The sequence below is a fragment of the Amblyraja radiata genome, chromosome 12 (assembly GCF_010909765.2).
Source record: "Amblyraja radiata isolate CabotCenter1 chromosome 12, sAmbRad1.1.pri, whole genome shotgun sequence".
In the NCBI taxonomy this organism is placed as follows: domain Eukaryota; kingdom Metazoa; phylum Chordata; class Chondrichthyes; order Rajiformes; family Rajidae; genus Amblyraja; species Amblyraja radiata.
In genome coordinates this window covers 10,303,901-10,429,031 of record NC_045967.1, presented here as the reverse complement: position 1 = coordinate 10,429,031, position 125,131 = coordinate 10,303,901, and the positions used below count along the sequence as shown (strand labels likewise).

The following is a 125,131-nucleotide window of genomic DNA, read 5'->3' as shown; positions in this document are numbered from 1 at the left end:
CCTCCCTCTTACACAGGCTGAGAGACTCTGCCTCTGTGAGTGTACGTCTCTTTCTCCCCCTCTCCCACACACAGTAAGACCGAGGTACTGTGCTCAGTCCATCTGTGTCTCCCACATACACAATAAAACATGTCTCCAAATGAGCCAATTCAACCAAGGGAGGATATTTATAGTGTGTGAAAAAAAAGTGACATCATTTGTGCCACGTGATGATTTTACAACACTTCACAATGTTCATTCAAGATTTAACGGGAAAGCTCGGGAGACGGACAAGTCACTCGCACAAATAACAGAAATGCCGAGTACCGTAGGAACTCTTTATCTACCCCCCCGTTATATCGTGTGATATCGTGCTAGACCACGACCACTTCACTCTGGTTACATCTTGCGTCAAGTCGCCCCGTGAAAAAGCCGCATGACGCATGTTGATGTATGTTCGAGCGAATGTAAACATGACGAAATACGGATGGATGCAGGATATGCTTTTGCTAAACACACAAAGATGCTGGTGAGAAATGGAGGTGTGGAAGTAGACATTATAGTAGACTCTGGAAGTGATAGCAATATATTATCGATAGAACAATGTGGAAAGACTTACAGTGCCCTCCATAATGTTTGGGACAAAGACCCATCATTTATTTATTTGCCTCTGTACTCCACAATTTGAGATTTGTAATAGAAAAAGATCACATGTGGTTAAAGTGCACATTGTCAGATTTTAATAAAGGCCATTTTTATACATTTTGGTTTCACCATGTAGAAATTACAGCAGTGTTTATGGAGTGTGTGGAAAGTAGTCATGTTTAGTATTTTGTTGAATATCCTTTGCACGCAATGACTGCTTGAAGTCTGTGATTCATGGACATTACCAGTTGCTGGGTGGCTTCTCTGATGATGCTCTGTCAGGCCTGTATTGCAGCCATCTTTAGCTTATGCTTGTTTTGGGGGCTAGTCCCCTTCAGTTTTCTCTTCAGCATATAAAAGGGATGCTCAATTGGGTTCAGATCGGGTGATTGACTTGGCCACTCAAGAATTTACAATTTTTTAACTTTGAAAAACTCGTTTGTTGCTTTAGCAGTATGTTTGGGATCATTGTCTTGCTGTAGAATGGATTGCCGGCCAATTAGCTTTGAGGCATTAGTTTGAACTTGATCAGATAGAATGTGTCTATACACTTCAGAATACATTATGCTACTACCATCAGCAATTGTATCATCAATGACGATAAGTGAGCCAGTTCCTTCAGCAGCCATACATGCCCAGGCCATAACACCCCCACCACCGTGTTTCACAGATGAGGTGGTATGTTTTGGATCTTAGGCAGTTCCTTCTCTCCTCCATACTTTGCTCTTGCCATGATTCTGATATAAGTTAATCTTCGTCTCATCTGTCCACAAGACCTTTTTCCAGAACTCTTTTAAGTACTTCTTGGAAAACTGGAACCTGGCCATTCTATTTTTGCGGCTAACCAGTGGTTTGCTTCTTTCAGTGTAGCCTCGGTATTTCTGTTCATGAAGTCTTCTGTGGACAGTGGTCATTGACAAATCCACACCTGACTCCTGAAGAGTGTTTCTGATCTGTCGGACAGGTGTTTGAGGATTTTTCTTTATTATAGAAGATAATTCTTCTGTCATTAGCTGTGGAGATCTTCTTTGGCCTGCCAGTCCCTTTGCAATTAGTAAGCTCACCAGTGCTCTTTTTCTTCTTAATGATGGTCCAAACAGTTGATTTTGGTAAGCCTATGATTTGGCTGATGTCCTTAACAGTTTTATTCTTGTTTCTCAGTCTCATAATGGTTTCTTTGACTTTCATTGGCACAACTTTGGTCCTTATGTTGATAAACAGCAATAAAAGTTTCGAAAGGTGATGGAAAGACTGGAGGAAAGACTAGGTGCTGAGAGCTCTCTTATACCTGCATTAAGGAGGCAATTAAACACATCTGAGCAATTACAAATGCCTGTGAAGCCATGTGTCCCAAACATTATGGTGCCCTGAAATGGGGGCACTGTGTATAAACATAGCTGTAATTTCTACATGGTGAAAACAAAATGTATAAAAATGGCCTTTATTAAAATCTGACAATGTGCACTTTAACCACATGTGATTTTTTTCTATTACAAATCTTAAATTATGGAGTGGAGAGGCAAATAAATAAATGATGGGTCTTAGTCCCAAACATTATGGAGGACATTGTACATTATAAATGCTTGATGAACCAGCACAGATCACTGTGGCATCTCTCTAGCTACACTGTGGCATCTCTCTAGCATCCCTAAATTGATCACCTTGATTCTACTGTAGAAACAGAACTGCAGATGCTGGTTTATACCAAAGATAGACACAAAGTGCTGCAGTCACTCAGTGGGTCAGGCAGCATCTCTGGAGTAAAAGGACGGTGACATCACCTATCCTTTTCCCCCAGAGAAGTTGCTTGGCCTACTAAATGGCACTAGCACTTTGCGTCTATCTTTTTTCAACACTCTGTTTATGATCAGTTAATCAATCCTTTACCAAGATTAATATGTTATCCTTAATGCCGCATCTTACCTTGTCCAAGACCCTTTATGTGGCACATTATTGAATATGTTCTGGAAATGCACTGCATCCACTAGTTCTCTATATTGTTCAACCTATATGTTCCATACTCAAAAGACCTGTATTAGATTTTGCCAAACCATTTCCCTTCAATAAAACTGCCTAATTGTACTATGATATTCTGAGTCATTTGTTACCAATTTCTAAATAATAGATTCCAGTATTTTCCCTTAAGGTAAAAACTTAACTTGCTGTAAATGCTGGTGTTAACGTTGAGGACTGGACCAAACATCAACATCCATCCAACTCTACAACTGGAAGAACTGGCAGTGTTGTCACATTGAAAACTTGTCCTCATGCACCCCAGCAAGAGGAATGGCCCATGCATTTCTCAAGCACTTACCCGTCTCTGTTCACCCTCCCACTACTGTTAATGCTTGTCCCTTTCTTCTTTTTTAGATTATGCAGGGCACAGTGCTCTTGGAGGACAAATGGTCTCCAATGGTTGTTGAAATCTTACCCAGGCAAGCAACAGTCCAAAGAATGGTGTCCAGTGTGGTTTAGAGGATTGTGTGCTCTACTATATCATTTGCCATTTGCAGGATTAAATGTGGTTGTTTTTAGAAACAGGTGTATGTGCCAAGGCTCAAATTGTAGTGAACTCACTTGGCTTCTTCTACTTGCTCCATACCTGCAGAGCGAGCAGAGGAAAATGGGTAAAGGGCCTGTCCCACGAGCATGCGACTCCATGCGGCAAGCGCGACCTAAGCGACTCCATGCGGCAAGCGCTACCTAACGTGGTCGCTTGAGCCGTACGGCCTCGCGGGGCCGGTCCCACTTCGATCGCCGGAGCCGTATGGAGTTGCGCGGAGCTGGGCCCGACATCTTGCGGGGCTCCGAAAAACTGACCGTGTTCAAAAATTCCGCGCATCAACGGCCTGCCGTTCCGCAGCCGCCTCGACACCGTACGTCACACACGAACTTCACGCGGACCTCGCTCACACTTCATGTCACTCACTCGACCTCCGCACGGCCCCTGCTGCTGGTTAGGTCGCGCTTGCCGCATGGAGTCGCATGCTCGTGGGACAGGCCCTTAAGTTCTGAGGGTGAGGGTTCAGAGAAATGTGTTTTGAATAAGGCATGCAGGAGCAACTCTGACCTCCCTACTTGCTGCTTAGATCAACAACTTAGCAGATGGAAGGGTTTGAATCTCCATTGAATAGGTTACCGTTGCAGGTGATAATTTCATGGTCATAAGTCAAAGGAGCAGAAGTAGGTTATTCGGTCCGTTGAGTCCACGCCGCCATTCAATTATGGCTGATCTATCTTTCCCTCTCAACCCCATTCTCCTGCCTTCACCCCATAAACCTTGACACCTTTACCAATCAAGTATCTGTCAATCTCTGCCTTAAAAATAACCTGTGCTAATGGTTACCCAGGTCGATATTTAATATTTAATTAATCAGTTAAGATATTTCACAACACTGAAATGAGTACAATATAATATTATTAAATAAAAGTGAATTAAAAAATGTACCTTTTATGTAAAGGGTAAAATCATGCAACTTCCTGAACAGTTTTGCCATCTTTTTAGTATGCATTTATTTAATTATTCACTTTATATAATAAATAATGCACCAGAAAATACAAACAATACAATCACAGAACCAACCTACACCATCATCTGCATATGAGTATAATTCCTCCAGAGACAGCCTGGGACAGGCAGGAGATATCAGGAGATTTTCCATCACTAGAATACACCATTAAAGGAAAATGGTATAAAACCAGAATTTTTAAATGTAATAAATGCTTTTGGAAGTGGCAGTCGACTCTGCCAGTCACAGGAAGGATATGACTTCATATTGATAGTTTTATCATGCAGAAACTTCTCCTTCACAGCTACCGTCACAGGACTAGAAACTAAATGTTACTCTTTCTCTTAATCAAGAGTCAAGAATCATTTATTGTCATAGGCACCAACAATGGAACTTCTTACTGAAGAAGGATCTTGCCCCGAAACGTCACCCATTCCTTCTCTCCAGAGATGCTGCCTGTCACGCTGAATTACTCCAGCATTTTGTGTCTATCTTTGGTTTAAACCAGCATCTGCAGTTCCATCATAAACAATAACTTCTTACTTGCTGCAGCTTAACAGACCTATAAATGCAATGCACACGTTGATATACTAATTTAATTCAATAAATTAATAACCATAATACTAGTGCCATAAAGAAACTGAAATCCATAATGCAACGAAAGACACGGTCTATAGTTGCTGAAGTTAGTGTCGTGTGGTGTTCAAGAGCCTGATGGTTGCTGGGAAGAAGTTATTCTTGAACCTGGTGGTCACTGTTTTTAGATTCCTACAGCAACTTCCTGATGGCAGGAGCAAAATGAGAGTGTGGCCAGGGTGATGTGGGTCTTTGATATATGCTGCCTTATTGAGGCAGCACCTCCAATAGACCCTTCAATGGTGGAGAGGTCAATACCTGCGATGGACCGGGCAGTATCTACCATTCTCTGTAATCTCCTTTTATCCTGGGCATTCGAGTTGCCGAACCAGGCCATGATGTAACTAATCAGTGTGCTCTCTACCGTACATCTGTAGAAATCCAAAGTATATTTATCGACATATTGAATTTCCTCAATCTTCTAAGGAAGTATTGATGAGGCATTGATGAGCTTCCTATGTGTTTTCATCAATGTGCTGGGCCCAGGTTAGATGTTCAGAGTTATGCACACTCAGAAATATGAGACTGTTGTCTCTCTCCACCTCTGTTCTGACAATGAAGCTAGGTTTATGCATTCTTGGCGTTTCCCTCCTGAAATCAATGCTTAAATCCTTGATCCTGTTGAAAGCAAGATTGTGTAGGAAGAAACTGCAGATGCTGGTTTATATCGAAGATAAACACAAGATGCTGGAGTAACTCAGCGGGACAAGCAGCATCTGTGGATAGAAGGAATGAGTGACGTTTCGGGTCGAGACCCTTCTTCAGCAAGATTATTGTTCTGGTACCATGAAAAATTTCAATTTCTCTCCAGTATTCTGACTCGTCATTACCCATTATTTGTCCAACAATAGTGGTTTGTCAGCGAATTTAATGATGGCAATGAAACTGTCTGGTTACACAGACATGTGTATAGCAGAGCTGCCAAGTAGTACGGATTTTCCGTATTTTGTACGGAAATGCGATAAGAATACTGATGTACGATTTTGTGTTGTTAAATACGGATTTTGAATACGGAGTTCAGTTCAGTCTGAAGAAGGGTCTCGACCAGAAACGTCACCCATTCCTTGTCTCCAGAGTCGCTGCCTGTCTCGCTCCAGGTTTAAACAGAGCGCTGTCAGTTTAACGCGTGGGAATTTAAACAAAGAGCTGTCGGCTGCAGCGCTATGGGATCTAAATATAGCGCGACCGGCTGGAACGCTATGGACTTTAAATATAGCGCTATGGGCTTTACACATAGCGCTATGACCACAGCTCTGTGGGTTACAGACTGTTCAGGTAAATTCTCGTATAAGGGAGAGAGGGAGGGAGAGAGAGGAAGGAGGGAGAGAGAGAGGGAGGGAGGGAGGGAGAGGGAGGCTTCCAAAATAGCTTCTACATCATCATCTGGTGCTAAAAGCAGGAAGCAGCCGTTCAAACAGCAGTATACAAAGAGATGGCAATGAATGCACCGTCAAGTATGGTGCGTAGAAGACATGTCAATTGATAGCAAAGTTATGCATTCTTGTACTCTTGCATTGGTATGACCGCACACAAAAAAAACCTTTTTTTTCAGCAAATTGGCACCGCGTAAAAATACTGATTTCCTCAGCAAAATACTGATTTTCAGGTACTAGAATACTGAAATGCTCTGACAAAACTTAGCAGATCTGGTATAGAGAGAGTAGAGTAAGGGACTGACCCCACAGCCTTGGGGCTGATGGTTATCGAGGAGGAAGTGTTGCCAATTCATACTGATTGTGGTCTGCTAATGACAAAATCGAGGATCCAGTTACATCGGATCAGAGACCCAGTCCCTGAGTTTGATGATAAGTTGAGAGGGGTTGAACACTGAGCTGTAGTTGATCAACATCAGACTGGCTTTCGTGTTCTTATTGTCAAAGTGGTCCAGTGCAGAATGGAGACCCAGCAAGATTACATCCTCTGTTACGCGAATTGTAGTGGATCATGATCCTTCGGAAGAACTCAATATGCATGATGGACGTTAGTGTTTCTGGTCAGTAGTCATTGAGGCATGTCACCGTACTCTTCTTGGTCACCTGTATTATTTAAGTCCTTTTAAAGTACTGTAGATGTGAACTGCAGACATTAGTAATAAGAGGTTGAATATTCCACAAAATCGCTAGCCAGTTGGTCCATGCAGGTTTTAAGAACATTATTCTACATTTTAAGAATGTTATTATAAAGATATTCCATTTGGTGAGAGAAAGTTGGTTAGTTGACATTTTCCAATGGGCTAATTTACTATGTGAATGTGTTGCTAATCTACTGCATGGTTGGAAAGAAGAAGGACAACTTGCCTTTTCATTCCCATAGCCACAGTTGTCATTGCGTATCCAAATAAATAGAACAGAGGAATAAAAATAAAGGCCAAAAGAATAAAACAAATAATAGCAAATAACATTTCTGTACACACTTTGTCAGGTTCAATATCTGACAGTTTCCAGTCAGATGGTGGTTTGTCACCACCATTGTAACTAACTTGCAGTAATGTAATCTTTACAGCGCTAATATAATTAATATTAGTTTGTGTTTGACTGTAGAATGCAACCTTGGATCGTATTCATTGTACCATTTCCAGTTTGTTTAAGACAGCAGCTGGTTCAATTCCTGGTTTAGTATCCAAGAGGCCGTAATTATTGATGTGGGCTCAGGTATTCAAATCCCTTTCAGCTGCTGGGGAATTTAAACTTGAGTAATTTAATAAGTTGAAATTTAAGACGATTATCAGGCTGCCAGAACTTTGTAAAAAGAAAATATTTGTTTCATAAGTGGAAGGAAATCAGTTCATATACCCGATCTGGCCTATGTGACCCCACACTTTCAGCAAATATGTTTAACTCCTAACTGCCCTTGGAGGTGCATCGTAGCATGATGGTTACATGGTTACATAGTGTCACAAAGGGGTAGAGTATTATTTTTTTGACATAAGCTCAAATTACCTTCGTAGTTGGTGAATTTAAATTCAAGCAACCAAATTGTATTTACAATGGTAACCATGAAACAATCAGATTGTTATTTGTAATCCGGTTGGTTCACTCTTCTACAATTTGTTATCCATACTTGGTCTAATTTGTATGTGAATCCTGATTAACCTATGAGGTTGACTCTTCATTACTGTTTTAGTCAGAGGCTATTGATGATATACAATGAGGGCCAATATTAGTTTTAGAGGGAAGATAGACACAAAATGCCAAGCGGACTCAGCGGGATAAGCAGAATCTTCAGAGAGAAGGAATGGGTGACTTTTCGAGTTAATACCATTCTTCAGACTCAGTCATGGGAAAGTGAAACGAGAGATATAGACGATGATGTTGAGATATATAGAACAATGAATGAAAGATATGCAATAAAGTAGCAGTGACAAAGGAAACAGGCAATTGTTATCAGTTGGGTGGGTGAGAACAAGAAGCTGGTGCAACAGGTGGGGGAGCGATGGAGAGAGAGGGAATGTCACATATTCCTTTTGTCCAGAAATGCTGCCCGACCCGCTGCATTTTGTGTCTATCCTATAATCTCTCAGCCTGATATAGCAGAATCTCCCTGAATTAGCTTGACGCCATAATGGAAGCCGGTTACGAAGATGGCGCTGAAGCTTACCCATCACCTACTATGGCTTTTTCGTGGAGTGAACCATCTTGCTCCGCTCTATGATCTTTGGTATGAACATTGACTTCTCCAATTTCAGGTAGTCCTGCTTTTTCCTGCCCTTCCCAGCTCTCCCTCAGCCCACTGTCTCCGCCTATTCCTTTCTTCTTCCCACCCCACCCTCACATCAGTCTGAAGAAGGGTCTCAACCCGAAACGTTGCCTATTTCCTTTGCTCCATAGATGCTGCCTCACTCGCTGAGTTTCTCCAGCATTTTTGTATACCTTCGATTTTCCAGCATCTGCAGTTCCTTCTTAAACATGTTGTCTACTGCATTGCAAAATCTCCCCAAGGTATGCCTACTTTGAAGACTATAGTCACTCTATACCATCCCCCACCAGCAGGGTCTTAAAGCCCTCCGTTTCTTCCTCAACCGCAGAATCAACCAATTCCCGTCTACTGATACTCTCCTCCGCCTAGCGGAGCTGGTCCTTACCCTCAACAACTTTTCATTTGAATTCTCCCATTTCCTCCAAATACAAGGCGTAGCTATGTATTTGGGCCCAAGCTATGCCTGCCTTATTGTCGGGTTCGTCGAACAATCTTTGTTCGAGGCGTACCGTGGCCCTATCCCCAAACTCTACTTCCGCTACATCGACGACTGCATTGGTGCCACCTCCTGCACCCATACAGAACTCACTGACTGCATCCATTTCACCACCAACTTCCATCCGGCACTCAAATATACCTGGACCATTTCCGACATTTCCCTACCATTCCTTGACCTCACTATCTCCATTGCAGGTGATAGACTACTGACCGACATCTACTATAAACCCACTGACTCCCATGGCTATCTGAACTACACTTCTTCCCACCCTGCTTCCTGTAAGGACTCTATCCCCTACTCTCAATTCCTCCGTCTACGCCGCATCTGCACCCAGGATGAGGTGTTCCACACCAGGGCATCGGAGATGTCCTCAATCTTCAGGGAACGGGGGTTCCCCTCTTCCCCCCTGGATGAGGCACTCACCAGGGTCTCTTCTATACCCCGCAAGGCAAGGCAAGGCAAATTTATTTGTATAGCACCATTCGTGCAAACAGCAATTCAAGGTGCTTTACAGGAAAGAAAAAATAAAATAGTCAATAATTAAAAATTGCAAAATAAGCAATACGACAAATGTATGAATAATAAAACAACGTCAATGAAACAATAAAACGATTTTAAAAAGCACATAAAAGGGTTAAAATTAGACGGTTAAGATTACCTGCATGTCGGGTTATGGAAAAGCTATAGTAAACAACAGTGTTTTTAGGCCTGATTTAAATGCGCTTACAGTCTGTGCACACCTCAGGTGTTCAGGGAGCTTGTTCCACAGGTGTGGAGCATAAAAACCCAATGCTGCTTCAGCCTTTTTAGTTCTGACCCTGGGAACACAGAGTAAACCTGTCCCTGAAGACCTGAGGAGTCTAGGCGCCTCATATACAACAAGTAGGTCAGAGATGTATTTTGGACCAAGACCATTCAGTGCCTTGTAGGTCAGTAACAGAATTTTAAAATCTATCCTCTTACACACAGGGAGCCAATGCAAAGATTTAAGGACAGGTCTAATGTGGTCCATTTTCTTGGTGTTGGTCAAGACTCTGGCAGCGGCATTTTGGATAAGCTGCAGTTGTTTAATTGATTTTTTATTGAGACCTGTAAAGATGCCATTACAGTAATCTAACCTACTAAAAATATATGCATGAACAAGTTTTTCAGTGTCTTCTTTGGACAGAAATCCCTTGATTCTTGCAATATTTTTTAGATGGTAATAGGCAGATCTGGTAATGGTCTTTATATGGCTGTTAAAATTCAAATCCGAGTCCATAACTACACCAAGATTTCTGGCTTTGTCTGTGGTTTTCAGTGCAATTGAGTCGAGTTGAGCACTCACCTCTAGCCTTGTTTTTTTGGGACCAAAGACAATAATTTCTGTCTTATTTGCATTGAGCTGGAGGAAGTTCTGGTTCATCCACTCATTGATATGTTTGACGCACTGTCTCAGTGAGTGTAGGGGACTATGGTCATGTGGTGACACTGCGATATATAGTTGTGTGTCATCGGCATAAGTGTGGTAGGATATGTTAAAATGCTCTATGATCTGAGCTAGGGGGAGCATATAAATGTTGAACAAAATGGGTCCAAGAATGGAGCCCTGAGGAACCCCGCATGTGAGTTTTGTACGTTCTGATTCAAAATTACCAAGGGAAACAAAATAATCCCGATCTTTCAAGTAAGATTTGAACCAGTCCAGCACAGAACCAGAGAGTCCCACCCACTTCTCCAGTCTGTCAAGCAGTATGTTGTGGTCCACCGTATCAAAAGCAGCACTGAGATCTAGCAGTACCAAAACTGAAGCTTTTGATGCATCACTCTTTAGATGTATGTCGTTTAGGACCTTAGTGAGTGCAGTCTCGGTGCTGTGATGTGGCCGAAATCCCGACTGGAAAACATTTTATCGGTGAAGAAATCTGCAAAGTCATTGCACGACTTGCTGGACAGGAGCTCAGGAGGGACTGATGATGAGGGGTTTGTCAGTCTATCGACAACGGCAAACAGGGTGCGGGAATTATTATTTTTGTTGATAACCTCTGAGAAAAAGGACTGCCTTGCCCCTTTCAATTCCTGATTATAGATACGGAGGTTGTCTTTGTAGATGTCGTAATGGACCTGTAGTTTGGTTTTTCGCCACCTACGTTCGGCCTGTCTACACTTTGTTCTTTGGGATCTCACTGCTGTGACATTTCTCCATGGTGACTTTTTCCTTCCAGATAAAACCTTGGTCTTTAGTGGTGCAATAGCATCCATAAGAGTCATAACATTGGAGCTAACATTGGAGACCAAACGTAGGCTAGGCTTGGCGATCGCTTCACCCAACACTCGGTTCGCAATAACCAACCTGATCTCCCGGTGGCCCAGCACTTCAACTCCCCCTCCCATTCTGAATCCGACCTTTCTGGCCTGGGCCTCCTCCATGGCCAGAGTGATTCCCACCGTAAATTGGAGGAGCAGCACCTCATATTTGGCTTGGGCAGTTTACACCCCAGCGGTATGAACATTGACCTCTCCAATTTCAAGTAGTCCCTGCTTTCTGCTCCCCTTCCCAACTCTCCCTCAGCCCACTCTCTGCCTCTTCCTTTCTTCTTACCGCCCCCCCACCCCCCCCCCCCCACCCTCACATCAGTCTGAAGAAGGGCGTCGGCCCGAAACGTTGCCTATTTCCTTCGCTCCATAGATGCTGCTGCACCCGCTGAGTTTCTCCAGCATTTTTGTCTACCTTCTTCAATAAACAAAATCATTTATTGTGAGACATGAACACACAAAGCACTCGATCATTCAAATAATTTATGCTTGCTGTCATTGTTTTTATATTTTTATATATATATATATATACGTTTTCATTTTCTGAAGATTTCATCGAAATAATAATTAATAAATATTTTTAATATTTTTAATAAAGGTTATCAACAAAATATTCCAGAGCTAATTCATGTGTTTTACAACATTATGGGATTTATGTTGGGTTTACATTAAAGAAAGATTTGTACCATTTGTTATAAATATTTTTACAGCTAATCAAGTCCTTTTGAAGAGGAACCACTAGTGCAATGTAGTAAGGAGCGCAGTTACTTAGTGAAGAGTAATTTACCATGAATAGCAATTATAGAGTTTGTTTTATTAATATTGATTGAGAGATAATTATTTGCCAGAACATTATAGCCCCCTCCTTTGTTCTTCAATGTAGTCGCATTGGATCTTTTACACTCATCTTAGGAGGCATATATGGCTTTGGTTTTAATGTTTCACCGTCAACAACATATCTGGCTTTCACTACTACTTTGAAATTTTTGCTTAAAGTTTGAGCTCAAATCTATGAAATTGAGAGGAAACAAAAGTGTAGAGGAAGCCCATTTTGGAAGCACTTATCTTCTTGAAAGTCACAAATGTATTCTACGTATTGAAGCACAGTACCTGATGTGTGTCACTAGGTGGCGCCTGCATACCTCACATTGCCTAATACAACAGCATGCACACGGTCGTGAGCATTGCTTGATAAAACTATCATGGGATGCACTGATGATACTTGCGATTTCCATCATCTGCTGACTGAACTGGTCTGCACTGAAGTATTTTTTAGAGCCTTAGAGAGTGTATCCCAAAGTGCCTCACACTCAATGGTTTTCTTTGAACAGAAGCTTCAAACACACAATGAAAAGCTCCCTTAGTTATTCCAGAGCCAGAGAAGATTTATGAGGTTGCGCATAGACATTTTACGAGAATGTGCAGAGAAGAGCTACGAGGATGTGCAGAGAAGATTTAGGAGGATGTTGCCAGGACATGAGGGCCTGAGATAAGTGGAGAGGATGGTCAGGCTAGGACTTTATTCCTTGGAGCGCAGGTGGATGAGGGGTGAACATAGAGGTGTATAAGATCATGAGGGGTATAGATAGGGTAGATGCACAGAGTATTTTACCCAGAGTAGGGGATTCACGAACCAGAGGGAAATGATTTAATAAGAACCTGAGGGGCATTTTTTTCTCACAGAGGGTGATGGGTATATGGAACAAGCTACTTGAGGTACTATAATAGGGGTACTATAAACAGGGGTACTATAATAACATTTTAAAAACATTTTGACGGGTACATAGATAGGAAGGGGTTTAGAAGGATATAGGATAAACACAGACAGGTGGGACTAGTGTGGAACAGGCGGAGGACGATGGCTGACCTTAGTGGAGCGTCACAATGACAGGGAAGGCGGATGAAGGCTGCAGCAGAAAAGGGTCTCTGGTCGTCCTGGCCCTCCATGCCACCGGAATCTGACCCAGATCTGTCAAGGACCGTGGGGTGGCTGCCTGTGCACCAGTCTCCCCACGTTAAACAAAGTCTTGCACAGGCGTCCTCCATATAGCACCCTGGAGGGGTGAAGGAAAAGACCAAATGCAAACCTCCACTGCCTTGTGGCTATTACCTTATTCAGGAAAGGTGAAGACTGGATCCGGCAGAATACGCGGCGGAGACCACCATTTGGCGGTCCAACGGGTAGGAATGTGGACCCAGCAAAGTGTCGTGGAGCGCAATTAGGGCACAATGTTCACGCAGAACACTGGTGGCCATCCACTGTATCCTGACCTATCGCCAGCCGTCTTTACTATGTCTTACCACTGGATCCAGATAGGCCGGGACGAGAGAGTGAGGCTGACGATTTTGCGCAACTCTCCCTCATTTTAATCCAAGTCAAGCGCAAGTCGTGACTTCAGGACCCGTACCGCCCAACTGGGCGAAGCACGATCACCACAGGAGTGCGTGCAGCTGACAAGAACTGCACCGCAGATTCTCAGAGGAAACGCACCGCGTGCAAGGCTTGAGCCACTTCAACTTCTACTGCAGCGCCCACCCAACTGTGTCCCATATGCGGCCGAGCCTTCCGGGCCCGGATCAGTCTCACCAGTCACCTCCGGACCCACAAACTAAAACACTGAAGTCAAGGTCTTCTTCGACTACGAAGGACGAACAACAACAACAACTAGCTGTGCCACAAAGCCAAATCCTTATATTCAGGATGTATGGTTTTAGTTTACATAGGTTTGTAATGTGATTTATATCTGCATAACGTCATTAACGAGCTTCATTGACAAAATAAAAAGTTGTTGTTTGCATGGCCATCTCCAGTGCAACTTGTTTCTCATCAGTAATCCCCCAGTTGGAATGTTTGATTGCCTGTACCATAGTTTGGAACACTATACATGCTGCATAGTATCCAAGCATAGGCACAAAAAGCTGGAGCAACTCAACGGGTTAGACAGCATCTCTGGAGAAAAGGAATAGGTGACGTATCGAGTCAAGACCCTTCTTCAATCCGAAACATCATCTATTCCTTTTCTCCAGAGATGCTGTTTGTGCCTATCTTCGGTTTAAACCAGCATCTGTAGTTCCTTTCTACACACAGTATCCATGCACTCTTTTTTGAACAAGGGTGTAATAGACAATGGACAATAGGTGCAGGAGTAGGCCATTCGGCCCCTCGAGCCAGCACCGCCATTATATGTGATCGTTGCTGATCATCCCCAATCAGTACCCCGTTCCTGCCTTCTCCCCATATCCCCTGACTCCGCTATCTTTAAGATCCCTATCTAGCTCTCTCTTGAAAGTATCCAGAGAACCGGCCTCCACCGCCCTCTGAGGCAGAGAATTCCACACTCACAATTCTCTGTGTGAAAAAGTGTTTCCTCATCTCCGTTCTAAATGCCTGACCCCTTATTCTTAAACTGTGGCTCCCTGCTTCTGGACTCCCCCAACGTCGGAAACTAGCGTATCCAAACCCTTAATAATCTTATATGTTTCAATGAGTACCCTCTCATCCTTCTAAATTCCAGAGTGTACAAGCCCAGCCGCTCCATTCTCTCAGCATATGACAATCCCGCCATGTTTGTAATTAACCGGTCTTCTGGTCCACCCATAACGATGACCTGTGTAATTTTCTTCCATACTTATGTTAGCAAGGTAGGATGTATCCTATCTGGACCAGACAACTTGTCACTTTAAATACTGCTAACATTTGTAGAACTTTATCTTTATTAATAGTCCCATCTCGAATCTCAACTGCTGTACATCTTCCTTTGTCAACATTACAACAGAACCTTCTTCTTTGGTGAAGACTAATGTAAAATATCCATTTAGTACATTGACCACATTCTCTTCCTCGACAAGTAGATTTACAACTTGCAAACCTTTATTGTTCATGGGTCTATAGAATACTTTTGGATTCCAGTTTATGTTTGCTGCCAGTCGTAATCGCTCTTTATTTCCTTTTTTACTTCCTCTCTGAACTTTCTGTCCTCACAATCTAATCCTCACTTATGTGAACAACCTGGTGTATGTCGTATGTTCTTCTGTATAGGGTGATTTCACGAAAGGTCACTGGATCATAGATCCTCACCCACGTGACCGCAAAATTTAACTGGGGTACAAACGTCACTTCCGGTACATGTTATTGATGCTGGAGACGCGTACTTTCAAACCCGTTAAAAACCGCGAAAACGGCCGGTTTTTGAGCTGTAAATAACTGTGCCAGTCGGGGTGACCGCGAGACACAGCTATCTTACTTTACAGTCCAGAAGATAAAGAAAAACGAAGGTAAAGACAAGAGAGAGCTGAAGGGAAAATAACAGCGGAAGTTGTTGGCCGTGCAGATATAAAGATCGAACATATCGGGAATTATCGCGTTTGCTCGCTGCATTTCATTAAAACTAAGGCATTATTGATGTTTTGATGAAATGCAGTGAGCAAACGCGATAAAATCCCGATATTTTTTATCTTTATATCTGCACGGCCAACAACTTCCGCTGTTATTTTCCCTTCAGCTCCCTCTTGTCTTTACCTTCGTTTTTCTTTATCTTCTGGACTCTAAAGTAAGATAGCTGTGTCTCACGGTCACCCCGACTGGCACAGTTATTTACAGCTCAAAAACGGGCCGTTTTCGCGGTTTTTAACGGGTTTGAAAGTACGCGTCTCCAGCATCAATAACATGTACCGGAAGTGACGTTTGTACCCCAGTTAAATTTTGCGGTCACGTGGGTGAGGATCTATGATCCAGTGACCTTTCGTGAAATCACCCTATTACTTCATCTTTTTGGTAATTCAGGGAGTGCTGGCTTTAGTTACCCTACCGTCCTCTCTCTTGCAAATATTCTGCAATGGAGCTGAAATATCATCCACTGTTCAAATACAGTTTTGCCTGCCAAATTTTGATTTTAATTTGACTGGGTCAGATGAGTTCTCATTCCATTGAAATGGCCCTTCCCCATTCCCTATTTTTACATCGGAGTGGTCTATATAATTTTCCATAGCTATCCTAAATGTTAAACTATTACCTGAAAGTCCCCCTTTGATACCTGCTGCACTAGGCTCATTTGCCAGTATCAGCCACGTATCTGTTTAATTGAGCCACAAAGAAATTCCTTCCGAATTTCCGTGCTTCCGAAACTCCTCATAATGTTACTTTTGTGATTGCTATGCCAGGATAGTTCATATCGCCATTATCTCTACTTTGACCCTAGACTCTATGCTTTTGCATATCTCTGCGATTTCCCTGTAAATCTATTCCTTCCCACTAGTTGCCAGATCATAGAAACGCGTTGGTTTTGTAATTGCATCCTTATGGTTTCTTGAGTCTAAACAGAGACATTCTCCTCAAGCAATCCAGGACATCTCTTTCCAGGACACTAATACTCATCAATCAATACTGTCATTTCCCCCCTACTATCTTTCCTTGTCTATGATTTCTGAAATATTAGAACCCGTTCTTACTCTTTTTTTTCATAAACTAGGTTTTCTTATTCCAATTGCATTGCAATTCCATCTGGGTAATTATGCTTTGCAACCCTGCAAGTTTGTAAAATAACATTCTTGTGTTCACAGAGTGAATTATAAATCTATCTTAGATATTTTTGTACTCTCTCTTTATCTGGTTCTGTCTGCAAAGTTTATTTTTGTTGCTCTGGTTGTATTTTTTTTAAACCTCTCCCAATCCCTTTGCACAGTTCTTCTCATTTGCAAAGCTACCTTCCAAATTGGTTTAAACTCGATTTACAGTACTGACCAATCTTCCTGCAAGGGCATTAGTCATAGTCATGGAGTCTTACAGCGTGGAAACAGGCCCTTCGGCCTAACTTGCCCACACTGGCCAACATGTCCCATCTACACTAGTCCCACCTGCTCGCGTTTGGCCCGTATCCCTCTAAACCTGTCCTATCCTTGTAATACTTGTCTAAATGTTTCTTGAATGTCATGATAGTACCCGCCTCAACTACCTCCTCCGGCAGCTCATTCCATACACCCACCACCCTTTGTGTGAAAAAGTTACTCCTCAGGTTCCTATTTTCCCCTGCTAAATACCTGGACCACCAAAAATGACTTAGGTTTAAAATCTGCCTGGTCTTATTCAGATTTCCATAGCATCATGCCAGGGATTCACCATCCAGATACTGTGCCAATCAGACCAAGAGTAGTATCCAATATTCCACTGGATTCATTAAAGATTTGAGGCCTAAGGATTAGGGTGAGAAGTGGAACGTTTGTTATTTTCTGGTAATATTTTGATTTAATTTACCATTTGACATGTTTCTAATGAACCTTTGTACTGTGCCATTCTCAACACCAGTGCCCTGCAAGGATGCATTCTCAGTCCCCCTACTATAGTCCCTATACACTCAAGAGCGTGTGGCCAAATTCAGCTTTAACTCTATCTACAAGTTTGCAGATTACACCACTATGGTGTCCAAGATCACAAACAATGATGAGACAGGGTATAGGAAGGCGATAGAAAATTTGCCACATGGTGTCAGAACAACAATCTCTCTCTTAATGTCGGCAAAAGGAAGGAACTAGTTATTGACTTCAGGAAGCATGGTGAAGTACATGCCCCAATCAGCATCAATGGTGCTGAAGTAGAAATAGTTGAGAGCTTCAAATCCCTTGGAGTTAATATTACCAATGATCTGCAGTGGACCAACCACATTGATGCGACAGCCATGAAGGCCTCTACTACCTCAGGAGACAGGAAATGTCTCCAATGACTCTTACAAAACCTTTGCAGCTGCATCACAGAAAACATACTGTCGACTTGTATCCCAGCTTGGTTGGGGAACAGCCTTGCCCAAGACTGAAATAAATTGAAAATAGTTGTATATGTAGTCCAGTCCATCACACAGACCAGACTAACCAACATTGACCCCATCAAACCTTCAGGCTGCCTCAGAAAAGTAGGCAACATAATCAAAGACTTGTCCCACGCTGATGAATCTCCTTCTTCCTGCTATTGTTAGTAGAAGATATAGATGTTTGAAAGTGTGCACTATCATACTCAGGGACAACTTTTTCCCCTCTGCTATCAGGCTTCTGAACGGTCCTTCCAAAAGTTAGGGTACTGTCCGATTCACCTCTACCCTATTGAGGGCATTGGGCTTTGTCATTGGAACTGATGCGTTACAATGCTGAGAACTATATTCTGCACTTTATATCTTTCCCTTTGCTGTCTCTATTTTAATTAGGGTTGACTTGATTATATTCATGTATAGTTTATCTGATCTCTTTGGATAGTATGTAAACCAAGCTTCTCACTGTACCTTGCTACACATGACAATATAGACCTAAACATAAAGCACTTGTGACCTTGCTGCAGTCTTGTCCTTGGACTAGTGGGTGCAGAGGTTGGCTGCGATAAGCCCTTTACCTCTGGCCCAAGTAAGTGGGTTCCAAAGGTAGCAATTCCAGGCAACATACTCGTTCAAGTCCAATGTTGCATAATGCACTGAAAACCATTGTTCATTATAGCACCCACAGCATATCCTGCATGATTATATATTTTCAAGGTTGAATGCAATTAAAGAAGTCTGTACAATTGCTAACATAAATGGGCACACTTCATAATAGATGTGTGTTTCTACCCAATCACTTTGCCCCTCTCTTCCAAAAGTGGCTTTGAATTTAGGTCCCGTGGTATCTTGGTGTAAATATTCTAACCATTTACACCAACCAATTCCTGCAAAGTTAGTTTACATATGTGTGACTTAACTAAGTTAGATATAGGCTCTATTATTTAGTACCAAAGTTCTACGTTTTGATTTAGTGTAGTTCCCTGTCATGTTTTACTACATCAAAACTGCTATGCATGTGCTACTCTTTTAAAACTCCCACGAGAATCCATATCTTAATTGGATTGTTTTTATTTTCCAAATCAGCAATAAAGGGCTAGGGAAAGATTTGTAAGAGGAGTTAGAAAAATCCAAGGCTTCATTTCACTGTTATTGTGTGTCTTCAGGAGGACTAGAGTGGTTTTCCTGCACCAGATCTTTGTCCGCAGGATACGTGGGATCTGGGAGGACAGAATAAGATATAAAACTAGAAGTAGAAATGCAAATGTACAAAGTCTAGAGATCAGGTAAAGTATTAAGTAGTTTCTTTATTGCAGCATATAATACAGCTGGTACAAAATATTTTACAGTTTTGCATGAAAAAAATAACATTTTGCATTAACATTTGCACACAAATAATATTGCCTTAACTCTAAAGCTAAGAATTACAAAGCGCATGTATACAGCATTTACTATCATGTACTATATTGCTTGAAAGAAAAAACATGTTTAGTAATTTAGGCCACAAAAGTTTGTATAAAAACAATGATGTTGTGCTGTAAAAGTAATTAGAATGTGCAGATTCTAATAATTCATATTGAGGATAGGAAAAGAAAAGTATTATGAATGTGCTTGTGTGAATTCACCACCTTATGGACAATGTCAATTCATTAGAGCAATTTTAAAATGCTTAATTATTGCATCTCAATTCTTTTTCATAACTATGTTTAAAACCTCTAATTGAACCTGAAACGACTGTCACGTGTATAATTTCCTTTAAAATATAAAAATTAGGAAAATATATGCAAAGGTCATTTGGTCAAATAAGTCTGCTCCTTTTAGCTAGCTGTTGACCACTAGCCTTGACTTCTCACTCCCACTTCTCCGAGAAAATGCATATTTTTTTATACAGGTACTCATAAATTGTGTCAAGGAATTATTCTGACTGCTGCTGTGTTTTCATGTACCCCCTCCTTGTACCCATTCTAAATTTGAGATCATCTGCTGCCGAAATCCTGTTGCATCCCCCCAAGTCACGGTCAACAATTGACCCTATACTCCCTCCATAAACTGTATGGTCTTCTTTAAGATGATTGTTAAACCATATCGATGGCCACACGATTGGTGTCCTGCTCTTTTATCTCTTTTCGAATTTGTGTGAAATGCAGTGACTTGCAGTGTTTTTGCCGTTAAACATGTAAAATAAATATCATTTGTTATTGTTTATGTGATTTGCTTGTCTACATAACTAAAGGGCCCGTCCCACTTGGGAGTCATTTGCGCATCACGCAGGTGGCGCGCAAAGATTTTGTGAATCACAAAATCCTGGGGCGCAACGAGCGTGCACGTCACGACGCGCACATCGTGCATCATGACACGTAAATGATGTCGCATAAATGACGCGCAGATGACGACCAAGTGGGACAGGCCCTTAAATGTCATTTGCTTGTCTACATAACTAAATGCTTTCCCTAAATTCTGGTTTTGTAATTTTTCAAAAGCACATTAATCTTGAGGGAATTGGATTCAAATAGCCCCCATAACTGCACTCATTTCTTGTGTATTACTATTGGTTTATTATTGTCACATCTACCGAGCTACAGTGAAAAGCTTTTCTTTGTGTGCTATACGATCGGGTAGAACTTTATTCATCCCAGGAGGGAAATGTGTCTGCCAACAGCTCTAAAACACAACAAGATTCCTGAAAGGTGAAATTAAAGTGACGAGTGAAAAGTCCAGGAATGGCGATGGGCAAAGATTGGTGATTGGGGGGGTGGGGGAGGGGAGTTGGGGGAAGGGGAATCAGTCTATCCCATGACTGAAGGGGGAGGAGGACTTGTATAGTTATCCAATTAAATCTGATTATACTATACTCTAATTGCAACATAGTCGCCTTCAAATTCTAGTTACACCTCAATTAAGAAGATGTAACGTTTTCAGTTCTCTCTGGTGATAATGGTTATTTGAGATGTATTCAGATGGGTGGCCACCATCAAATAGAATTCAGCCTGGAGAAGTTCAAGGTAATTTATTGGGGGGAACATACATAAGAAGAGGCACACAATCGTTTGCAGAAACTGAGATATGTAGAGGAACAGATGAAACTTGGACTGCATTTCCACTAATTCCTGAAGGTTACTGGGCAAATAAATAGCTATGAAAACTTTTACAGCTCATTTTACTTCATTGGCCAGGCACAGAATTTAAGAACAGAAAAATCAAATTAAAAATGTATATATCTCTCAGCGGGGCACACTGGAATATTTGTTTGTGGTCACCATTTTTATAGTAAGGAAGGATTTGTAATAGAGTGGGTTCAGAGGAGATTCGTGACTATGTTTCAAGGTCTGTAGAAGTCTGCTTATGAGAAATTCCAGTAATTAAATCGATATAGAATAAAAAGATACTCTATCTGTGTCCATGAGTTAACAGATTTTTTTTTAAACCTAATTTTATCCTTTGGGGTCATTACGTGGTTCAAGAAAGCAGCTAACCACCGCCTGGTCAATGGCAATTAAAGCTGAACGATAGTTGGATGTTGCCACATCCCTTGAATGAATAAAAAAAACATTGTTTTGGAGGAGCGGGTGTTGTTCATTTTAAAACACAGGAGATTGAGTAGAAGTGTTATGAAAGACTCGGGTACAAGGCATCAGGGAAGCCCGGGTACTCTCCCAATTTAAATTTTACTCCGTTGTATTGCAGAATGCAGAGTTGGTTCTGCAAACCTTCCTTTTTAATCATCTGGACCTAGCTTAAAATAACTACCTGCAGCTCTATTGCATTGCCCGATAAGGTGTTAACATGCGCACGCAGGAGCCTGTGTCAGATTTGACCTGGAGACTGCTATCTGCAAGAGTAGGAACAGTGGTACCACAATTAGCCTGAATGCAAACAGAATAATTCCATCACTTAAGAATTCTATGGTCTTTGCCCTTTGCATTCTACCTTTCCCAACAGCATATGTGGCCTTACTGTTGTTATCAGTGGACTGGAAGAACAATCATTACATTAAGTTAGTGGAACTAATTGCAGCCGAGAATAAGCAATGTTGTGCTGTCCTTTTAGACTCTGCTTATCAAGCACTGTTGAACAAAATGGAACGCAATTTTGTTTAATCTGCGTTATTAATCGTTCTAATCCACAGAGCCGATTCAAACCACAATGATGGATTTTACCCATAATTGCTCAAATTTCAATCTGGCATCATGTACACAAACTAAGCATGAGTAATCCTTTCAAAACTGACTGTGCATGTCCCAATGTCAGCCCCTCCACATGTACTCTGTTCAGGTTCAGACTGTATCTTCCTGTCTGGTAATATAATTCATGTGTCAAGTTTCTGCTCACATACAGTATGTACTGGACAAAAAGAACATTTTGCTATTGGCACAATATAATTCCAGCAGTTGGCAGCACAATAACAATGAGCAAGCACATGAAATGACACACGATTACACAGCAAGAACAAAAAATTCTAGCATTTCTTGGAATAGGTCTCTGGGTTATAACTCACAAGCCACTGGATAAAACTTCATCACCTTCATAAATTACCATGAGCTTTAAAAACTGCACACATAGGTTAAAATGTAATACCTGTTAACATATTGTCACAAGGAATAGTTATAATAAGTTCATAAATTGAAAAACAGGAGCAGTTCAGTCCCGTCTAGTATAATAAAAAAATTTACAATAGAAGGTGTTACATGCACAACGCACATCTAATAAAAAAGAATAGTTTACTCTTAAGTAGTTGCGTACAATTCAAGTGCGACGTAATATTACACCACATAGCAAGTGGAAGAGAGAAATTCACTTGTGATTAGTGCCACACAGTTTGTAAGTTTCTCAATATGAGAACCTGTTCATATTCACCCTTTAAGAAGGAATGTCCTCTGTAATCGGACACTCTATAAGTCATCTACATCTCACTGCCAGTTCTTCAATATGTCTACCGCAATTTGGTTGAGCTGACGTATTAACTGAGCATGAAGGTAGACACAAAAAGCTGGAGTAACTCAGCGGGACTGGCAGCATCTCCGGAAGGAATGGGCGACGTTTCGGGTCGAGACCCTTCTTCAGACTGAAACGTCACCCATTCCTTCTCTCCAGAGATGCTGCTTGTCCTGCTGAGTTACTCCAGCTTTTGTGTCTACCTTCATTTTAAACCAGCATCTGCAGTTCCTTCTTACATATCAACTTAGCATAGCAGCTCACACTTGATAGCAAACCAAACAGTTAATGTTGAAGTGATATTTGTATAAGATCATGGAAATACACATTTTAACACTCACAGTGCAAACCCACGTCTGTACAAATGCCATTCGGTCCTTCCACAACATTATGTTGATATACTGTACATGGCACATCCACAGTGTCAATGTTTAGACATTGACAATGTGTGCGATATATATATGCCGAGTATGAAATTGCTAAGTCTGAAATAATGCTTTTCCTCAATTGATAATGTCCAAATTTATTTTACTGCCAGTTTCGCTTTCAAAAGCAAAGATAGCTGTGCAGTCTCTGTATCAATATTGTATGATTTGGTGGTGAAAAACAGTGGCACAATTGTGTATGATGATTTGGGAGGGACACTGAGCAATTTCATGGTCTGGAGCTGGTGAAAGGGTGGAATAATGCATGCCAACTAATAAATGGAGGGTGCCTCACCCCTTTCCTCCCGCACTCAGTGCACGCAAAGTTGGTGGTATGTACATCAGAATTTGTTAGGCAGTAAAGGTAACAGATGTTGCACTAATCCATGGGAAGAAATGAAATTGTTAGAGACATGGTCACCAGGAATAGTTGCGTTACACAGTGATTATTTGTCCAGACTTGATATACATCTCCCACAGTTCAGCGGTGGGATTATGAAATGTGGTGATAAAGCTCCCTCGAATTATGCTGTCAGATGTGAGTCTGTTACACAGTGATTGCTCTTGCCGAGATGGTAAGCCTCATTCAACGTTGTAATGATTGGCCATGTTACAAACCACCCATTTCGGGAAGTAAGATGGTAGCACTCCCTTGAGTGAAGCTCTTGCGGGCGGCGGCTATACATTGCTCGTTTGCGTGCTACTTGTGAGGCTCTTTGTTGGCCCAAGAAAATCTTGGCTCTGCAAACACTGCTTTAGCTTTTCCTGAAAGGATGCAGTTGTAATTGTGTAGAGGATTGGATTCAGGGCACTGTTTATAGGCAGAATGAAGATTACAACCCAAGATGTCACGTTACCTGTTAACAAAATAAGAAAGAATAAGTTAAATTTTCTATAAAGAATAAATGAACGTGACATAATACATTCCTGGGGATAGAATAACTCAAAGGATTTTCAGACAAAAATAATTAAGAGTTGATTACACACAATCTGTAAACTAATTAGAAAATATCACTATTTGGCATAACAACTGCATGATATTTTAATAACGTTATCTGGACTATTTGTGCTGACTAACTCCTTCCACAGTGTTACCTTTTAATAAATCTTTTATTAAATGCGGTGATTTTCTTTACTCTTTTGGCTGACATCAGTTATCAGTGTTGATAATGAGAATTATCATTTCTATTTTGTGGGTGAATTATAACATTTCAAAATTGTATAACAATCTTTATCCAGTTTTGTATATCTGTACTGGTCAATTCGTTGGCCTTCTTTTTATACTGTTTGTGGCTTGTTCATCAGAAATAAATGTTGCTGTCTGCTTTTTATTAAAACCAAATAGATCAAATGGGTGACTATTAATGGACAAAGGCTGAGTGGTCCTTCTTTACCAGCTTTGCTGCCCAAACTGGCAGAAACGAAGGCTTCGCAAGCACACAGACTATCTGCTCCTGTCTTCCCATCTGCTCCTGCTGAGTGCCAGTTCCAGGAAGTGTGCTTCAGCTATACCTCTCCAGTCAGTGGTGAACTGGCCTCCCAGTGGATGACTGGGCCTGCGAGCACACTCATAAAAAGGGTGCAGTGGGAACAGCGACTGGTGAGTTTGGGTGACACGTTTGTTCAGTTGAAGCTGCCCAAATAATGATAACGTATAATAATCACTATCTGCAGAGGTTATTTTCTTTAAGGTGTTTGGAAAATATATCAGATTTGTTGCTTTGCATCTTTGCATAAAATTATCCGTTCTGTTCGAATCAAGTGAATCAGATCACAGTGATGGCTCCACAGTCAGGTAAAACAGTATACAAATGATTTCTGACGCTCATTCAGAAAGAGTAAAACATATATAAGACATGATCGTGCCTAGATTGTATTATAATAGCTATATGTTACGGAAATTTTCCATACCACCAAACATAAGAATAAAATGGAGGCCACAACATGTACAACCCTATCTGAGGTCATATTTCAAGGGAGACTCTAAAATGGATGCATAAAAGTTAAAAGAGACTATAAGGCTTAGGTCTGATAGGTCTGATGCTGAGCATTTGTTAAAGTTACAAAAACTCAAGGCATCTTGTGGCAGAATATTTTAAAATCATTGAGGCTGATACACCTAGGTGACCAAAGGTTGAGTCAAGGGGGGCGATTTACAGGGCACATAGAAAAAAATACACTCCCCAAAGCCCCAGACAGAAGCACTATCTCTACTCCAGTTATTGCCAATTGTAGCAACACAGTCAGTTCACAGGTAGCGGCACAAACTTACCCAATTTTGATTTCTTACCTGGTATTTCTACTCTGAGTAGAGATAGTATCTTCAATAGAAAGATGGGGATCCAGCAGAGGAAATCAGTGAACACAATGAAGAAAAAACGTTTTGCAATCGCCACCTCTCTGGAAAAAAAACTCCTCTCAGCTGACTGTGCTCCCGTCTTATGGATTGAATAAAACATGCTGGTGTAGGAGAAGACTATGATGATGAAAGCTAGTAAGTTCAAACCTACAAGAAAACACGCACTGTTAGGAATCAAATAGACTCGAGTGAGCAGACCCTGTGGTCTGTAGGCCACAAGATCACATACCATAATGTAAAACTACATTCTGACAATATGCTGTGCCAGCAGTTACATGTGGCAGAATAAATCTTCAAAAATGATGGCCACAATTAACGTTCATTAATCACAGTTTGACTGAACTATTTGGACTGACTAAGATCTCGCAAAATGTCAAATGCAATGTTCACTGTGACACTGAAAGATTAAGGGTGGAGGCATCAACATGAATTGTAATATGAATCTGTTGAGCTTAAATGTACCATACACAGTACAAGCTTTGAGTTATGGACAATGCACTATAACTCGCTGCATCCTCCAGGAGACAGTTGATGCTCATGTAAGTTACATCTAGATGGGACAGGTGATCAAAGAGAAAGGTTTATTAAGAAAAGATTTTGTTTTCTATGTGACCATTTTGTATCAAAAGCATATATTCAATTTTCATGAACATTTACAGGTAAATATAGAGCTGCACCAGTAAATCCAATCTAAAAAAGACACAAAGCGCTGTAGTAACTCAGCGGCCCAGACAGCTGTCTGAAGAAGGGTTTTGGCCCGAAATGTTGCCTATTTCCTTCGCTCCATAGATGCTGCTGCATTTGCTGAGTTTCTCCAGCATTTTTTTTTTGTGTGTAACTTATCCTCTCTAAACAACATGGACAGGTGACGGTTCAGGTCTGGACCCTTCTTCAGACCTTGTGATCTATTTTTCTCTGTGTAATGTTAAATATTACATTCCTAAATTCTTTTTTACATATCTCCAGAACAATAATTATAAGGAAGGCATGCTATCCTATAAATAGCCAGGCTCATTGATATCCAGGATGTAAAATTAGAGGGCACTCCTGTGGTTTAATCGTTTATTTTGGAATTGAATTGAATGTTTATGGAAGAATGAGGTCCCATCCCTTCCCCTCAGCTCTACCAGTTCCTCCCTCTCTCATCCGTCATTCTGGAGAAAGATCCCAACCTGAAACAACATCTGTCCAGTTTCCTCCACAGTTGTTGCATGGCCTGCTGAGTTCCTATTATACTGATTTTTTTTTTTTTTGCTGGATAATTATGGATATTTGCACAGAAAAACAACATCATCGACCTTATTCACTAATAAGAGATTTTTTAAATCCATGCTCAGTTTTTTGTTATATGTTCCTTCATGGGATACGGATGTCACGGACATTTATTGTCCAATCCCACTTGGCTCCTGAACTGAGTGGCTTGCCATTTATTGTTATTTTTTTGTATATGGAATGTGAGTTTTGTCACCAATATCAACACCTATTGTCTAGATTTAATGGTCCCTAAACTGGGGAGGCAGTTAAGAGCCAATAGCATTGACATAGCTAGATTCACACACAAGCCGGATGTGACGAGAAGAACTGAATGACGGCGATGAACCTTTTTTTGATAATGGTGACCATCTGAGAAAAAGTTTAAAAGGAATTATTAGTTTTAGTTTAAATTCCTAGACAGCTACAGCGGGTTCAATTTATAATCAAACTATAGGTATCAATGCCGACACCAGAGGCAAGAGATGCTGGAAGGAACTCAGTTGGAGGAACTCAGCAGCATCTGTGAATGGAGAGGACTGGCTGACAAGTCAGCACCAATGTACGGTTTCAACACAAACCATTGACCATTCCTTTCCATGCTGCTTGACTCGCTGTGTCTTCCAGGAGATTGGTGATGTTAATGCTAATTACTAGATAGGACAGGTGATCAAAGAAAAAGGTTTATTAAGAAAATATTTAGCTTTCTATGTGACAGCCAGTTTCACTCCATGCTCGCATATTTCCTACAATATCTTTGGCTTTTAATTAATGAAACAGGCTCGCATTTGGTAACGTCAAATGCCGTTTGAAAGTCTAAACACACTACATTTGCAAGTTCTCCTCTATCAACTGTTACATCCTCAAAGAATTTGAGCAAATTTGTTAAACATGATTATCCTTTAATACAACTATGACTTCCACCAGAGACTAAGGACATGTTATTTGAAATTAGCCCATCTGTTATCTGATATTTACAATTAACTCCACGGTGAAGACTAATGCAAAAAATAATTTTGCATATCTTCTATTTCTTTCTTTCCTTTTATTTATTCACCAATGTTGTCTCTATGGAGAAATAAATTGGACGATTCGGTCTCACACTTACCTTCCTATTTATATATCCATTGTTTGATTGGATATTCTCTCAATATCTATGCGCTTCCTTATTAGCATTTCAGTCTTTTATGGCTGGCTCCTAAAAACTTCCACTGGCTACCATGAGCCCTGTCCTCTTTATATATTTTACTTTTCAATTTAATATTATCCTTGTTAGCTATTGTTCAATGTCTCTACATTCGCTGGAAGGAGAAGCAAACCAATGTAGAAACAAACAACTGCAAATACTGATTTTGAAAAGACGACACAAAGTTTTAGAGTAACTCAGCAGGTCAGGCAGCATCTCTGGAGACCACGGAGAGGCAACGTTCCGGGTTGGGAACCATCTTCAGACTGAAAGAGGATGAGAACTTCTTCAAGGTAAGTGTGATTGTCCTTGTGATTGAGGCAGTGCAGCGTAGGTTCACGAGATTGATCCCTGGGATGGTGGGACTGTCATAGAAGGAAAGATTGAAAAGACTAGGCTTGTATTCACTGGAGTTTAGAAGGATGAGGGGGAACCTTATAGAAACATATACGATTATAAAAGGACTGGTCAAGCTAGATGCGGGAAAAATGTTCCCAATGATGGGCGAGTCCAGAACCAGGGGCCACAGTCTTAGAATAAAGGGGAGGCCATTTAAGACTGAGGTGAGAAAATATTTTTTCACCAAGAGAGTTGTGAATTTGTGGAATTCCCTGCCACAGTGGGCAGTGGAGGCCAAATCACTGGATGGATTTAAGAGAGAGTTAGATAGAGCTCTAGGGGCTAGAGGAATATGGGAAGAAGGCTCAAAAAATTTGATTATCCATGTTCTCCAGAGATGCTTCCAGACCTGTTGAGTTACTCTAGCACATTGTGTCTTTTTAAGATAACCAACGGCAGCGTCCTTTCCCAAGCCAATCTCCACAGTCATGAGCATCTAGTTACCCTCAGTCATTTGGTGGGCAGGCCACGTTGCCCAACACCAGAGTCCTGAAACAGAAACTATATTCTGTGCTCTATCATGAGAGATGATTATCAGATGAAGAGTCCCATCTTACAATCTACCAACAATTGCGTACACTTTCTTGGAAGATGTAGTGATCAATAACAATGCAGCAAATGTTTAGCACTTCAGTGGAAGTTGAACGCTAATTTCTCAGCAGAATTTGTTTTGAATAATACAGGTTTTCTCACTTAATGGAAAGTTGCTCTTTCCTACAAATCCATATCAAAACAACAGAAAACAAAAATTGCTTTACCCAGAAATATTCCGGTAGAATATCCTCTTGCTCCAAGATTCTCAAACTGATCAGAATAAAGAGGGAAGCACACTCCATTCTTTCCATAGTAATTGCCAAACAAGGACTTGTTCCACAGTGGAATGATTGCAATGATGAAACCTGCAATCCAGATTAATATCAGCGTTGACATCGTCTGCCGCTTGCCTGGTCTATAGTGATTGAATGGGAAGACAATGCACATGTATTTCTCTAGAGTCATGTACGTCAGTAGCATGACAGAGACTTCAGTGGAAAGCATGGCTAGTGCACCAATAAGCTGACATTTTGTGCTTTCCATCCACTGCTGGGCATGTTTGTTATATTCCCCACGGTACTTAACATCAAAGGCACCAATGAGGAAGAGATAGACTCCCATCAAGCAATCAGCACCTGTGAAATAAACACAAAGATAAATTGAGAAAGTTGCTGCCTCTGTGGAGCGCTGGAGCACTGTTCAGGATCTCTTAAAGTCCTATGTGTTTTACAACTGACAGATTTGCCTGGAAGTTGGATGGCACAGGGCCTTATGATTCAATTTCAATAAGATCGTACTTTGATCTCTTCCAGATCCCCCGTGCATCTGAGGTGCAAATGCAAGGGAGAAGATCAGCTATGTGGTGAGGTCCAGCACATCCATGGACTCAAACCAACCACCACCTTACAAACCCTCTCACACACTGACACTGATTACTAACCACCCACTGATCCTTCATGCAACCTTACCCAATCTCCCCACCTGCTAATGGCTCACCCATAGCCATCGCCCAATATCTGCCAGCCCAACCAACTCTTCTCCATCAACTGATCCGACAAACAGTCCACCCCTCCTTAATGATCAACTTCTCCAGAGTTGTGCCCATTATCTACTTCTTCCCAATTCTCAAATACTTTGTCACATTGATTGATTGAGGGGGGATCTTATAGAAACTTACAAAATTCTTAAGGGGTTGGACAGGCTAGATGCAGGAAGATTGTTCCCGATGTTGGGGAAGTCCAGAACAAGGGGTCACAGTTTAAGGATAAGGGGGGAACCTTTTAGGACTGAGATGAGAAAAACATTTTTCACACAGAGAGTGGTGAATCTCTGGAATTCTCTGCCACAGAATGTAATTGAGGCCAGTTCATTGCTATATTTAAGAGGGAGTTAGATGTGGCCCTTGTGGCTTAAGGGATCAGGGGGTATGGAGAGAAGGCAGGTACAGGATACTGAGTTGGATGATCAGCCATGATCATATTGAATGGCGGTGCAGGCTCGAAGGGCTGAATGGCCTACTCCTGCACCTATTTTCTATGTTTCTACATATCAATCCCAACCTCAAAATAACCCACTTCAAACTATGCATCTCCCACCACCCCTCACCCTAAACCTCTGGGAAAGACCTGCCCAATCCCTCTTCTGATAGCCCTAAACCCTTAACAATTGCTGCTGCTCCTTCTCCCAATGTCCCCAGACATCTAACGACCTACCCTCGCCAACCTACCCCTGCCAAATCCCCGGCAACTATTAATTCTCCCCCAAACTCCTATCCTCTGCTCGTGCTCATGATTTCAAACTTCAATTTCAGACCCCCAACCATCCAACATCGAACTCAACCAAAAGGCAGATGATCTGCATAAAACTGGAGGCTTTAAACGTCAAGGCAATAAAGTGTTTTTACTATTGAGGTGTAGGATACATGCTGCTAATAAAGTTCACAAACTGTCACAATGAAATAAATAATCAGATCATTTGATTTTGGTTGAGAGATGAGTATTAGCTAAGGTGCTGAGTGCCCTCCTACACTTTTCCGAATAAAGTTTTGGGATTGTTCACACCCATTGTTCACATCCACTGCTGCGCAGTCCAAGGCTTCCCATAGCTTGTGGCTAGACCTTCCTTAAGGTAGTTTCCTGGTTTGCTCCCATCCCAATCTCATTATCAATGCCTTCAGGGCAATCGTGCCCAGCTACTCTTTGCTGGATCCTGATTGACACTGTCCATGCAGTGCTTACCAGGTGCAATGGGATCTCCGAGACAATATTTCTTTGTCTTTGGGATTCTCATAATTGTCTGGAATCTTGGGATGGCACAGCAGTAGAGTTGCTGTCTTCCTGCACCAGAGACCCAGATTCGATCGTGACTACAGGTGCTGCCTGTACGGAGTTTGCACGATCTCCCTGTGACTGCGTGGGTTTTCTCCATGTACTCTGGTTTTCCCACACACTCCAAAGACGTACAGGTCTGTAGGTTAATTGACTTCTGTATATTGAAAATTGTCCTTAGTGCGTAAGATAGTGCTAGTGTACGGGCTGATCACAGGTCGGTGCGGACTCAGTTGGCCAAAGGGCTTGTTTCAAGTCCAAATCTGGAATCCTGTCTCTTGCATGTTGAATTTCCAACAGAGTTTGGGGGAAGGGTCCCGACCTGAAATGTCACCTATTCATGTTCTCCAGAGATGCTGCCTGACCAACTGAGTTACTCCAGCACTTTGTGTCTTTTTTTTTTGTAAACCAGCATTTGCATTTTCATGTTCCGACAGTTTGTTATTGCCCGTTGAATCATATTTCCCCAGTCGCATTAAATATTCAGCTTTTTGGCTTTATACCAGCGTTAACTATGTTTTTCTTATTAATTTTATCTATACATCACACAATCTCCAGCTAGTTATGTTGTACCATTTATAAAACAAATCTTCAGACAATACTTACAGCAGAGTGATTTGATCGAAAGGGTGTGTAGCCTGTTTTCTGTTTTAATGAACGACCTCATGCAGATAACAAAGAAGTTTCCAAAGCAAATGATGAATGCCACAAACCACACAAAGATTCGCAGAATGGTGCTGGCCAACAGGTTTTCAAAAGACGAGATTCCATCTGTGTTTGGTTTGCAGCTCCGAACATTTGGGGAATATTTGCAATATTCAAACTTCTTAAAGTATCTAGCAAAATTAAAGAAGTACATTAGAACATTTCTGGCATGCTGCAAATTCCTCCTATGCTCCCTTTATGCTTGAAAAAGTGATTTGTTACCCGATGTCACCCTGAGAACAATACATTATTTCAGTTCTAACCGAATACTCTGTTAAGTAAGATTGTCGCATACTCCTAGAAATTATGAATCTCAGAAGGGGATACTGGCTCATTGTTTTGTCTACTACAGTTAATTAACCTGTCAAAGCTCGTTCTTCATGCTTGTATAGAGTGATCACTTAGGTCATTTACTAAAAAGCATTCGCACTGCTAAAATTCCAAATGTATCAGCCCAATGCAAGAGAAGAAATAGCTGGCACGAATAATAAACGTAAATAACTTCTAATGTCAAACTGCTGCAGACCTCAAATAACTCCTGCAAAATTTGTACAATCTAGCAACATTTATATGGCGTATAAATTCATTCTGTAGAATGATATACAATTAGTTTCTTTATAAATCTATATTTATGTGAAATTTGTTTAATACTTCATTAATTTGATCTTCGCTCCTGACACACCACCTTGCAGTTAAACTAATTGGTTCTTATGATATCAGCTTTGAGAAAACAGAATATCTGTAACCTTAGATGGACACAAAATGCTGGAGCAACTCAGTGGGATAGGCAGCATCCCTGGAAAGAAGGAATGGGTGACGTTTTGGGTCAAGACAGAAGGGTATCGACCCGAACGGTCACCCATTCCTTCTCTCCAGAGATGCTGCCTATCCCACTGAGTTGCTCCAGCATTTTGTGTCTATCTTCGGTTTAAACCAGCATCTGCAGTTCCTTCCTACACATAACTACAACCTTACTGGAGTATATATGAAGCTGCACTCTTCATGGACAGGCAACATGTATTCCCTTTCTCTAACTGCCCTTTGGAAGGGGGTGGGGGGGGGGGGGGAGGTGGTGGTGATGAATCAACTTCTTAATCTGCTACAGGCTGCATGTTATTCTAGACTGTAGTATTTGCAGATTTTTGGCGATCTTGGAGAAACCTTGGAGGTTTGCTGCAGCATATCTTGTGGATTGGATATAATGCAGTCAGTAGTGGCTTCTAGTGGCTAGAGAGAATGCATGGATAATGAATAAGTAGGCTGTTTTATCCTGGATGCTCGAGGAGCTGCATTCCTCTATGCTATATAAGGATCATGCAGCAGTGTCCTAATGGATTTCTGCTGCTGTTTCACCACTAATTTCCAAATAAGAACTGCACGATACAAAATGAACTGGTTTCGTTTAGCAAGATGGAAGAGCTACAAAACCATTTGTAAGGAGTCTTGAAGATGAATTCAGGACTTTGTTCATACAAGGATTATGGAATGGACAGATGTATTTGCAGCAGGTGAGCTCTTGAGTATGAGTGCTCTTCCTCTCAACACCTGCCACAGATCCAGTCAGGCATTTGCGTTTTACAGAATTTGACCAGGTCTGTAAATGGTGACGCTAATTCGTCAAACTTTGATGATGGACAAGTTGAGTTCCTTGCACCTTTGCTTTTGCTACCATCAGTTATTCTTTCCTGTCGGCCAATTTGCAGGAGAACCGGTTGAAGGACGTGGTTCCTTGCCCGTGTTTAACCGGACGCCAGGGGGCGTAAGGTCAACATTGAGGATTCCCTGGGTCATTCCCTCCTGACTTTGTCCCATTCTAAGCAGCATCTTTGATGCATCTTTACTTCCAGTAGAACTTGACACCTTGAGCAACCGTGATGGAATCTGAACTATTCGTCAAGAGATGACTCTTTGTATCTGACAGCATCAGACTGCTGCTTGCCCTGAATACATGTCTCCTGAGCCTCTTGAGTTGATCTTCATGGAAGTTCATGGTTGTATGATTCTTTGAATTAACACGCCTCCCACAGCCTCCCTTGGTGATTTTACATTTGTAGAGACTAACGCACTGACAGGTAACCTTGTGAAATGAAACTGCTGCTGCAAAGTGTTTTGGTGAGAAGGTGAACAGGGTAAATAGTTGCAAAAGTCTCAGCCTTGCTTTTGGCATTCGTGTAAGGATCACAGCCCTGGGTTTGAACATGGAACTTTCTGTACTGCATTGCTGATTTGGAGCAGGAAATTAATTTTATTTATTGAGCCTTCAATGGAGTATACTATTATATATTCTAAACAAAAATTGAACTACAATACAGACATGAATAAAATATGGCACTGGCAGTACAATAAAAGAACATTGAGGAAGCTGAGATTGTTTTATAATCAGAAACTGGGCAAGGTGAACCGCAAAGACATACTGTTCGAACATTAGCTCACTTACACAATAATAACATGTACACTCTCACAAGCCAAATGCCGAAATCTGTCCTCTGGACAGACTTATTAGCTGGGTTAATGGTTAACGGGCCAGGTTAGAATTTTGCACCGGGCTGGTCCTCTGAATAAGCCAAAATAGCTCAACGGGAAACAAATCTCACAGACATCTGAGGCTAGGTGGGTGGCTGACAGCTTCGGGAACTGATGCAAACCAGCAGTAAACATTATACTTTCCCCATGAATGACCATCTTACTTATGACTATGCTCTTGGTAAGGGGAGGCGATCAGCACTCAAATATAGACAACTTTAGCAAAGACACCAAACCATAGATCTCTCTGAGGAAATGACTGGGTAGTTCCTGTAGGTGCACATATACCTATGGGAAACATATAGCCTTCAGGTTACTAAGTCAAACATAGCTATCTTCTCAATGGACATAAAGAGATTCTGTTATTGCACTCCTTTCTCATGAAAGGAATTGACCGAGGAAAACCATTTTGCATGGGGATATTCCCTGACATAGATACGAGACCCTGACATGGATACAATTCCCTTTAGTTTCTTCTGAGAGATATGGGCACAAGGATGTCCCTCCCCAGACAATAAGAATAGGATATGTATTTAAGAACAAGCTTCCAAGGGGAAATAGGAAAATATTGATGGATTTAGCTGAAATAGACTGGGAGAAAGAACATGAGGAGTATGCAAGGTACACAAAATTGCTGGGGAAACTCAGCGGGTGCAGCAGCATCTATGGAGCGAAGGAAATAGGCGACGTTTCGGGCCGAAACCCTTCTTCAGAGGAGTATGCATACCAGTTACAGACTTTTGGGCCAAATAGTTTGTTTCAAGGCTATAAATTTATGTTATTAAGACTCTGTGACTTACTAAGTTTAGTGTTGTATGGCAGTACCAAAACTGTTGCAGATCCTATTTATAAAACAAGTTAACTGAAGTGCAAGATGATTAATAAACTCCAATTGATTGACAATAATGTGTATTATCTTTCTGGAAATATTTATATTGGAAGCATTTAACATACATGTATGCGAGTCTCTCCACCTTCTTAAACATTCGGGTCTCTATGTTCAAACTGTCGATGTTATCCAAGTCTCTGAAAAATAAAATTGGAAGGAGTTATTAATTATAAAATCCGATAAACATATCTATGACTTACTTAGCTATTTTAGGAAGAATCTCAAAGACATTGGAAAGGTCCAGTGGGGATTATCTAAGATGATACATGAAATGGTGTAATGAGCAGACATTTCAGAAAATGTACACAAAGATTAAGATGTAGCTCACTGGAGCTACTCAATATTAGGTGAGCTTTTGAAAAACCAAGATGACAAAGTCTATTTCCATTGGTTAGTCAGCCAGTAACTAATGTCCTAATTTATGCACAAAGTGCTGGAGGAACTCAGCAGGTCAGGCAGCATCTCTGGAGAACATTAATAGGTGACGTTTCGAGTTGGGACCCTTTATCAGTCACCGATCCATGTTCTTCAGAGACGCTGTCTGAGTTACTCCAGCACTATGTGTCTTTTTTGGGGAACCAGTATCTGCAGTTCCTTATTTCTACATCTTAATTGAAACCATTGGCCTATAGAATGACATAATTAGTTATTCTGAATATTTTTTCGAAACGTGGAATGTGCTGCCTGAAAGATTGTCGACGCAAATCCATTATACCTTTTGAAAGAGAAATGGATGATATTTTGGTGAAAATAATTAAAAGGAAAAGCTGAAAGGCAGGAAAATAAATGTAAGGAGGTAGCTAATGTTGGCTCTTCCAGGTACCACGCTGAAGCATATCAACCCAAATGGCTGTCAAATTATTTCTTGGTTTTATGGACTTATCCAGTTTATGCATTATTGTGATAAACTTGGTTGAATTTTTTGAAAAGCTAGTTAAAGTGGCAGATAAGGGATCTTATTTTCATGGACTAACAGATGACATTCGACATGCTTCCGTACAAGAGACTATCAAAAGGAACATTAAAAACATTTGTGGTAATCTATTGTCATGGATAGAAATTTGGTTAGGAATTGGAAGACACGAGAAAAATCATATTTGGATTTGAAAAGGATGACAATAACATATGAAAAAGAAAATAAGAAAATGGAGAGGGAGGAGAAAAAATGTAAATGAGCTCTTTCAGAGTTCAGGAACAGATATTGATAAAGGGAGAGAAAATAGAATATAGAAACCAAGAAGAACTATACACATAGACCACAAGAGCTTCTACAAAACGTGGAAAGCAAGAGAGAATCCCTTAGAACCAGGGAACGTATAATGGGAAATCAGCAAATGTCGGAAAAATTAAAAAAATATTTGTATCATTTTCATAGAATATACAATAAACAATTTGGAGATTTTGAAGGACCGAATTTCAAATGAAGTAAGAGACATTAAGTCATTAAAATTAGTGGAGACAAGACCTGGAGATATTAATGCAGCTAACAGGCCACTAAACTCTCTTGTTCTGCTACTTACAGCCTTGACTTCTAAAGAGAGTGGCTGCAGGATTGATGGATTCATTAAATACGACCTGTGACTGCTAGACTGGAAAGGTTACATTGTGTTACTATGGATAAAACATTGGCGAAAGATCAGAAAACTGAACAGGAACCAGTGGGTCATAGAGAAGCAGAGAGCCATGAATGGTGCAAATCTGAAATCAAACTGAAAAGGTTGGAAAATGCTCAGCTGACCAAGTAACGGCTGCAGAGAAAGAAACATTCACTGGTTCAGGCTAATGGCCTTTAGACAGGGACACAAAACAATTCTTGAACAAGGGAGAGAAAATAGAATAAATAATGGGAAACCAACAAGAACTATAAACATAGACCACAAGAGCTTCTGCAACATGGGGAAAGTAATACAAAGAATATTGGAAGAACTCAGAAGATCAGGCATTATCTGAAGAAGGGTCCTAAACCAAAATATTGTCTGTCCATTTCCTCCACAGATGCTGCCTGACCCGCTGAATATTCCAGCACTGGGAAAAGTTGGTAGAACTGAGAAAAATGAGTAGAGCTGGGAAAAGTTAGAGAAGCATTTTTTTTTATCATAAAAAAGGGAAAAGTAGAAGAGAAGGAATCTTGAACGGAGATGTTGTAAATATTGGAAAGAAGGGGATATTCCCACGTATCATGTATCTATGCACTGTAAATGGCTCGATTGTAATCATGTATTGTCTTTCCACTGACTGTTTAGCACGCAACAAAAGCATTTGACTGTACCTCGTGACAATAAACTAAACCGATAATAAAAATAAATGATGGAGCGAGATAAAAGGGGATGGTAGTGAGACATTAAAAAAACCAAAATGTGCATCAAGAAAAAAAAAGTGGGATTTGTTGAATCGTAACATGGAATTATTTAGCTTAGTTTTGTGTGGAGAATGTTGTAAAGTGCTTGTGTTCCTCAACTTATCTTGTAGTTCATGACAACAGTGGAAGAGGCCAAAAACAGGGTCGACATGTTGGAAATTAAGTATAGAATGTAAGGGCCTGCTCCACTGTACGAGGTAATTCAAGAGTTCTCCCGAGTTTTCCCCTGATTCGAACTCGGAGAATATCCGTGGCGGGTAGGTAGGAGTTCGTGGATGTCTCGTAGCGGCTCGTACGAGTAAAAAGTAACAATTTTTTTTCATCACGAGTATTTTTTTACTCGTGGACATTTTTCACAGTGTTGAAAAAACGTCACGAGTTTACCGGATTTCCCGAGTACCTACCGTTACTGGTAGGAGCAACTACGGGACATCCACGAACTCCCACTGACCCGCTACGGACATTCTCCGAGTTCGAATCAGGGGAAAACTCGCGAGAACTCTTGATTTACCTCATACAGTGGGACAGGCCCCTAAAGTGACAAAGGACTAGTTTGGGGGTCGTGCTTGCAGACAGAATAGAGATTTTCAGCAGTGGGTAACTACATTTTACATATTTTTGTTGTGACGGTGTTGGAGTATAAGAGCAAGGGTCTCACTGCAACAGCACAAGGCTTTGAAAGACCATTCTAGGTATGTGTACAGGTCAGATTACCAAAAATCAGGGAATATTATATTGCCAGACTCAGGAAGGTGTTGTGGCCTCAGCCAAAGTCAGGTAGGTGTCAGAGATGAAAAATTCATGCACATCAATAGAAAACATTACAAACAGAGAATACTAAGGAAGTGATGACAGACACAAAATGCTGGAGGAACTCAGCGGGCCAGGCAGCATCTCTGGAGAAAAGGAATAGGTGACTTTTTTGGTCAAAACCTTTCTTCAGCCTCTGAGATTGAACATTAAGACCTGAAGCATCACCTATTCCTTTTCTCCAGAGATGCTGCCTGGCCCGCTGAGTTACTCCAGCATTTTGTGTCTATCTTCGGTATCAACCAGCAGCTGCAGTTCCTTCCTACACACTGCGGAAGTGAATGTACTCTGGGCAGAGTAATTCCTGGCGGCTCACGTATATTGTCTCAGTGGACTATCATTGTACACTTTGTACTTAATCTAAGATCATGCTTATGCATAATAATACTTTACTGAACGGAATGCCACTGTACCTCGGTATATGTGTCAATAAAGAACCACTGACCCATTGAATCACATTTAAGTTTATTTGGGCTGTAAACCATGACACCAATCCTCTACGGTTAGGTGACAAGGGTAGACAAGTCAAGATTACCACTGGGAAAGAAGAACTGCCGGGCCTTGTCTGCCTTGAGAGACACAAAAGTTGTGCTGAAAGGGAGATTATCACACCAACTACAAACCACTCACATGTAGGTACTTGGAAAAAAGACTGAGACAAAGCCCAACCATTTTTATTTGTAAACTTGGAGTTCAGCCCTGGTTCAGCACACCATTAAACTTAACAATTAGCAGCTAATTTTTGCTGCCAACAGCAAGCCTGCTTTTGGGTCACATTCGATTAAAAGAACAATTGCCATCTCACCAAAAAGGAGATTGAACATTAAGAAACTAGAAATGTGTTCTATCAATAAGTCAAAGTAAGATGAACGGTACTCACAGGGACCTGAGACTTGCAAGGTCATCAAATTGATTCACATGTAGATGGTTGATAGGATTACCTGATAAATTCCTGGAAAGAAACACCAAAAATAGCTAATTTGCATGGTTTTCAAAGTTTCCAAAAAGGTTTTTTGTATGTCGTTAGCCATAAAGCTCCAGAAAATGTCTATACTGTAAAAGAGATGTTTTCATCTGCATCTTTCTCTCTTGAAATATTTCACTTTAATTTTTGAAATGGTTCCACAAGTGCAGGTCACCTTTCAGAAACAATTTTCTTCAAGCATTCCTTCCTGATGCCGTGACAACCTATTGAGAGTGCTGGAGACACAGGTGACTGCAGATGAGGGAATCTTGGGTGAAAAAAACCCAAAGTGCTGGAGGAAAACAGCAGACCAGACAGCGTTTGTGGAGAGAAATGTACAGTTGACATTTTGGATCAGGGTCTTCCTTCTGTCTAAAGAAGACTCCTGTCCTGAAATGTCATCTGTCCATTTCCCTCCACAGATGTTGCCTGGCCTGCTGAGTTCCTCCAGCATTGAGCTTTTTGCTATCAAGAGTGCGATTGCACAGTTCCAGCTGAGAGCAATCTTTTGCTTGTCAGACTTGTGAAGATCTGCTTGTGCATTTTCCAGCAATACTCTCTAGGTGAATAGTTCCAAACTGGATTACCCACCAGGCATTACATATGGACCATCCTGTAAATGAATAAAGAATATTGTCCTTTCTTTTTTCAATACCACAAATACATTTTGCCTTTTTTAAAAAATAAATCACAGGATGTTGGCATCACTAGCAAAATATAGGTGCAGACATATTTTATTGGAGTTTTCCTTAATTTATTTTGGGTTTCAAGGAGAAATTTTGCACAACATACATTTCAAATTGCTTGATGAAATAACAGACCAGTGAAGGAAAGTCTTGAGAGGTCAAATGACCTCTTCATGATTCAAACTATGTAATCATTGTATAAAAGACAATATATATCAGAATTTTAGAAAAAGGATAAATGTTCAGAAATTCAGTAACTTACATCAGCTGCATGTACCTAAGGCCTCTGAAAAATGTAGGTGGGAATTCTTCAATCATATTTGCAGACAGGTCTCTTTAAAACAGAAAGGCAACCCATGTAAATAATTTGGTTCTATGCTAAATATGTAGACACTGAGATTTGTGAAATTGCATCTGATGGCATGCTGCAGTAAAGCAGAATGCCAGCACAAAACTGAAAATCATTAGGATAGCGTGGCCACAAGGAACTACAGACGATGGAATCTCGCAGAGAACACAAAGTGCCGCAGTAACTCAGGAGGTCGGATAGCATCTCTGGAGGACATGTATAGGCGATGAATCAGACTGAAGTAGGGTCCCGACTCCAATTGTCACCTATCTATGTCCTCCAGAGTTGCTGCCTGATCCGCTGAGTTACTGCAGCACTTTGTGTTCTAATCATAAGTACAGGTCCACTACCTCACAGGACCATTTCAATGAAACATTCTTTTTTTTTAAATTTAGTGATATATCATGGAAACAGGCCTTTCGGCCTACCGAGTCCATGCCAACCATCGGTCACATTACCACTAGTTCTATCCTATTTCACAAGAGAATAGTTGCTTCTAAATCCACTTCCTTATGCATCCCACACTTAAGTATAGACCTTGGCATTATGTATTTTATGTACTAATCACATAATAAAATTAAGTTATTTGTCTGTTATCCATTTATCCATGGCTTCTATCATTTTGAATACTAATCATATTTTTAATTCTCATTGTGAAAATTAGAGAGTTGTGGATGTAGCCCAGTCCATCACACAGACCGTACTTCCCACTTCACACAGCCTCGGAGAAGTAGCCAACGTAGTCAACGACTGCCCAACCCTGGTCATTCCTTCTACTCCCTGCTCCCGTCCGGCTGAAGGTACAGAAGCTTGACAGTGTGCACCACAAGACTTGGAAACAGCTTCTTCCCCTCTGTTATCAGGCTTCTGAATTGCCCTTCCACAAGTTAGGGTATGTTTGATTCACCCATTGAGGATTTCGGACTTTGTCGAAGGAACTGATGCACAACAATGCTGCAAACTATATTCTGTACTCTGAATTTGAGTAGGCTTTGCTCCACCTATAGTACTTGAGTTTGAACTGATTGTAGGGCCTGTCCTGCTTGGGCGTCATTTGCGCGGCATTTACGCGTCTCGACGCACAACGCGCGCATGGTGCGCATTTTGCGCGGTGACGTGCGGTCGCGCACGGCGCCCCAGGATTTTGGGATGTACAAAATCTTTGCGCGCCATCTGTGTGACTTGCAAATGACGCCCAAATGGGACAGTCCCTGTGTGTCTTTGTATGGATTATCTGATCTGTTTGGATAGTAAACAGGAGCCAGAGACAGTGTGTGATTTAAACACATCTTTAATGAGCACTTGAAACTTAGCAGCATAGAGGACGACAGGTTGTCAGTGCATCCTAGCTGCTCGAACTGGCAGTGCCGGGAACGAGTGTTAGTATAAGTGTTATAGTGGGGTGGAGTTAGTGATGCTGGCTTATGTGTGATTGGTTCACATCCATCATCAATCTACAGATAGCATGAAAAACAAAGCTTTTCACTGTACCTCGGTGCATGTGACAATAATAAACATAAGAAAGACAATAACCCTATACCCAAGGCTTCACATCGTTTTTCTTCAACAGTTCACCTTTTTAAACACTATTTGGAATGGTAAGGAAGAATGGCGATTATTTATTTTAGCTGTGTAAATTGCTAAAATGAATGAACTTGACAAATTGTACTAAAGATGTTTAAATAAAAACACTTACAGCTCAACTATAACTGAAGGGTTCAAAAACGGACTATCTTTCAGATGTCGGATTTCATTGTTGCGGAGAATCCTTTAGGGAAAAAAGTAGGAATTAAACATTTTAAACTTATTTAATCCATAATGTTAAATGAAAATATATGCCATGCATTTCAATTGCCTAATACTGGTCCTTTCAGATGAATCTGATTTAAAAAACATTAATGTAGAGAGGAAAGCAATAACATCAGTTTCTGCGCCGTTATGTCTCAGACTTCAGAGGGGATGTGACCCTTCCTTGCAAGTCTGACATGATTTAAGTGGAAACGGAACTGCAAATGCTGGAAAATCGAAGGTAGATGAAAATGCTGCAGAATCTCAGCAGGTGAGGCAGAATCTATGGAGCGATTGAATAGGTGACGTTTCGGGTCGAGACCCTTCTTCAGCCTTCCAAGGAACTGCAGATGTTTTACTCGTGGACATTTTTCTTCGTGGACATGCTTTACCAAAAAAAGATACAAAGTACTAGAGTAATGCGGCAGGTCAGGTAGCATCTCTGGAGAACATGGCTAGGTTACATTTTGGAACAGGACCCTTCTTTGGACTATCTCGCCCCCTCTGAACCCATTCCACTTCCCTTACCCACTCCAGCCTCACCCTCTCTGAAAGCAACTCTGTTGCGCTCTATTCCCCCCCCCCCCTTTCTCACTGGGAACCCCAATGGTCACACCACTGGGTCCTGATGGCCTACCCCCGATGTCTTGCCCAACAAAATTAAGTAAAACAGGTTTATTTATGGAGAGGTCCATTTAAGAGCCATTTAGCACCAGAGTGAAGCGGGAGGTACAAACTAAACATCACAATTGTGGCAATTTCCTTTACATGACACAGGACCATGAGTTGCCCCTTAAAGTTGGCTTCTTCCTGCTTCCAGCTCAAGCAGAGCGTGCTTGCTTCCTGGCCTACAGTGGTGGGGAGACCGGAGATAGGGATCAGGTTGAGCAAAGGGCCTTGACCCATTCCTGCCTGAAAACAGGGAGAATACCCACCCTCATGGTTGAAAATAGTACCGAGACACAAGTCATACTCACAGGACTGAAAGACTGGTGCACATCTCCAATGCTGCCTTCTCGATTGTGACAATGTTATTCCCTTCCAGATCACTGTTTTGAATGAAACAAAGTGCAGAGATTAACAGTTATTCAGTGCATGTCAACAAATTTAATTCAATCTTACTTTCCCCCCCAACTTTAATTTTAGTTTTGAATGTTTTCCTTCAGCTGCTACAAGCACTTAAGGGCCTGTCCCACTTTCACAATCTAATTCACGACCTCTGCCGAGTTTGCCCTTGACTCATACTGGCAGCAGGGTCGTCACAAGGAAGTCGTAGGTAGGCCTTAGCAGGCCGTGATGCTAGTCGTAGGTACTCGTGGCATCAAGTAGGTCGGGGCATTTTTTCTAGCCTGATGAAAAATGTCCACGAGTAAAAAAGGTCATGAATTAGGTCGTAAAAGTGGGACAGGCCCTTAAGACATTCAGTCCATTGAAAGTGGGACAGGCCTGTGAACCCTAATACCTTGAATATTAAATCTTTTTTATCCGTAAAGAGTGTCTAAAAACAGTACACATATTAGATGCATTATCTGTGCACATATATATGCATGTATTATATATAGAGAGAGCACACACATATATAAATACACACTCACTTTCCATAGGCGTTCATGTATACGAAGACAAAGGGCAGGAAACAAAACCTCTGGAGCTTCTGGGTCAAGTATTCCATCACTGAGTTATTTACCTACATTAATTAACTTCTTTTCTGGCTAATATGTTGTGGAAATTAGTGTATGGTTGTTGCAGAACCATTTGGGAAAGAGAAAGTCCTGGAGTAGTATATAATGGCCGTGTAGAATTAAAATTCGACTTAAATATCCTAGTACACAGCTATAATATATCAAACCAGCTAATAAAATGTGGTCATTTGATAACACTTGGTGTATAATTATACTATGAGTTTGTACGTTCTCCCTGTGACCTCGTGGCTTTCCTCCGGGTGCTCCGGTTTCCTCCCACATCCCAAAGGCGAGCGCGTTTGTACATTCATTTGCTTCTGTAAATTGCCCGCTGGAGGGATAACATAGAACTGATATCAACTGGTGATTAATGGTTGCTGTGGGCCGAAGGGCCTGTTGCAATACTTTATCTCGAAAACAAAAAAATGCTATTTTTTTTGCATTGGATGTGTCCCAAAAGATTAAGATTGTGGAAGGGTCAGGGCCGCTTCTCCATGGCCCAGTGCTCGCTCATAATTTTGGCTGGGCCTGCACTCACGGGAATTTAGAAGGATGAGGGGAACACTCCATTAAACCAAACAGAATAGTGAAAGGCCTGGATAGAGTGGATGTGGAGAAGATGTTTCCACAAGTCGGAGAGTCTAGGACCAGAGGACATAGCCTCAGACAGAAAGGTCTGTGTGGGAATTGGAAGGAGAATTAAAGTGTCCAGCAACTGGGAGATCAGGTTGGTTCAGGCGGGCTGAGTGAAGGTGTTCTGCAAAACGATCCATTGACTCCATTTATACCTCACGCTGCTTCAGCAAAGTCAGCAGCATAATCAAGGATGAGTCACACCCTGGCCACTCCCTCTTCTCCCCTCTCCCATCAGGCAAAAGGTACAGAAGTGTGAAAACGCACACCTCCAGATTCGGGGACAGTTTCTTCCCAACTGTTGTCAGGCAACTGAATCATCCTACCAACAACTAGAGAGCAGTGTTGAACAATACGATCAAGGATAGACCATGGTCTACCCCTTTAGTGACCCATGGTTTATACTTGATCGTACTTTGCTGGCTTTACCTTGTACTAAACGTTATTCCCTTATCATGTATCTAAACTCTGTAAATGGCTTGGTTTACATGTAATGTCTTTCCGTTGACCTGATGGCATGCAACAAAAACTATTCACTGTACCTCGGTACACGTGACAATACGCTAAGCTGTATTAACTAAAATGACGACTCTCTCACTAGTTGCCACAGACCAACTGTGGCCACTACTTCCTTCAGGACTAGTTAGTTGAGTGAATGGGGATGCTGGCAAATGACTCATGAAGATGTGCTGTAAAGGTCCCCTCACAGAGCCCATTACATGCTCTATCTCCTATCCATATATGCATAAGATTGGATTTCAAATATTATTTCATGACACCGCCACGAGCTCTCATACTTACAGCCAACGCAGATTTGGAATCTCACGACAGACGTTGGGAACATGATCCAATGAATTATTTGTCAAATATCTGAAAAAAGAACAGGTTCTTTTTTTCTCGCAGTTAAGTACTCAAGTTATGAACTCCACAGTTGAAATATTAAATCCTGCTCTTGATGGAATGGGGAATGTTGCGGTGAATGCAATGAATTACATTTCCCCCCACAGCCTTCAGCTGGAAACGTGGGCTTCCAATAGCATGGCATATAACCACCCTGTTTTTGGTGCGCTTGCTATTCATTTAAATACCTTATATAGACTGGATGTCTCAGATTTCCTTTGCCTGTTCCAGCTAATGGTAGGTGAGATCTGCTGCATGGATTGAGGAAAGTCAGCTCCCTCTCCTCATCAAGGAAGTTTGAATTACGGAGTGGCGGCGCGGCTCTGGCTGCAGCGGCTCACCGGCAGTCCTGTTTGTTTTGTGTTTTTTTGTGTTGTTTATTTCGTTTTGGTTAGTCTAGTTTTGGTTTTTAGTTTGTGTTTGGGGGGGGGGGGGGTTGAAACGGGGCTTGCTGTCTCTCCCTGCGGGGGAATGCGACTTTTTTGTCGTATCCCCCTTCTCTGCCTCCGTCTGCGCTGAGGCCTAATGGCGGAGCTGGCGACCTCGAGGCTCAGGAGGCAGAGCCCACCAGGACTCGCCCTGAGCTCGCTCCCGTGAGGGCGGCCCAGCTCGGGGCTGGAACAGTGCTTCCGTGAGGGGCTGTGACGCTCCCGGGAGGTGCTTCCATCGGAGTGGCCGAGCTCGGGGAGGTACGGCGTTCCCAGCCCGAGGGAGGAGCGGCGCCCATGTCGGGGCGGCCCAGCCCGAGTGAGGTACGGCGCCCATGTCGGGGCGGCCCAGCCCGAGGGAGGTACGGCGCCCACGTCGGGGCGGCACAGCCCGAGGGAGGAGCGGCGCCCACGTCGGGGCGGCCCAGCCCGAGGGAGGTACGGCGCCCATGTCGGGGCGGCCTGGCGCGGGGCTGAGACGGTAACGGTACTCACGTGGGGGCGATCCGGCTCGGGGCTGGAACGGTGCTCCGGTGGCTGGGACGGTGTTCTGGCGGTGGTGGCCTGAGTCCGGGGTTCGGCCGCGGGCCAGCGGCTGCGTCAGCAGGACTGGTGGGCGGCAGCTTCGATCACCCCGGGGCGCGGTGATTGAGCCGCGGGACAGTTTTTAACATCGCCCGTTGGGGTATCGCCTCAGCGCAGAGGGAGAAGAGGAGGGAAGAGACTGCAGCCCTAAGACTTTTGCCTCCATCACAGTGAGGAGATGCTGGGTGGACTCACTGTGGTGGATGTTAATATGTGTTTATTGTTGTTTTTTATTGTATTGTATTGTATGTTTGACTGCTGCAATTTCGTTCAGACTTCGGTCTGAATGACAATAAAGGCTATCTAATCTAATCTAATCTAATCTAATCTCTCCATTGGTGGTCCATATCCTTTGTATTCTATACTCCATTATTTTTTTTAGTTTAGTTTAACGATACAGCGCGGAAAAAGGCCCACCGGGTCCGCGCCGACCAGCGATCCCCGCACATTAACATTATGGACAATCTTTACATTTACCAAGACAATTAACTTACAAACTGCACGTCTTTGGAGTGCGGGAGGAAACCAAAGATCTCGGAGAAAACCCACGCAGGTCAGGGCGAGTTGGGATCGAACCCGGATCTCCAGCGCTACATTCGCGGCAACTCTACCGCTGCGCCACCGTGACTGCCCATTTTCTTCAGAAATTCTCTGTAACCTTTTATTCTCCCTGATCGCACGTTGTCCTCATTTCCATTCCCAATCTCCACTGGTCAGCTAGTAAAATCCTTTTAAAACTCCCTGTAAGCTCAGTATCCCATCCTCCCCTTATTTCTTCACACAGACCATTGGTATTTGATTTTTGTCCTCCACTCCCTGGTTTTCGATTGGACTGCAGACCAGCCTGTCCAAAAGCAATCTGTCTCTCAGTTTGAGTTGCTATGACCAGCACATGGTTACTAAACAAAAATACGATCTTACTGTTGAATTTAACATTGGCTGAGCATTCTTCTGCAGAATTGCTGCTTTCCTAGCATCCTTTTAAAAATTAGACATGCATTTAGAATATGAATGCCATTTGCCACAGAACTATTTAAAAGTTGTCCAGTTTTAAGTAAAGTTGTTTTTTTACTAAAGACTGCCATTTCCTGTATAAAACGCATTTCAATGAAATTATTCTTTTCCAAGATCATAAATATCCATGTAGAATAACACCTTGTCTGGAAGCTACACAATTTACCATCAAATGTCCTCATTCAACATCTTCATCAATAACTTCTCAGGTTTAACTGAAATGTTAACAATTTCTCTTTCACAGATGTTCATAAGTTCATAAATGATAGGAGCAGGATTAGGCCATTTGGCCCATCGAGTCTACCCCGCCATTCAATCATGGCTAATCTATCAACCCCGCTCACCTGCCTTCTCCCCACAACCCCTGATACCCAAACTAATCAAGAATGACAATCTCCGCCTTAAATACATCCATTGACTAGGCCTCCACAACCTCTTTATTCTAGGCGGTGGAATGCCAATGAATTTCTAATTAATAAATGAAGAGAAATTTAGAAGCAAGGAACTGCAGATGCCGGTTTACCAAAGAAAAACTATACAAAGTGCTGGAGTAACTCAGCAGGTCAGGCATCATCTCTGGAGAGCGTGGATAGGTGAAGTTCCGGGTTGGGACCCTTCTTCAGAAATGTCATCTGTCCATCTCCTTCCACAGATGCTGTGTTCCTCCAGCACTTTGTTTTTTTGCTCACAGAATATTCTGCAGATTTCTCTCAAGTGAAACATTTCAATAAGAAAAGGAGCACCTTTGAATTACTTACAAGAAGAAGAGAAGTTTCAAACCGTCAAAGGACTTCCGAGTGACACTTCTTATCATGTTATTGTCCAAGATCCTGTAATGGAAAGAGAATTTGGATGACGTTCTGAATTCTAAAACATTCCACGTTAATTACAAATGCAGCGTTCTGCCACACACACTATGTACAAAGCCATAATTAGAAATTGGTTGGATGATAAATTTGCAAATTGAAGATGTAAAAATAGGAAATTCTCTTTGGTTCAGAATTACCTGAGTCTTTAAAAGGAATGACATACACGTTCATACGTTATAGGAGCAAAATTAGGCCATTTGGCCCATCAAGTTTACTCTGCCATTCAATCATGGCTGATCTATCTCTCCTTCTCAACCCCATTCTCCTGCCTTCTCCCCATAACCTCTAACACCCTTACTAATCAAGAATCCGTCAATCTGCACCTTAAAAATACCCGATGACTTGACCTCCATGGCCATCTGTGGCAATGAATTCCACAGATTCACCACCCTCTGGAAAGATCATTTTCCTCATCCTTCTAAATCAGCATTAAGATTATTTTCCTTTAAAACTGTACTTTTTTCAGGAATTATGTTTCACGCCATCTTGGTTTGAAGACCTCTGCTCTGTATACTGCTGGAAGGATATTGCATCTAAGACTTGATAACTAATATTAAGTGACTGGCTCAGCATCTATGTGTTGGTGTTTTGTAAACAGAATGCACATGAGGCAAGGTATAAAGTGTCGGGCATCACCTGCAAATCAACATCATGAAATCTTCATATAGGACTGGGATTGGAAAGTTACAGTCCTGGCATATATATTCACAGATATAGTAGACTTCAGACTTTAGAGATACAGCGCGGAAACAGGCCCTTTGGCCCACCGAGTCCACACTGCCCAGCAATCACCTGGTACACTCGCATTATCCTACACACTAGGAACAATTTACAACTTTACTGAAGCCAATTAACATACAAACCTGGATGTCATTAAAATCTTTGGTGAGATTTCCACATTTTGTTCTCCCGGGGAGTCTGTGAATTTCTACGCAGTTGTTGGTTTACACCGAAGATAGATGGGACTAACTCAGCGGGTCAGGCAGCATCTCTGGAGACAAGGAATAGGTAATGTTTTGGGTTGAGACCCTTCTTCAGAAGAACGGTTCTGAATCGAAATGTCACCTATTCATTGTCTCCAGAGATGCTGCCTGACCCGCTGAGTTACTCCCACATTTTGTGCCTATCTCTGAATTACTGATCACTTATCACTTTGAAAATGCCTGGCATGTTACAATGAGTTAGTATCTAATGTTTACATAATTCCTCTGTGGCCAGATCTACTGGTGTTTAAAACTGGGAGATTTGCAGTGTGAAATAAGATAATAAAACTATATTAGGAAAAGCATTTCATGGAACATGAAAGAACTGTCTGAACTTACAGCCACTCAAGATGATGGAGATCTTTGAAAAGTCCTGGCTCCAAGACACTAATTCGGTTGTGACTCAGAATGCTGATGGAAAAGAGTGAAAAGAATGGTTGGAGTTGATATTACAAGCGCTCAAAATGCTCAACACAAAATACTTCTGAAGTACAGTTGCTCTCGTTTCAAATGAAATGCTGCAGCTAATTAACACGTAAAATTATCTCACAGATAGCAACTTGTCTTAGTTTAGTTTATAGCTTAGTTTAGAGTCACAGCGCAAAAACAGGCCCTGCAGCTCACCAAGTCCGTGCCGAGCAGCAATCCTCACATTATCCTACACACTAGGGACAACTTACAATCTTTACCAGAGCCTTCATACCTTACGTCTTTTGACTGTGGGAGGAAACCAGAGCACCCGGAGAAAACCACGTAGGTTATGGAGGGAAGTACACTAGGGTTCGATCCTGACTGCGGGTGCTATGATTACAGAGTTTATACGTTCTCCCTGTGTGGCCTGTGTGGGTTTTCTCTGGGTGTTCCGCTTTTCTCTCACATCCCAAAGATGTGCAAGTTTGTAGGTTAATCGGCCTATGTAAATAATGTGTAGGAAGTGGATGCAAAACTGTGATAACATAGAACTAGTGTGAATGGGTAATCAATGGTCAGTATGGACTCAAAATGCTGGAGTAACTCAGCGGGACAGGCAGCATCTCTGGAGAGAAGGAATGGGTGACGTTTCGGGTCGAGACCCTTCTTCATACTGATGTCAGGGGAGTGGGTGGTACATAGATAAGGAAGTGTGTAGATAAGGAAGTGTAAGGTATGAAAACAGGACAAAGGGAATAGAATCAAGGAACATGTTGAACAGATCATTGTTAGTTGGGAGAAGGTAACAACAAAGCAAACAGAGATAAAAAACTCTGGGCCGAAGGGACTGTTTTTCTAAACTAAACTAAACCAAAGATGGGAGACTTCATTCCTGGAATTGGATTGAGAACCATGTGAGGGGGAAAAAATATCATCACTGCTGTGCCACTCTGCCTAACTGCTTGCTTGCCACGAAATTTCCTAAGACCTTTGCAAAATTCAACACTGAATCTTGTGGATAAAGTATACACTCCAAATAAAGAATAGAGTCATGTTATTATCTATCAGTAAAAATCATAATTATTGTTCCTTAGAGTCTGGAGGAATGGAATGCAGATAAGCCACCAACCCTTTAAATACTCACAGTTTTGTCAAGCTGTACAGCCCCCAAAAGGATTTCTTGGATATGGTACTAATTAAATTATATTGTAACAACCTGTGGGATAAAAGACAGAAATCTACTGAAAAAAGACAAAAACATTGAAGCCAACTGGCAGATAAACCCTGTATTTCAACATCAAGTTTTTAGATTAATTTGGTCCCAGATGAATCAATTATAGAAACATAGAAACATAGAAAATAGGTGCAGGAGTAAGCCATTCGTAGCAAAAGGATTTGAGTATAGGAGCAGGGAGGTTCTACTGCAGTTGTACAGGGTCTTGGTGAGATCACACCTGGAGTATTGCGTACAGTTTTGGTCTCCTAATCTGAGGAAAGACATTCTTGCCATAGAGGGAGTACAGAGAAGGTTCACCAGACTGATTCCTGGGATGTCAGGACTTTCATATGAAGAAAGACTGGATAGACTCGGTTTGTACTCGCTAGAATTTAGAAGATTGAGGGGGGATCTTATAGAAACGTACAAAATTCTTAAGGGGTTGGACAGGCTAGATGCAGGAAGATTGATCCCGATGTTGGGGAAGTCCAGAACAAGGGGTCACAGTTTAAGGATAAAGGGGAAATCTTTTAAGACCGAGATGAGGAAAACCTTTTTCACACAGAGAGTGGTGAATCTCTGGAATTCTCTCCTGCAGAAGGTAGTTGAGGCCAGTTCATTGGCTATATTTAAGAGGGAGTTAGATGTGGCCCTTGTGGCTAAAGGGATCAGGGGGTATGGAGAGAAGGCAGGAACAGGATACTGAGTTGGATGATCAGCCATGATCATATTGAATGGCGGTGCAGGCTCGAAGGGCCGAATGGCCTACTCCTGCACCTATTTTCTATGTTTCTATGTTTCTATTCGGCCCTTCGAGCCTGCACCGCCATTCAATATGATCATGGCTGATCATCCAACTCAGTATCCTGTACCTGCCTTCTCTCCATACCCCCTGATCCATTTAGCCACAAGGGCCACATCTAACATCTAAATATAGCCAATGAACTGGCCTCAACTACCTTCTGTGGTAGAGAATTCCAGAGATTCACCACTCTCTGTATGAAAAATGTTTTTCTCATCTCGGTCCTAAAAGACTTTCCCCTTATCCGTAAACTGTGACCTCTTGTTCTGGACTTCCCCAACATCGGGAACAATCGTCCTGCATCTAGCCTGTCCAACCCCTTAAGAATTTTGTAAGTTTCTATAAGATCCCCCCTCAATCTTCTAAATTCTAGCGAGTACAAGTCGAGTCTATGCAGACTTTCTTCATATGAAAGTCCTGACATCCCAGGAATCAGTCTGGTGAACCTTCTCTGTACTCCCTCTACTGCAAGAATGTCTTTCCTCAGATTAGGAGACCAAAACTGTAAGCAATACTCCAGGCGTGGTCTCACCATGACCCTGTACAACTGCAGTAGAACCTCCCTGCTCCTATACTCAAATCCTTTTGCTATGAATGCTAACATACCATTCGCTTTCTTCACTGTATTTAATAGTTCCTGCTATTTCTACTCCAAATATTTCCAAGGTGTTTGGTGAAGGAAGTAATTGAATAAAAGCAGCTTTCCTGGATACAGTGCAATCTATTGAAAATGGTCACTATTCAATTCTTCGTTATTATGTTGATCTTTTTATTCCAATAAGGATTTCAACTTTGTGCATCACTGCCAGGATCCAGGATCCAGGGTTAGAACAACACATGGAGTGCACTATGTGACAGATGAATAGGTCTTGGATGTGCTGTCAGATCCTATCACGGAAGGTATAATTTTATGGTCATGCTAATTATACATTACCAAAATCAGTTTTGTTTATTTAGTTTAGAGATAGAGTGTGGAAACAGACCCTTCGGCCCATCGAGTCCACGCCGACCAGCAATCACACCGTACACTGGTTGTACCCTACACACTAAGGACAATTTGCAGAAGCCAATTAACCTACAAACCGGCACATGTTGTAATGTGGGAAGAAATCGGAGCACCCAGATAGAAAGCCCATACAGGGACAATAGATAATAGGTGCAGGAGTAAGCCATTCAACCCTTCGGGCCAGCACCGGCAGAATGTACACACTCCGTAGAGACAGCGTCCGAAGTCAGGATTGATCCCGGGCCTCTGGTGCTGTAAGGCAGCAACTCTACTGCTGCTCCACTGTGCTTTATCATGGCCTACGAGTTATTTTAGATGGTATCTACTCAGCAGCTCGTGCTACTGATGTGCTTTGGTGAAGGTAGAGACAGAAATAAGACCTTGATAACTCTTCTAGGATCTGCTGTGGAATCTGTTGAAAATGCAACAACCCCCTTTGAAAGGCAGAAAAATCTTCGCTTATGTTACTGAGTTGGCAACGTGTTTTGGAGATGTGGATTAGGCCAAGGGATAAATGCTAATCTGGATGTTTTTTGATACAATAAAATAGATGCTTCATGATGTTCAATAATGACTGAATAGTCCCCTGGGGAAGGTCGCTATCGGTGGCGCCATGACCAGGTGCTCAAGGTGGTTGCTGAGAGCATAGCCACTGCCATCGGTAACATCAAACACCACCACACCCCAAAGAAATCAATTACTTTTGTCAAAGCTGGAGAGAAGCCTCGGCCACAACCACAAACAAGGACGAGCCTCCTCTACACAGCCGCTGACTGGCAGCTGCACGTCGATCTGGGCAAACAGCTGAAATTTCCACAGCTCATCACAGCAACATCACTCCGGCCAGACATGATCATCACCTCCAAAGTGACAAAGCAGCTGATCATTCTGGAGCTGACAGTGCCCTGGGAAGAGCGTATTGAAGAGGCTAAAGAGAGGAAACGAGCAAAGTACCAGGAACTGGTGGAGATGTGCCAGGACAGAGGCTGGATGACACACTATGAGCCCATAGAGGTGGGCTGTAGAGGCTTTACAGGATGCTCACTCTGCAAAGTCCTCAACCAGTTGGGCATTACGGGGCTGGCAATGAAGAGGGCCATTCAACCCGCAAGCGAAGCCGCAGAGAAAGCCACTAGGTGGCGTTGGATTAAGAGAGCTGATCCATGGGCGGTTGCTGCTGGGACACAAGTCGGGGCCTGATCAACCCCGGCTGGGTCGCCTGGGCGAGGGTGTCTGATGTTGTGAGACCCGAAACACCAGATGACCCCAGGTCACATCACTGTGGATGCGTCCCAGCGCTTCTAGAAGATGTACCTTTCACACTATATTGCATTATGTTTTATTACGGATAATACTAATGATAGATATTTGATGAAATGAAAGAATTGTGGCAATTGTGGCATCATGTTTAGTAAGGATTTGCATAAAATTGGATTTCCATAAGTCTGGTCAGGGAGCCTCTGTACTGTTTTAAAACGATTGGCTTTGATCTCTCTAGTGGCTCACTTTAAATTAGTGATTGGCATGAAGATATGCATCTTTAGTTTCCAATCTCTAATTAAATTGTTCATTGTTGTAGAAGTACTTACAATACACTCAGTTCTGGATATCCAATGAACATTTCATCTGTGAGAGCTGTGATGTTGTTATCATTCATCTCTCTAGATGGCGAGAAAGATAAAAAACATTCTGAATACATTTTTCATTTTATTACCACAACATTTTTAGCAGCAGGGAGCTCTTATCTGGAGCAAATGTTCTGAATTATTCAGGTCTACCTGTATCAAACATCTACATCATTGTAAAAGTCTCAATGGATGAGGGCAGAGGAATTGAGATATTAGGGTCACACAGTGTGGAGAAAGGCCCTTCGGCTCAACTTGTCCACACCGACCAACATGTCCCATGTATACAAGTCTCAACTGTCTGTGTTTGGCCCATATCCCTCTAAACCAGTCCTATCCATGTACCCGTCTAAATGTTTCTTAAATTTGCTATATTACCTGCCTCAACTACCTCCTCCGGCAGCTCGTTCCAAGCACCTAACAACCTGTGTGTGAAAAGGTAACCCCTCAAGTTCCTATTAAATCTTTGCTCCCTCATCTTAAATCTATGTCCCATGGTTCTCAATTCCCCTATTCTAGTCGTCTATCTAATCTATTCCTCTCATGATTTTGTACACCTCTACAAGTTCACCTCTCATCCTCCTGCGCTCCAGGGAACAGTGTCCAAGACTGCTCAATCTCTCCCTATAGCTCAGGCCCTCAAGTCCAAGCAACATCCTCATATATCTGAAGCAGGGACCCGACCCAAAACATCACCATATTCTCTTGCGATGCTGCCTGACTCACTGAGGTACTCCAGCACTTTATATAAACCAGAATATGCAATCTCTATAGACTTACGTGTAAAGTCTAAATCATTTGTTTCTCTATCAGTTCCTGTGGATTAGAGGGTAGCTAATGTGATCCCATTATTTAGGAAAGGCGGGAGAGAGAAACCAGGGAATTATAGACCAGTTAGCCTGACATTGGTGGTGGGGAAGATGCTGGAGTCAATTACAAAAGATGAAATAGCGGCACATTTGGATAGCAGTAGCAGGATCGATCCAGGTCAGAAGGGGAAATCATGCTTGACTAATCTTCTGGAATTTTTTGAGAATGTAACTAGGAAAATGAACAAGGGAGAGCCAGTGGATGTAGTGTACCTGGACTTTGAGAAAACATTTGATAAGGCCCCACATAGGAGATTAGTGGGCAAAATTAGAGCACATGGTATTGGGGGTAGAGTGCTGAAATGGATAGAAAATTGTTTGGCAGACAGGAAACAAAGAGTAGGGATTAACGGGTCCCTTTCAGAATGGCAGGCAGTGACTAGTGGGGTACCGCAAGGCTCGGTGCTAGGACCGCAGCTATTTACAATATACATCAATGATTTAGATGAAGGGATTCAAAGTAACATTAGCAAATTTGCAGATGACACAAAGCTGGGTGGCAGTGTGAACTGTGAGGAGGATGTTATGAGAATGCAAGGTGACTTGGACAGGTTGGGTGAGTGGGCAGATGCATGGCAGATGCAGTTTAATGTGGATAAGTGTGAGATTATCCACTTTGGTGGCAAAAACAGGAAAGCAGATTACTATCGAAATGGAGTCAAGTTGGGAAAAGGGGAAGTACAACAGGATCTGCGGGTCCTTGTTCATCAGTCAATGAAAGTAAGCATGCAGGTACAGCAGGCAGTGAAGAAAGCAAATGGCATATTGGACTTCATAACAAGAGGAGTAGAGTATAGGAGCAAAGAGGTCCTTCTGCAGTTTTTCAGGGCCCTTATGAGACCACACCTGGAGTATTGTGTGCAATTTTGGTCTTCCAATTTGAGGAAGGACATTCCTGCTATTGAGGAAGTGCAGCGTAGGTTCGCCAGGTTAATTCCCGGGCCGGCCGGACTGTCATATGTTGATAGAATGGAGCGGATGGGCTTGTATACACTGGAATTTAGAAGGATGAGAGGAGATCTTCAAGAGAGAGCTAGACAGCTCTTAAAGATAGCAGTCAAGAGATATGCGGAGAAGGCAGGAACGGGGTACTGATTGTGGATTATCAGCCATGATCACATTGAATGGGGGTGCTGGCTAGAGGGGCCGAATGGCCTACTCCTGCACCTATTGTCTATTATCTATACCTAAAACACTCCCTAGTTGTAAATGTTTCCACTTGATAAACTTCATTGTCTAGGACAACAATCATCAAAATCTCGTGGTTGACCCAAAATTCTGATCACAATTTGGAAATTCCTCACCTTCCTTGCTTCTAATGCAATCACGGTACCACTCATTCTCGTAGCAGAATCTTGCACTTTCATTACTCTATAGTTCTTGCATCTTTCAATATTTTTTTGTACACCTGCTTCTTAATCTCCACAGTATCAACTCTATTTTCTTATTTGCCATTGCTGAATAGCTTGCAACCGGGAAGAATAAGCATCCAATCTTTTCTGATCAACATAATTTATCATCTCTGCATTATATTTCCATTCAGTTATCTACACCTGCTACTTACCAACCTTCCAGTCACCCACCACCCTCTGTGTAAAACATTTGCCCAAGCATCTCCTTTAAACGTTGCTCCTCTCACCTTAAAACTATGCTCTCTAGTCTTTGACATTTCCACACTGGGCAAAAGGTTTAGATTGTCTACCTGACCAATATCGCTCATAATTTTATGTACTCCCATCAGGCCTCCTTTTAAACTCCGCTGTTCCAGAGAAAACAATCCAACTTTGGATAAAATTTCCTTGTACCTTATAGCTCCTAATCCAGGCATCATCTTGGTAAACCTCTGCACCCTTTCCAAAGCCTCTGTATCTCTCCTGCAACTGGGTCTCATAGAGCCTGACCATTAAACACAAGCATGCTATACACCCTCTCTACCATTCTAACTTCTTGTGTTGCCACTTTCAGGGGGCTTTTGACCTGGACCTCAAGATCCCTCCGCACATTAATGCCATTAAGGCTTTTGCCATCTCACATAGCACCAATACATGGCAAACATGGTAACCTTTGTATGTTGGATGACTTCACTAAATTCTATTTTAATTCTAACTCTTACAACCATTGCAGCTTGAACCATGCATTTTGATGCCCAGTTAACTTGAGGCCCTCCCAAATATTGGACATGTGATGTGTGATGGAAAGATTGTTTTGTGAGAAGTAAACATTGCTGTGGACATCCAACATGTTAGTCCACGGCTGTGATTGTACTTACAGTACAGCTAAATTGGAAGAGAACGTTGGCATTGTGAGAAGCCCTAGGCTGTTACAGCCGGCAGACATCCCTTGACACGTGCATCTACTTGGATATGTCGTAAGTGCTGCAACAGATAATCATAATTATCATAATCATAATCATGCTTTAGTAGCCAAGTATGTTTTGCAACATACAAGGAATTTGATTTGCCATACCAATAAAAAGCAACAGAACACACAAAATACATTTTTACATAAACATCCACCACAGTGACTCCTCCAAATTCCTCACTGTGACAGAAGGCGAAAAATAAGTTCAATCTCTTCCCTTCTTTGTTCTCCCCCTGTCTCCACCCCATCTGCTCCCTCGATGAGGCTTTCCATTCTAGGACATCCAATGTGTGCTCTTTCTTTAGTTAATGTGCTTTCTCCCTTGCTGTCATGGATGTCATAGCTGTCCCTTTCTGACACATAGATGTCATAGCTTTCTCCCTTGCTGTCATAGCACTTCGGGTCCAGTGATCACAATACCATTAGTTTCAATCTAATTATGGTCAGAACTGGACCAAGGGTTGAGATTTTTGATTGGAGAAAGGCTAACTTTGAGGAGATGCAAAAGGATTTAAAAGGAGTGAATTGGGACATTTTGTTTTATGGGAAGGATGTAGAAGAGAAATGGAGAACATTTAAAGGTGACATTTTAAGAGTACAGAATCTTTATGTCCCTGTTCGGTTGAAAGGAAATAGTAATAATTGGAAAGAGCCATGGTTTTCAAGGGAAATTGGACACTTGGTTCTGAAAAAGAGAGAGATCTACAATAATTTTAGGCAGCATGGAGTAAATGAGGTGCTTGAGGAGTATAAAGAATGTAAATAGAATCTTAAGAAATAAATTTAGAAAAGCTAAAAGAAGATATGAGGTTGCTTTGGCAAGTAAGGTGAAAGTAAATCCAAAGGGTTTCTACAGCTATATTAATAGCAAAAGGATAACGAGGGATAAAATTGGTCCATTAGAGAGACAGAGTGGACAGCTATCTGCAGAGCCAAAAGAGTGGGGGAGATATTGAACAATTTATTTTCTTCGGTATTCACCAAGGAGAAGGATATTGAATTATGTGAGGTAAGGGAAACAAGTAGAGTAGCTATGGAAACTATGAGATTCAAAGAAGAGGAAGTACTGACACTTTTGAAAAATATAAAAGTGGATAAGTCTCCAGGTCCTGACAGGATATTTCCTAGGACATTGAGGGAAGTTAGTGTAGAAATAGCAGGGGCTATGACAGAAATATTTCAAATGTCATTAGAAACGGGAATGGTGCCGGAGGATTGGCGTACTGCGCATGTTGTTCCATTGTTTAAAAAGGGTTCTAAGAGTAAACCTGGCAATTATAAACCTGTTAGTTTGACGTCAGTGATGGGCAAATTAATGTAAAGGATACTTAGAGATAATATATATAAGCATCTGGATAAACAGGGTCTGTTTAGGAACAGTCAACATGGATTTGTGCCTGGAAGGTCATGTTTGACTAATCTTCTTGAATTTTTTGAAGAGGTTACTAGGGAAATTGATGAGGGTAAAGCGGTGGATGTTGTCTATATGGACTTCAGTAAGGCCTTTGACAAGTTTCCACATGGAAGGTTGGTTAAGAAGGTTCAATTGTTGGGTATTAATGGTGGAATATCGATGGATTCAACAGTGGCTGAATGGGAGATGCCAGAGAGTAATGGTGGATGGCTATTTGTCAGGTTGGAGGCCGGTGACTAGTGGGGTGCCTCAGGGATCTGTGTTGGGTCCACTGTTGTTTGTCATGTACATCAATGATCTGGATGATGGTGTGGTAAATTGGATTAGTAAGTATGCAGATGATACTAAGATAGGTGGTGTTGTGGATAATGAAGTAGATTTTCAAAGTCTACAGAGAGATTTAGGCCATTTGGAAGAATGGGCTGAAAGATGGCAGATGGAGTTTAATGCTGATAAGTGTGAGGTGCTACATCTTGGCAGGACAAATCAAAATAGGACGTACATGGTAAATGGTAGCAAATTGAGGAATGCAGTTGAACAGAGGGATCTAGGAATAACTGTGCATAGTTCCCTGAAGGTGGAATCACATGTAGATAGGGTGGTAAAGAAAGCTTTTGGTGTGCTGGCCTTTATAAATCAGAGCATTGAGTATAGAAGTTGTTAAAATTGTACAAGGCATTGGTGAGGCCAATTTTGGAGTATGGTGTACAATTTTGGTCGCCAAATTATAGGAAAGATGTCAACAAAATAGAGAGAGTACAGAGGAGATTTACTAGAATGTTGCCTGGGTTTCAGCAACTAAGTTACAGAGAAAGGTTGAACAAGTTAGGTCTTTATTCTTTGGAGTGCAGAAGGTTAAGGGGGGACTTGATAGAGGTCTTTAAAATGATGAGAGGGATAGAGTTGATGTGGATAAGCTTTTCCCACTGAGAGTAGGGAAAATTCAAACAAGAGGACATGATTTGAGAATTAAGGGACAGAAGTTTAGGGGTAACATGAGGGGGAATTCCTTTACTCAGATAGTGGTAGCTGTGTGGAATGAGCTTCCAGTGGAAATGGTGGAGGCAGGTTCGATTTTATCATTTAAAAATAAATTGGATAAGTATATGGACGGGAAAGGAATGGAGGGTTATGGTCTGAGTGCAGGTAGGTGGGACTAGGGGAGAATAAGTGTTCGGCACGGACTAGAAGGGCCGAGATGGCCTGTTTCCGTGCTGTAATTGTTATATGGTTATATGGATCCCTCACCCCTGTCTCCTCTGTGTCCCATCGTTCTGCTTTCACGCCCCTTCCCTCCCAGACAGAACAATGATAGAGTTCTCCTGGTCCCCACCCTTCACCTCGCCAGCCTCTGCATCCAACGCATAATCCTCCAACATTTCAGTCACCTCTAATGTGATCCATCACTAGTCACATTTTCCCATTTCCACCTCTGTCCGCCTTCTGAAGAGACCGATCTCTCCACAACTCCTCGGCCCCTCATCCCTTCCCACACAGGCCGCCTGCTCCCCGGGCACTTTCCCCTGCACCCACAGGAAGTGTAACACCTGTCCCTCCTATACCTCCTCCCTCACCTCCATCCAGGGACCGAATAGTCCATCCAGGTGAGACAGAGGTTCACGTGCACCTCCTCTAACTTAATTTACAGCACCCAATGTTCCTCCTTGGTGAGACCAAGTGTAGACTCGGCAACCATTTCACTGAATGCTTGGGCTCGGTCCGTCAAGGCCTGCTGCTAACCTTCTCATTCCCATACTGACCTTTCTGTCCTGGGCCTCAACCATTGCCAGTGTGAGGCCACATCCAAACTGGAGGGACAGCACCCCATGTTCTTTGAGGGTAGCTAACAAGCCATTCAATTCTCCAATTTTAGGTCATCTCTAAAAAACCCTCCCCCCCCCCCCCCCCACCTCCCCTTCCACCATCCCCCCCACTCCAATCCCTTCCTCCCCCCCCCTCCCCTCCACCCCTTCCTCCCCCCCCCCCTCCCCTTCCTCCCCCATACACCCTTTCTTCTCACCCTCCTCCCCTTCCTCCCCCCTCCTCCCCTTCCTCCCCCATACCCACTTTCCTCTCACCCCCCGTGCTCCCACATGGACACAACTATTTCTCCCCTCTACCTACATTCCTTCCTCTGGCTTCACGATTTACAACTCCAATCCTTTTGTCGCACACCTTTTGTCATCTCTGCCCTGTGTCCACCCATCTGCCAGTCAACCCCCCCCCCCCCCCCCACACACATATTCCCCTGTTACCTGCCACTCTTTGGCCTCCCCCCCTCTCTACTAGCTTTCTTCCCACCCCTACAATCAGTCTGAAGAAGGGTCCCGACATAAAGCATCACCTATCCATGTTCTCCAGGGACTCTGCCTAACCCACTGAGTTGTTCCAGCACAATGTTTTAAGTAAACCCTTGTTCGGTTGAGGAGAATGCATTTATATAGAGTAAGATGCAATGGTGGTAAATGAAATACTTCTTTTGAATAGTTAAGCTTCAATTTTAAATCCACTTTTAGTTTAGTTTAGGGTACACAAAATTGCTGGAGGAACTCAGCGGGTGCAGCAGCATCTATGGAGCGAAGGAAATAGGCGACGTTTCGGGCCGAAACCCTTCTTCAGACTTTAGTTTAGTTTAGTTTAGTTTAGAGATACAGTGCAGAAATAAGCCCCTCAGCCCACCGAGTCCTTGCCGACCAGCAATCCCCTTACACTAGCACAATCCTACGCACTAGGGACAATTTACAATTTTTACCAAAGTCAATTAACCTACATACCTGTACATCTTTGGAGTATGGGAGGAAACCGGAGCACCCGGGGAAAACCCACGTGGGTCACGGGGAGAACGTACAACTTCGTACAGACAGCACCCTTAGTCAGGATTGAACCCGTGCGCTGTAAGGCGGCAACTCTATCGCTGTGCAATCGTGCCGCCCTTTTGCATGAACAATTGAGTGCTCCTGAATTTCTAAGCCACAGATTGTTATTTTTCACATAAATTGAAATATTCGTTTACTCACTGCAATTTTCCGTCGAGTCTACCACAAGAATAAGTTGTGTCATGTACCATTCCATAACCTGAGGCCAGCCAGATAAATCATCTGAAATGGGAAAAATAAGTAAATGAGTACCGGTGTAATTTACCCCACAAAGCTTCACTCTTGGGATGACGTCTAAAGTCAAATCTGAACACATTTAAAGCCGAATATACTTGAGTGTGTGTGTGTTCATGGTGGAAAAAGTTCCATCAATTTAGCAACACTGTAAGGAAAGATTTATCTTAAGAAGAGCTACAAGATGTATGGAATCATAAAGCTACTTCATCAAATTTGATGGCACGAGCAGCACTTGCTTGGGTCATCGGACAGCACGGTGGCGCAGCTATTGAGAGAACGCTGCCTCACACATCCAGGGACCCAATCCTGACCTCGATCCTGACCTCGATGTGGAGTTTGTACGTTCGCTCTGTCACCGCATGGGTTTCCTTCGGATGCTCCAGTTTCCTCCCACATCCCAAAGACTTGCGTTTTTTTTAGGTTAATTGTCCCACCCTGTCTGAAGTCCTCCACCATAGTCCCCTTGCCCAAAAATCCCCACATCTCCAGCCTCACCGACTACCGGCCAGTCGCACTCACACCAGTGGTGATGAAGTGTTTTGAAAAACTGGTCCGGGGTCATATCACATCACTCCTGCCCCGAAGCTTTGACACCCACCAGTTTGCGTACAGAGCGAATAGATCTACAGAGGACGCGGTAGCCACAGCCCTCCATGCTGCACTGTCCCACCTGGAGCAGCGGGGGAGCTACGTGCGGATGCTCTTTGTGGACTACAGCTCTGCTTTTAACACCATCCTTCCCCACAAACTGGTGGACAAACTGGGGGACCTGGGACTTCCACACTCCACCTGCATGTGGATAAATAGCTTCCTGTCGGGTCGCAGCCAGAGAGTCAGAGTGGGCCATCACACATCCACGGCCCTCAGCCTCAGTACCGGCTCTCCACAGGGCTGCGTGCTGAGCCCCCTGCTTTACACCATCTACACATATGACTGCAACCCCGCCCACCACAGTAACACCATTGTCAAATTCGCGGATGACACCACGGTGGTGGGGCTCATCTCCGGGGGGGACGAGTACGCATACAGGGATGAGGTGGAGCAGCTGACAGTGTGGTGTGGAGAGAATAACCTGCTCCTCAACACTTCAAAGACCAAGGAGCTCATAATAGACTACAGGAAGAATAAAACGGACATTACACCATTAATCATCAGAGGGGACTGTGTGGAGAGGGTGGCGGATTTCCGCTTCCTGGGAATCCACATTGAGGAGGACCTGACATGGAGCGTGAACACCTCTGCGCTGCTGAAAAAGGTCCAGCAGAGACTGCACTTCCTGAGGGTGCTCAGGAAGAATAACATCACCCAGAGACTGCTGCTGTCCTTTTATCGGTGCTCCATAGAGAGCATCCTAACATACTGTGTATGCGTGTGGTACACCAGCTGCACAGCGGCTAAGAGGAAAGCGCTCCAGAGGGCTATAGACAATGCCCAGAGGATTGTCAGCTGCCCTCTCCTCATCTTGGAGGACCTACACAGTTCCACTGTCTCAAGAAATCCCAGAACATTATAAAGGACATTTCCCACCCCGGACACTCCCTGTTTGAACTGTTGCCGTCAGGCAGATGGTACAGATCAATGAGGACAAGGACAAACAGACTCAAAAACAGTTTTTATCCCACAGCAATAACTACACTTAATATAGCCACCAAATGAGCGCAGGTGCGCTACATACCAAAGGGATTGTGTAATCGACAGAAGAATGTATGGTTGTGTGTTTATGCTTTTGATTTTTCATGTTATTTATTTTAGTTATTTCAGATATTCTCTTTTACGTATCGTTAGCTTTTAGATAATGTGTGAATGGTGCACTGACTGGTTGGCATTTTTAATTTCGTTGTATATGTTTACATGTTATAATGACAATAAAGAACCTATCCTAAATGCTGGAGGAACTCAGTGGGACAGGCAGCATCTCAGTCTGAAGAAGGGTCTCAACCCAAAACATCACCCATTCCTTCTATCCAGAGACGCTGAGTTACTCCAGCATTTTGTGTCTATGTCTAACCTAATATCTTATTGTGCAAATCCACAAATTTGAAAATACTGTCTAGTTTTAGTTTGGTTTAGTTTAGAGATACAGGCCCTTCAGCCCACCGAGCACACACTACACACCAGGGACAATTTAATTTTTTTACTGAAGCCAATTAACCTACAAACGCATGTGTACATCTTTGAAGTGCGGGAAGAAACTGGAACACCCGTAGAATATCCATGCATTCACGGAGAGACCATACAGACAGCACCAATAGTCAGGATCAAACCCGGGTCTCTGGTGCTATAAGGCAGCAATTCTACTGCTGCGCCACCGTGCCAACCCATGATTGGTTATCCTCAAATCTCAGGAAATAAAATATGCCCAATCATTGTTTGGACATTTACACGTATAGACATAGACAATAGGTGCAGGAGTAGGTCATTCGGCCCTTCGAGCCAGCACCGCCATTCACTGTGATCATGGCTGATCATCCACAATCAGTACCCTGTTCCTGCCTTCTCCCCATATCCCTTGACTCCGCTATCGTCAAGAGCTCTATCTAACTCTCTCTTGAAAGCATCCAGAGAATCAGCCTCCACTGACTTCAGAGGCAGACAATTCCACAGATTCACAACTCTCTATGTGAAAAAGTATTTTCTTATCTAAATGGCCTACCCTTTGTTCTTAACTGTGGCCCCTTGTTCTGGACTCTCCCAACATCGGGAACATGTTTCCTGCCTCTAACATGTCCATTCCCTTAATAATCTTATAAGATATCCTCTCATCCTTCTAAATTCCAGTGCATACAAGCCCAGCCGCTACATTCTTTCAGCATATGACAGCCCCGCCATCCCTTGGCATCCTTGGTAACAGAATTCAGACAAAGGTGAAATCCTTAAAGATAGAATTGTATTCCCCAGGTCTGTTTAAGGCAGCGCAGGAATCCAATGGCTCTTGGATCAACTGTACCCTAGTACAGGGTACTGAGAATTGCTGCCACATGCCGTCAGTTAAGGAAATGTTGAGGTAATTGTTTGTTACAGATCTAAATGTTTAACACTCACTAATTTAGAACAGTTGTCTTATTTTACCATCGGAGTCTCTTGCACAAAATTAATGATGCTGCATATTATCATTTGGCACCTCTCCTTGCAAGATTTTTCATACACAGCGCTCTGATTACATGAAACAAGCTGTCAGAGGAGGTGGCAGAGGCAGATACAATTACAGTGTTTTAAAGGCATTTGGATAAGTACTTGGACAGAGAAAGAGTAGAGGCATGCAGTCCTAATATAGGCAAATAGGATTAGTGTCAATAGGCATCATGGTCAACATAAATGAGTTGGACCAAAGGGCCTGTTTCTATGCTCTGACTCTATGAAGATCATAAGATCATAAGTGATATGAGCAGAATTAGGCCATTCGGCCCATCAAATCTACTCCGCCATTCAATCATGGTTCACCTATCACTCCATCCTAACCCCATTCTCCTGCCGTCTCCCCATAACATCTGACACCTATGCTAATCAAGACTCTATCGATCTCTCCCTTAAATATATCCACTGACAGCCTGCACAGCCTCCTGTGGCAAAGAATTCCACAGATTCACCTGACGAGGGCAGAGCTGTAGATGTTGTGCACATGGATGTTCAACAAGGTAGGCTGCTATGGAAGGTTAGATCTCATGGGATCCAAGGAGAGATAGCCGAATGAATAGCAAATTGACTTCATGGAAGGAAGCAGAGGGTGATGGTGGAAGGTTGCTTCTCGGACTGGAGGCCTGTGACTAGTGGTGTGCCACAGGGTTTGGTGCTGGGCCCGTTACTGTTTGTCATCTATATCATTGATTTGGATGAGAACATACAGGGCAAGATTAGCAAGTTTACTGATGAAACAAAAGTTAGTGGTTTTGCAGATAGTGAAAATGGTTGTGAACGATTGCAGCAGGTTCTGGATCGATTGGCCAGGTGGGCGGAGGAATGGTTGATGGAATTTAATACAGAGAAGTGTGCGGTGTTGCATTTTGGACGTCGAACAATATCTATTGACAGCCTTCACAGCCTTCTGTGGCAATAGATTTCACAGATTCACCACCCTCTGACTAAAGAAATTCCTCCTCATTCCTCCTTCTTGTACTAATCAAGAATCTATCTATCTCTGCCTTACAAGAATAGGGCAGGTTTGGAGGGTTATGGACTAAGTTACTATGGAGTAGCAATGAAGAGATGGGGCCTCGTGGACAGCACCTCCTGCGAGTGTGGGGACCCAACACAGACAGTGGAGCACATAGTCACCAGTTGCCCCAAACACCGGCCACCGAATGGTGAACGAGGTCTGATGACCTGGACGATGACACGTTGGGCTGGCTCGCCTCAACGGAGCTGCAGGTCTAAAACACATACGACAGAAGAAGATTAAGTGCAGGCAAGTGGGACTAGTGTAGCTGGGACATTGTTGGCCGGTGTGGGCGAGTTTGGCCGAAGGGCCTGTTTCCACACTGTATCACTCTATGACTCTATGACACTCTGACTAAAGAAATTCCTCCTCATCTCCTTCCTAGAAGAACGCCCTTTAATTCTGAGGCTTTGACCTCTAGTCCTAGACTCTCCCACTAGTGTAAACATCCTCTCCACATCCACTCTATCCAAGCCTTTTACTATTCTGTTTTCAATGAGGTTCCCCCTCATTCTTCTAAACTCCAGCGAGCACAGGCCCAGTGCCGTCAAAAGCTCATCATATGTTAATCTAATCATTCCTGGGATGAAAAGAAAAGCTGCTGATGTATTAAGAGCAGACGTTTCCTCACACAATGCATTTTTCAGAATACACACTCAATAAATCGCTCCTTTAAGTTTTATAACCTGTTTCCGGACATAACCCCATAGACACAAGTCACACACACCCCAACATCCGCTGTCGACCATACCCTGCATTACACCTACCACAATTGCTTTCATCTCCTCCGTTTTCACAGTCTTCGATTCCATTGCAATGAAGAGTCTGTGGCAGGCACACAGTCTCATTACCACATGGGAAGTATCCACTAGGGCAGAACGGTGATGTCCGTTCTCTTTTAATGATAACTGCAACAAGAAAATGCAAAGATAGTATTCAACAGCGGAAAATAAAATTATCCACTTTCTCCTGAATTCCCCAAATGGATTGTGTGGGAAGGAACTGCAGATGCTGGTTATACACCGAAGATAGACACAAATTGCTGGAGTAACTCAACAGGCCAGGCAGCATCTATGGAGCGAAGGAATGGGTGATATCCCCAAATGGATTTATCAGTAACTGTCTTACACATATAACTTTGCAAATTGTTTCTAATCTTTGTCATAAAGTGCCCCATCTTCAACAGCCATTAGTTAGACTGATTTCATTATTATAACCACCAATTATTACACCTTTCTAATACTGCAAGCTTTTAGATAGATTCACAGCTTCGCTTGGGTGGCGTTGATTGCATGTGGAATCCATGGGCTGGGCTATGTCAGAAAGTGTACTCCATCATTGGTTATGTGAGGGTATGGCTCTGCATATTAAAGTGAAAGTCACTACAGAAATGATGGTCGATCAATTTTTTCCTTGTTTAGCAATGGCTTCCTTTGTTATGTTGCAGTTCTTTTCTTTAGTGAATAGTGAAAGTCCTGGATAGAGTGGACTAAGGCTTGGATAGCGTGGATGTGAAGAGGATGTTTCCACTAGTGGCAGGCCCTAGGACTGGAGGTCATAGAGTAAAATGACATTCCTTTAGGAAGGAGATGAGGAGGAATTTCTTTAGTCAGAGGGTGGTGAATCTGTGAAATTTATTGCCACAGAAGGCTGTGGAGGCCGTCAATGGATATTTTTAAGGCAGAGATAGATAGATTCTTGATTAGTACAGGTGTCAGGGGTTATGGGTAGAAGGCAGGAGAATGGGGTTAAGAGGGATAGATAGATCAGCCATGAATGAATGGCGGAGTAGATTTGATGGGCTGAATGGCTTAATTCAGCACCTATCACTAATGAACATGTACAGAGAATGTAATATGTTAATATCGTTTTTGTACGAATGCATTGTACTCACTTCTAATAAATAAAATATATTTTTTTTAAATTAAAAAAAATGAACATAAACTTACTCAAGTTAGTATCATCCATAAATGATGATGTATTACTTTTGCTTTTCAAGTCCAATCTATTTGTGTAAATAGTGAAAAACTGTGGTCACTGCTGCAAACCTCATCAAGTAACCCTGCAACGCTTGTCAACCTGAGTAACTACCCTTAATCCCTATTGTGTATTTGGGTTTCTATCCATTGTCATATAAGGGAAAATCTCGGCAAGGCAAGCAGCGTCTGTGGACATGATGCAGAGTTAATGTTTCGTCAAAGACCATCAATAACCTCACAGGTTTAACTGAAATGTTAACTGTTTCTCTTTTCACAGATGTTCTTAAATTCATAAGTGATAGGAGTAGAATTAGACCGTTCGGCCCATCAAGTCTACTCCGCCATTCAATCATGGCTGATCTATCTTTCCCACAACCCCATTCTTCTGCCTTCTGCCCATAACCTTTGACACCTGTACTAAACAAGAATCTATCTCTACCTATGAAATATCCATTGACTTGGCCTCCACAGCATTCTGTGGCAATGAATTCCACAGATTCACCACCCTCTGACTAAATAAATTCCTCTTCATCTCCTTCCTAAAAGGACATTCTTTTATTCTGAGACTATAGATTCTAATCCTAGACTCTCCCACTTGTGGAAGCATCCTCTCCACATCCACTTTATCCAGGGCCTGTTTCCGTGCTGTATCTCTAAACTAAAACCAAACTAAGTTTACTAGCCTTAAATAACAGTGAGCTATCAAAACACAACAGGTCATTCCGTGAGCAGGTTCCGCCACATGAAGTCTGATCACCACTCATGGCCTGCTCCTGCTGGTAGATCAGACACAGCAGCCAGCTCTCCCATTAGATCAGAATAGAATATACCTTTATAACCACTGACATATCGTTAATCAATCTATGGGTGCCTGGATATGTGTACGTTCTATTTCCATATCTGTACATGGGATTCACACTAGATCTCTGCCACCATTCCTGTTCCTACTATATGCAATAGTACTGTTATATCTACCCCAACTTACTTGGATGTATGGACACAAACTCTCCAGATCAGGGATTTTGTCCAAAATTTGATTGATTGATTTATTATCCCCCATCTCTTAGATATCAAATATCATAAGTCAGCAGGATAGCTGGAAGTTATTATTTAGAGAACGATCATTTTAAAAAGTATATGATTAAGTGGCAAAATAATCTGTAAAAGGAGGGATGACTGTGTGTAATGCAATGGGGAAAATGCTTTAGCACAAAGCAATTTCATGCTTTTAATTTCTTGATCTGACAAAATCATATTGCAATATTAATGAAGATCAGAAACTAGAATGGAGTATTTGATTTGAAAGAATTGGGAAGGGTTTAATTATACTTGGCCTTGATATGTCATGTTGGTATCAACATGTTAATGTGAATTCAAATTAAGAAGAATGTCTAGCACTGAGCAGAGGGTTATTCCAATTCATGACAAAAGAGACTGAAATATGAGCAAAAGAATGGAAAATTATTAGGGGCAGTAAGGATTTCAACAAGGTGATGGATAGAATAAAATGAGCCCTTCCAGATTGCAACCCCAAGATTTAAATTGCTAATAGAGATTATTAAAATTATCCTGTGCAATTTGAATATTAAAGGTTTAAATCAAGAATTTGTTCAAGACACTCAAAGGAAAGTGATGAAGTGGAGAGAAATAATATTGCTTCTGATTGGCAAAGCCAGAACTGGGAGATAGTTTAAAAATGTTGATGAGAGAAGCCAGATGGTTTCACACCGAAGGTTTATTGGTTAATTGGCTTTAATAAAATAATAAATTGTCCCTAGTGTGTAGGATAGTGCTAGTGTATGGGGATCGCTGGTCTGCTTGGACTCAATGGGCTGAAGGGCCGGTTTACGTTCTGTATCTCTAAACTAAAAAACTAAACAGAAATAGTTTCTGGTTCAATAGAGCGAACGCTCCATTGAACCGTTTTAAAATATGTACATCATAACCCCATTCTCCTGCCTTCTCCCCATAACATCTGACACCTACACTAATCAAGAATCTATCGATCTCTGCCTTAAATATATCCACTGACAGCCTGCACAGCCTCCTGTGGCAAAGAATTCCACAGATTCACCTGATGAGGGCAGAGCTGTAGATGTTGTGCACATGGATGTTCAACAAGGTGCCGCACGGTGGGCTGCTATGGAAGGTTATGGAAGGTTATGGAAGGTTATGGAAGCCGGAAGTGGTAGTGCATGTCGGTACTAACGATGTCGGAAAGAAGGGGATGAATATTCTGCAGCGTGACTTTAGAGAGCTCGGAAAAATGCTGAAAAGCAGGACCTCCAGGGTTGTTATCTCCGGTTTGCTTCCAGTTCCTCGTGCTGGTGAGAGCAGGAACAGGGAGATACGGGACCTGAACGTGTGGCTGAGGAACTGGAGCACGGGGCAGGGATTTAGATTCTTAGATCACTGGGATCTGTTTTGGGGTAAGGGGGAACTGTACAAAAGGGATGGATTGCATCTTAACAGGTGTGGGACCAGCATTCTGGCAGGCAGGTTTGCCACTGCTACACGGGTGGTTTTAAACTGAATAAGGGGGGTGGGGTGTCGAATGGGATAGTGGAGGATGGAATTAAAGGGAAGGGTTTTCTTAAATGTGTGAGCGTAGAGACAGAGGGGTGTAAAATGAGGGTAGAAGCAATAGGTAGCAAGGTGAAAAGTAAAAGTGGCAGGCAGGCAAATCCAGGGCAAAAATCAAAAAGGGCTACTTTTCAGTATAAGGGGTAAGAGTGTTGAAAAAACAAGCCTGAAGGCTTTGTGTCTCAATGCAAGGAGCATTCGTAATAAGGTGGATGAGTTGAATGTGCAGATAGCTATTAATAACTATGATATAGTTGGGATCACGGTGACATGGCTCCAGGGTGACCAAGGCTGGGAGCTGAACATCCAGGGATATTCAATATTCAGGAGGGATAGACAGAAAGGGAAAGGAGGTGGGGTAGCGTTGCTGGTTAGAGAGCAGATTGACGCAATAGAAAGGAAGGACATTAGCTTTGAGGATGTGGAATCAATATGGGTAGAGCTGCGAAACACTAAGGGGCAGAAAACGCTAATGGGAGTTGTGTACAGGCCACCTAACAGTAGTAGTGGAGTTGGAGATGGCATCGAACAGGAAATTAGAAATGCGTGCAACAAAGGTAAAACAGTTATAATGGGTGACTTCAATCTACATATAGATTGGGTGAATCAAATTGGCAAGGGTGCTGAGGAAGAGGATTTCTTGGAATGTATGCAGGATAGTTTTCTAAACCAGCATGTAGAGGAACCAACGAGAGAGCAGGCTATTCTAGACTGGGTATTGAGTAATGAGGAAAGATTAGTTTGCAGTCTTGTTGTGCGTGGCCCCTTGGGCAAGAGTGACCATAATATGGTTGAGTTCCTCATTAGGATGGAGAGTGACATCGTTAATTCAGAAACAAGGGTCCTGAACTTAAAGAAGGGTAACTTTGAAGGTATGAGACGTGAATTGGCCAAGATAGACTGGCGATTGATTCTTAACGGGTTGACGGTGGATATGTAATTGAAGGCATTTAAAGGCTGCATGGATGAACTACAACAATTGTTCATCCCAGTTTGGCAAGAAAATAAATCAGGGAAGGTAGTGCATCCGTGGATAACAAGGGAAATCAGGGAAAGTATCAAAACAAAAGATGAAGCGTACAAATTAGCCAGAAAAAGCAGCCTACCAGAGGACTGGGAGAAATTCAGAGACCAGCAGAGGAGGACAAAGGGCTTAATTAGGAAAGGGAAAATAGATTATGAAAGAAAACTGGCAGGGAACATAAAAACTGACTGCAAAAGCTTTTATAGACATGTGAAGAGAAAAAGATTAGTTAAAACAAATGTAGGTCCCTTGCAGTCAGAAACAGGTGAATTGATCATGGGGAACAAGGACATGGCAGACCAATTGAATAACTACTTTGGTTCTGTCTTCACTAAGGAAGACATAAATAATCTGCCGGAAATAGCAGGGGACCGGGAGTCAAATGAGATGGAGGAACTGAGTGAAATCCAGGTTAGCCGGGAAGTGGTGTTAGGTAAATTGAATGGATTAAAGGCCGATAAATCCCCAGGGCCAGATAGGCTGCATCCCAGAGTACTTAAGGAAGTAGCCCCAGAAATAGTGGATGCATTAGTGATAATTTTTCAAAACTCTTTAGATTCGGGAGTAGTTCCTGAGGCTTGGAGGATAGCTAATGTAACACCACTTTTTAATAAGGGAGGGAGAGAGAAAACAGCGAATTACAGACCAGTTAGTCTAACGTCGGTATTGGGGAAACTGCTAGAATCAGTTATTAAAGATGGGATAGCACCACATTTGGAAAGTGGTGAAATCATTGGACAAAGTCAGCATGGATTTATGAAGGGTAAATCATGTCTGACGAATCTTATAGAATTTTTCGAGGATGTAACTGGTAGAGTGGATAAGGGAGAACCAGTGGATGTGTTATATCTGGACTTTCAGAAGGCTTTCGACAAGGTCCCACATAAGAGATTAGTATACAAACTTAAAGCACACGGTATTGGGGGTTCAGTATTGATGTGGATAGAGAACTGGCTGGCAGACAGGAAGCAAAGAGTAGGAGTAAACGGGTCCTTTTCACAATGGCAGGCCGTGACTTGTGGGGTACCGCAAGGCTCAGTTCTGGGACCCCAGCTATTTACGATATATATTAAGGATTTGGACAAGGGAATTGAATGCAACATCTCCAAGTTTGCGGATGACACGAAGCTGGGGGGCAGTGTTAGCTGTGAGGAGGATGCTAGGAGGCTGCAAGGTGACTTGGATAGGCTGGGTGAGTGGGCAAATGCATGGCAGATGCAGTATAATGTGGATAAATGTGAGGTTATCCACTTTGGTGGCAATAACAGGAAAGTAGACTATTATCTGAATGGTGGCCGATTAGGAAAGGGGAGATGCAACGAGACCTGGGTGTCATGGTACACCAGTCATTAAAAGTAGGCACACAAAAAAGCTGGAGAAACTCAGCGGGTGCAGCAGCATCTATGGAGCGAAGGAAATAGGAGGCATGCAGGTGCAGCAGGCAGTGAAGAAGGCGAATGGTATGTTAGCATTTATAGCAAAAAGATTTGAGTATAGGAGCAAGGAGGTTCTACTGCAGTTGTACAGGGTCTTTGTGAGACCACACCTGGAGTATTGCGTACAGTTTCGGTCTCCTAATCTGAGGAAAGACATTCTTGCCATAGAGGGAGTACAGAGAAGGTTCACCAGACTGATTCCTGGGATGTCAGGACTTTCATATGAAGAAAGACTGGATAGACTCGGTTTGTACTCGCTAGAATTTAGAAGATTGAGGGGGGATCTTATAGAAACTTACAAAATTCTTAAGGGGTTGGACAGGCTAGGTGCAGGAAGATTGTTCCCGATGTTGGGGAAGTCCGGAACAAGGGGTCACAGTTTAAGGATAAGGGGGAAATCTTTCAGGACCGAGATGAGGAAAACTTTTTTCACACAGAGAGTGGTGAATCTCTGGAATTCTCTGCCGCAGAAGGTAGTTGAGGCCAGTTCATTGGCTATATTTAAGAGGGAGTTAGATGTAAACCCTTGTGGCTAAAGGGACCAAGGGGTATGGAGAGAAGGCAGGTGCAGGATACTGAGTTGGATGATCAGCCATGATCATATTGAATGGCGGTGCAGGCTCGAAGGGCCGAATGGCCTACTCCTGCACCTATTTTCAATGTTTCCATGTTAGATCTCATGGGATCCAAGTAGAGATAGCCGAATGAATAGCAAATTGGCTTCATGGAAGGAAGCAGAGGGTGATGTTGGAAGGTTGCTTCTCGGACTGGAGACCAGTGACTAGTGGTGTGCCACAGGGTTCGGTGCTGGGCCCGTTACTGTTTGTCATCTACATCAATGACTTGGATGAGAGCATACAGGGCAAGATTACTGATCATACAAAAGTTAGTGGTTTTGCAGATAGTGAAGATGGTTGTGAACGATTGCGGCAAGTTCTGGATCAATTGGCCAGGTCCAATCGGATGAATGGTTGATGGAATTTAATACAGAGAAGTGTGAGGTGTTGCATTTTGGACGTCGAACATGTGCAGGACCTACACAGTGAATGGTAGGCCTCTGTAGAGCAGAGGGATCTAGGAGTGCAGGTGCATGGTTCCTTGAAAGTCGAGTCGCAGGTAGATAAGGTGGTCAAAAAGGTTTTTGGCACATTGGCCTTCATCAGTTAGAGTATTGAGTATAGAAGGTGGGAGGTCAGGTTGCAGTTGTATAAGACGTTTGTGAGACCACATTTACAATATTGTGTTCAGTTCTGGCACCATGTTATAGGAAAGATATTGTCAAGCTTGAAAGGGTTCAGAAAAGACTTACGAGGATGTTGCCAGGACTAGAGGGTGCGAGCTATAGAGTAGAGGTTGAGTAGGCTGGGTCTCTATTCCATGGAGCACAGGAGGATGAGGGGTGATCTTATAGAGGTGTATAAGATCATGAGAGGAATAGATCGGGTAGATGCACAGAGTCTTTTGCTTTAAGGGAATCGAGGACCAGAGAACATAGGTTCGAGGTGAAGGGAAAAAGATTTAATAGGAATCCGAGGGGTAACTTTTTTACACAGGTGGGTGTATGGAACAAGCTGCCAGAGGAGGTAGTTGAGGCTGGGACTATCCCATTGTTTAAGAAACAGTTGGACAGGCACATAGATAGGGCAGGTTTGGAGGGTTATGGACTAAGCTACTATGGAGTAGTGATGAAGAGGTGGGGCCTCGTGGACAGCGCCTCCTGTGAGTGTGGGGACCCAACACAGACAGTGGAGCACACGGTCACCAGTTGCCCCAAACACCGGCCACCGAATGGTGAACGAGGTCTGATTGACCTGGACGATGACACATTGGCCTGGCTCGCCTCAACGGAGCTGGAGGTCGAAAAGATATACAACAGAAGAAGACTAAGCGCAGGCAAGTGGGACTAGTGTAGCTGGGACATTGTTGGCTGGTGTGGGCGAGTTGGGCCGAAGGGCCTGTTTCCACACTGTATCACTCTATGACTCTATGACCCTCTGACTAAAGAAATTCCTCCTCATCTCCTTCCTAGAAGAATGGCCTTTAATTCTGAGGCTATGACCTCTAGTCCTAGACTCTCCCACTAGTGTAAACATCCTCTCCACATCCACTCTATCCAAGCCTTTTACTATTCTGTACGTTTCAATGAGGTTCCCCCTCATTCTTCTAAACTCCAGCGAGCACAGGCCCAGTGCCGTCAAACGCTCATCATATGTTAACCTAATCATTCCTGGGATGAAAAGAAAAGCTGCCGATGTATTAAGAGCAGGAGTTTTCTCACACAATATATTTTTCAGAATACACACTCAATAAATCACTCCTTTAAGTTTTATAACCTGCTTCTGGACATAACCCCATAGACACAAGTCACACACACCCCAACATCTGCTGTCAACCATACCCTGCATTACACCTACCACAATTGCTTTCATCTGTTCCATTTTCACATTCTTCGAATCCATTGCAACGAAGACGCAGTGGCAGGCACACGCTCTGATTACCACATTGGAAGTATCCACTAGTGCAGAGCGTTGATGACTCTTCTGTTTGAATTACTTTGTCAACTGCAACAAGAAAATGCAAAGATAGTATTCAAGAGCGAAAAATAAAATTATCCGCTTTCTCCTGAATTCCCCAAATGGATTGTGTGGGAAGGAACTGCAGATGCTGGTTATACACAGAAGATAGACACAAATTGCTGGAGTAACTCAACAGGCCAGGCAGCATCTATGGAGAGAAGGAATGGGTGATATCCCCAAATGGATTTATCAGTAACTGTCTTACACATATAACTTTGCAAATTGTTTCTAATCTTTGTCATAAAGTGCCCCATCTTCAACAGTCATTAGTTAGACTGATTTCATTATTATAACCACCAATTATTACACCTTTCTAATACTGCAAGCTTTTAGATAGATTCACAGCTTCGCTTGGGTGGCGTTGATTGCATGTGGAATCCATGGGCTGGGCTATGTCAGAAAGTGTACTCCATCATTGGTTATGTGAGGGTATGGCTCCGCATATGAAAGTGAAAGTCACTACAGAAATGATGGTCGATCATTTTTTTCCTTATTTAGCAATGGCTTCCTTTATAACCACTGACATATCGTTAATCAGTCTATGTTTGCCTGGATTTGTGTACGTTCTATTTCCCAATCTGTACATGGGATTCACACTCGATCTCTGCCACCATTCCTGTTCCTACTAAATGCAATAGTACTGTTATATCTACCCCAACTTACTTGGATCCATGGACACAAACTATCCGGATCAGGGATTTTGTCCGAAATTTGAATGATTGATTTATTATCCCCCATCTCTAAGATATCAAATATCATTCAGCAGGATAGCTGGAAGTTATTAGTTAGAGAATGATCATTTAAAAAAGTATATGATTAAGCAGCATGCACGTGGTTTTATGGAAAGAAATGTATTACTGTTCTGCACATTTATATCTTCCCCTATTACTCTATCTGTTGTACTTGAGTTTGAACTAATTGTATTTTAAGGACATAAAATGTTGGTGTAACTCAACGGGTCACGCAGCATCTCTGGAGAACATGGATAGGTGCCGTTTTGGGTCAAGACCCTTCTTCAGACTGATCGCTCTGAAGATGGGTTCTCGACTTGAAACATCACCTATCCACATTTTCCAGGGATCTGACCTCGCCATTTACAAATTTAAATGAATGTCATAAAATAAAGAGTCTAAATATTAAATACTCATCTGCTAACAAGGAAAATATGAAGCAGGGAAATTAATTGTGAGGAGAACATAAAGATTCTGTAGAGACAGGTTAAGTAATTGAGAGGCAGACGCAGTGAACTGTGGGGAAATGGGAAGTGTTGAACTTTGGTAGAGGGAACTGAAAAGCTGGATATTATTTAAATAACACGAGACATTACTCTTTAATTTACCCATGGTCCAAAAATCTATCTCAGCCCTGGATATTCTTAATAGCTCAGTGCTCACAGTTCTCTGGAGCAGAAAATTCCAAAGATTAATTACTCAGGGGTACGTAATTCCTTTGTATGTGGCTGAATTCTAACAGAATTTCCAGGGATAAAATACAAATGGAAACACAAGGAACTGCAGTTGCTGGTTTGGAAAAAAGAAACAAGGTGCTGGAGTAACTCAGCGAATCAGGCAACATTTTGGGGGGACATGGATAGGTTGGGACCCTTCTTCAGAAATTCTATACTAGGTTGCTTATTCATTGGATAACTCATATATTCAATAGCATGTGGGAAAAAAATGAAGAAAGGTTTTTCATATCTTTGATCTTGGATATCTTTGATATGCTAATAGGAGTTAACAAAATTAAACATTCAGGGTTTCTGTGTTAAAAGGTTTCAATGTAAAGAAGCCAATGATATAAATAGTATGCGTAGATTCAAAGCATAACCAGCTATCTTTGTGGAGAGATAAGTGGCAAAAGAATCTGTAAAAGGAGGCATGACTGTGTGTAATGCAATGGGGAAAAATGCTTTAGCACAAAGTAATTTCATGCTTTTAATTTCTTGATCTGACAAAATCATATTGCAATATTAATGAAGATCAGAAACTAGAATGGAGTATTTGATTTGAAAGAATTGGGAAGGGTTTAATTATACTTGGCCTTGATATGTCATGTTGGTATCAACATGTTAATGTGAATTCAAATTAAGAAGAATGTCTAGCACTGAGTAGAGGGTTATTCCAATTCATGACAAAAGAGACTGAAATATGAGCAAAAGAATGGGAAATTATTGGGGACCGTAAGGATTTCAACAAGGTGATGGATAGAATAAAATGAGTCCTTCCAGATTGCAACCTCAAGATTTAAATTGCTAACAGAGATTATTAAAATTATCCTGTGCAATTTGAATATTAAAGGTTTAAATCAAGAATTTGTTCAAGACACTCAAGGGAAAGTGATGAAGTGGAGAGAAATAATATTGCTTCTGATTGGAAAAGCCAGAATTGGGAGATAGTTTAAAAACGTTGATGAGAGAAGCCAGATGGTTTCACACTTAAGGTTTGTTGGTTAATTGGCTTTAATAAAATAATAAATTGTCCCTAGTGTGTAGGATAGTGCTAGTGTATGGGGATCGCTGGTCTGCTTGGACTCAATGGGCTGAAGGGCCTGTTTCCACGCTGTATCTCTAAACTAAAAAAACTAAACAGAAATAGTTTCTGGTTCAATAGAGCGAACGCTCCATTGAACCGTTTTAAAATATGTACATCATAACTCCATTCTCCTGCCTTCTCCCCATAACATCTGACACCTACACTAATCAAGAATCTATCGATTTGTCACAGGGTTTGGTGCTGGGCCCGTTACTGTTTGTCATCTGCATCAATGATTTGGATGAGAACATACAGGGCAAGATTAGCAATGTTACAAAAGTTAGTGGTTTTGCAGATAGTGAAGATGGTTGTGAACGATTGCAGCAGGTTCTGGATCGATTGACCAGGTGAGCAGAGGAATGGTTGATGGGATTTAATACAGAGTAGTGTGAGGTGTTGCATTTTGGACGTCAAACAAGGTCAGGACCTACACAGTGAATGGTAGGCCTCTGTAGAGCAAAGGGATCTAGGAGTGCAGGTGCATGGTTCCTTGAAGGTCGAGTCGTAGAGGTAGATAAGTTGGCCAAAAAGGTTTTTGGCACTTTGACCTTCATCAGTTAGAGTATTGAGTATAGAAGTTGGGAGGTCATGTTGCAGTTGTATAAGACGTTGGTGAGACCGCATTTACAATATTGTGTTCAGTTCTGGGCACCAAGTTATAGGAAAGATATTGTCAAGCTTGAAAGGGTTCAGAAAAGATTTACGAGGATGTTGCCAGGACTAGAGGGTGCGAGCTATAGGTAGAGGTTGAGTAGGCTGGGTCTCTATTCCATGGAGCACAGGAGGATGAGGGGTGATCTTATAGAGGTGTATAAGATCATGAGAGGAATAGATCGGGTAGATGCACAGTCTTTTGCTTTAGGGGAATCGAGGACCAGAGAACATAAGTTCAAGGTGAAGGGAAAAAGATTTAATAGGAATCCGAGGGGAAACATTTTCACACAAGGGTGGTGGGTGTATGGAACAAGCTGCCAGAGGAGGTAGTTGAGGCTGGGACTATCCCATTGTTTAAGAAACAGTTGGACAGGTACATGGATAGGGCAGGTTTGGAGGGTTATGGACTAAGCTACTATGGAGTCGTGATGAAGAGGTGGGGCCTCGTGGACAGCGCCTCCTGCGAGTGTGGGGACCCAACACAGACAGTGGAGCACATAGTCACCAGTTGCCCCAAACACCGGCCACCGAATGGTGAACGAGGTCTGATTGACCTGGACTATGACACGTTGGGCTGGCTCGCCTCAACGGAGCTGCAGGTCTAAAACACATACGACAGAAGAAGACTAAGCGCAGGCAAGTGGGACTAGTGTAGCTGGGACATTGTTGGCTGGTGTGGGCGAGTTGGGCCGAAGGGCCTGTTTCCACACTGTATCACTCTATGACTCTATGACCCTCTGACTAAAGAAATTCCTCCTCATCTCCTTCCTAGAAGAACGGCCTTTAATTCTGAGGCTATGACCTCTAGTCCTAGACTCTCCCACGAGTGTAAACATCCTCTCCACATCCACTCTATCCAAGCCTTTTGCTATTCTGTACGTTTCAATGAGGTTCCCCCTCATTCTTCTAAACTCCAGCGAGCACAGGCCCAGTGCCGTCAAACGCTCATCATATGTTAATCTAATCATTCCTGGGATGAAAAGAAAAGCTGCTGATGTATTAAGAGCAGGAGTTTTCTCACACAATGCATTTATCAGAATACACACTCAATAAATTGTTCCTTTAAGTTTTATAACCTGTTTCCGGACATAACCCCATAGACACAAGTCACACACACCCCAACATCCGCTGTCAACCATACCCTGCATTACACCTACCACAATTGCTTTCATCTGTTCCATTTTCACATTCTTCGACTCCATTGCAACGAAGATGCAGTGGCAGGCACACACTCTGATTACCACATGGGAAGTATCCAATAGGGCAGAGCGATGATGACTCTTCTGTTTGAATTACCTTGCCACCTGCAACAAGAAAATGCAAAGATAGTATTCAACAGCGGAAAATAAAATTATCCACTTTCTCCTCAATTCCCCAAATGGATTGTGTGGGAAGGAACTGCAGATGCTGGTTATACACCGAAGATAGACACAAATTGCTGGAGTAACTCAACGGGCCAGGCAGCATCTATGGAGAGAAGGAATGGGTGATATCCCCAAATGGATTTATCAGTAACTGTCTTACACATATAACTTTGCAAATTGTTTCTAATCTTTGTCATAAAGTGCCCCATCTTCAACAGCCATTAGTTAGACTGATTTCATTATTATAACCACCAATTATTACACCTTTCTAATACTGCAAGCTTTTAGATAGATTCACAGCTTCGCTTGGGTGGCGTTGATTGCATGTGGAATCCATGGGCTGGGCTATGTCAGAAAGTGTACTCCATCATTGGTTATGTGAGGGTATGGCTCTGCATATGAAAGTGAAAGGCACTACAGAAATGCTGGTCGATCATTTTTTTCCTTGTTTAGCAATGGCTTCCTTTATTATGTTGCAGTTCTTTTCTTTAATGAATAGTGAAAGGCCTGGATAGAGTGGACTAAGGCTTGGATAGCGTGGATGTGAAGAGGATGTTTCCACTAGTGGCAGGGTCTAGGATTGGAGGTCATAGACTCAGAGTAAAATGACATTCCTTTAAGAAGGAGGTGAGGAGGAATATCACTACTGAACATAAACTTACTCAAGTTAGTATCATCCATAAATGATGATGTATTACTTTTGCTTTGCAAGTCCAATCCATTTGTGTAAATAGTGAAAAACTATGGTCACTGCTGCAAACCTCATCAAGCAACTCTGCAACACTTGTCAACCTGAGTAACTACCCTTAATCCCTATTGTGTATTTGGGCTTCCATGCATTGTCATATAAGGGAAAAACTCAGCAAGGCAAGCAGCGTCTGTGGACATGATGCAGAGTTAAACTGAAATGTTAACTGTTTTTCTTTCCACAGATGTTCATAAATTCATTAGTGGCAGGAGCAGAATTAGGTAGTTCGGCCCATCAAGTCTACTCCGCCATTCAATCATGGCTGATCTATCTTTCCCTCAACCCCATTCTCATGCCCATAACCTTTAACACCTGTACTAAACAAGAATCTATCTCTACCTATGAAATATCCATTGACTTGGCCTCCACAGCCTTCTGTGGCAACAAATTCCTCAGATTCACCACCCTCTGACTAAAGAAATTCCTCTTCATCTCCTTCCTAAAAGGACATTCTTTTATTCTGAGGCTAAGGCCTCTGGTCCTAGACTCTCCCACTCGTGGAAGCATCCTCTCCACATCCACTTTATCCAGGTCCCTGTTTCCACTCTGGTGTAGAAAATTCCAAAGATTCATTACACAGAGGTACGTAATTCCTCTGTTTGTGGCTGAATTCTAATGGGATTTCCAGGGATAAAATACAAATGGAAACACAAGGAACTGCAGTTGCTGGTTTGGCAAAAAAGAAACAAGGTGCTGGAGTAACCCTGCAAATCAGGCAACATTTTTGGGAGACATGGATAGGTTGGGACCCTTCTTCAGAAATTCTATACTAGGTTGCTTATTCATTGGAGAACTAATTTATTCAATAGCATGCAGGTAACTCCAGATATTAGTTTTCCTTGTGGAAAAAAAATAAAGAAAAGGTTGTCATATCTTTGATCTCTTTGATATGCTAATAGGAGTTAACAAAATTAATCATTCAGAGTTTCTGTGTTAAAAGGTTTCAATTTAAGGATGCCATTGATATAAATAGTATGCGTAGATTCAAAGCATAACCAGCTAACTTTGTGGTGATATGTGGCAAAAAAATCTGTAAAAGGAGGCATGACTGTGTGTAATGCAATGGGGAAAAATCCTTTAGCACAAAGCAATATCATGCTTTTAATTTCTTGATCTGATAAAATCATATTGCAATATTAATGAAGATCAGAAACTAGAATGGAGTACAGGTATTTGATTGAAAAGAATTGGGAAGGATGTAATTATACTTGGCCTTGATATGTCATGTTGGTATCAACATGTTAATGTGAATTCACATTAAGAAGAATGGCTAGTGCTGAGTAGAGGGTTATTCCAATTCATGACAAAAGAGACTGATATATGAGCAAAAGAATGGGAAATTATTGGGGGCCGTAAGGATTTCAACAAGGTGATGGATAGAATAAAATGAGCCCTTCCAGATTGCAACCCCAAGATTTAAATTGCCAACAGAGATTATTAAAATTATCCTGCGGAATTTGAATATTAAAGGTTTATATCAAGAATTTGTTCAAGACACTCAAGGGAAAGTGATAAAGTGGAGAGAAAAAATATTGGCTCTGATTGGAAAAGCCAGAACTGGGAGATAGTTTAAAAACGTTGGCTAGACGGTTTCACACTGAAGGTGGTATAAATGTGGAACTCTCCCAAAAACAGCAAATGGTGCTGGGGTCAATTTTTGTTAATCAAAGAAGTCAAGGACTATCGGTCAAAAGTGGCAAGATGTGGTTAGATCACAGATCAGCCATTGAACGCCAGAATGGGCTAACTCCTGTTCCTTCTTAAGTTCCCATTGCAACTGCAGAAGGAGCTGTACATAATGCCCAGCTTAATAAGAGTTGGGGAAATGAATGAAAATTGAAACAGCACGGTGGCGCAGCAGTAGAGTTGCTGCCTTATAGCGCCGGAGACCCAGGTTGGAGACTGACTATGGGTGCAGTCTGTATGAAGTTTGTATGTCTCCCTGTGACCATGTGGGCTTTCTCCAGGTGCTCCGATTTCCTCTCACACTCCAAAGACATGGTTAATTGGCTTTGATAAAATTGTAAATTATCCCTAGTGTGTAGGATAGTGTTAGTGTACAGGGATCGCTGGTCTGCTTGGACTCAATGGGCCGAAGGGCCTGTTTCCGCGCTGTATCTCTAAACAAAAAAACTAAACAGAAATTGTTTCTGGTTCAATAGAGCGAACACTTGCATCCGTTTTCAAATATGTACAACATGAAATAAAATCACGCTTTCTCGTAACATACAGTGCATTCAGAAGGCATTCAGACCCCTTCACTTTTCCCATATTTTGTTACGTTACAGCCTTATTTTAAAATGGATTAAAACAATTTTTTATCATTAATCTACACACAACACTCCAGAATGAAGAAGCGAAAACAGGTGTTAGAAACGTTTGCAAAGTAATTAAAAAGAAATAACTGAAATATCACATTTACATAAGTATTCAGATCCTTTGCTATGACACTCAAAATTGAGCTTAGGTTCATCCTGTTTCTATCCTGTTTCCTTGAGATGTTTCTACAACTTGATTGGAGTCCACCAGTGGTAAATTAAATTGATTGTACATGTTTTGGAAAGGCACACACCTGTCTATATAAGGTCCCACAGTTGACAGTACATGTCAGAGCAAAAACCAAGCCATGAAGACAAAGGAATTGGCTGTAGACCTACGAGGCAGGATTGTGTCGAGACACAGGATCTGGGGAAGGGTATTAAACAATTTCTGCAGCATTGCAGGTCCTGAAGAGCACGGTGGCCTCCGTCATTCTTAAATGGGAGAACTCTGGAACCACCTATGCCCGGCCAAACTGAGCAATCAGGGGAGAAGGGCCTTGGTCAGGGAGGTGACCAAGAACCCAATGGTGACTCTGACAGAGCTTCAGAGTTCCTTTGTGGAGATGGGTGAACCTTCCAGGAGGACAACTATATCTGCAGCACTCCACCAAACAGGCATTTATTTGTAGAGTGGCCAGACGGAAGCCACTCCTCAGTAAAAGGCACATGACAGCCCACTTGCAATTTGCCAAAAGGCACCTAAAGGACTCTAAGACCATGAGAAACAAGATTCTCTGGTCTGATGAAACCAAGATGAACTCTTTAGCCTGAATGCCAAGTGTCACATCTGTAAGAAACCAGGCACCGCTCAGCACTTGGCCAATACAATACCTATGGTGAAGCATGGTGGTGTGGGGATGTGGGGATGTGTTTCAGTGGCAGGAACTGGGAGACTAGTCAGGATCAAGGGAAAGAAGAACGGAGCAAAGAACAGAGAGAGATCCTTGATGAAAACCTGCTCCAGAGCATTCTGGACCTCAGACAGGGGCGGAGGTTCACCTTCCAACAGGACAACGACCCTAAGCACACAGCCAAGTCAACGCAGGAGTGGCTTTGTGACAAGTCTGTGAATGTCCTTGAGTGGCCCAGCCAGAGCCCAGACTTGAACCCGATCGAACATCTCTGGAGGGACCTGAAAATAGCTGTGCATCGACGCTCCCCATCTAACCTGACAGAGCTTGAGAGGATCTGCAGAGAAGAATGGGAGAAATGACCCAAATACAGGTGTGCCAAGCTTGTAGCGTCATACCCAAGAAGACTTGAGGCTGTAATCGCTGCCAATGGTGCCTCAATAAAGTACTGAGTAAAGGGTCTGAATACTTATATAAATATGATATTTCAATTATTTATTTTTAATGACTTTGCAAAAATTTCTATACACCTGTTTGCACTTTTTAATTCTGGGGTATTGTGCGTAGATTGATGATTAAAAAAAAAGAATTTAATTAATTTTAGAATAAGGCTGTAACGTAACAAAATGTGGAAAAAGTGAAGGGGTCTGAATACTTTCTGAATGCACTCCCAAAGGAAGGGAGTCATATGTTCAGCATATTTCAATAAATACCTGCCTTTGAAAGAACAAACAGAGTATTTATCACAGCTTTCAAAATAGTGAAACATCCATTAGTTACAATGAGATTGTTTGGTAGAACTGTCAAAGTTACATGGATTAGTTTAGCAACAGCTTTGTAAACAGTAATCTCCCACGGGAGATTGAGCTGATTGACCAGTTAATATGTTGTGAAAGATTTGTACAAGGTGAACAATGTACAATGTTTTCCAGTACATTGGAGGAACTGTTTGACTTGCAGTTAAAATATACAGTGTATTCATCTAAACACCAAATGGTCGTTTTCCAAATGATTTTGCCAAACATTCCACCATGTTTCCTCTCTACAAATACATTTCAGAAGCAATCACCTATAGTAAGGTGTTCTAAACCATTCTGAAAAAAAAACATGGATCCTACATCTTGAAATTCATTGGGTCTTTATTTCCTGATTAGATCACATAGAAAAATAGGCCATTCGGCCCTTCGAGCCTGCACCGCCATTCAATATGATCATGGCTGATCATCCAACTCAGTATCCTGTACCTGCCTTCTCTCCATACCCCCTGATCCCTTTAGCCGCAAGGGCCACATCTAACGCCCTCTTAAATATAGCCAATGAACTGGCCTCAACCACCTTCTGTGGCAGAGAATTGCAGAGATTCACCACTCTCTGTGTGAAAAATGTTTTTCTCATCTCGGTCATAAAAGATTTCCCCCTTATCCTTAAACTGTGACCCCTTGTCTTCCCCAACATCGGGAACAATCTTCCTGCATCTAGCCTGTCCAACCCCTTAAGAATTTTGTAAGTTTCTATAAGATCATAAAGCTCCACAGAGTGCCACCGACAAATAGTTCACCCACCTTAAGTGCTGGTGAAATCAAAGATTCATGTTAAATCAGTGATGGAGATAAAGATCAAGTCCTATTTGTTGGTCATAGAATAACTATCCAGCCTTCTTCCACCATCCAGCACCAAGCAGTGGCTCAGACACACCCAAGTACATTTAACATGAAGAAACAAGGAACAGCAGATGCTAGGTTGGAAATAAAAGACGTTGAGTGCTGGAGTAACTCAGCGAGTCAGGCAACATCCCTGGAGACCGTGGATAGGCGACGTTTCTGGTCAAGACCCAAGTCATTTGTTCTGAAGGAGAGTTCTGACCTGAAACGTCACCTATCCATGTTTTCCAAGGATGTTGCTTGATCGACTGAGTTACTCCAGCACTCTGTGTCATTTTTTACATTTAATGTGAGATGGGCTTCCGTTTCTATGATGCTTCAGGCGGTGAATTCTTCACCCGTCACATTAGGACGATTTTTTTCCTCATCTCATATTTTACCCCTACATGCCCACTACAAACCCCACAAGCAGAACAGCCAACCGCAACATTGATAGCTGCTAAACCAAGCCTAGTGTGCCTGGGCAGCACAGTGGTGCAGCTGGTAGAGCCGCTGCCTCACAGTGCCACAGACCCAGGTTCAATCCTGACCTCAGGTCCTGTCTGTGTGGAGTTTACACATTCGCCTTGTGACCGTATGGGATTCCTCCGAATGATTCTCAGATCTCAAGGATGTGTGAATCGATTTGTTAATTGCTGGTGTAAAATGCCTCAAGTATATAGATAGGTAAGTCATAGAACATGGAGGGAGTTGAGGAAAATGTAAAAAATGAATATAATGGGGTTAAAGTAGGATTTGTGTAAATGGGTGGTTAATAGTTGGCAGAGACTTGTTGGGCCAAAGGGCATTATTTCACACTGGATAACTCCAGGGCTCAGCTGGCAATGAAACCAGTATAAAACCATTAATGATGACATTTGGAAATTTTCAAAACTATTACAAATCGACTAATTACCATTTTGGAAAAATATATATTATAGAACACAAAATACCACATTTAAACAGACAACTAAAACTTAATTAATACAAAATATTGTCGACTCCTTAATCCCTGCTCTCTTACAGATTCGGTCATTGACGGAGATTGTTCCTTTGTCAAGTCGAACCTGCTGGGCTGATTTATGAAGTTCTGAAAGGATTGGGTGCCCTGTGCATCAATCACAGAAACATGGACGTACAACAGAAGAATTTGGAAAGCAAACAGCACATTGGCCTTTACTGTAAGAGTATTTGAGCAAAAGCGTTTTTCTCCCAATACATTGGGTTCTGGGAAGATTACAATTGAAATACTATGCGTGGGTCTGGCCCCCCCCCCCATGTAAGGAAGAACATGTTTGGGATACAGGAAGTGTAGCAAAATCTTCAATACTTTAGCATGCTGGTTTATCATATATCAAGAGTTTAAGCTGACAAGGCTTGTACATTAAGGAAGTCTCGAAAAATGAATCAAATCCTTCAGCATCCTGATAGGTAGAGTTAGGGAACAATATTTTCCTTGGCTGTGGAGATGAGAAACGAGAATCATGGTCTCAACGTAACAGGTTGGCCATTAAGGGCAGAGATGAGGAGAATGTCTTCACACAGAAGGTTATGATTCTTTGGAATTCTGTACCCAAGAGTACTGTGGCGGTTTTGTTACACAGAGTGGAAACAGGCGCATCGGCCCACTGCGTCGACCAGCAATCACCCATTCACTAGTTCTATCCCACACACAAAGGACAATTTACAAATGGCAATTAACCTACAAAATTGCATGTCTTTGTAATTTAGGAAACTGCAGCACCAGGAGAAAACCCGCGCAGTCACAGGAAGAATGTACAAACTCCACACAGACTGCACCCGTAGTCAGGATCAAACCCGGGTCTCTGGCGCCGTAAGGCAGCAACTCTACCGCTGCACCACCGTGTCGCCCCTTACCGTCACTTTGCATATTCATTGCATGAGTCGATTTATTTCCGGATGTTTGTATGGGGTTAGTCCAGAAAAGTGACAATGAGGCAAATGATCAGCTATCATCTTAATGGATGATGAAGCAAGTACAAAGATGGGAATGGCATGCTCCTGCATTTATTTATTATGTTCTTACGAAAGTCTACAATTGTACATTGCACCATGATCAATGGAGCACTGGACTGGAATTGGCAGTGCTCATTACTCAACCTGTTTCTATGCATTGTTTGTCACCTACACAATTGTCCTGGTGAGAATTTTCTATTCTCTGCAGTGAATCAATCGCATAACATTTGCAAACCACGTTGCTCACAGCTGGTACGTGCGTGGACCTTCCTACCACAGAGACTGTAACATACTGCACCCAAGTGGCTCTTAAGTCATCCCTTACACCCGAGGTGCATAAGATGCTTTCACTCATCGTTAACATTTAGATGATCTCCATGAAGAACATTCACTGGATTCCTAGACAGGCGGCATGACTCCTGCAGCAGTTCATGTTAATTTCACTCATAGGGTGGTGGGTGTATGGAACAAGCTGCCAGAAGTGGTAGTTGAGGCAGGTACTATAACAACATTTAAATGACAATTGGACAGGTACATGGATAGGAAAGGTTTAGAGAGATATGGGCCAAACCCGGGCTGGTGGCATGAGTGTAGATGGGGCATTATGGTCAGCATGGGCAAGTTGGGCCAAAGGACATGTTTCCATGCTGTAGAACTGCGACTCTATGACCTGATGTATTCAGATTTCCAAAACAACAAGAACCAGCTTGTTGGGGACAAGGTGCATTCATCTATGGAATGGTCAAAGACTCCTAAACAAAGAGGATCCACAGCAGCTTAATCACACAAAATGTTATTAAGTAAGTTATGCTGGAATTGCACTGGGTGCCTCGATTAACTTGGAGATGATCTTACAGACTGAGCAACCGGGCAGCTTGGAAACCCACGACAGAGAAGGTACACTTGAAGGACAAGGGCCAGGAGGATGACAAAGTGCCAGAGTGGCAAATTCCCGACGAATGTGTGGCCTTTGATGCCCTTTTCTTGTACCAGTCTTTCCACTGTTGAAGATACAACCAGCACTTCCTGCAACCTTATACGCCTGAATCTTGGAGCAAAATCCTGTCATCTCTGTGCACTTGTGGACTAGGCTCACCACCTCACGTGGCCTTTGCCTCAGCTCCAAAGGTTTTCTATTTATTTTCCGAACCTTCCTCCTCTGGTGGCATTTCTCCTCAGCCCCATATCCAACCCCACTCCATAATTCTCTCTGCCACTCCAAGACAATTCGGAAATTAAAATCATAACCTTTGGAAAACCCCCACTTTTTATTAGCACCTGGAAACATGATTCTGCTGAATACGAGTTTTCACATTCTAATAACAACAAGGCAGTTTGTGCCAATGTTCACACCTCGCTTCTCGACTTGCCAAATACGTTTTATGTTTAGCTCACAATTTACCAGTAAAGAGTGGGTTCTGGCCAGATCAGCTGAATGCGTAGTCAGCACATAGATCATAGCCACATAGACTCGTACTTGAGCATGCTGGTGGCCTTGCCGAGGCAGCAGTAACAGAGTGGATCAACAAAAAGCTGAAGACCAATAGTGACAATGTTAAGGATTTATTTGTAGAATAATCGTTTCAATCTAAGCCATACTCCCAAACAAAAACAATGGGAAAACAAGACATACAGCACAGTACTGTACAAAATGAATGGTCAGTGTGACCCAGTACAATCAAATAACTGATTTTATTGTGAACTAAAAATAAAATGTATTTGGCAAGTCGAAAAGCAAGGTGTGACCATTGGCACGAACTTCCTTGTCATTATTAGAATGTGAAAACCCATATTCATCAGAATTATGATTACAGGTGCGAATTGGAGGGTGAAATTCAAAAATGCCAATACCCAATCCTTGCTGTGATTTAAAATCAAACCAGGTGGTCTGGAAAGTGCTCGTAAATGCATCTCAGAATTGATCAGAAAGCCTATAATTTTGTGTTTGTTGCAATTCTGCAGTAACAGGTTCCCACTGGGTATTTCTTCATGTATATGCAATTAGCACTGTGATTAACTAATGTTTGGGCAAAGACCCGTCATTTGCCTCTGTACTCCACAATTTGAGATTTGTAATAGAAAAAATCACATGTGGTTAAAGTGCATGTGTCCCAAACATTATGGTGCCCTGAAATGGGGGGGACTAGAGTCAAGAGTCAAGATGTTTTATTGTCATATGTCCCGGACAGGACAATGAAATTCTTATTTGCTGCAGCACAACAGAATATGTCAATATGTAAACATTCTACATAACGGGGGAAAAAAAAGAAAAAGTTCAATAAATAAAATATTGTGCAAATAACAAATAATAATATAGTCTTTGGCGGATCATAGCTCATACTTTATTCGTTGTGTTTTGTAGCCTGATGGCTGTGGGGAAGAAGCTGTTCATAATGTATAAATGTATTAATGTATACTGTTCCTATGTATAAACACTGCTGTAATTTCTACATGGTAAAACCAAAATGTATAATAATGGCCTTTATTAAAATTTGATAATGTGCACGTGTGATTTTTTTCATTACAAATCTCAAATTGTGGAGTTCGGTGGCAAATAAATAAATGAAGGGTCTTTGTCCCAAACATTATGGAGGGCACCGTACATAAGCTCTCAATTGCTGTTCATCTAGTTTTCCTTCATGCAATTTAATTACCAGGAATCATTAGTCCACTCTTCAGTGCAAAGGGAAAATAAGTATTCTTCATTCCGGAATAAAATCCACTCCTACTTGATGCATTTACAGCCAAAAAAGATAGGAAGGATTGGAAATCAGAAAAAAATGATTGCTGAGGTCCGGCATTGAAGTTTTGTACTGATCTTCTGATGTGTAATTGAGGCAAATATTCTCCAAATCTGTGGGTAATTCACAACAAAATGGATCATTGCCTAAATATCATTAATAAACACCTGCAGAATGAAAACCTAACATTTTCTTTGCCACATTAAGTCTCATGTGATTTAAACAACACAACAATCAGTCTGAAAAGGGGTCTCGACACGAAATGTCATCTATCCATGTTCTCCAGGGATGCTGCCTGACCCGCTAAGTTGCTCCAGCACTTTGTGTCCTTTTGTCTGTTAAGTAGGCTGCTCTGAGCAACGCAAGGTTTACTTTGTAAGGCAGCAATTACTTGGACAGGATTCCGACCGTACTTCCAACAGCAGATGGTTTGAATAAAAAGAAACCTCTCTCTAATGGCCGGTGAATGTTGCAGTCTATCCTTTGATTCTGTTAGTTGAAAAGAAACAGAAAGTAGAGTCTGCTAATTGTTACCAAGAATGATCCATTCAAATCTCCCACGGTCCTAATTACTCAGAGAAGATTCGAATACACCTTTCTTTGCAGCTGTCAGGAATAATGGCTGGCAAACAAAACTTGCAAGCTATCCTTAGTGCCGTGGGTCATGTCTGTTTAGTATTGCCAACAGCACCTTATGTCTTTTGCATCTCTCTTTATCTTGGAGATGAAGACGCCACCACTGAAGCTGACACAGGCAATCATTTACTTTTACCCAGTAGGCTTGAATTGGAACTATCTTGCAGTGGCAGATTTCTTTCTTCTATGTGAACCACAAATCCAACTCTGCAATGATGCTGCAGCACATTGCGATTTGCGTTTGGCATCTCTGTCAACTATCCCACGTAAATAGCATGGTCGCTGGGATGCAACTATAAATGGTGCAACAGCACCTCTGGAACTCAACTGCAACAAAACAACTGTCAAAAACGCCATATAATCAAATATACAGGTATAATTATTGAACATTGACATCAAGATCTACGGTGACATTTTGACAAGTAATTAAAAGTTTGGCCAGAGGAGAGGGATGTGGAAAAGCAGGGATTAGGAGGGAATTTGGGATTCTAGCTAGCTGAAGGCATGACTATCAATAGTACAATGAAATCACTGGAGGTGCACAAGAAGCCAATTTATATTGACTGTAAAAGATTTGTTCATCTCGATCAAAAGCACTTGGACAGGATCATGGATACGAAAGTTTCAGAGGTAGATGGGCAAATGGAGACAAGTGGGAACTGGCTTAGATGGGGCATCTTGGTCATCATGAATAAGTTGGGCTGAAGGGCCTGTTTCCAAGCTATCTGACTCTATGACTATGGCTATTAGAGAAATTTAAACAAGATGTATATATATATTTTTTAAAGATTTATGAATTTAAGGCTTTAGATAACTGATGCAGAGGAGGAGTTGAGCCATGGTTATATGGTAGTTTAGTGTAGTTTCGAGATTGGAATACAGTGTGGAACAAGCACTTCTGTCCATCGAGTCCGCGCCGACCAGCAATCACCCGTACACTGCACAGAATGGAACCCGGGTCTATGGTTCTGCAAGGCAACAACTCTAGCGTTGTGTCACTGTGCAGTCTTGAGGATCCTGGTCTCCATTTTCTTTTGTTCCATGTCTTGTAGGTGGTCCAGAGGTGGAGGAAGTTCAAGAGAGGGTTAAAGTTAGAATCTAAACCTAGCGTGTCCAATCCCTTAATAATCTTATATGCTTCAATAAGATCCCCTCTCATCCTTCTAAATTCCAGAGTATAAAGCCCAGCTGCTCCATTCTGTCAACATATGACAATATCCTGCCATTCCGGGTATTAACCTTGTGAACCTACGCTGCACTTCCTCAATAGCAAGAATGGTCTTCCTCAAATTTGGAGACCAAAACTGCACACAATACCCCAGGTGTGGTCTCACCAGGGCCCTGTACAACTGCAGAAGGGCCTATTGAGTTACTCCAGCATTTTGTGTCTGTCTAAGGTGTACTCAGGTTTTTTGCTGAACTACAGATGGTCAGTGACTATTGTAGATCAATAATAATAATAAACCCACACAACTTTCCTCTAACAGCGTTTCCTCCAAGAATCTGCTTATAGCAACATAATGTGATCCTGGTCAGATGTTCATAAAGGTTCAACCAGTCTTCATAATTTAATAAATATGATCACATCAGTGCAATTGGTCATTCTGGTCCACGTAGACAGGAAAATGAGTTTACTTAACTAGATGAGTGAAGTGCATACAAATTAAGAAGCAAAATTAAAGGCAATAAAAATAAATGTGCAGATGATGTGAAATGACTTTGATGAATAAATCATTAATAAAGTCATTACCTGCTGGAAAGCTGGAATGATAGGAGCATGAAACTGTATCTGGGAAGCTAGCAACAAATAAATATGCTAGAGATAGGACAGGGCAGAGATTTCGGTTTTGATAAATTACAACAGGAAAATAAGCATTAAAGGACAACGTGCTGGAGTAGCTCAGCAGGTCAGGCAGCATCTCTGGAGAATATGATTAGGTGACGTTTCAGGTCAAGAGCCTTCTTCAACCTGAAATGTCACCTTTCCAAGATCTTTCCTGGTCCGAGAACACTAATGCAATTATCAAGAAAGCACATCAGCGCCTCTACTTCCTGAGAAGATTACGGAGAGTCGGTTTGTCAAGGAGGACTCTCTCTAACTTCTAGAGGTGAACAGTAGAGAGCATGCTGACCGGTTGCATCGTGGCTTGGTTCGGCAACTTGAGCGCCATGGGGAGGAAAAGACTACAAAAAGTAGTAAACACTGCCCAGTCCATCATCGGCTCTGACCTTCCTTCCATCGAGGGGGTTTATCGTAGTCGCTGCCTCAAAAAGGCTTGCAGTATCATCAAGGACCCACACCATCCTGGACACACTCATCTCCCTGCTACCTTCAGGTAGAAGGTACTGAAGACTGCAACGACCAGGTTCAGGAATAGCTACTTCCCCACAGCCATCAGGCTATTAAACCTGGCTCGGACAAAACTCTGATAATTAATAACCCATTATCTGTTTTAAGCACTTTATCAGCTTCCCAGATACAGTTTCATGCTCCTATCATTCCAGCTTTCCAGCAGGTAATCACTTTATTCATGTATGTATATATTTATATAATGGTATATGGACACACTGACCTGTTTTGTAGTAAATGCCTACTATGTTCTGTGTGCTGAAGCAAAGCAAGAATTTCATTGTCCTATCAGGGACACATGACAATAAACTCACTTGAACTTGAACCATGTTCTCCAGAGATGCTGCCTGACTTGCTGAGCTACTCAATCATTTTATGCCCTTTTGTGTATTAACCAGCATCTGCAGTTCCTCATTCCCAAAATATGCATTAAAAACATGTAAGGATCAGGTCTGCTGATCCATCGGACATTAATTAGACAATTTGTGACATCAACAAATATCTAATTTCACATTGTGGTGTTACTGTATTGCTAAGTTGGATAGATTTGAAAAAAATCTAACAACTCCAAACTGGGTAATGATTTTGGGATGAAGATAGACATAAAATGCTAGTAGCTCAGAGGGTCAGGCAGCATCTCTGGAAATAAGGAATAGGTGATGTTTCAGGTCGAGACCCTTCATCAGTCTCGACCCAAAACGTCATCTATTTCTTTCCTCCAGAGATGCTGCCTGACCCGCTGAGTTACTCCAGCTTTTTGTGTCTATCTTCAGTGTTAACAATTGTATTCTATCACAACCTGTAACCTCATCTATAAAATTAGTCATGCACAATTAATTTCTGCTGCTGAAACAGCCTGGCGCAACAGTAAAAAATGCTGACAAAGGGTCCTGACCAGTTTGAAGAAGGGTTCCAACCAAAAACGTCGCCTATCCATGTTCTCCAGAGATGCTGCCTGACCTGATGAGTTACTCCAGCACTTTGCGTGATTTTTTGTAACCCAGCATTTGTAATTTCAACAAAATAATGTTCCTTTGCATAAAGAAAGTGAGATACACCTGGAACTGGGTTGAGAGTGGGGCTAAGCTGGGAACTTGACCTTGTCCTCACCAATCTGTCTCAAGAATATCATTAAGAGTACCTCTGCACACAGCTTGTGGAGATAAGGTCCCATACTCACAATGAGGGCTTGTTGCGTGGTGCTATTAACTTGCTAAATTGAATCGATTCAGAAAAGGTTAAAAAAGGTTGGCACTAGACATGAATTGGGTGCAGTAGATCTGTATTGTGCTGTATAATACAACCTGGGACGACTCAGCTGGCATGCTATCCAGCCAGGAGATTGACACTGCTTCTATAAGGCGTATGGAAAAGCACCCGAGAAACATATGAGGCAGAGCTAAAATTAGGAAGCCATCTAGTGAGTTACAACATGTTCTAAAAATAACTTAGTAATGTTAGAGATATTTGGTCTGACAACTAATAGATCACAACAGACCGACAACATCCAGCCATGAATAGCGATGAACTCGGAATCAATGCAGAATAAGGAGAACAGACGATTAGTTCATTTCAGTGAATTCCTTGAGGATACTTGCAGAGAAGAGCTGTGATTAGAATCCTAGGGAAAACATCATTATAATTGCCATTCTCACCACAGGTCAAGCCCCTGAGGTTTATTACACTTTCAACCGAATCACAGCACAGTCAGCAATTGCACTGCCACGATACTTGACCAACTAAACGGTGCAGCATTGAATCAAGTGGAATCTCATTTGAGGACCCAGCAATGTGCGAGAATTTGTACTATTCCATGAAATTTCTATCAAAGTCATGGTGCTTCGTAGAGCACATTGGGCAAAAGATTGACTTATACCAGAGCCATACAGGGAGATAATGAGAACTGCACACCTTCAAATGCTTCCTAGACATATTTTTGTTGTTGTTTAGTTTTTAGGATGTCGATGTTTCGGCTGAGGGGCAGCATTTAACATCCACCCCTCATTGCATTTAAGGTAGATTGGTGTAGAGGCGATCATTGGGCGGCATGGACTCGGTGGGCTGAAGGGCCCGTTTCCACACTGTATCTCTGAACTAAACCAAAGTAACTAAACTAGGCAACTTTGCAGGCAGACAAACAGACTGACTTCCATCAATCACATCCGAGGGGAAATGATGAGGGACATTGCAGGATATATCTGCTCTGTCCACAAATGGAGCTGGTTCTGTGCTGCTCCCAGCTGCGACCCACACTCACCACACCAGCCAGAGTGTAGCCCTGAGCCCCGCATCTCAGCGCTGAGTGGCTTCCCCACCCCAGTCGCAGCCTACACAACACCTTCCCACACAGGCAGCCTCTCTATACCGAGCCATGGATAACTCCTTAATGGAGGTCACCTCTGGAGCGTAGGGATTAGCTACTGGGGCTACTCGCATCCACAGCATAGCAGAGCACTACAACAGGGCAGGCAAGGGTGTGTGGCAGGTTCTTGGCACAGCAGCCAGCAGGGGTTAAAGCACAGTACTGTAGATATCTGTGAGTGTGCAGATTGAAGGACCAAGACCACTGCAACAAATCAGCAGAAGATAATTAACTGTGAAAGATGTGCAGAATCTCCCTGCTTCTTCTTTTTTTTTTTTAAATATTTATTTTATTAGAAGCAATTGTACAAGGAGAAAGTAATCGACATAAATAACAATGATACAATTTTCGTACAGCTTCAGTTTTAACATTTTATAAGCTGATAAGTGAATCGGAAAAAAATAAAAAGGAAAGAATGAAAAGAAAGAAGAAAGATATGAAAAAGAAAGAAGAAAAAAACCCTGAACTAACAAAGAAGTGAAAGAAGCGGAGATATATCCCACTACCATTCCCTACGCCCGCTCACCCAACCCTAGCATCAATTTTGAATTTGTGTTCAACCATTCTGTTGTTGAAGAAATTCTATGAAAGGAGACCATATTTTGGAAAATTGATCTGATTTGTCAGACAAAACAAGCCTTATTTTTTCTAAATGTAGTGTCTCGTCATTTCTGTGATCCACATCTTCACTGTGGAGACTTATCTTCTATCTATATTACTTAAAGTCTGTTCTTGACCGGTTTTGGCCATCTGTGCTGCAATTTCCGAGAGAACGCCGCCGCCTACGGCCGTCATTTTTGGCCACCTTGCTCAGAGCCCCCCTCCGCCGCATGTGTGCCGAGGATTTTTCCCGTCGATTAAAAATGACAGAGATATTAATGTTTTTACAAAAATTCCCCATTCTCTCTGCTGCCGCCGCTGGCGGCAGGGGGGAGGGACTATAAAACCAGGAAGTGGTGTGCCACACAGTCTCTTCAAGATGGAGGAAGGCAGAGGGTTATGTTTCTCTGAGCTGTGAATAACACTGAACACATGTCTACTCAAATGTAAGTGCCCTTAGTGGTTCTAAAATGCTTGCAGAATGTGTCTATTGGTTCTAAAGCTTGCAAAAGGTGTCTATTGGTTCTAAAGCTTGCAAACAATGTCTATTGGTTCTAAAGCTTGCAAAAAATGTCTATTGGTTCTAAAGCTTGCAAAAAAATGTCTATTGGTTCTAAAGCTTGCAAAAAATGTCTATTGGTTCTAAAGCTTGCAAAAAGTGCCTCTATTGGTTCTAAAGCTTGCAAAAAATGTCTATTGGTTCTAAAGCTTGCAAAAAAATGTCTATTGGTTCTAAAGCTTGCAAAAAAATGTCTATTGGTTCTAAAGCTTGCAAAAAATGTCTATTGGTTCTAAAGCTAGCAAAAAGTGTTTATTGGTTCTAAAGCTTGCAAAAAAATGTCTATTGGTTCTAAAGCTTGCACTTGCAAAAAGTGTGTCTATTGGTTCTAACGCTTGCAAAAAGTGTCTCTATTGGTTCTAAAGCTTGCAAAAAGTGTCTATGGGTTCTAAAGCTTGCAAAAAAGTGTCTCTATTGGTTCTAAATCTTGCAAAAAGTGTCTATTGGTTCTAAAGCTTGCAAAAAATGTCTCTATTGCTTCTAAAGCTAGCAAAAAGTGTCTCTATTGCTTCTAAAGCTTGCAAAACAATGTCTATTGGTTCTAAAGCTTGCAAAACAATGTCTATTGGTTCTAAAGCTTGCAAACAATGTCTATTGGTTCTAAAGCTTGCAAACAATGTCTATTGGTTCTAAAGCTTGCAAAAAAATGTCTATTGGTTCTAAAGCTTGCAAAAAGTGTCTATGGGTTCTAAAGCTTGCAAAAAGTGTCTCTATTGGTTCTAAAGCTTGCAAAAAGTGTCTATTGGTTCTAAAGCTTGCAAAAAGTGTCTCTATTGCTTCTAAAGCTTGCAAAACAATGTCTATTGGTTCTAAAGCTTGCAAAACAATGTCTATTGGTTCTAAAGCTTGCAAACAATGTCTATTGGTTCTAAAGCTTGCAACAAAATGTCTATTGGTTCTAAAGCTTGCAACAAAATGTCTATTGGTTCTAAAGCTTGCAAAAAAATGTCTATTGGTTCTAAAGCTTGCAAAAGGTGTCTCTATTGGTTCTAAAGCTTGCAAAAAAAATGTCTATTGGTTCTAAAATGGTTCATACTAGCGCTCCAGAAATGGTGGCTTGGGTGTGGCTTGAAGTTGAAAGACACCACTTACTGCAAATGGTGGCATGAAGTTGAAAGGCGCTACTTACTGCAAATGGTGGCTTGGTTGCTTTGGCTTGAAGTTGAAAGGCACTATTTACTGCAAATGGTGGCATGAAGTTGAAAGGCACTACTTACTGCAAATGGTGCCTTGGGTGCTTTGGTTTGAAGTTGAAAGGCACTACTTACTGCAAATGGTGGCTTGGGAGCTTTGGCTTGAAGTTGAAAGGCACTACTTACTGCAAATGGTGGCTTGGTTGTGGCTTGAAGTTGAACGACACCACTTACTGCAATTGATGGCTTGGGTATGGCTTGGGTGTGGCTTGAAGTTGAAAGACACCACTTACTGCAAATGGTGGCATGAAGTTGAAAGGCATTACTTACTGCAAATGGAGGCTTGGGAGCTTTGGCTTGAAGTTGAAAGGCACTATTACTGCGAATGGTGGCTTGGTTGCTTTGGCTTGAAGTTGAAAGGCACTACTTACTGCAAATGGTAGCTTGGGTGTGGCTTGGGTGTGGCTTGAAGTTGAAATACACCATTTACTGCAAATGGTGGCATGAAGTTGAAAGGCACTACTTACTGCAAATGATGGCTTGGGTGTGGCTTGAAGTTGAAAGGCACTACTTACTGCAAATGGTGGCTTGGGTGCATTGGCTTGAAGTTGAAAGGCACTATTTATTGCAAATGGTGGCTTGGGAGCTTTGGCTTGAAGTAGAAAAGGCACTACTTACTGCAAATGGTGGCATGAGGTTGACAGGCACTACTTACTGCAAATGGTGGCTTGGGTGCATTGGCTTGAAGTTGAAAGGCACTATTTACTGCTAATGGTAGCATGAAGTTGAAAGGCACTACTTACTGCAAATGGTGGCTTGGTTGCTTTGGCTTGAAGTTGAAAGGCACTACTTACTGCAAATGGTGGCTTGGGAGCTTTGGCTTGAAGTTGAAAGGCACTACTTACTGCAAATGGTGGCTTGGGAGCTTTGACTTGAAGTTGAAAGGCACTACTTACTGCTAATGGTGGCTTGGGTGTGGTTTGAAGTTGAAAGGCACCACATACTGCAAATGGTGGCATGAAGTTGAAAGGCACTATTTACTGCAAATGGTGGCTTGGGTGCTTTGGTTTGAAGTTGAAAGGCACTACTGTAAATGCACTTACTTCCTGTTTGCACTGTATATTGATTTTAGATAAAACGCTATCACTTACGGCTGTGATTTTTGGCCATCTTACTCAGTCCCCCTCCGCTGAGCAGGTGCAGAGAATTCTTTCCATCAATTAAAAATAAAAGTGTTATTAGTTTTTTTTTAAATGTTGAGAATCTCTCTCCTGTCAATCACTCCATGAAAGCCACACCTTTTCCGGTGGGGGGCGGGGGGAGGGGTTATAAAACCCGGAAATGTGGGTGTGGCTCAGTCTCTGCAAGATGGAGGAGGGAGAGGTCACGACTCGCTGTCTTTAGTGGCTTTGCACCCTACTTCAAATGGTATGAATGGGTATCTTATACCCTGCTTGAAATAGAATTTCAAGGATTAGCCGTGAGACAACTACCAGCCCACCAGCCGTGAGTGAGTTGCCAGCACATTATTATGAGTTATTAAACCATAGTCAAGGAAACGTCTTTGGAATGTCGTTAACTTAGGACAGCCCTCTGACATTGCTAATATTATTAATTTTGAATCTGACTCCAATTGAATTTTGAGTGTTTTAGAAATGGTATTGAATATTCCCATCCAGAAGTTTTGTTTTTTTATACAGGATACAAAAGAATGGGTTAGGGTGGCTTCTTGGAGGTGACATTTATCACAGAAAGGGGAGACAGTTGGGAAAATCTTATTCAATTTGGTTTTTGACTAGTATACTACTCTCCCTGCTTCTTGATAACTCTAACATTTAGGTCGGAAGGCAAATGCAGCAAATGACTCGGGTATGTTCCCTCATTGTAGTCATCTCTAACATCTCGTAGGCAGGACAGATGTTATGTCACCTCTTCCTGGGAAACTGCCACATCAACATCCCTATTCCCCTGATGTACAGTGCAAGTGTTGGATGCATGCCTTTGACATAGTTTGTTCAAACCTCAGTGTGCAACTATCTTAACTAGATGGCGCCAGGGAAAATCTTCTCCTCTACAGTGTAGTGTACCCGACCAGGATGGTGTTGGGGGATGGAGGCAACTGTGAGATGACCTGAGCTGGTACTCTGCAATGATAAAAAAATATGGCACAATCCAAGGTACTATTAGGAGTGGCTTGCACATCTGCAGAAATATATAGACTGAAGAAGGGTTTCGGCCCGAAACCTTGCCTATTTCCTTCGCTCCATAGATGCTGCCTCACCCGCTGAGTTTATCCAGCACTTTTGTCTACCATTCATTGCTTGCAGATGCTTTCAGAACTTTGAGACCTCTATGCCCACAATTCCATCAGAGAATACAGCACGAGTTATTCGAAAATCCAGGAATTTCAGCTTCAGTTCCAGTCAGCGGAATGACAATACATGATTACAATCGAGCCATTCACAGTGTACAGATACATGATAAAGGGATAATATTTAGTGGAAGATAAAGTCAGTAAAGTCAGATCAAAGATAATTCGAGAGTCATCAATGAGGTAGATAGATGTGTGTGCATCATAAGTGCACATACAGTAGTACTGGAGCAACCTGTGGGTCAGGCAGCATCTCTGGAGAACATGGAGTCTGTGGAAGGGCTCTGACCTGAAACATTGCTTACCATGTCCTACGGAGATGGTGCCTGACCCGCTGAGTTACTCCAGCACTTTGTGTCTTTTTTAGTAACCATTATCTGCAGTTTCTTGTATCTCATAAGCAGAGTGCATCTTGAAATGGCAGAACACTTACTGTGACATCTTTTTAAGGAATGTTTTGACACTGATTTTGTCAAGAGAGACTCGCTCTCCACCTTGTGTCCACCTCCTGCCCCTGTGCATCATTTTCCCTCTTACACCTGTGTGGAATTCCACACATGGTTCTGGCACTCCCTCTCTCTGAGCAAGAGAGACGTCTGAAGCCGAGGGAAACATATTCCTTCTTCAGCAGAGCACCACTCCAGCAGTGCTGTGGTTTAGTGCAGTGCCCCCTTCAGTCTTCAAGAAGTATAGCAGTGAGCCAGTGAGTGGGCTTTATTGACACACTCATAAACAGAGCCATGCACTAATGCCCCTGTCCCACTTAGGAAACCTAAACGGAAATCTCTGGAGACTTTGCGCCCCGCCCAAGGTTTCCGTGCGGTACCCGGAGGTTGCAGGTGGTTGTCGGAGGTTGCAGGTAGTGGAAGCAGGTATGGAGACTGACAAAAACCTCCGGGAACCTCCGGGAACTGCAAGGACACCTTGGGTGGGGCGCAAAGTCTCCAGAGGTTTCCGTTCAGGTTTCCTAAGTGGGACAGGGGCATAAGAGCATAAAGGAATGCACAGACATCTTTACAATAATTGTGATGGGATATCTCTTCTTGTGTTATTTCAATGTCTCATCTGAAGGACTTGCACTGTCACTCAATATAGCTCTGATTTTTGTTTTTAAATCGCGAGAGTAGGACTTGAGACCAGAACCATTTCATATAGAGGTAAGAATGTCACAAGTGACCTCGAATTATATCAGGTGAATTATGGATGTAATTAATATCATCCTATTTATGTTTCCTACATTTCTACAACTCAAGACAATTATACACAAATACCTGTTTTCCAAACTAATTCCAGTAAATTAGCCTTTCTGGTCTCAGTGTATTCTGAAATAAAACAATGATTTCTTAACCTCTAACAAATAACCACCACTTTAAATACATAAAGAAATCTGATTGGATTGTTATTAAACTAACCTTTTTATCACATTCTACAGTATTAACTGCCTAGTGCCATTTGGAATTTAGAAGGATGAGAGGGTATCTCATTGAAACATATAAGATTGTTAAGGGCTTGGACACGCTAGAGGCAGGAAACATGTTCCCGATGTTGGGGGAGTCCAGAACCAGGGGCCACAGTTTAAGAATAAGGAGTAAGCCATTTAGAACGGAGACGAGGAAACACTTTTTCTCACAGAGAGTGGTGAGTCTGTGGAATTCTCTGTCACAGAGGGCGCTGGAGGCAGGTTCTCTGGATGCTTTCAAGAGAGAGCTATATAGGGCTCTTAAAAATAGCGGAGTCAGGGGATATGGGGAGAAGGCAGGAATGGGGTACTGATTGGGGATGATCAGCCATGATCACATTGAATGGCGGTGCTGGCTCGAAGGGCCAAATGGCCTACTCCTGCACCTATTGTCTATTTGATGGCATCTATTATCCATCAATTCTAACGGTCGATAAGAGCACTGACGGAGTGGGAGTCGGAGGACGCGCTTCCGGGAACAATGGAGGGACCGCCGTGAGGGGGGAGTAAGAACAATGGAAGACCCAGCATGGGGGTGGGGGGGTGCCGTGAGGGGGCGGGAGGGGGGAGGAAACAAGGGTGGACCTGGCGCTGGATACTTTGTAACTTTGCTGACGCCCTATACGTGGCGACTATTTGCATACCTTGGGTATGCAAGCAAAGAAATTTCACTGTGACTTATCACATGTGAGAATAAAGTATTCAATTCAATTCTAAGTTTCATTTATACTAATGCTCGGTTTCGTATTCGCTGGGGTGGGCGAAAAAATTATCATCAAGCTCATATTTAAACAGCAGAATTATGACTGAAACAAAATGTGAAATTACTGAAAATACTCGGGGCAGGCAGAATCTGTGAAAAGAGAAACAGAGTTAATGTTTCAGGTCGTAGGCCTTTCACCATTGTAACTGAATCTTGAATGTAATCTGGGTAATCAGGGCTAATTTATTAATACTGAATGACTGTCGTTTGAAAAAAAATGCTCTTGTATAATGAAAGCTCTACTATTGAAATACTTCTGTACACACTATTACATTAATATAGACACCTAGATCTTATGATAAGATCTTGAAACTACATAATTTAAGTTAACTAATGTTATTTTACTGGAAGACCTAATAAATAATTGCATGGCTTATTAAGGAGCATTGTGAGATAATAGTGTGACTGAAATCCTTTTAATAGCGCCCGTATCATGTATCAAAATCACACCACGTTAATGAACAGCAGTTTACACATCAATTTTTCCAGTCATACATTCACTTTGCTTCAATTGCTTATTGCTCCAAGTCCAAACCCTGAGAGCATTCATTATTAAGAATTCTACATTTTGCAACCAGTTATCAGAAGCCTCTTTTTAGAAAGGCATGGGGCTGGTGGAGCAAGTGCTGCAGATGCTGAAAATCTGAAATAAAAGCAAAGTGCTGTAAGTGCTCAGCAGGTCAAACAGCATCTGTGGGGAGAGAAACAGAGTCAACAATTCAGGTAAAGGATCTTCCATCAGATCTAGGCATGTCCCAGGATTAACAAAAAACAATAAACTGTCGAAAGATACTTTCTTTTCTCTTTCTTGACGTTGTTAGTGGGTAGGGAATGGGAAATATAATTTATAGTTTATGATGATAGTTGTTAACCAGCGGACAGATCCTTCTCATTGTAAACTGATCATTCAAGCACATAGAAGTTAGAACCATAGAATAGAATAAAATGCCTTTTATTGTCATTCAAACAAACGAAAGTTTGAATGAAATTCCATTCCCTGCAGTCATAACAGCAAAACAAAACAAAAAACACACAATTAACACAATTGTTTCACACAAACATCCATCACAGTGAATCTCCAAACACCTCCTCACTATGATGGAAGGCAAAGTCTTATCTCTTCCCTGTTCTTCTCCCGCGGTCAGGCAGTCAAACTGCTGTGTCAAGGTGATCGTGGCTCTTGATGTTAAAGCCCCCGGCGGGCAATGGTAAGTCCCGTGGCCGATTAAGCCGCACCGGGCGATGAAAAGCCCTGCGGTTCGGGGCGGGTGAAGTTGCCGTTGCGGGAGCTCCCGAAAATCGATCTCCTACCAGGGACCTGCAAGCTCCCGATGTTAACGTCCACAGGGCTTGTGGCCGAAGCCTCAGAAGCTCCGAAGTCGGGTCGCAGCCACAGCGCCACCACAGCCTCCGAAGTCAGCCAGCTCCGTGATGGTAAGTCCACAGGCTCTGCGACCGGAGCCATCAGATCGATTCCAGTTGGAGGCCGCCAGATCCACGATGTTAGGCCTCAGCGACAACGGGGACACAACAAGGAAAAGGTCGCGTCCCCGTTCAAGGAAGAGATTTAAAAAGTCCCCCCCCCCCCTCACATATATACAACTAAAAATAAACCAAATAAATATCCCTAACAAGACAAAAAAAAACAAAAAGATAAAAGACAAACGGACTGCAGGCGAGCCGCAGCTGCTTAGGCAGCCCCGCCACTTACGGTATGATTAGGAAAGTGGCTATTGGTGGTGGTGGGGTAGGGTGGGAGGCCATGGCCTGGATGATGTAGAATTGTTATTAGGGTAATGTAGAGTGGAAGGGTATAAGTTTTGGGCCAGAGAATGATCCAGCGCTGATTTGGTTTAGTTTTAGTGTGGAGATACAGCATGGAAACAGGCCATTCAGCCCACAGAGTCCATGCCAACCATCAATCATTCGTTAACACTAGTTCTATGTTATTCCATTTTCACAATTACTCTTTGAGATATAGGAGGAAACCAGAGCACCCGGAGGAAACCCACCTGATCACAGCGTGTACATGCAAACTCTGCACAATTAGCACCTGAAGTCAGGATTGAACCTGGGCTATGAGGCAGCAGCTCTACCAGCTGCACCATTGTGCTGCCTCTACTGATGTTGGATGCTCTTCTTCAATTAGGGCTACGATATCTTTTAAATGCACCCGAGATATCAGACAGAGCCTTGGTTTATCATCGCATCTGAACACTGGCACCTATGTCAGGGCATCACCCACTCAGTACCACATCCGAGCACTAACCTAGATGTGAGGTGATATCTTTGCTAAGCTGCAGCTACCCCATGGGCATCTGTGCTACAGCTGAGCCACAGCTCCACAGTATTCACTGCAGTGAATGGGGAGCTGGAGTTAGACAATAGACAATAGGTGCAGGAGCAGGCCATTTGGCCCTTCGAGCCAGCACCGCCATTCAATGTGATCATGGCTGATCATCCCCAATCAGTACCCCATTCCTGCCTTCCCCCCATATCCCCTGACTCCGCTATTTTTAAGAGCCCTATCTAGCTCTCTCTTGAAAGCATCCAGAGAACCTGCCTCCACCTCTCTAAGGCAGAGAATTCCACAGACTCACCACTCTCTGTGAGAAAAAGTGTTTCCTCATCCCCGTTCTAAATGGCTTACTCCTTATTCTTAAACTGTGGCCCCTGGTTCTGGACTCCCCCATCATCGGGATCATGTTTCCTGCCTATAGCGTGTCCAAGCCCTTAACAATCTTCTCTGTATCTCTGTATTCTAGAACATGGAAGATAAGAGTACAGCATAGGAACAGGCCCTTCAGCCCACAGTGTCCACACCCAAACATGATGCCAAGTTAACTAATCTCATTTGCTTGCACATGATCCATATCCCTCCATTCCCTGCTCCAACTCTCTATGCAGTACGAGAGCCATGTTATTAGAAACATAGAAAATAGGTGCAGGAGTAGGCCATTCGGCCCTTCGAGCCTGCACCGCCATTCAATATGATCATGGCTGATCATCCAACTCAGTATCCTGTACCTGCCTTCTCTCCATACCCCCTGATCCCTTTAGCCACAAGGGCCACATCTAACTCCCTCTTAAATATAGCCAATGAACTGGCCTCAACTACCTTCTGGAGGTTGCGATGTGTAGTCTCTGTTATATCATCATTGGCAAATAAAAGTTTCTGAAACATATCTCTTGCATTATTTGCATTTGAATCAACAATGTTTTGTGTAATATCCTCTTATAATTAATGAAATGCTGCACCTGAATAATCTCTTTGAAACAGTTAACTATAATAACACTTACAAATATTGGCCTGCTTCCATGCTGCAGATTTGATGTAAGCTAAAATACATAAAATGTACAGGTCAAAGCAGGCCATTGAGCACTAATGTCTTTTGCGGGGTTATGCTCCAGGAAAGCTGCCACAATCTTCCCTGATCCACGTAACCTTCTATTCCTTACTCCATTGCGTACATGTCCAACTTGTCCTTAAAAGGCATCTATGTTTTCATCTTTTATAAACGCATTCACTACATTTCAGTGTTATTGGCAAGACAGCATCTATTGTCCATGTCTAACTGTCTTTTCAGCTGAGTGGCTTGCTATTTTACTTAAGATAGTAGGTGTCAATTATACTTCTGTGGGTCAGGAATCACATATTAGCCAGAGTTCTTGCCGGACCTAATGAAATTGTTGGCTTATTACAAGAATCCAGCAGTGTCACAGCTATCATTACTCAGACAAGTTTTTTTTAGTGAATCCAAGTTATTAACGTAATTGAATATAAATTCTCTTACTGATGCGATGAGAATCAAACACATTTCCCTGGTCCTAAATAACTATTTGACTATGGAAAAACCGTACCAAACCTCATCCACTTCCTGTGGTAACATGTTCTACATTGCAACCACTCTTTTGACAGCAACGTTTCCCCCAAAATGTCATTGGTTTATTTGTGACTAACATAATATGACCTCGGTTCAGAACTCATATTTCTCAGTCTTCCAATCAAGAGTCAAGAATGTTTAATTATCATGTGTATCAACCACGGAACAATGAAATCATTACATGATGAAGGAATGGGTCGACTGTGCTTGTATTCACTGGAATTTAGAAGGATGCGAGGGTTTCTTATGGAAACACATAAAATTCTTAAGGGATTGGACAGGCTAGATGCAGAAAAAATGTTCTGGATGTTGGGGGAGCTCAGAACCAGGGGACACAGTTTAAAAATTAAAGGGTATGCCGTTTAGGATAGATGAGGAAAAAACTTTTCCACCCAGAGAGTTGTGAATCTGTGGAATTCTCTGCCACAGAAGGCAGTGGAGGCCAATTCACTGGATGTTTTCAAGAGGGAGTTAGATTTAGCTCTAAGGGCTAACGGAATCAAGGGATATGGGGAAAAAGCGGGAACGAGGTACTGATTTTGGATGATCAACCATGATCATATTGAATGGTGGTGCTGGCTCGAAGGGATGAATTTGCCTACTCCTGCACATATTTTCTATGTTTCTATGCAGCAGCATAACAGCCGTTAAATGCAATACACACAGAATATATATCAAACAAATTAATAACCACAACACTAGTGCAAAAAAGCCTGTTGTCCTTAATGGAACTAAAGATAGTCCTTTGACGTTCATAGCTGAGGTTAGTGTTGTGCAATGTTACCGAGCCTGATAGTTGTTGGGATGAAGCTACACTTGAATCTGGTAGTCATGCCTTTCAGACTCCTATACCTTCTTCCTGATGGTCGGTGTGAAATGAGAGCATGGCCAGGGTGATGTGAGACTTTGATGATATTAACTGGCTTTTTGAGGCAGCGTCTCCTGTAGATCGCTTTAATGGTGGGGAACTCAGTAGCCCTGGTGGACCAGGCTACATCTACTACTCTGCAATTTCCTTCACTCCTGCCTGTTCAGTTTGCTGAACTAGGCCTTGATGCAACCAGTCAGTATGCTCCACCACACATCTGCAGAAGTTCAAGAGAGCATTCGGTGACTTACCAAATCTTCTCATTCTTCTAAGAAAGTAGAGGCATTGACAGGCTTTCTTTGAGATTGCATCAAAGTGCTGGGCCCAGGAAAAGACAGATCTTTAGAGAGGTGCATGCCCAGGAACCTGAAGTTTTTGACTCGCTCCAACCCTTTGATGAAGATAAGTTTGTGGATCATTGGCTTTCCCCTTCTAAAGCTAAACCCCTTCATAATCTTAAAGTCACTGATTGGGTCACCAACCAATATTTTCTTCCCTAGTATAAGAAGCTTTAGCCTATTCAGTCTTTCAAAATATTCTAGTCATAACACCCTAGGATATCTTATATTTGCGCTTTGTTCAGGATTTCCACATCCTGTTTTTAAAATGAAGACCTGAACTGGACATAGCGATCCAACTAGGATTCAATTCAAACTTAAATGTGCTTCCCTCATTTTCAAGTCAATCCTTTCGGAATGGGCTCTGAGTATTATTTATCTTCCAATGGCCTTAAAAACCAGAGTGTGTTGCGTACGTGGTCTCTTAAGGGCCTGTCCCACTTGGGCGTCATTTGCGCGACACGCAGGTGGCGCCCAAAGATTTTGTGAATCCCAAAATCCTGGGGGGCTGCGCGCGACACTGCCTACATCACCACGCACCATGCGCACTTAATGCACGCCATGCGCGCATCACGTGCGCGTCACGACACATGCGTCGTGACGCGTAAATTATGGCGCGTAATGACCTCCAAGTGGGACAGGCCCTTTAGAACTCTTAATAGTCTTTTATTTCATTTAGGTCCTTGTTCATGTAGGAATCCAAAGAAATCTAAATTTGTATTAAGTGAAAATGAGAACGAACACGTATTCTGAATAGAAAGTACTGATCCATTTTCTAGGTTACAATTCATATTGATTGCTTTAATGACAAAGTTAACGTCCTTGAAAGTGAAGGTTTTTTTCTGCCACTTATTGGCACGGGAAGAATGGCAGCAGCTCTTTGTTCCAAACAGATGACATCATACTGCATTTAGTTGGCGTATACAGTATGTGGACAGTAAAAAGCCTGACCTGCTTTCAGTTCATTTTGTTCTTTGACTCTCAGACTGGAAAAAACAAAACAGTTTGTTGTGTGTGTTTTGGAGACTGAAATGGAAAACAAGTGCACAATTGGCTTGCTCAGAGTGCGGGTCTACCGACCCATATTCAAGTGCATCGTAGAAATACGTACATTGGGGGAGGCGACACAAAGTTCAAAACTATCCTCACCTAGTGCTCTCATTTGCAAATGCCACAATCTTGCCTTTCAATGGAGAAACTGAGGTAGTTCTTCTTGGAGTAAAGGAAGTGTAATTATAATGTAAAGAACACAACTGGCGTAAACAAAGTTGATCGATGAAAAATGTTCCCAATATCATATAGTTCAAAGTTTATACAAACTTTTAAAAAACTTGGGGAAAAGATACAATGGGGGTTCGAGGGAAAGACATTTAACTGGGAGGCTAGTTATGATTTGGAACCTGTTACCTTAAAAATGTATGTGGAAATGGAGTTAAACAGGACTTTCAAATGGAAAAGGGATATTCACTTGATAAGAAATCATGAGCAGGACTGCAAGGAAAGAGCGTGAATGGGAATGGATAGAATTGGTTTATTGGGGGCTTCCACAGACTAGATGGGCCAAATGACTCCATTATGTGCCATAAAAGTTTTATAATTGAATACATGGATAGGAAAGGTTCAGAGGGATATGCCCCATGTACAACACAGGTGGGACTAGTGTACATGGGGCACATTGGTCGGCATGGGGAACGTGGGCTGAAGGGCCTGTTTCCATGCTGTCCCACTCTATTACTGAGAATTACTCAGCTACCAAATGCAGAGTCTGCTTTTCTCCACAGTTGGCTTTGCTAAACCTAACTTCCACTCTAAATGATTCCCTTGGCATCAATACAGATAAGGACAGAGCTTGCTTCATATAAATAGCACCTTTTACATCTCAGGATTTCCAAAAGCGATTTTGCCATGATCCCACAAAGAGCAATAATCATTAATGAAGCTCTGAAAGAGATGTAAATGTCAGCTATGGCACCAGGACCCCACCCCACCCATCCCCTGTCCTTTCCCTCCACAGATTCCGCCTGACCTGTTCAGCTACTCCAGCACTTTGTGTTTTACTCAAGATTCCAACATTTGCATTTCCTTCTGTCTCCAAGCTATATGTGATATCTTTCAAACAATAATATATGGTGTTTCACGTTGACTTTTTTGTTCCCCCAATATACATTTGCACACAAGCTCCATCCCCATCAAAAATCCATGAGATCTTACAGCTTTATTAAAATTGTAGCAGTAGGCTGTGGACCAAATCAAAATGATATTGGTTCACTGATGTTACCTATTGAATTCATCTAATGTACTTAAAATCAACCTCATTTTATAAGGTAAATAAAAAGCAAAAGACTTCCAGGAATACCATCAAACCACTCCTACTTCTCCGTGGATTGTCACCATGTTGTGGTGGAGAAGCTTGTGTGGACCTGAGATCCTGAGAGCGATGCCGTCTGGAGCTATGCTCCTGGTAGGGCCACCCATAGCAGTAAGGTTGAGAGGGAGGTCTCTGACAAAGAGCAATCCAACCAAGACCTCAACAGTGGAACAGGTGGAGGATGATGGCTGACCTTAGTGGAGCGTCACAACGGCTGGGAAGGTGGATGAAGGTTGCAGCAGAAAAGGGTCTCCAGTCGTCTTGGACTCCATGCCATTGGATCCTGACCCAGATCTGTCAAGGACCGTGGGGTGGCTGTCTATGCACCAATCTCCCCACGTTAAACAAAGTCACGTACAGGCGTCCTCCATATAGGGAATAACACCCTGGAGACACCCATGGTCAGCCATGAACGAAAGGGGCCTAAGAATTGCTATTTGAACAAGAGCATTGTAAAACTGATAGGAAAATAGATGCTGCACCTCCCTACTTATTCCAAGATCTCCACTGTGTTTCTATCTTCTTTTGGCTTCAGATACAATATATGATTTGTAATTATCTGGCTATTCTGAAGCATTATGCAGGTCCAAATGTAGCTATGACTTTCTAATCAGGTCATTGTCTGGCAGCTGCACTCCACAGATGTGGATTACAAACACCGCAAATACATCATTTCTTTCCATAACCATAGATGCCCAAGGAAGCATTTTTGTTCTCCCTTGGGTACAGGACGACAACAAATGTTGTTGTGAATCTGATAAGAGACAGAGAGGATTTAATACAGGTTAGGGTCGAAATAAATTAACTCTGTGATTTTAATTCTACATGAATACAAGAAGCCAGTAATAAGAATATTGCAAAGGATTAATTAGTCCTTTGTGAAGGTGTAGGACAGGAGGCTGGTGGCAAGTTAAAATTGGAAGAAACAAAAGGTTGCTCTGCTGGAAGCATTTTGGTTTTGGAAGATTCTTGAAGCTTAGCTCAGAATGTTAAAGGATTTAGTCAGAATCAAAGACTGGCTGAATTGTGGCAGAGTAATAGAGCAGCTGCCACATAATGCCACAGACCGGACTTGATCTTGACCTCGGCTGTTATCTGTGTGGTTTTGGCACCATGTAATTTTCCTCTGGTGTTCTGGTTTCCTCCCAATGACCTGCAGATTTAAAGGTTAATTGGCCTCCGTAAAATTGCCTCAGGTGTGTAGGGAGTGGATGATCAAGTGGGATAACAGAGAACTAGTATAAATGAATAACGAATAATTGATGGTCGGAATGGACTTGGTGGTCCGAAGGGCCTGTTTCTGAGCTGTATCTCTAAACTAAAACTAAACTACATTAGTCCCAGATCGTTTCCAGCCCAAAACTAGCGTGAACGGGTGATTGATTGTCGACGTGCACTCGATGGGCCAAAAGACCTGTTTCCATAGTGTATATCGCAATTCAATCAAAACCTTGTACACGTGAAAAAAATAATTAATTCTGTTCTCAGTGGATGAGTCTGAACAGTGGAAGAAATCTGCACCTTCAATTGAAGTTGCACATTCTGACCTGGTCATTTGAACGTTTAAGTACACATTAAATGCCAGTTTTCAAAGCCAAGTTACAATTCAGTACATTGTTAAGGACTTTCTCCACCACAGAGATGAGTGGCAGTGCGAAGAGGAGGTAGAGGATTCAAATGGATAGAAACAGGTTGTAAGTGAGGACGGGCAGATGAGAAATAACGTGCAAAGATGTAGAGATCATTGTTGTCGGAAAAAAACAGAAAATCTAATGATCTGGAATATTATGTACCAGATAATATCTCTGGTATTAGAGGTTGGTCTCCCTCACCAAGCTAAGGGTGCATATAGATGAGTGCAACAAAAGTTCACCAAATTAATTTTAGGGCTGGAAGAGATGGTGTCTATAACAAGAAATGAAGTAGACTGGGCTAATATCATATCAAAATTGATTAGCAGCGTGGGAGGTTAATTCTTTGAAAGATACAGAATTATTTACAGCCCCTTGGAGAATAATTGAAGGGATACACAAGAGACTGCCGATACTGGAATCTTAAGCAAGAAAGAGTTCAAGGGATATTTTCCCCCCACTGGCTGGATGCCTCATACCAGGAATCCCAGATTTTGAGACTGTGATGCCCGTCTTTGGTAGAAAAACTATGTGTACACTTTAAGGACAGAGAAAGTGTCTTCACACAGTGGGTAGTGACTTTTTGGAGTTCTCTACCCAAGAGGGCTGAAGAGGCTCAATCACTGAGTAAATTTTGGAAAGATAGAAAGATATTTGTACACAAAGGGAATGAAAGGATACAGATTTAGTGCAGGAAATTCAGTAATCTACAATTTTATTGCATAGCTGTGCAAGAACAAGAATAGAGTACTGCAATTTCTGTTTCCTATGGTTTTGTATGCTTACATTCTTATTCCTCAGCAGGCATAATTTACCGAGAAGTCCGGAAGTTGACTTGAAATCTACTTGTTACCATTTTGCCACAATTTCACACTTGCTAAAAGTAAAAAGTGAATCGTCACTTCTGCAAAATGTACCCGTAGTGCTGCAAAGAATCGGTGTGGTGGGTTGTACGTAGCAAAGAAGGACAGACCTTTTTGCAATCAGTCGAGGCATCTTATCAGAATCAGAGTTGATGAATTGAAATCATTTCACTCCAATCACCAATGATGACTATCCCATTAATGATGCCACTGTATCTCACTGTTTTCAAGGCTCCAGCTGAGAGTTCAAACATCAAAGTCTGGCATCAAGGGTCCAGTCATGAAAAGTCACATCCATTTTCTCCACAGATGCTGCCCGACGCGCTGAATTACTTCAGCATTTTGTGCCTGTCTTTAAGCTCTTTCATTTCCACTGTCTTCAATCCCACCAATATTCTGATTAATTAAATTCCTAAACCCGAGGACAATGATTATTTCTGAAAGTCCACGACGTGAGCAGTCCAGAATAGGTGAGACCATTAAAATCCTATAGCAATCAGTAACAAACTGCACTCAAAAATAACTCCAGATGGAATGAATATCTAATTACAAATATCAGAAATACAAAGATATGTCAAATTTGGTTAATTTGCCAGGGTAGCAGGGTTATATACATTTATCGGCATGTAGAAAGGGAATAGTATAGTATACATTACTAATTATTATTATTTTTTTAATAATATTTTTATTAGAAGCAAACATGTTATGGTAAAATATAGTTACATATTGTAGTAAAACCTTTTCATGTACATCAATCATGCATTATTAAAATTTTCAATTGTGGATTGATTCTGCTTCTAGATTTTTTTATATAGATAGAAAAAGAGAGGGAAAAAAAATAATTACAAATGTCAAAAAAGAAAAAAAAGTGGAATGATTTACTAATAATATGTCATTGGAGATAGGTTCGTAGATTATAAAGAATAACTTTTCATCTAATCCTGAGTTCAAGCTTCAGTTAGGTTTCCGTGCCGAGCCAATCTATCCCTTCAAATAATTAATAAATGGGGACCATATTTTAACATTACTAATTATTAACTGCAGTTTTGCAAATCGTTTAAATGGCAGTCAAAGGAAACATTAGCCTTTATTTCAGGATGGATAGAGTACATGAGTAAGGATGTTTTTTCTACAGGACTTTAGTGTGAGCATAGCTGAAGTAATGGGTACACCTTTGGCCACCTTATTCAAGAAAGAATATAATTTTTTTAGAAATAATGTAACAAAGATTTATTAAATCAACTCTCGAGTTAAAAAGTTTCTCCACTAAAGAAAGACTGAAAAGAATGGATTCATACTCTCTGGTTAGGAGAGGCGATCTCAGTGAAGCCTAGATGATTGGGAGGGCTTTTGACAGGGTGAATATTGCAAGGATCTTCACTTTGTTTGAGGAATTTAGAACAAGTAGGCACAGGTTCAGGATAAGGGATTGCCAGTCTAAAATAGAGATGAGACGGACTGTCATCTTTCAAAGGGCAGTGGTTCTTTGGTATTTTGTACCCAAGATGCCGTTGATGCACAACAGCAAGGTATTATATTCACAGCTGAGGTGGAGATTTGGACTATAAGAGAAACAAGGTTCATAGCGATCGGGCAGGGTGGATTTGAGACTGGATCAGCACAAACTCATTGGATGACAGAACAGGCTCCAAACGTTCTGGTATCTGACATTCTGGTTTTTATTTTTCTTATGAAAATTAACTTAAATTTAGTGGCACAGTATCACCAGTAGCATTAAATGCCAATGCACAACAAGAAGCATTCAACCTTTAGTGTAACCATAGTTACAAAGACTTGCTTTCTGGCACACCAGTTATACATTTGGAATTCTTGCACATTACTAAAACACCTTCGGTGCAAACACATGTTTGTGGGGTGGGGGGCTACCTCAAAAGAATATGAAGACATTTGCATCTATATCAAGTATTGCCCGCTACAAAACGCATACATAGTGTTACATTGTAACAATTGTAACAATGTTGTAACATGAAAATTAGGCAAGTAACAAAGTGTGTGTTTTTAACATTGTTTAAACGCCCTTATTAGGAGATTGAGAACAAAATACAGGGAGACTCACCGGCAAAGGCGATAAGAACGAATGAGATAAAAAGTGGTGCCATTCTTAAGACTGAGTCTCCACTCTCCAAGAATCGCGCTGCTATGACAGGAGTTTACCTTGTGTGTGAGTGCATATCGGATCCAGTGCCTTGAGTCTCCGCCCCACTCTCAGGACTATCCCATCTCAGCCAACCCACTCCCAGCACATCACACACAAGCAACTGCGCTCAGAGATCAGTTTTACCGGAGTCACAACCCCAGAACATCTATCATCTTCCCTAACATTATCCGTGCATTACTTTATTCTAAGCCTCACCTAATCCAATGTGCAGACAGACACGAGCAACTGCAGATGCTGGAATCTTGAGCAAAACACACTCACCGGTTCGAACAGCATCTGTGGAGGGAATGGATAGGCAACGTTTCTGAAGAAGGGTCCCGGCCCGAAACTTAGTCTAACCATTCCCTCCACGCCTGATCCACTTAGTTACTCCAGCACTTTGTGAATTGCAATGTGCAATTCGGTTCTTTAGCAACTTTGTCTTTAAATTCATGCATTTCATGTTTCTGATTGGGAAAAAAATGAGGGTCAAACAGAAAATAACAGCCCACACCCGAAGGTTGCACCGTTTCAACGCACAAAGCGCAGGTGGATGTAACTCCCGAGTAAATACCTCGGGAACACACCTGGGTACTATTTTCACATTGCATCGTGCATCTCACACACACCATATCAATGTACTGCCGGCACCAGAGATCTAACTACCAAAAAAACCCAATTGGAAACACACAGCAGGTCAGAATGCAACAGCGGGGAAAGAACGTGGAGACAGATGAATGCTAATTCGACCAGGGCTCTCCACGGCTACCTGTACATCGCTCAGTAGCGCCCCCTCACGGCAGCACAATGGATTTTGGTTCAACCGGATGCAAACGTGACTGGGGCAGGGTCTGAGTGACCTGGTCATTGGACAAGAACACATTGCAGGTGCTGAGAATCTCAAGAGTCAAGAGTTAAGAGTCAAGAGTGTTTTATTGTCATATGTCCCGGACGGGACAATGAACTTCTTACTTGCTGCAGCACGACAGAATATATGAATACGTAAACATTGTCCATAACGAAAAAAAGGAAAAAAGTTCAATAAATAACAAATATAGTGCAAATAACAAATTGTAGTGGCACCTAGTGGTGGGGTGGAGAGGGCAGAATTCTTCTCACTGGTCGGTGCAGTCACTTGACCGCGGGGTGTCGGTTTTCGCGGGCTTTTGGGGTGTGTCCGTTAGTTAGTCCGCGCTCCTCCCAGCAACAGGAGCTTATTATTGTTAGTGCAGACAGACTCGCAAACTTCACGGGTTTTCGTTGTTCATTTTTATTCAAAATAAAAAACATTTTCTCAGTACATTTGGTGACCCCAACGATCCGAACGTTTTACGGATTTATTTTCTCGCCATGTACACCAACGAGAACTTTGCTGACTCGCCCACCCAACAGAACGCGGTCGCACTCAAACTGCCCGTGTTCTGGGCGGCGTAGCCTCATGTGTGGTTCGCACACATCGAGGCCCAGTTTGAGCTCTGCCAGATCGTTGCGGATGCGACCCGCCACTTCTACGTTGTGGGCGCTCTGAGCCAGGAGATGGCATAGCGGCTGCTGCCGTTCCTGCAGAATCCGCCGGACGTTGGCAAATACGAGGCCCTGAAGGCGTTGCTGCTGCACACCTTCGTGCTCAGCCGCCGCGATCGCGCGACTCGGCTGCTACATATGGATGGTTTGGGTGATCGGCAGCCGTCGGTTCTCATGAGCAAGATGTTAGCGCTCAAGGGTGAGCATCAGCCTTGCTGTTCGAGCAGGCATTTTTGGAGCAGATGCCCGATGGCATCCGCCTGCTTCTCGCTGGATCCGATTTCACCGACCCCCTGCAGCTCGCTGAACGGGCGGACGAGCTGTGGCTTTACAAACAGCAGGATGGCAGTTCGACATTTCCGGTATTTTCTGGAGGGCAGGACATTTACCGCGTTTACGGACGACAAACCTCTCACGTTTGCCTTCGCAAAGGTGTCTGATCCCTGTTCTGCTCATCAGCAGCGGCACCTGGCTTTCGTTTCTGAGTTTACAACCGATGTTCGACACGTGGCCGGTAAGATGCTTTGTCCCATCCTGCAGTCCACGCTGTGCTGTCCGTCGCCCCGGGGTTGGACTATGCTGCGCTCGCTGCTGCCCAACGCGATGGTGACGAGATGCAAGGATATGGTACTGTTGCATCGGGGTCTGGTGTTGGCCGACATGCCATTCGGCCCATCAGGGGTGACCGTCCTGTGTGATACTTCCACCGGCCAGCCGTGACCTGTCATTCCGGTTGGTTGGCAGCGGCGTGTTTTCGACTCTGTTCATGGACTGGCTCATCCTTCCATCCGGGTAACTTCTGCATTGGTGGTGGCAAGTTCGTGTGGCATGGCCTTTGTAAGCAGGTTGCGGCGTGGGCCAGGGCCTGCATTCCTTGCCAGACGTCTAAGGCCCAGCGGCATGTTTGTGTGCAGCATCAGGATTCCGTGGTTCCTTCCCACCGGTTTGTGCACATCCATGTGGATCTGGTGAGTCCTTTGCCGTCGTCTCGTAGTGCCACTCACCTGCTCACGGTCGTGGATCGTTTCCCACAGTGACCTGAAGCTATTCCGCTGTCCGACACCTCCGCTGCGAATTGTGCCCAGGCTCTCGCGGCCCACTGGGTGGCGCGTTTCGGTGTGTCTGCTGACATTTCTACTGATCGTGGTGCCCAGTTCACCTCTGCCTTGCGGTCGGCCATGGCTCAGCTGTATGGTGCTCCGCTGCATCATACCACCGCGTATCACCCGCAGGCCAACGGGTTGGTCGAACGCTTCCACAGACATTTGAAATCAGCGTTGAAGGTGCGGCTCACTGGCCCGGATTGGGTGGACCAATTGCCTTGGGGATCCGCACGGCTCCTAAGGCGGATTTGGACACATCGTCCGCGGAGCTGGTATATGGTGCACCACTGCGGGTGCCTGGGGATTTCCTTCCTGCGGCTCGGGGGTCGCCGGAGCCCGCCTCGTCTGTGCTGGCGCGTGAGAGAGTGGGGGTCCTGGGTCCCGTTCCCACGTCCTGCCATGGGGTCGTTCCTGTGGAGGTGCTGCCGGTGCTTAAGGACTGCTCTTTTGTCTTTGTTCACGGGGACTCGCATCGTACGCCTTATGAAGGGCCTTTCCGGGTGTTGCGGCCTGGGGTTGCTACTCTTGTATTGGATGTCGGGGTTGTGAGGAGATCGTGTTGTCGGCCCGCCTAAAGCCTGCTCATTTGGATATCGACAGCCCGGTGGTGCTGGCCCAACCCTGGCGTAGTGGTCGTCCGCCGGCCGTGCTCTGTTCCTCGGTTGCACCTGTTGTGCCTGTTCCCCTTTTCCGCCTGTTTGTCCTGTTCCGCCTGGGGCGCCAGTTGTGCTGGTCCCTCCTGCTCTGCCCGTGGCACCGCTTGTGCCTGTCCCTCCTGTCTCCACTCGGTCTGTATGGGTTGTTCGGACGCCCGCTCGTTTCCTCCCCTCGGGTTCTGGGGGGGGTCCTGTAGCGGCACCTAGTGGTGGGGTGGAGAGGGCTAAACCCTCCTCATTGGTCGGTGCGGTGGTGTGACCCCCGGGGTGTCGGTTATCGTGGGCTTTTGGGGTGTGCCCGTCAGTTAGTCAGTGCTCCTCCCAGCGACAGGAGCTTATTATTGTTAGTGCAGACAGACTCGCGAACTTCACGGGTTTTCATTGTTAATCTTTATTAAAAATAAAAAACCTTTTTGCTCAATCTGTCTGGTCTCACTACAAAATGATAATATAGTCTTTTGAAGTTCAGAGCTCATAGCTTATTCGTTGTGATGGCTGTGGGAAAGAAGCTGTTCCTGAACCTGGACGTTACAGTTGTCAGGCTCCTGTACCTTCTTCCTGATGGCAGTGGTGAGATAAGTTTGTGGCCAGGATGGTATGGGTCCTTGATGATTTTGGCTGCCTTTTTGAGGCAGCGACCACGATAGATCCCTTCGACAGTGGGGAGGTCAAAGCCGGTGATGGACTGGGCAGTGGTCACAACTTTTTGTAGTCTTTTTCGCTCCTGGACATTCAAGTTGCCGAACCAGGCCACGATGGCAGTCAGAATGCTCACTACCGTGCACCTGAAATACAAACAAGAAATATCAATAAAAGAAGCAGAGAGAGAGAGAGATGCAGAGTTAATGTTTCAGATCGGTGACTCTCCATCCATGACCCAAAGTATCTGGTCATAGAATCAGACTCCAATCTGATTGTGGTTGTGAAATCCAATATACCCTGAAGCAAGATCTCAAGAGCTCTTTCAGGAAGTGTCCAGGCCTGATCCATCCAATTGGAATTTACTGGGATAGGAAAGGGTGGATGACCTAACCTCCTCTGGCTCACTGCCTGTCATAGTGCTTAGTCCCGCTCTGTCTATGATTGGGGCAATGTTCTCTACATTCAGTTGGAAGTGTATCTCCTCCAATTCACGTCGCCCCCTGCTGAATTGCTGCATAACAGCTGTGAGACTACTTCAGTATGAGCTTATAAATGGAGAAGGAAGGTCTATATGGGATTGAGGATGGACACAGTGAGAGTGATCCTGACTGGATGGCATGCATGGCACGGTGACGCAGAGGTAAAGTTGCTGCCTTACAGCGCCAGAGATCCAGTTCGATCTTGACTACAGGTGCTGTCTCTACGGAGTTTGTACGTTCTCCCTGTGACCACGTGGTTTTCTCCATGTGCTCCAGTTTCCTCCCACAAGACGTGTGTAGGATAGTGGTAGTGTGTGTGTGGGGGGGGATTGCTGGTCGGCGTGGACTCGGTGGCCCAAAGGGCTTGTTTCTGCTCTAAATCTCAAAACTAAACTAAAAGGTTTTCACTGTACCTCGGTACATGTGTCAATAAACTAAACTAAATCAAGATGTGTTGAGTAGATGGTATCAGACACCAGAGGTGCCTGCGGTGATTATGGCAGGGGAACAGACGCTACTATAGGATTGCAACTACAGCCAAGTGGTGATAATGGAGTAGCAGAGTTTGAATGGGAGCAGTAGCATGAAGGTTCCAGTCAGCTCATTGAATTCCATGAAATACTACTGCCAGGCAAAATGCTCCAGGCATCCACTGTCTCCACTATTCTCTGATCACTGTTGTTGGTCTATTTTAGGAGTGAATTCTTCTCTATTCAGCAGGGAAGAAGACTTCCGTTCTCCGATTTTATACCTCGCAGGAGAAATTCCAAGGCAATATAAGTAATGGGAGCAAGAGAAGGCGATGCAGTCCCTCGAGAGGCTTGACCCATTGATGAGATCCTAACTGCTTTGAATTTAGTCCCAGATCAACATTGATCCCTAAAACTCTTGGCTCTTCTATATTTCAAAGATCCATTGGGCAAATGCTTATTCCTGAACGTAATGAGTTGTTAATGATTAGGTTACTCATCACACTTTTATAAATGTTTGATAAGAATAAACAATAAGAGTAATTTCAAAGTGGAGGCAAAAAACATTTAATCTATTTCTACGATAATGGAAGCTGCACAATAAAGTTCAGGGCTGAGCCAGGCTACAAGTGGCCTCTGCGCTCTTGAAAGAATTATGCTTGCTTCAAACATAATCAACCATTGGCTGGCTGCAACTGTTTGTTGAAGGGAATCCCTTGGTAATCACCTTCTTGAGACAGCATTTGTATTCATTGCAATTGATGGATGAATTAATGAATGAATGAATGAATGAATGAATGAATGAATGAATGAATGAAAAGGATACTGTACTTGGGGAGAAAATGAAGATTGACAGATCTTTCCTTATGATCTCTGTTTTTTTAATGACTAGATAGCCCTTTAAAAAATAATTCCTCACTGGAAATGTAGAAACAAAACTGCAGATGCTGGTTAATACACAAAAGGATACAAAGTGCTGGAGTAACTCAGCAGGTCAGGCAGCATCTCTGGAGAATATGGATATGTGATGTTTTTATGGTAGAGACCCTTCTTATGACTGAAGAAGGATCTTGACCCAAAACGTCACCTATCCATGTTCTCCAGAGATGCTGCCTGACCAGCTGAGATACTCCAGCACTTTGTGCCCAATTCTTCACTGGATATGCATTCCTTCACATTTCTTAATCATCCCAAGATACTTTCATTTGTCAACATAAATCATATACTGGAGCATATAGACACTGCTTAGAAATTGGGTATGAAAATATGCTTAATGAACTTGTGATAGGACTCTGCCTCATCTAGTCTAAAATTCTCAGCTATTTTCTTTTCGCTTATCTAAGCCTTAATGGACTGCAGTTAAATTTGAACACAAATATAATGATTGATTCGTGCTAAGTTTTTGGAACTCAAAGTTACTGCCAGATAGAGTAATATGGTTATTTTTTTGTGGCTTGCAATGGGAGGATGGAGGAAATTTGCAACCTCTTATCATTAATTAGAGAAATATTTGAGGGCCTTGTTTGTAGATAATGGATGAGCTAAATCTGTTTTAGCTCTCATATATAAACAATGGCTTAAATTGTGTAAAATGTGTGCCAGTTGTCTGTGATATCAAGGTTGTTTTTATTCACAAATATCCAAGTGGACAAGCATCCCCGCAATTATTCAGTCTGGTTGCCATTGGAAGCAATTCTGGCCGCCACGTACTATTGATATGAATTCCTACAATATCATGAATTCTTGCCTGTAATACCGTATCTACTAGTTTGAATCTCATCTTATAGGAGCAGGGCAAAAGGACAAAGGGAGTAATGTTGAGAAGAAGGAAGCATGAAAAAAGTGAGGCTGGGAGAAGGGAGCTTGATGGAATATCGCAAGGAAGTGATGAAGTCGAAGCTAGATGGAATAGACATTATGAGCAGTGCTTAGGGCTGGGAAAGGGGGAAAGAGGCCATGAAAGCGAGAGGAAGGGGGACAGGAAGAGTATTAGAATTAACTAAGAGAAGGAAATGCCAAATTGATCTGACAGTATTAGAAGGAGAAAAATATTGCCGATTTAAAGTAGGGAATGAAAATCCTTCAAGCATTTTCTAAGAGTAATGATACAGGGAACATAATTTGAAATGAAATGCAGGTAACAAAATGTGGAAAGTTTGCCAAAAGAAATACAAGCATGAAAGAGGATTTTCTGTGTCAGGCTTGCTAATGGTGTTATTTCCTGTAGAATAATACCTTAAAAGATTGCTGATATTTTGGTTGCAATAAAAGTGAAACTATCTTACAACAAACATATGCAGTTAAATGAAGAAACCCAGAAGTCTTTTGTTTCATGTAGGAAGGAACTGTAGATGCTGGTATACACAGAAGATAGACACAAGTAACTCAACGGGTCAGGGAGCATCTCTGGAGAAAATAAATAGGTGACGTTTTGTGTCAAGACTCTTCTTAAGATGCATTATTTTGGGAAAGTGGATTTCAAATATCATGCCGTTTTGGGGCATTGAGGCTATGCAAGTTTTTAACAGCATACAAAGTCATAATTATTGCTTGGCAATCCTGGCCTTAAAAAGTAATCTGCATATGGATTGTATTTTCCTCCGATATATATTTCAACATTTTATGTTTTTTACAAACATTTTTAATTTATTCTTGCAACTTATGAAGCTTCAACCTCTACCTTAAATGATGTGCCTGTGCCAAACTTTATTTGATGCTAAATCCAACTTTTAACGTCTATGTTAGAAATTGAACTTTTTACTTCTTTACTTGCTTGCTGTCTTCCGAATTTTTCAACGTGACTGGTTGTTCAGTGAGCTTGACAACATCACTGTTGCTGGACGCCAGGGAACCCACTGAACTCTTGACAACAGCAGATGTTGGAAATGAGGAAGTCCTAATCGACTGATCTCTGCAGGCAACTTTCTTCAAAGTCAGATTGAGTGTTGTTACATTACCATTGACCACAATGTCCAGGCTATTGTGTACCAAGCCCTTCAGATGTCACAAGCTTCTTTAAATACAAGTACAATTAATTTATTGTTGATTATTATTATTATTTTCTGTATAAAAATGAAACTTTTCCAGATCACTGTGACATTTCTACATTTAATCAAGGAGCTGAATTATTATTTTTTTTTTTATCATTTAATGATTCTTTTAAAATAGAACTGCAAACATCAAAATCAAATGGTGCTGTTGATATGATTTATGATTATTTCAATCTCAAAATCATTTTATTAATATTAGTTGGTATCTACTTTCTGTTCTCATTTGAGTCAACTTTCATCAGTTTTCTTTATCATATTTTCATTTATAAACCTTAATCCAAACTCAAGAGTGCATTCTCAAAATATGAATGAGATTTTTCCCACACTTCTCATCTCTGTACCATCTCTGACTAGTCTGGCCAATTTACAATACAGGACCTTTCCCAGGGGAAATCTATTTTGAAACTTCTGTAGTTAGTTTCTTGTTGAGTCCGAGCAATCATCAGAGATAGGAGATTCCCATCCTCTTAGTTAAGACATATGTCAAAATCCAGCCCTAAAGATAAAAGGGTTCAATCAAAGGAATCCTTGAATTGCTCCATAAATCACCAGGGTAGATTTGCAATTTACATCAAGTTAAATTATCTCAGACGAAAGTAACAAAAAGGGATTGATAATTATTCTTAGCATTGAGCACTATTTGGGAAATAAATGCAAGAACAAGAACTATCCACTAGTTTATATTTACTTATTGTGAATTCAGGTGGGTAGCAAGCTCAATAAAGAAAGGGAACACCATGCTTAAAAAGAATGGGAAAGATGATAAAGCAAATCACCTACCAGTGAATTAGTGATGTATATGTATTGCTGCAGGAGAAATATTCCCCAAAATGATAGCAGTAGGGGGCTTCATTTCCCCAATTTCTAATGTCTGCTGATGTGAGGAGTTTAATGGGATTCCGGCTGTCCAGTAACAGTGGGCAGCAGGCTCATCAAGCAGTCATAAGAGAGTCACAGAGCATGAAAACAAGCCCTTCAGCCCAACTCACCCAGGTCTTATAACTGAGCTAGTCCAATTCCCATTTGCCTCTAAATATTGCCTCTAAATACCTCTAAATATTGAGGGTTAGGTAGCATTTATGCAGGGAGTGGACAGACATTGTTTCAGGTCAGGATCCTTCTTCCTCAAGATTCCAGTATCTGGTTTATCGTGCCTCCTTCTAAACCGTTCCTATCCATGAATTTGTCCAAATGTTGGCATTGGATTTTCCTCTAGTAGCTCATTCCATATATGCACCCACCCTCTGCACAACAAAATTGCCCCTCAGGTCTCTAATAACTCTTTCCTCTCACCATCAGTCTATGCCCCCTAGTTCTGGACTGCCCTAACGAGATAACAAGATTGCATGTTCTCCAGGCAAATCATATCATGCATAGATGGACTGCAAAAAGTGAACAAGGTGCATAATCTAGTCAGGTAGACAGGAGGAACCAAGAGTCAAGTTTGTCACATGTACTGGCAACAGAACAATGCAATTCTTGCTTGCTGCAACTTACAGGCCCATTAACATAATAAAACACAGATAAATATATATAATCAATAATACAATAAATTAACAACAGTAATACTTGGTACCATAATAGTTCAAAATCAAAGTCCCTAATGCAACCAAAGACACAGTCCATAGATAATCGTGGAAGATTGGGAATTTATCCCGAGCCCATGAGAGGTCCATTCAAGAATCTGTTAACAACGGGGAAGAAGCTGTTCTTGAATCTGATCATACCTGCTTTCAAGCTTTGGTATCTACTGCCCGACGGAAGAAGGGAGGAGAATGACCAAGATGTGAGCAGTTTTTGATTATGTTTGCTGCTTTCCTGCGACAACGCGAAGTA

The 125,131-nt window shown here is 42.4% G+C and overlaps 1 protein-coding gene across 1 annotated transcript; it reads right to left on the bottom strand.

The window, feature by feature from the left end:
- Positions 1–23,557: 23,557 nt before the first annotated feature.
- Positions 23,558–89,356, bottom strand: LOC116979418 (relaxin receptor 2-like). The gene is made up of 19 exons (XM_033030981.1): positions 89,278–89,356; positions 87,335–87,418; positions 80,544–80,690; positions 76,040–76,186; positions 67,371–67,511; positions 62,355–62,435; positions 57,832–57,937; positions 51,189–51,260; positions 49,973–50,044; positions 48,540–48,611; positions 45,656–45,724; positions 43,517–43,588; positions 40,665–40,736; positions 39,633–39,704; positions 35,649–35,720; positions 32,073–32,302; positions 29,364–29,774; positions 25,701–25,916; positions 23,558–24,267 (listed from the first exon to the last, which is right to left on the bottom strand). The coding sequence occupies exons 1-19, from the start codon at positions 89,354–89,356 to the stop codon at positions 24,089–24,091; spliced, it is 2,394 nt and encodes a 797-aa protein (XP_032886872.1). The 3' UTR covers positions 23,558–24,088.
- Between the last annotated feature and the right edge of the window lie 35,775 nt (positions 89,357–125,131).

What these genes read in the sequence shown, in the direction of transcription:
- LOC116979418 (XM_033030981.1), bottom strand. Translation starts at nt 89,356, where the DNA reads ATGACAGGATTTTGCTCCAAGATTCAGGCGTATAAGGTTGCAGGAAGT. An exon ending in CTCCGTCAATGACCGAATCT is followed by an intron (nt 80,691 to 87,334) that starts GTAAGAGAGCAG and finishes TTCTTGTTGCAG; the next exon opens with GTGGCAAGGTAATTCAAACA. An exon ending in AACAGATGAAAGCAATTGTG is followed by an intron (nt 76,187 to 80,543) that starts GTAGGTGTAATG and finishes TTCTTGTTGCAG; the next exon opens with TTGACAAAGTAATTCAAACA.